We start from the raw sequence: 140,488 nt of genomic DNA on the forward strand, positions 1-140,488 counted from the left end.
TTTATTTAGCTAAAAACGCCTTAAAACTTTTTGTTTGATATCAGAAACCAAAAGGCGTTGGGAAGAGGGCAGGGGGACCAGAGAGAATGAGACTGAGCGGCAAAGGGGAAGGGAAAGGGAGGATAGACAGTATGTATGTGTGTTTGCAGAAAGAATTCCACAGCAGCCAGGGCTATTCTCCCGGGATTGGACCTGGTCTCTCCATGTTCGCCAGAATAAGCAGGGGCCTCCTCCATTATGGCATACAAGTGCCTTTCCTTTAAGGCCAGGGGAGATTTCTAACCTTTGGTTGACATGCAGAAAAGGTCACGTTCATCCCTGGCTTCTCCCCATAATTTACTCCTAACCACTTTACTCTCTGGCTGGGGCTCTGAGGGAGCCTGAACTCTGCCTGCACGTCCCACTGAAACTGAAGAAGCTAAAGTCCCCACTACTGCCACTGAGAGAGTCATATGGTCACAACAAACACATGCATGAACAGGTGATATTCTTTATATCTCAAAATAAATATATGAGAACAATGCAAAGATCTTGCTGAGTAAGGATTGGTTCTAATTTGCTTAATTAAAATGTGTTTATGTATAGGGGCTATACACAACGCATGTAATTGAGTACGATATTTCATTTAAACAAACCCTTTGCATATTTTAAATCTAAAAAATATGAATACATGTTTAATTTGGGTTTTGGGTAATGGTGAAAATATTATAATTCATTTTCATCTGAAAATATAATGGAAGAGACATAACAAATATTGTTAAAAATATTGTATTTCAAGGAAAACACGCATGACAATACTAAGCAAAAGTGAAGCAATACTGTAGTACAATTAGCACGTAATATGCTCAAGTGTGCTTGCACACATTCATCAAACTAATGTCTTTATCTAGCTGTAAGTGTACACATTTACAGTAGTGGTCTTTAATGTCAGGGTGACACTGTGTAACTGAGTTTTTCTCCATTTGATGGACTGATTCATGTTTATCTGATCTCCTTATCTACCATCATTATTTCCAAACCAGTGGCTAAATTGGAAAAGCCCATAAGAACGTGTGAATACATGGCAGAGGCAATAAAATAGAACAGAAGGAGAAGTCCCACCACACAGCAGAGCTTTGCTTTGGCAGTAGAAGATAGACTACACAGATAGCAGAGGATATTTCTACTCCCCCACAGCACCATTGAACCACACAAATAAAGATGCAGCCAGCCATATAAATCTCAAAGGAATGATCAACACTTCAGGTGGGGTTATCTAGTGTGTGTTTGTGTGTGTGTGCCTCAATTGTTATTGTTTTAGATGATAAATAATAAAAAGGTGCATTTTTATGCAGTGATTTTGTGCTGTGCACTTCCGTTTTAGTGGGCCAGTGGAGTCCCTGTTATATGGACGTGCGTGGTAGCCTGCTTCTCTCTTCTGAGGCCTGTTGTCGTTTTCCCCTCTGTCTGCTCCCTGAGGACCATTGCTCAGGGGATTTTTAGGGATCACTTCATTTCTATGGTATTGATCAGCTCAAATGACAGGGCCATTCAGGCAGCTCTCTCCAATTGGTGTGAATGACCTCAGTGAGCGCTCTATCCAGGAACCATATCAGCTCACAGGATGCACTCGACTGGTGTGGCACTTTTTAAATACAGGCTCCAGAATGGGCTATGTTTTCAATTGAGTGGGGTGGGACTATGCATGTGTGTGTGTGCGTGTGTGTGTGTATGCATCTGTGTGTGTATGTGTGTGTGACACCTGAGTGGATGTTCAGGAACACAGTCCTGGATGCTGGTTCATTGAGGGACATGAGGTATGCACAACAGCTTGATCCCCCTGCTTCCCATGCATTAAATGGAGAGCAGAGTAGATGTGTAACCTGATAAATGCACTTAAAACAGTGAAGATGGACAGGGAGTGGAGGAAATCTCAGACGGGCTGTAGCCCAGTCTGCCTGCTAGGCAGTTAGAGACTATTGATTAGCCACACAGAGTCCAAAGGAGGGCCAGAGGTGTTGGCTTCCTGGGTCGTCTTATGCTTGAGTAACAGGTATAATGTGTGAGCGATTCACCAAAATCTTGACAATGAGAAAATTATCAATTTTTTAGGTTAGATATTGTTTTATGTATTCCACTGCAGTATATGAGAAAAATCAGATACAAGGTACAACTGAGGGGCTCTGTACAGCATGTGTACAGCATATTGGGCTACAGATGGGTGATGGTGGAGCAAGTGTTTATTCAGGCACAGGGGATGGAGCCATGCCAGGCTAAAAGGGCAGGGGGGTCTAGTGGTCCAGGACTGGTCAATCTTGATGGTGAGCTTTTTCCCTGAAAAGAGGACGCTATATTTAACACAATACTACAGTAGTTGACCATACTTTTGGAGGTACATTTTGCAGTGACGTAACAGTTCTCTGTACATTGTGCTGTCGGAGACACTAATACCCTCAAGTTGTGAAATATGTCCCGCTCCTGTTATCACAAATGGAGCAATAAATAAACACACAAAAACCAGTCTGACAGTAAGATCAACTGTAGCGTACAGAGCAGCTGAGGACTCAAATGAAGAGAAAGAGGAAGCGAGAGGAATAAAGAAAATTAGACAGGGTGAGGGGAGACTGAGAGAGGGAGAGAAAGAGGGAGAGAGATAAAGAGAGAGAGGGAGGAGGGGAGAGGAAGAGAGAGAGAGAGAGAGCGAGAGATGGTGGCCCATGCTCTATATCTGTGCCACAAGTTCTCCTGGGTATTTGCGTGCTCCGTTTTCATCCTAAGTGTAATTTGAGCCTTTGGTTGATGCAAAGTGTGTGCAGCAGGTCTGTTCAAATCCAATCACTCACACTGACGTGTAATCCTTTCCCTCCCCATCATCAGTATTGTAATGAATAATGAAACACACTTAAGCAATACACAGCCGTCATACACCTGCGATGGAGATTGCATTCTGATGAGATGCGTGGTAGACCTAATGAAAGGTGTTTTTACTTGTCAATGGCTGGCTGGATGTAAAGCTGACTGTTACCAGTTGAGAGGGAGCCGTACAGCTTGGGATATCTGGAGAGCCTGGAGGATCCTCATGTAGCATGAAAATACCATTACTCTTAATGTACCCATTACATCTCAGATATGTACACAGTATGTGTAGGAGCTACCAGACCCCATGGCGACAGAGAGAATACACCCCCCCCCGTCTTTTCTTTCCATTCTTCCTTCAGTCAACCTAAAGCCACCGTCACCGCGGCACTGTCTGGTGTCTTCTAACACTGTCGTTTCAACATGGAGGATTATTACAATTAATTGGTTAGCGAGACATTATTTCAAAAAAGGAAATTGCCTCTTATAATTATATAGAGCAGGGAATACTCAAGTCCCAGGAACCTCAGCTTCCTGAAATGATGGATCCATCTCCCCTCCACCACCCCTCCCATCCCAGTCCTCCCCCCCCCTCCCTTCCCCCGTAGTGCTAGCGTGTCTGCCTGTTTTCTGTGACAGAAGCATTTTCTATGGTTCACATCCACAGCTCCTGGTCTGGCTCAGTGGAGGCTGGGGCTGTTAGCTCATCTGCCCGTCGCCGGTGGCCAGTCCCGGTGTCTGCTGGGACTGCTGCTCTCTGCTCTCACGCTCTTGAACTCACAGATTTAAGTCAATCACAATCTGAGTGTCTGTAAACCCTGTGGACGAGGAGCATGCTAGTGTCTCTGCAGATTGGGTAAATACACTGAGGGGAGGATGGAGTTAGGGTTAAGGTTACTCTGCAAGCTGAATGAGTAAGTAGCCTAGCCTAGCCTAGCCTAGACGTGACAGAGTAAAACATGGATGAAGGCCAAATGTCATACAGCACATGGTTGATACACAGAAATAGATGTATTCTGTCTGATCCTCTTTCTGAGTCTAATGATATTATTAATAAAGATGAGCCCTCATCTTCACAAATGTGACTTTACAAATGCACTATTTCTCAATACTACTATGTGATTATTATTATATATATTTGTTTACCTTTATTTAACTAGGCAAGTCAGAACAAATTCTTATTTCAACGACGGCCTGCCCCGGCTAAACCCGGACGCCGCTTGGCCAATTGTGCGCCTCCCTATGGGACTCCAAATCACAGCCGGATGTGATACAGTCTGGATTCAAACCAGGGACTGTAGTGATGCCTCTTGCACTGAGATGCAGTGCCTTAGACCGCTGCGCCACTCTGGAGGTTTGCTTGGGCTCTTTTAGCATCACAACATAATCACCGGTGTAGTGGGATAAGAAATGAATCACAGACTTCTGGGAGTTATTTAATTATTTGTTCCTTTTAGGAAATCAAAACATAAAAGTTACACAGATATTGATGATTTAACAATCTGAGATATCAATGTACACTGTTGCCAAATGATATAATTCACACCATAAATATTTATATGTAGGAGCAGGAAATCATTTAAAGTACCTGTTCCTTACTGCAATTTTATCATCAAGGGACCAATTCTGACACACTGATGTTAATAAAAACATGTACCCGCTTCATAACCAAAATGGGTGTCACACCCACTGATGGCCAACTCATGAGGTCAACGTTAAGCATGCTGTACCTTTACAAACAGATATATAGATGGTAAGAGACAACTGGTGACTACAATTACAAATATCTTGGCAGGAGCATTTCTAGACAATAAATCTTTGATAGAAACATGGACGGCTCAGGTATGTTTCAATACAGTCTTGATGATGATGATGATGAAGAGTAAGTCTTGAAATCAAACGTATCGACAATAGTGATGAGGTAGTAGTCAGCAGGACGCTGCATACTTGACTTTATATTTAACTGTTGTAACTCTGCAAACCTACTGTATAGGCTACTGTCCAGTAACTATTGACATTCAGATATATACACATTATATAGGACCAGGGTTTGAATGTAAGACGTGAAGCATTGAGAGGAAGTGCCTGGAGTTTACGTTGCATCGTGTTGGGTGTGAATTTTGCGTCATTGCAAAAAGTTCTTAGGCTAAACTGTTTGATGTGTGTAATCTGTACTTGTCCATTAAAACACTTGTATTTTACAGCCGAGCAAAGAAAATATAGTTGTGATATTTATTTTTGATTAGAGGTATTTTGAGTAATATTGAAATGTTAATCAAATTGTCCCAAATCTTAGTAAAAGCATGCTTTCAGCATGGTTTCAGTCAGAATTGGTCCTTGTATTGCACAACAGTAAAATAACTCATGTTACATTGTCCCCCTCTAAAGTGGAGCCTGTTAAGTAGCCAGCGGATAGTTCAAGTTGGATGATTAGGTGCTGGGGTGTGTAGTCAACCTCCATTAAGTGGCCAATCAGGCTGCAGTAAAAGAGGGTGCTGCTGGATTAACACTGGCCAATGATATTACAAGCAGAGTGGCGACCATCCCATCTGCAATGTCAGGGATTCATTTGATCACAGTATCATATTGTGACAGTGCCACAATTTATCACTTCACATAAATCACGTCAGCACTATAATCATCCACCTCCCACCACATTCTCTCCCTTTGAGAACAAAGAGCAGCATGGGTCTACAGTACTGAACTACAGGTCCCAGCATGCACCACGGAGGACGACCTGCCTACACACAGGGAGAATGGAGCCCCTCTACTCACTTTCCCACCAGAGATCACACCTTGTATAGACACACTGTGGGACTGGTGCTACCCTTTGAAACGTGCTGACACTTTGTTGTCTGCATGGCTTCTCACAAGAGGAGCACCTTCGGGGGGTGAATTGCCATCTTTAAGAATGCCTGTCTGTCTCCTGGCCTATTGGGAGGTGTTAGACCACAGCTACTGTGTGAACATGGAGTCAAGCAGCGCTCCACGTGTCTACTGTACTCCTGGAGGGAGGCAGAGCAGCACAGCAGAGAGCAGGCAGACAGCTACAGCAATAACCTCCTTCTGGGTTAAAAATACCCCCAGTCAGTGTGAAGCTCTAGCTACCAACACATCACTACATTGCACCTGCCATTCACCTCCGTTTGGATGGAGCTCCATAAAGGCAGCCCCAGCTATAAAAAGACCGGCAGCTTCTAAAATGGTGATAGCAGATGCTGGGTACCTTGTGTGGGAGGATTCTGCCATGGGCTTAAAGGACCCTAAATAGAGTGTTTGACATATGGGCTTCTGATTGTTTGAACATGGAATCTCCTGGACTTCTGCCACTCAGCATAAATCCTTTGATACCTCCGCCCCAAACCCACTCATCATCTTTCACCCTGCCCAAATCAGGTCATTCGCTCAGTTGCCAAGAGGCAATTTCCATCGGCTTGAACAATGACCAAATGTGGGGTTTGAGATAGAGCACCATTGACAACAACATCTGCAGAGGAGAAACATCTACATTGCCGGGACACACACTCACACATATGGGTCTTCTAGTAACAGACAGACAGACAGACAGCAGCATTGTGAAGGAGAGGGTAGTGGAGGTTTAACATGGCTTGGCCACGGCACGGCTCCCTTTATTGCTGAGTTACTACAGAATAAGACGACTGACTACCTGCCTACGCTAGTTTGGTTAAACATGTCATGTGACCAGTTTGTCTTCTTCCTGTCTGAGACAGATCCATACCACACGGCTCACTGCTCTGAAGAGGTATATTCAAGGGCATTTAGATCAATAGAGCTCACATTTAGGTAACCGTTTTTATTCTTTCTTTCTTTCTTTCTTTTTTTTTCCCCAAGAAGGAGAACAAGAGAAAATGGCCATCGGGTTCACCAGACTTAACTGTACACTCAGTTTTCCATTATTAATAAATATATACATGTCCTGGTCAAGTCCAGGAGGTGAAATAACTGTTGGACAAGTGAGTCTGTTCATAGTGGTTGTCATGTGTGTTGTCACCAGAACACATTTGGAGATGTCTTGAGGTTCTGACTAGAAACCATGTTAATCAAGAGCCCGCAATGATTCCTTCTGAAGATATAGAGAGGGGGAGATCCTTCACATACAGTATGACCACAGACCATAAACAAAACAAAATTATTACTGTACATAGTATTTCTTATATATTTTAAATTAATCTGCATCATTTTATATTTATACTTATAACCAAGTTTTGCATTTGTTCTTCTTTATTTTAATTTTTTTAATGTCTGGGGTCCGAGGGGGTGGAGAACAAGAGAGGTCAGTCTGTCTCCTGTCTCAGTCAGCAGGGTGTCCCTCTCCTGTCCTGAGTCCCTTCTGCCCATGTCTCTCTGTCCCCATCGCCTTCACAGGGGGCACCTGCTCCTCCATCAGACCTTGGCCTCCAGCATCTCCAGGAAGAGTTTGTGCATGGGCACCTTGCCCTGCACTTTGATGCTGTAAAAGTGCTGCACAGCCTTGGTGGCGGTCTGGCGCAGCAGGGGCAGGGTCATGAGCAGCTTGCCTGCCCGCCGGGGGTCCTCCTGGTGTTGGCTGCTTTCGTAGTCCTGAAGAGCCTCGTGGAGCGCATCCTGGAGCTTCTGCACCGCCTCCACGTCCTCTATATGCATGGAGTCTGGAGAGGAGAGGGAGGGACAGGGTCAGTGAGAGAGGGCTCTTCAACATGAGTCTTATGTTACTATCTTCAGAGATACAATGACAACACAAACCATTGCTCGATATATTGAAATGTAAAACAGTTCTGTAAACAGTAACACATCATCTCAATTGTATTTTTACTAAAGTAAAACATGGCTGGGCCGGGACTACTGATCTATCAGTGGAGTCAGCTATGGGACACGTTATCAGCATAATGAACAATGTGACAAGATAAACAACAGAATGTAAAGAAAAACACAAAGCTTAATGTCTTTTTTTTTGCCTGGCGCCCTGGGTTTGATTTTCATATGGCCTTTGACCAATGAGACTGAAAATCAATGTAATCCTGCTGATTCCTGGAGCACACAATGGAATGAATAGCAGCCAAACCCCAGTGAATGATCACACATTAAACACCTCACTGTTCCAAAGGACAGCTCCGGAATAGACTGTTTTCTTATAAACACTCCATCAGGGAATCGGACGGTGTAAACTAGCTTCAATAAGGAAATTATACTTCCTTCACATTTTGATTAATTTCCTCCCTCCTCTCCCACAGAAACATCTAGATCAAATAATGAGTGGAATGAAAGTATATACTATTGTACATTTGATTACATTATCATTGGACTGTCAGTGCTTAAGCTAGCTGGAAACCATATTTTGACTGATTGATTATCATACAAAATGTATTGTATAAATTCTGATCCAGCCTGTGTAACTACATGTATGTAGGCATACTGTAACAGTGAAACTGAATCAACAACAACCCCCATGTGTCTCATATGGACTCTTTAGCCCACAACCTCCCTGACCTTCTTTCAGTCTCAGAGGCGGGTTCTCTCTCTGACTCATTGCAGTCACTCTCTCTCTCTCTGGTGTGCCGTGGTGTACTGCATTGTTCACGACTACTTTTACTGCATGTGCAGAATGTTTCAACACTTTTCATTTTTCTCTCTCTCCCTCTCTGCCTCCCACTCTCTCTTTGCTTCACCCCTCTCTCTCTCTCTCTCTCTCTCTCTCTCTCTCTCTCTCTCTCTCTCTCTCTCTCTCTGGGATAGACTAGGGTTGTGGTTATCTCAGTGGTTAACCAGTGTCTGGTACTCGTGAGACGGCGTGTCATTGGTCGCCTGACTCGTCTCACCTTGGCGGTGCATATTTCACCACGCGGGACAATAAAAGGCAAACAGATTTCAGACTTCATCCTAAATTCATTGACTGGAACAACTGTAAGCCCAAGACCTTGAGACATTTCTCACCCTGACGCTTTCCAATCCACAGCGGTAAACGGAAGTAGGTCGTGAATGGGGGGGTGAGCAGAATAGAAGAACAAAAGGGAAAATCACCAGGAACTCAGAGAGCTAACTGACTACTGTATCTAATGTTTGTGTCAAACAGGATCAGTCAGTGATAAACAGGATATTAGGAAATATAGACAAGTCAATGCACTGACAAATTATTAGCAATTAAATGCATTTTAATTACAGTGATAAATCATAGAACTAATAAATGTATCAGAGACATTAGTGTGTGTGTGTCTTTGATATTTGAGCTATTACAGTGATCTGATCCCAAGAGTGAGTGAGCATAGGGGACAAAGGTCTCAGGGTGAAGTGCAGGCAAGAAGGGAAGAAAAAGAGAACAATAGTCAGAGAGATAGATAGAGAGAGAAGGGTAGATAGAGTGAGAGAGAGAGAGAGAGAGAGAGGGATATATATATCTATAGAGAGAGAGAGATAGATAAAGAGAGAGAGGGATAGAGTGAGATAGAGATTGAGAGAGAGAGGGAGAGGGATAGATAGAGAGAGAGAGAGATAGAGAAAGAGAGAGAGAGAGGGATAGAGATAGAGAGAGAGGGATAGAGAAAGAGAGAGAGAGAGGGATAGATAGAGAGAGAGAGGGATGGAGAAAGAGAGAGAGAGAGACAGAGAGAAGGAGAGGGATAGATGGAGAGAGAGGGGGATAGAGAGAGAGAGAGAGAGAGAGAGAGAGAGAGAGAGTTAGAGAGAGAGGGATAGAGAAAGAGAGAGAGAGCAGCATGTAGGCTTGGAGGAGGGAATGGTTTTAAAAAAACAACTTTGAAGAAACAATTTCCTTGCAATCCATCAGAGAGCCCACGTCGATCCCATTGATAAACTGCTAATTACAAAATCAATCGCTATGAATTTTCACAGCTGTCAGACAGAGGGGCTCCCGAGAGAGGAATCTCACAGAAACCTTGCTCAAACGTTCCGGACAGCCCCCTCCCCACCCCGACACAAGGCCTCACTCCCTCCCCCGCCTTCCACACCTCACCTGCCCCACCCCCCAACAAAGCTCTGCCGTGTGAAAGCAAAGCCCACCATCAGCATTTTCATTTGTCAGCCTGACAAAAAAAGAGAAAGCACGCCCGTGGTCCAGCCAGGCATTGATCAGAGAGGGACAGGCCCTGCCTTCTCAAAAGCAGCCTGTCGATACGAGTGTACCGTCTTTGCATTGGAACAAACGAGACCCATCACTCCCTGATACTCATTCCATTCGACTTAACACATTTTATTGACAGGCCTTGTGCTCCTAATGAAATGCTAAATTTATCTCCCATGGCTGGCGTGCCCTGCAGCTACTGTTATGGAGATAGAGAGGGATGGATGGAGAAATATCACAACATGGAAGGTTTTCAATTAAAAGCTCAGTCCGTCCCTCCTTCCCTATCTCTCTCACTCCAAACTAACGGGTAAAGTCAACAACTCTACTTTAAACCCTGACATTACATTTTGGTCATAGATATAGAAATGTAAACTTAACATATTAAATTCATGTATATTAATGTAATGGAGAATATTAACAAATACAAATGATGAACCATTGTTATCACAAGTAAGATAATATTCCAATACGAAATTTGAAGCAGTTTTCTGGATTTGTGCAATGTAAATAGAATTTTAGTTTTTAAATTTAAAAGAACCCCATAAGGAACACTAAAATCATTTTTGATGTGGTGGCAAAAGTGTTTTAAAAATTCAGAACAAATTTAATAGTAATAGTTTGTTCATTTCAAACTAACACTTGCTCTAGATTTGATATATGAACGTTTTTGAGATTAATGAAACGTGTCCTAAAATGTATAAGTACTAGATTTATTCATAAAATGACAACAAAAAGCAACAAAAAAAGTCCCAATTATTATTACTGACTACATGTGTATATTGTTTGTGATTGCCCATTTTACAATATCCTATTGTCCATAAAATACTGAAAAATCATACTGTGTTTTTCAAAACATATTTTTTGTTTGTTGCATAAATACAATATCACCTTAAATTAGGAATTTTATATATTTTTTTTATGATTTTGTTATTTTTTGTACCTTTTTTAACTACATTAGGCAAGTCAGTTAAGAACAAATTCTTATTTACAATGATGGCCTACCAAAAGGCAAAAGGCCTCCTGCGGGGTTGGGGGCTGGGATTAAAAAAATATATACTAGGACAAAACACACATCCTGACAAAAGAGACACCATAACACCACATAAAGAGAGACCTAAGACAACAACATAGGATGGCAGAAACACATAACAACACAGCATGGTAGCAACACAACATGACAACAACATGGTAGCAACACAACATGGTACAAACATTATTGGGCACAGACAACAGCACAAAGGGCAAGAAGGTAGAGACAACAATACATCACGCGAAGCAGTCACAACTGTCAGTAATAGTGTCATGATTGAGTCTTTGACTGAAGAGATGGAGATAAGACTGTCCAGTTTGAGTGTTTTTGCAGCTCGTTCCAGTTGCTAGGTGCAGTGAACTGAAAAGAGGAGCGACCCAGGGATGTGTGTGCTTTGGGGACCTTTAACAGAATGTGACTGGCAGAACAGGTGTTGTATGTGGAGGATGAGGGCTGCAGTAGGTATCTCAGATAGGGGGGAGTGAGGCCTAAGAGGGTTTTATCAAAAAGCATCAACCAGTGGGTCTTGCGACGGGGATACAGAGATGACAAGTTTACAGAGTATAGAGTGCAGCGATGTGTCCTATAAGGAGCATTTGTGGCAAACCTGACGGCCAAATGGTAATGAACATGTAGCCGCTCAAGAGCACCCTTACCTGCCTATCTATAAATTACATCTCTGTAATCTAGCATGGGTAGGATGGTCATCTGAATCAGGGTTAGTTTGGCAGCTGGGGTGAAACAGGAGCGATTACGATAGAGGAAACAAAGTCTAGATTTAACCTCAGCCTGCAGCTTTGATATGTGCTGAGAGAAGGACAGTCTAACGTCTAGCCATACTCCCAAGTACTTGTATGAGATGACTACCTCAAGCTCTAAACCCTCAGAGGTAGTAATCACACCGGTGGGGAGAGAGGCATTCTTCTTACCACATGACCTTTGTTTTGGAGGTGTTCAGAACAAGTTTAAGGGCAGAGAAAGCTTGTTGGACACTAAGGAAGCTTTGTTGTAGAGCGTATAACACAAAATCCGGGGAGGGGCCAGCTGAGTACAAGACTGTATCATCTACATATAAATGGATGAGAGAGCTTCCTACTGCCTGAGCTATGTTGTTGATTTAAATTGAGAAGAGCATGGGGCCTAGGATTGAGCCTTGGGGTACTCCCTTGGTGACAGGCAGTAGCTGAGACAGCAGATGTTCTGACTTTATACACTGGCCTAGCATACCAGGCCAAAGACACCTCAGAGACACCAATACTCCTTAGCCGGCCCACAAGAATGGAATGGTCTACCGTATCAAAAGCTTTGGCCAAGTCAATAAAAATAGCAGCACAACATTGCTTAGAATCAAGGGCAATGGTGACATCAATTGTGACCTTTAAGGTTGCAGAGACACATCCATAACCTGAGCGGAAACCAGATTGCATACCAGAGAGAATACTATAGACATCAAGAATGCCAGTCAGTAGATTATTGACAAGTTTTTCCAACACTTTTGATAACAGGGCAAAATAGAAATTGGCCTATAATAGTTAGGATCAGCTTGATCTTGACCCTTTAAATAACGGACACTTCATGGCTGCCTTCCAAGCAATGGGAACCTCCCCAGAGAAGAGGGACAGGTTAAAAAGGTTCGAGAAAGGCTTGGAGATGATAGGGGCAGCAACCTTAAAGAAGAAAGGGTCTAAACCATCTGACCCAGATGTTTTTTTGCCATGAAGTTTAAGGAGCTCCTTCAGCACATCGGAATCAGTGACCGCCTGCAGGGAGAAACTTTGAAGCGGGGCAGGGGAAAAAGAGGGAGGAGCATAGGGGCTAGTTGCATTAGAAGGGGTGGGAGATGAGGAAATGTTGGAAGGGCAAGGAGGCATGGCTGAGTCAAATAGGAATCCTGACTTAATGAAGTGGTGATTAAAGAGCTCCTTGTCAGTAACAACTAGAGCACGATATATCAGTGAACATATCAGAATTTTTATTAGCTAAAAATGCTAACATCGGTATCGGCCCGATATCTAGTTTAACGCCAATGTTAAAAACCGATGTCAAAGCTACCGTGCATAACTATATAACGTAGGTACATGACGTAATAACGGCAAGTTAAATTTTGCGCTACACGTGCAACACAGCCTTCCTAACTTAGACCATACAATGCCTGCTGTGTGGATTGAGTAGTCAACAAGTCGAGTAGTCATTTGAAAGAGTATGACAATTTCAGCGAGACAACTCAAAGGCGAAATCCATTAAAGCCAAGATAATGGAATTCATTGCCCTTGACAATCAACCGTTCTCTGTCGTGGGTGTTGCTGGCTTTCAACTACTGGTCGAGCACCGGTACACACTACCAAGTGCTCTATTTTTCAGATGTTGCCCTACCGGAGTTACACAGTAATAGCTTCACAGCTATTAGCTTCACTACATACATACTATGGAACGCCGTTTGGGTGTTTGCGTGTCAAAAAATATACAGTAGCACTGTCAAAGCTGTACAAAAAAGTCTGCAAACAAGCAAACACCAGCCACGAACGATGTGTTTACAATACCGCGTTGGTAATAAAGCATAATTTGTTCGACCGCAACTTCTGGGGTAGCTAGTTTTAGCTTGGTACCTAGCTAGCACTAATACAACCAGCCTGAAAACAATGACCAGTAGAAACTGCAGTCATTTTCATTATTCTTAGCAATGATTTATGAATCCTTGTGAGTAAGTATTAGCTAGGTTGCCACTTGTTGTTCGCTGATTGAAATTGAACTTCAGTTCATGAAAATAAATACTTAAACCTGTTGCCCAAAGCTAACGTTATAAGCAGCCAGCTAGCGTCATCTAGCTAGTGATGCTCGACCAGACCGGGGTATGTGTTGTGAAGCTAGCCACAATAAGGATTAGGCACAATAGTGGAATAGGTGGCTTGCCTTCAAAATAAAAGTATGTCATTGACAGTGATGCAAATGAATACAAATAGTAGAATTATGCCATACTTTTATTTTGAAGGCTAACCGCAAAGTCCACTGTTGTGGCTAATCCTTATTGTGGCTAGAACTGTTTTATAAATTAGGATTATTTTAGATGAGGACGCCTAGCTATATACAGTTGAAGTCAGAAGTTTACATACACCTTAGCCAAATACATTTAAACTCAGTTTTTCACAATTCCTGACATTTAATCCCCGTACAAAATTCCCTGTCTTAGGTCAGTTAGAATCACCACTTTATTTTAAGAATGTGAAATGTCAGAATAATAGTAGTAGAGAGAATGATTTATTTCAGCTTTTATTTATTTTATCACATTCCCAGTGGGTCAGAAGTTTACATACACTCAATTGGTATTTGGTAGCATTGCCTTTAAATTGTTTAACTTGGGTCAAATGTTTCGGGTAGCCTTCCACAAGCTTCCCACAATAAGTTGGGTGAATTTTGGCCCAATACTCCTGACAGAGCTGGTGTAACTGAGTCAGGTTTGTAGGCCTCCTTGCTCGCACACTTTTTCAGTTCTGCCCACAAATGTTCTATAGGACTGAGGTCAGGGATTTGGCCACTCCAATACCTTGACTTTGTTGTCCTTAAGCCATTTTGCGACAACTTTGGAAGTATGCTTGGGGTCATTGTCCATTTGGAAGACCCATTTGCGACCAAGCTTTAACTTCCTGACTGATGTCTTGAGATGTTGCTTCAATATATCCAAATAATTTTCCTACCTCATGATGCCATCTATTTTGTGAAGTGCACCAGTCCCTCCTGCAGCCATGCACCCCCACAACATGATGCTGCCACCCACGTGCTTCACGGTTGGGATGGTGTTCTTCGGCTTGCAAGCCTCCCCCTTTTCCTCCAAACATAACGATGGTCATTATGGCCAAACAGTTCTATTTTGGTTTCATCAGACCAGAGGACATTTCTCCAAAAAGTACGATATTTGTCCCCATGTGCAGTTGCAAACCGTAGTCTGGCTTTTTTATGGTGGTTTTGGAGCAGTGCCTTCTTCCTTGCTGAGCGTCATTTCAGGTTATGTCGATATAGGACTCGTTTTACTGTGGATATAGATACTTTTGTACCGGTTTCCTGTAGCATCTTCACAAGGTCCTTTGCTGTTCTGGGATTGATTTGCACTTTTTGCAGCAAAGTACATTCATCTCTAGGAGACAGAATGCGTCTCCTTCCTGAGCAGTATGACAGCTGCGTGGTCCCATGGTGTTTATACTTGCGTACTATTGTTTGTACAGATGAACGTGGCACCTTCAGGTGTTTGGAAATTGCTCCCAAGGAAAGAGGCACTGTGTTTGAAGGTAAGCCTTGAAATACATCCACAGGTACACCTCCAATTGACTCAAATGATGTCAATTAGCCTATCATAAGCTTCTAAAGCCATGACATCATTTTCTGGAATTTTCCAAGCTGTTTAAAGGCACAGTCAACTTAGTGTATGTAAACTTCTGACCCACTGGAATTGTGATACAGTGATTTCTAAGTGAAATAATCTGTCTGTAAACAATTGTTGTAAAAATGACTTGTGTCATGCACAAAGTAGATGTCTTAACCGACTTGCCAAAGCTATAGTTTGTTAACAAGAAATTTGTGGAGTGGTTGAAAAACGAGTTTTAATGACTCCAACCTAAGCGTATGTAAACTTCCGACTTCAACTGTACATCATCAACATTAAGGGACATGGGCAGCTGTGGGGAGGAGGGTTTATTCTCCAGGTCTTTCCAGAACTTCCTGGGGTTAGATCCACAGAGAGAGAACTGCTCCTTAAAGTAACTAACTTTGGCCTTCCGGATAGCCTGAGTGCACTTATTTCTCATTTGCCTGAACAAGATCCAGTCAGCCTGAGTATGCATGTGCCGAGCCTTTAGCCAAATGGAATTCTTGAGGTGGAGTAACTCTGCCAGATCACGGTCAAACCAGGGACTGAACCTGTTTTTAATTCAAAATGTCTTTATGGGGGCGTTTGTTAACAATACCACTGAAAATATCAAAAAAGAAGGTCCAAGCGTCTTCGACAGAGGTGATCAAGCTGATTCTATACCAATTTACAGAGGCCAGGTCATGAAGGAAGGCCTGCTCATTAAATATTTTTAGCAAGCGTCTATGACAAATCAGTACAGGTCGTTTCACTGAGCAGCCATTACGAACACAGGCTATAAAACAGTGATCACTAAGATCATTACAGAAAACACCAGACTGATACCTATCAGGATTATTTGTGAGGATAACATCAAGGAGAGCAGCCTTTTCTGGGTGTTTGGAGTCATACCTTGTGGGATTGGTAATAATCTGAGAAAGATTTAGGGGGTCCCATTGCTTTAGGACTTGGTCAGGTGGTTTAAGCATGTCCCAGTTTAGGTCACCTAGCAGGACAAATTCAGACTTAGTGTAAGGGGCAATCATTGTTTACATCAATTGTTCTTCAATATTGCGTCAATTACAAATCCTTGTAAAGAATGTAATATCCAGATATTCACCTATCATCCCTGTTTGCCATTTTATTTACGCTCTATACTGAGTATATTGTCCTACCTGAGTTGGCGAGAGCGATGGCCTTGAGGGTAACAAACTCCTCCTTCTCCACCTTCAGCTTCTTGTACTTGCGAACGAGCTGCAGGATGGACACGTAGAGGTCGAGCAGGCCCGTGAGCCGTGAGTGTTCCTCGTCCATGATGTAGTCCTCTGCATACACCAGCTCGTCCTCGTAGGGCAGCGAGCGGAACACGATGCTCAGGATCAGGATCTCCATCCAGGCGCTCTGCAGTAGGCTCATCTGGTCTGCCAGGGACAGTGTGGAGAAGCCTGAGGAGACAGAAGAGAATAGTTACCTGCACTACAATGCACTGGCACTCATATCATTTTGTGTTTGTATGTGTGTGTGTGTGTGTTTGTATGTGTGTGTGTGTGTTTTATTGTGTTTTTGTATGTGTGTGTGTGTGTGTGCGTGTGTGTGTGTGTGAAAGAGTGGGTGTTTCCAGCTCCTGCTTTGCCCTTAAGATGAAATAGAAAACAGTGAAAAAGAATCAAACGGGCTCTTTATATTCACACTTTGTCAATAGATCAATGCAATTATCTCAAATAAAGGGTGAACTATTAAAAGAACATCAACAACTTAACAACGCCACTCTGATTATTTTAATCAAAACACTGTGAAGCCGAAGATGTACAGTCCATTTTCAAGGTCTTTTCTCATGGACAGATCTGATCAGTAACCAAAACATGAGTTGTTGGTTTCACCCCGGCTGACTACACTACATGCCACGGCACATGTTAGCAGGAGAGGTGTTTAATTTTAAATGCACTCTAGAAGGTCCTCTCTGAAATGGGTGTCACAGCACTCCAGTGGGCTTTACTGTAAGTGAAGACAGTAAATCGGTGCAAAGGTCTGGGAGACACAAAGCCGTCTGGTCAGCCCTTGTTTCCTGTCACACTGCTATTGGTGGGATTAGCACTGAGACAGATCCTCATTGGAAGGGTCGAGGACATGACACACGCTCAGTGCCGCGCTGGGGGAGGTAATGAAAACGTACACACAACACACACATGCACGCTCGCACACACGCACGCACACACACACACACAGCGAGGGGTCATGGGAGCCAACCTGCCCTAAAGGCCTGCTTAAAAAAATAAGAAAATAATGATGTTTTATTGTCACATACACCGGATAGGTGCAGAAATCCTGTCCCCGTTCTTGACAGCAGCTGGATGAGATGAAATTGTCTGGATCACTGCAATTTCCCCCTTCTAACATAGCAGCACCCATTGAAAATTCTGAATAAAAAAAAATATATATATAGATATTATATAAAAATAACAAAAATGGACAAAAGTAGTGCACTGGGCCTTTAATAGTCCTGTATTAGCGGACTGATATAGCCAATATACCCTCCTACCCCCCCCAAATATATATATATATACTGATATACCCCCCCAAAACAAATCACAGCACCCCCGCACGTATGCCTTCAAACACACAGGATGCTACTGCTACCTCTACATATGGACAAAGAAACAACCATCCACACAGATGAGGTGAGGGAATTCAGACAAATTAAAAGGAGAAAGAGGATCTGGACAGAAGAGAGGAACAGATAGCCATCTCATCCCTTTTTCCCCTTACTACCCTTCAGTGGTCAATAAACTGGGCACATCCCCTCCTCCCCCACAATCCCTCATGTCCTGGTCTAGCGGGCCCACGGCGCCCCATTCTGACAACATTTTAGCCCTCTCCGACGTTGCCTGATTAAAATGATTGCTTTTACAAGTTTACTGTTGCAATACTATCTTCTCCCAGGTGATTAAGAGGCGATAGATTACAGTATTGACCAGGCCGCTCACCACACCTCCTCCAGATGTTTTCTCTTAAATATAAATTATATCATTGGGACAGAGTTCCAGGGTGATGTTTATCTCCCCAGCCCTGACACTGTGGTGGATACACACACATACGGGTGAGAAAGAGGGAGAGAGGGAGAGAGGAAGAGAGACAGATAAAGAGAGAGGGGGGATAGAAACAGAAGGGGGAGAAACAGATAGAAAAAAGTAGAGAGAGAGAGAGAGAGAGAGGAAAGGGGCTACCTGAGAGTTCAATTTCCCTTATCGTAGTGATGACCACAGCAGGGGAGAGCTGGAGGATACATTCATTAACAGATTGCGATCGTAATGTGAGGGCCTTCACAATGCGAAGGGGAATCAATAGTCAGTAGAATGGAGGCTGATCAAACAGAGACAGAGACAGAGACAGGTGCAGGGCCCAGGGCAGGGCAGGGCAGGGCAGGGCAGGGCAGGGCAGGGCAGGGCAGGGCAACCCGGGTGTCCAGGGGTATGTGGACCACAGACAGGACCAGCAAAATACAGACACTTTACCAAATCTGCTAGGAGCACATATTCATATCATTGTAGGAGGAAGCCACAAGTCCAGGTTAGTGCAGGTTCCTGTGCAACCACACCTCAAAATGCATTATAAATCCCTGTCTGCACTGGAGTAGGCGTACCTTGCCATTAGTGAGACAGAATCTGGACTGACCGCAAGGAAATTGTCACGCAAGTGTAGACAAGGTGCAGCCTGATTGCTGCGTCAGGTTGGCATTGCAATCACAGCCCAAGCTTTGTGCACACTTTTAATGCCAAGGAGGACTCAAGCGGAACAAACACCTTGCCCTCAATGTGACAGCACAGGGAAAGAACTTGTTCTAGATTTGTACGAGAGAATGCAGAATTCCTCTGTTATACCAGACACCTCTCAGCAATATGCACACACTGAACACAGCAGCCTGCAATTACGTTTGACGTTAAAAGTCCTTGAATTGAATCTGGTGTTGTGAGATGGAGAGGAGGTGTTTTCCCCCTGCTCTGTCTCTCTTCAGGGCCTAAATTATGGCTCCAAATGGAATCTCGTGTCGTTGCCTTGCCGTTTTCCACTCAATTTAATCGAGTAATGAAGTGACTTGCCGACTCCGCAGGTCACATGGCACTCTGGCCGCCGCGCTCCAAAGGCGGCCCGGTTAAGTGCCGTCGGAGTGGGTGATTTCCTCTAATGAAATATCAATATTTACATCTTCATTTCCACACCACTGCCTTGGTGGGATTTGACCAAACATGACACAATATTGACCAAATCTGAAAGACCTGTCTGTGTGGTTGAAGGCCCTTTTCCACTCGGCTGCTGAGTCCACTGGGTGAGTAAGCTAGCAGAGGGCAAGAAAGGTATTTCTGAGATCTTTATTTATTTTTTTATTTTTTTGATTAAGGAAGCTTTCAAATAGGGAATTGTGAAGTTATGAGAGAATAGTGCTTTAACATTAGAACATTTGAATTACATTACAATGTAGTATTTATTTGATCCACTAAACACAAGGGAACTTCAACATACAGTTTGTTTTAGTGAATCATCTAAGCTGTATCACAATTTAACCACAATGTACCTTCTCCTTACATGTGGACAAGAGGTCCCCAGGAGAAATGTCTCTCCCTGGGATTACAGAGGGTGACAGACAAACATGTGGTGGCTGTGAACAGGGAACATGTTCTCTTCTCGCCTCTTGTCCAGACACTGAAGACCATGACTGATTTCAACAGTAGACTAATTCACTTCATGCCGCAGCTGTGTTCTTACAAGGAGCCCTGTCCTTGGCTTGGCACAGTATAAAATCACACCAGTTTGTTGCTTGTGTTTATGGAGCTCAATAAACACGGCCACTTGAAATGGTTTCAACAACATTGACAAGCTTGGCCGGTCTCTCTAGCTGATAAAGGCAAATCTAGAATAGGGTTTCACTGCCATATTTGGTATAAATCACATATGAGAGTCATAACACAGGAATAAATCTGTTTTCCTTGACAGATCATTTCCCTCAGCTTGTCCTGATCTGCTCCCTTACATTTGGCCTGACTTATCTATATTGAATTTGCATACTCAAACAATATCCCTGTCAAAACAGCCCTGTTACAGTCTCATTTCTCTGTCCTCAAAGCTCTCATCTGTTAATCCTATAGAGACAAACACATGTAGAAATATCTTTTGGTTTATCTTATGATTCTTAGCTTGTTATTGTGGATACAACTGTAAAGAGCCAGTTGAGGGGGAGACAAAATCCCCATCCGACATATCTCCAACATATCTCCGGCAGACCAGGCAGGCCACCGCCGGCTGCCTCTGGGTCCACCACTCGTCAGAATAATCAGGGTGGCATTTCATCTGCCAGAGCAGAGGACGGCCCAAAATTAAACGCTGAAGATTTCTGTTGAGCGGGAGTTCATATTCTATTAATTTATTATTGTTTCCCTCTCCCAGAGGCCCATTAGTACGGGTCATAAAAAGAGATGTAATTACGAGGCATGGTGGCCCCCTCCAGCTGCAGCCCCCTCGTATTTCACCCTCAATCAAACTACTGAACAGACAGACAGAGAGAGAGAGACAGAGAGCGAGAGAGGCATGGAGAGAGATGGGGATTGAGGGAGACCGATGAAAGGAAAGAGACAGAGGGAGGGAGGGATGGATGGGGAACCAAAGAGTGAGAGACAGAGGGATGGAGGGAAAGGAAGAGAGAGAAAGATAGAGCGTGGAAGAGAGAGATGGAGAGGAATAGAGAGAGAGAGAGTAATTCTCGCTGGACAGGGGCTGATCTATCATGGCTAGCTATCAGAAGGACAAACAAGCCCTGAAGACTTTTGCCCAACGGCAATCTCACCTCAGCCAAGTCTAGTGCTCTCCGGGCTCCAGTTTGAGCAATACTAGCCCTAAAAATCACAGAGGTCCAGCTAGCTCATCAAAGCTTTTATTTCAGAAACAGTGTTTTAGAACGTCCCCAAATCTACTACTTTTATTTCAGTGACAGATACATTCTTATTTAAATAATCTCAAAATGTTTATTACAAGAAGCTGTGCTGTTAATGATATGTCCTGATCAGTTATACATTGGTCTTAAGGTTGATAAAACTACATTTATTTGATACCAAACGGACTGGAGCAGAAGCAAAGCCGTGTGGTCATTTTGATTCTAATGTGTGTGCAAGCCTGTGTGTGTATGTGTGTATCTATGTGAGTATTTACGTCTGTGTGTGCGGCCATGTTAGTGGCCATGTGTGTTTGTGCGTGTTTGTGCGCCAGTGTGTATTGGCGTGCTTGTGTGTGTGTGTGTGTGTGTGTGTGTGTGTGTGTGTGTGTGTGTGTGTGTGTGTGTGTGTGTGTGTGTGTGTGTGTGTGTGTGTGTGTGTGTGTGTGTGTGTGTGTGTGTGTGTGTGTGTGTGTGTGTGTGTGTGTAAGCTGCAGCTGCCGGCCATGATTCTTCCTGAATTTACATGACAGCGCCAGGGGGACCCAATCAATAGCTGCTTGGTAATAAATTGCTGTGCTTGACATAAATAATTTACCCTGAACCTCGGCCACACGTTCAACACACAGCTCAAGTCAGCCCGCTGCAAGCCTTCACTGGATACATATTGCCCCACACATCACACAAACTACCCTGTCATATATGATGTTACAAATACAATTCAGTACATCTTGAATTTCAGCAGTGGAAATCGGTTTAAAAAGTCACATATAGCTAGCTGGATGATAGACAATGAATTAATTCAATTCTGTTTTGCAGGTTAAAACTATGACTAAACGGTTCAGTGCTCTCACTTTTCTGAAGCGCCAGCTATCTCTACTTTTAAGATGATAACCAGACCATTATCCCATTGTAAGTAGCTGGGAATGGGTGATTTGACCAGCGGCCTGTGAACGTTATGAGGTTGTATAACGTTGAATACAGTAATCCCCTTGTCTTAATCTGCACCCCCTGACCCCCTGACCCCGGCTCGGGAGTATTTAGCCGTCCCAAGGGTCCCACAGCCCTCGTTTGGCGTTATATATCTCTGTTTAGCCCAAAGACCAGGAGGATTCTGACTTTATTCATTCACATAATTACACATAATTTATCTCTGCTGCCAACCAGCAACACGGCTTAATGAGGGACGGACAGCTAGAGCCTAGCTGACAATGTCTAAAGGCACATCATCAGCTCTCTGAAGGACTTCCTCACTGCAGATTACTAATATTATTTATACCCTGCTGACGTTAACCATGTATATCAAAATATAAAATGCATTTGATGCTCGGTTTGCTGGTAACTACTCATTTAAACTGATGACATTTTGTAGCATGGTAACAAAACAAAGGAATCCCCCTTCTCTGTTCCTGGTAGATGTCCCTTTCCTACCTTTAAACACCCCTGCCTGCCTCCCTGCCTCTCTCCCTGCCTGCCTGCCTGCCTCTCTCCCTGCCTGCCTGCCTGCCTCTCTCCCTGCCTGCCTGCCTCTCTCCCTGCATCTCTCCCTGCTTCTCTCCCTGCCTGCCTCCTTGCCTCTCTCCCTGCCTATCTCCCTGCCTGCCTCACTCCCTGCTTCTCTCCCTGCCTTCCTCCCAGCCTGCCTCCCTGCCTCTCTCCCTCCCTGCCTCCCTGCCTCTCTCCCTGCCTGCCTGCCTCTCTCCCTGCCAGCCTCCCTGTTTCTCTCCCTGCCTGCCTCCCTGCCTCTCTCCCTGCCTATCTCCCTGCCTGCCTCACTCCCTGCTTCTCTCCCTGCCTTCCTCCCAGCCTGCCTCCCTGCCTCTCTCCCTGCCTCTCTCCTTGCCTGCCTCCCTGTATCTCTCCCTGCCTCTCTCCCTGCCTGCCTCCCTGCTTCACCCCCTGCTTCTCTCCCTGCCTCCCTGCCTCTTTCCTTCCTCTCTCCTTCCTCTCTCCCTGTCTCCCTCCCTGCCTCTCTACTTCTTCTCTCCTTCCTCTCTCCTTCCTCTCTCCCTGTCTCCTTCCCTGCCTGGACTTATCTGATACACCCCCATCTCAATCTCCCAGCCCCCACTGCATGGTGCTCCCTCACCTGCCTGTCTGCCTGGGTTCAGGCCTCAGCATCCACCTGATTGCTCAATCTATCTTTATCTGGTGTGTTGAAGTCTACGTCAGAGAGTAAATTGAATATACTAAGAGCTGTCTGTTGGTGTCTGTATTTAATAAAGTACACTGATGAGGTGCTGATGTATTGCCCGGCAGTATTCACACTCTATTACAAGAAGATTACGCAGCTTGAGTAGGATCAGCCTGGCAACACAGTAAGTAGATTTCACAATTTAATGGCAAAGCAACACAAAAAAACCCAGAGGGGGCTGTGGGGTAGGAGGGGTGTGGGGGAGGAGGGGGGGTGGGAGTGTGTAGGGAGCACACACATACCAGAGGCATGATATCTCCTAAACATCACTGCCTTGTTCACCGCTAACAACTAAACATAAGCTACATGACCAATGGCGTCTGTATACTGAGCTAACAGGCTGGAATTGAATCAAGTAGATTTGATTGATAATCCCCAAAGACCATTAATAAATAAGAACAAGAACCAGGCCAATTCATTAGGCTGTTTGGGTGTAACTGCAAAGCAAAAATCTACAACTGCATTTGATAAAAGACAATTGCCATTCTGGGTTTTGTCTTAGACTGAACAATTTTGAAAAATATCGTTATTCCAGGAAATGTCTTACAAAATGTATAATATTAGGATATGGAGGGTGTTCTACATTCCTATTGAAACATGCACAAAGACAATGAACCCAACCAGGTTTAGGTCTGTGGACTAGACACAAACTGCAAGAGGAGACCATCCAGCACTCAGTGAACCCACAGAATCACGCCACAGAATTCCCATCGGAAAACATTCCAACCCTGGAAACAGCAGATGACAAACATCTGCCTCTAACAATGAAACCCTCCTGCACAAGTGGCATGCATGGCAGATTCCACATGGTTCACACTGTTCCTGGATTAGGGGCTGGGGGTAGTTTTGGAGGGGTTGGGGGGGGGGGTTCAGCAGTGCCCCCCCTCCCCGCGACCATCACCACTCTAAAGGAGGAAAACATGTTAAGGAGACACAGAGGTCATAGCCATGTGGAGACTAGGCTGTGTTTAGACAGGCAGCCCAATTCTTATAATTTTGTCACTGATCAGATCAGCTCTGAAAAAAATCTGACGTGAAAAGATCTGATGTGATTGGTCCAAAAAAACAATTAGTGGGAAAAAAAGAGAATTGGGCTGCCTAAGTTCCTCCTAAACCACTTGGACACAGAGAAATGCAGCTTGGGGGAGGGGGGGGGGGGGTCACCTTAGAAGCAAGTCATCACTCATTGTTCCCAAACACTGGCCTTAATGACCGTGATCCAGCCCCAGCCCCCGTCAGCCCAGCGCCATATTAGCCTCCTCCCTCCCTCTGCTGCTGCTGGCTCTATCTGGAGCAGAGACGCTGGCATCCACAGCCTCATAATGATCACTAATTAATCAGTAACAGATTTAAAGTAAAGGCTGTCATTAGAGGACCAGGTCATCAGAGCTGATAACAGCAAACTGGGCCAGGCATCTGCAACACCAACTTGCTTCCTGATAGGTCACGCAGTCTACTGACAGTACACTATTGACTATTGACTAACAATTATTAAGTCTATCTACGCATTGTGTTAGTCAAATCCTGTGGTTGAGATCCTCAGTGTGGCTACAGTATAACTGTACAATTCTACTGTAGTATGTTAATTGAAGTGTATTTCTAGACCATACATTAGAGAGATAACACACCAAATTGATATGGGATCTTGTGAGAGAATGATACTGTTCACGGAAGCTAATAGTACCGCTTTGCTGTTCCTCAATCACCCTCCAATTAGACTAGGTTAGCTCTACTCCACGGCCAATTACAGCACTTTTAAAACACTTTTTCAAATGTTAGCCGAGAAAAGGGGCAATGAAAAATCAATTGGGAGAACTTAAGTGCCAATCTTCTTGACATGTAAATGGTTACCTTTGGACTTTGGTCATTGCCCATCTGTCAATGTCCTAATCAATGTGGCCCACTTCATAATGAACTGTTAATCTTTTTAATTCCATTGCCAAAGGCCAAAAAATCTATCAAAATGCAATCAGCCGTTTTCTCCCTCTCTTTTCCACCCAGAGAGAGTGGATGGGGAGAAAAATATGGTTCTCTGTGCTCTGTGTCTGTGCTAGACTGCCCTGGGGTGCCATTGGTGCATGGAGTATTAGAGCATGGAGTCTCAGTCAGCCAGTGAACCATCTCTGATCAGGTTCAGCCATGTACAACTCAATTATGCAGCCATTTCATGGCTGGTGTAGAGGGAGTGACCTAATACAGAGCTCACCAAGGGGAGAACAGGGGAGCTTAGAGTTACACTTTCAGTCTCCCTTTTCATTCTAATTTGCCGACTTTATGGCGTATTTTGGTGTAGTCAAACAATCATAAAGGTTGTAAATTATATCATAGTAGTGACACTGTGTTTTATTCATGATTTAAAAAAAATGGATTTAGACTCTGTAATTGAAATGTGTGACCCCTGAATGCAATAAGTTGTTGTTGTTGTTGACTCCAGTAGTCAGGTAAATATAAACAATCGGTAAGCGATAAAAGTGCGTGTGAGTGCGTGTGTGTGTGTGCATGTGTGTGTGTGCGTGTGTACACAGGCAGATCAGAATAATCTACTTAGGTTTAATCATCTCGCTGCAGCTTGTGCAGTACTCCAGTAGTACTATGAAAAGCCAAGCATTTCCACACATTTAGAAATGTCAGACAGTCTGCCTTCCAGCTGGGTTTTGGGTTAAACAATCATTATGGAGTCATTCAGAATGATGGGCTTGTTGTCAGACCAGGCATGGCAAATCCAATTAAGATTAGTCAACTATCCACTGTACAATGCAGGCTACGATAATTGTATTAACACAGCACTTAAAAGCTTTGACATACAAAGCACTGTAGTTAGCGCGCCATGTTTACTGTCCTGTACGTCAACACAGGGGGCAAAGGCCCGGACAACCTTACAGTTGACAATAGAGTGTAGCCTACCGCTAATCATGTACTTTTACAGTTATTCAATCATTTGAAGAGAATTCTAGAATATTCTCTGTATAATACTACGCCCCTGCAGATTGCCAGAGGTGAACAGTAGTGTTTCTCTGTATATTCTAGCCAGAGGTAGTGTACCTGGCTGGCTTGTTTGGGCCAGGTAGATGGAAGGGACTGTGTTATTGGGTCAGGGTAATCCAGTCCTGGGTAAGCTCCTTGGCTAAACTCTCCCCCTGCTGACAATGCACTGCTGACAATGGGCTGTACCGAACAGTTTGGATGAGAAAGGCCTAATCTCCTTAATAGATCTGTAGCTGACTACTACACCTCTCCTCTTCTGATAAATACTGGAACACCTGTCTGTCCAGGTACAGTCCAGTTCTCACTCCTACATGTCCTGCACGCAAGGTGAGAACCAGGAGAGGCCCAGCTTAAACTACAGCAGGGCATCTGCAGCTGCTGTCAGCTCAGACACACGTCTGTTATGCTGATGAGAAGACGAGGGCACAGAGAGGCTGCATAACAGAGGCTGCATAACAGAGGCTACACTGAGGGACACAGTCATTTAGTGTGTTACCTCTCAACGCCTAGCATGCTATAATGTTCTGGAGTTATGAGGGTCAACCTCAAGATCAGACAGAATTTGCTCCGGTTGCAAAAAGAGTCACTAAGCAATGTGTTGACTGTCAGAATCAGGAGAAAACTCTAGAAGGGAGCAGAATCTCTGCTGACATAGAATGTGGCATCCTTAATTCAACAGCATCTCAAAACCTAACACCTCGTCTATCACACTGGAGTAGAGAAACATGATTATGCTTATCAATAATTACATTGAAGTGTGTGTGTGTGTGTGTGTGTGTGTGTGTGTGTGTGTGTGTGTGTGTGTGTGTGTGTGTGTGTGTGTGTGTGTGTGTGTGTGTGTGTGTGAGATCAGTCTTGTTTCAGAGGGAGGGTCCTGTGCTCTGCTCTAAATCTCCCATGTGGTCATGGTATATATTGACACCAGGGCTGCAGCCCCTCCCCTATCAGAGTAGGGATTTTAGCTGGACTCTATAGATTTGATTCTTTTAAAACGGTCTCCATTTTGGCCCTATCTCCATGCTAGCTTCTGACATTAATTATCTGCATTTGTATGCGTATTTGTGAGACTGTGCATGCATACGTGTGTGTGTGTGTGTGTGTGTGTGTGTGTGTGTGTGTGCATGTGTGTGTGTGAACTGACCAGGACTAATCGTGACATCAGATTGTACCAGTCAAAATTAATGGCTGGTCCTGTATCTAAACTGCTATCATGTGTTGGTTTTAAAACTACACAGTATGTTATATGTGATCATGAGGTAATGGTGTTATGCACTGAATGTACACCTGCTCTTTTCATGACCCAGTCTGACCAGGTGAATCCAGGTGAAAGCTATGATCCCTTATTGATGTCACCTGTTAAATCCACTTCAATCAGTGTAGATGAAGGGGAGGAGACAGGTTAAAGAAATCCTTGAGACAACTGAGACATGGATTGTGTATGTGTGCCATTCAGGGTGAATGGGCAAGACAAAAGATTGAAGTGCATTTGAACAGGGTATGGTAGTGTCAAGAACTGCAATGCTGCTGGGTTTTTCACGCTCAACAGTTTCCCGTGAATCTAGAATGGTCCACCACCCAAAGGAAACCCAGCCATCTTGACACAACTGTGGGAAGCATTGGAGTCAACGTGGGCCAGCATCCCTGTGGAACGCTTTCGACGTCTTGTAAAGTCTATGCCCCGACGAAATGAGTCTGTTCTGAATGCAAAAGGGGGTGCAACTCAATATTAGGAAGGCGCCCTTAATGTTTTGTACACTCAGTGTATATCGTTCTATGGTGTTCAGTTAGTGCAGTGGCTGTAGATGGGTGGGCGTACCTGGGATATGCTTGGCCCAGCCAATGATGACCACCAGCTCCCGGTCAGCCAGGTCACACAGCGTGGTCAGGGCCTTGATGTCACTCTCAGGCATGGTGGGGTCAGGCATGGCGTAGATCTTCTCTGGCTCGGCCACCAGAAGGTGGGACACTATCTTTGTGACTGAGGAGGAAGCAGAGGTGGTCAAAACAACAGTCAAAGGTCACATTACTGTGATGCACAAACAGGTACTGTACTCTTAGATACACACAGTACTTACATGGAAGAACACACAAGTACAATTATGACGTATTCTACATTCAACATTATGTGAGATGGTGTTACTGGGACTCCTATCTCTAAGAACCCAGTCACTGTTTAATATCGGTCATCCGCTCTGAGACCTGTCATAACTCAGCTGTGTCCAGAACAATGCCTGTCTGGCCTATATTCTCTAGTACTGCTCTCCCATGGAAATACACCTATACAGACAACAGAGAGTCTGGTCTAAATAAAATGAATGCTTTAACTGAATGTGGACTGGGAGACGGCTGTGGGGAGGGGTTGGGCTGTGGGGAGGGGTTGGGCTGTGGGGAGGGGTTGGGCAGTGGGGAGGGGAGGGGTTGGGCTGTGGGGAGGGGTTAGGCTGTGGGGAGGGGTTGGGCTGTGAGGAGGGGTTGGGCTGTGGGGAGGGGTTGGGCTGTGGGGAGGGGTTGGGCAGTGGGGAGGGGTTGGGCTGTGGGGAGGGGTAGGACTGTGGGGAGGGGAGGGGTTGGGCTGTGGGGAGGGGTTAGGCTGTGGGGAGGGGTTGGGCTGTGAGGAGGGGTTGGGCTGTGGGGAGGGGTTGGGCTGTGGGGAGGGGTTGGGCAGTGGGGAGGGGTTGGGCTGTGGGGAGGGGTAGGACTGTGGGGAGGGGAGGGGTTGGGCTGTGGGGAGGGGTTAGGCTGTGGGGAGGGGGTTGGGCTGTGAGGAGGGGTTGGGCTGTGGGGAGGGGTTGGGCTGTGGGGAGGGGTAGGACTGTGGGGAGGGGAGGGGTTGGGCTGTGGGGAGGGGTTAGGCTGTGGGGAGGGGTTAGGCTGTGGGGAGGGGTTGGGCAGTGGGGAGGGGAGGGGTTGCACTGTGGGGAGGGGTTAGGCTGTGGGGAGGGGTTGGGCTGTGGGGAGGGGTTGGGCTGTTTGGAGGGGTTGGGCTGTGGGGAGGGGTTAGGCTGTGGGGAGGGGTTGGGCTGTGGGGAGGGGTTGGGCTGTAGGGAGGGGTTGGGCTGTGGGGAGGGGTTAGGCTGTGGGGAGGGGTAGGGCTGTGGGGAGGGGGTAGGGCTGTGGGGAGGGGTTAGGCTGTGGGGAGGGGTTGGGCTTTGGGGAGGGGTTGGGCTGTGGGGAGGGGTTAGGCTGTGGGAGGGGAGGGGTTAGGCTGTGGGGAGGGGTTGGGCTGTGGGGAGGGGTTGGGCTGTGGGGAGGGGTTGGGCTGTGGGGAGGGGTTGGGCTGTGGGGAGGGGTTAGGCTGTGGGGAGGGGTAGGGCTGTGGGGAGGGGTAGGGCTGTGGGGAGGGGTTAGGCTGTGGGGAGGGGTTAGGCTGTGGGGAGGGGTTGGGCAGGGGTTGGGCTGTGGGGAGGGGTTGGGCTGTGGGGAGGGGAGGGGTTGGGCTGTGGGGAGGGGTTAGGCTGTGGGGAGGGGTTAGGCTGTGAGGAGGGGTTGGGCTGTGGGGAGGGGTTGGGCTGTGGGGAGGGGTTAGGCTGTGGGGAGGGGTTGGGCAGTGGGGAGGGGGAGGGGTTGCGCTGTGGGGAGGGGGAGGGGTTGCGCTGTGGGGAGGGGTTAGGCTGTGGGGAGGGGTTGGGCTGTGGGGAGGGGTTGGGCTGTGGGGAGGGGTTGGGCTGTGGGGAGGGGTTGGGCTGTGGGGAGGGGTTGGGCTGTTTGGAGGGGTAGGGCTGTGGGGAGGGGGTTGGGCTTTGGGGAGGGGTTGGGCTGTGGGGAGGGGTTAGGCTGTGGGGAGGGGTAGGTCAGTGGGGAGGGGTTAGGCTGTGGGGAGGGGTTGGGCTGTGGGGAGGGGTTAGGCTGTGGGGAGGGGTTGGGCTGTGGGGAGGGGTTAGGCTGTAGGGAGGGGTTGGGCTGTGGGGAGGGGAGGGGCTGTGGGGAGGGGTTGGGCTGTGGGGAGTGTTAGGCTGTGGGGAGGGGTAGGGGCTGTCGGGAGGGGTTGGGCTGTGGGGAGGGGTTGGGCTGTGGGGAGGGGAGGGGTTGGGCTGTGGGGAGGGGTTAGGCTGTGAGGAAGGGTTGGGCTGTGAGGAGGGGAGGGGCAGTGGGGAGGGGTTGGGCTGTGGGGAGGGGTTAGGCTGTGGGGAGGGGTTGGGCTGTGGGGAGGGTTTGGGCAGTGGGGAGGGGAGGGGTTGCGCTGTGGGGAGGGGTTAGGCTGTGGGGAGGGGTTGGGCTGTGGGGAGGGGTTGGGCTGTGGGGAGGGGTTAGGCTGTTTGGAGGGGTTGGGCTGTGGGGAGGGGTTAGGCTGTGGGGAGGGGTTAGGCTGTGGGGAGGGGTTGGGCTGTGGGGAGGGGTTGGGCTGTGGGGAGGGGTTGGGCTGTTTTGGAAGGGTTAGGCTGTGGGGAGGGGTTGGGTGGTGGGGAGGGGTTGGGCTGTGGGGAGGGGTTGGGCTGTGGGGAGGGGAGGGGTTGGGCTGTGGGGAGGGGTTAGGCTGTGGGGAGGGGTTGGGTGGTGGGGAGGGGTTGGGCTGTGGGGAGGGGAGGGGTTGGGCTGTGGGGAGCGGAGGGGTTGGGCTGTGGGGAGGGGTTAGGCTGTGGGGAGGGGTTAGGCTGTGAGGAGGGGTTGGGCTGTGAGGAGGGGAGGGGCAGTGGGGAGGGGTTGGGCTGTGGGGAGGGGTTGGGCTGTGAGGAGGGATTAGGCTGTGAGGAGGGGTTGGGCAGTGGGGAGGGGTTGGGCTGTGGGGAGGGATTAGGCTGTGGGGAGGGGTAGGTCAGTGGGGAGGGATTAGGCTGTGGGGAGGGGTAGGTCAGTGGGGAGGGATTAGGCTGTGGGGAGGGGTAGGTCAGTGGGTTGACAAGGCTGTACTCACGAGGTTTTTTGGCAGGAGGGGGGAGGGTGAGGCCCAGGTATGCTGTGCTCTCTGCATCCATCCTCCTCTTGTACTTCTGTCTTCCCCCTCGCACACGGTCCAGACGCACACCTGACACATGACAAGGAGCAAGGAGACCTTTGAGTAGGAAATACAATTTCACCATTCTGACAAATAAAATGAATCAATCAATTCTTCAACATAGAATGTTTATAATGAAAACACAACAATTATGAAACCATTTAATGCAGGGTAAAGTAGTCCCACAATTAGTAAATTGTTATTGGTATAGAGTAACACTATACTAACAAACATTCAAGTCTAATTCCCCCTCACACACTCAGATACCCTCTTCTCAGATTGTTTGACATGATCAGTATCAAAAGTATTCCTCTTGTTATATGAGGAAGCATGAAAAGTAGAAACTTGACCAAGCTGAGGTGTGAGTGTCTGTCCAGAGGAAGGGCTCTGTTCTGTTGTCTGCATGGTCAGAGTACGGTACAGGGAGTGTCAGAGAGACTGCCGGCTGGTGCTGCGTTCCCATATGTGGTCCATGCCTGGCTGGTCTACGGTGACACTGCCGAGCCTGAAGGAGCTCTAAACATATGAATATTTAACGCAGGGTCAATGATCTCACAGACTGGCCCTCTAATTATTTGGTTTTTTTGTGTGGGGCAGACGGAATACTAATGAGCAACCAGGCGGGTACCTGTGAGCTCAGCTGTCAACAGCCTCTGCATCTAGCCATGTAGCAACTGTAGGAGGAGTGAATCCAAGGTATGGAGTCGAGTCACATGACTTGATGTGGCGACTTGAGAACCGACTTGATAGAAAATAAAATAACTTGAGACTTGATTTGGACTTGGTGCCTCAAGACTCGGGACTTGACTTTGACTTGAGATGGGTGACTTAAATATCTGTCCAGGTTTTGTAACGTTTTGTTACTCATTTTGTGGCACAGTGTCTTCATTGCCATGATCCAGAGGCAGTATTGCATTTGCAAACAAACGCTAGTGAAACGCACACTCAGCCCTCTGATTGGACCAGCAAACTGTCAGTCAACACAGGTTGGGTGAGCTAGTGCAGTAAGAAGGCTTTGGGGCGTTACGAGTGTGTAACTGAATGAGATATAAAATGTTATACATATTCTAATTGGCTACATATAACCTACCATTTGTATTTTATATATTTGTTTTATAAAAAATATATATATATATTTCACCTTTATTTAACCAGGTAGGCTAGTACAACTGTGACCTGGCCAAGATAAGGCAAAGCAGTGCGACACAAACAACAACACAGAGTTACACATGGAATAAACAAGCGTACAGTCAATAACACAATAGAAAAAAATAAAGTCTATATACAGTGTGTGCAAATGGCGTGAGGAGGTAAGGCAATAAATAGGCCATAGTAGCGAAGTAATTACAATTTAGCAAATTAACACTGGAATGATAGATGAGCAGATGGTGATGTGCAAGTAGAAATATTGGTGTGCAAAAGAGCAGAAAAGTAAATAAAAACAATATGGGGATGAGATAGGTAGATTGGGTGGGCTATATTTCTACCTTTGCTTATTCGATCTGGTCACTAACATAGGCCTACGGCAGAGCACCACATTTTTGTTTAGAAAACATCTAATCTTTGTTTAAGAACCCAAAAGTTTTAGTCTTGACTGTTGACCACTGACCATTGGGGAGCAGCGGCAGGCGCACATATCCACATTAGTGGTCTGAAAGCTCTTCTTTCATTTTCAAAAACACAGTAGCCTACCTATGTTAATATGATCTTTTTCAAAACAATAGGCTACCTTGGGATTTCATTGATCATTTCCATAGTGTTGAAGAATATGAACCGTCTACTTTGCAAGCTCACCAGCAATGGGGCATCAAGCAACAATTTGTGACTGGACTCAACTTAACTTGCTCTTAGAATGCACGATTTCGATCCATTCTGTATTTGCGGCTCGACTTGAGACTTGGACCTTGTGACTTGAGACTTGGACCTTGTGACTTGAGACTTGCTTGTGACTTGAATAATAGTGACTTGGTCCCACCTCTGGAGTGAATCCACAACCCCATACATACACTGTCTGGCTGTGTACAGGAACAGTGCTATAGACACCCTGTGTTATTACACAGACAGATAGATAGAGGGTAGCTTTCCAATAAAACCTCCTTATTTCACCCCTCTTTCACGGGACAGGAGCGAGGCCTTATCACTCCCTGCCACTCATAGGGGACCAGGTCCTGCACTGATAGTGTAAATGTCACCAACCTCATCATAACATCAGTTATTATCTCATTATTTGATAAGAATGTTTCCATTTGCATTGTCCTTTCTATTCTATTACTTTTCCACATAGTTAAAATATTTCATCTGTAGTGTTCCATTTATTTGATACAGCGCGGTGTATGATGATTTTATTTAATAGTATGCGAAACATTTATGTATATTGTGCATCACCCTATGCGGCCCCACAGGAACACTGTCCTTCACACAGCTGAGTGTGCCTGATATATCTTAACCCTGTATAGCAAATACCTATCCATTTATTCATTATGTATAACCTAAACCCTCTAAACAAATGGATGCTAAACTAGATTTGAGAGCACCTCCGATCAGAGGTAGTATCCAGTATGTATGGCCTAGCTGGTGGAGGAGAAGGAGGAGGAGAGGGAGGGGGAGGGGTTAATTTGTCAGCGCACCAAGTCTCCTCTGCTAAAATCACTTGCAGGGAGAGCACTTGCTTGATGATTTCATCACTTTATAACTGTAAAGATGGTGTCAGAGCTGGGCATTGTGTGGCCACTGCAAATGAGGCTAATACAATTTCCCCTCACTCTGTACTCTCGTGGAGGATGGGTTTGGATGTCCCTATGTTCGCTGATTAGAGGTCGATACAGGGAACAGACAGTGGGGGTGTTTGTGGAGAAAAAAAGGAGATGACGTAGTATGTAAAGAATAGCCTTCATTCCATAGAAAGGGCTGAAACAATGGATTATGAAAACAGTCATTTTCAATTTCACCCCATCCACTGACAGAGCTGTACCCCCTTCTCCCCAAGCTAGACTACACATGGGTGGCTACAGCAAACAGTATTATCTTGTAGGAGTAAAATAAGGAGATTTTATTCTACTTATATAAATTATTTGATTCCCTAGAAACACAAATATGATTAGGATTGTCTTTCAATTTCCTGACTGACAACCCACTAACCTAATTACCCACAATTCCCAGCAGAGACCCATCATTCGCAGCAAATCACTACTTCCTCATTTCGCAATTTGCATCCTTCACATGTAGCATGTAAAGAAAGTGTCAAGACATATTTGACCAGTAAATCTATTCAGGGACGAGGCCTTGAGTATGAACTCATGACAAAACGGACTCCGATATCACCAAGTCAGTGCTTGCTAGGTTTAAGTGCTTAGGAGCGTTCCGATTCAGTTTCTGCTGGTGGTACTATAGGAGTGGAACATTCCTAACGCTGATAACTGTGATGTCACCACATTCTACGGTTTCTCTGGGCTCTCTTGAGGAGCTCAGATACAGCCAGGTGGTATGGATGTACCCCATGAGCTGTCCCGTGGTGTTGGGCTGGGCTGGCTAGCTGGCTGGGCTGGCTGGCTGGCTGGCTGGGCTGGCTGGGCTGGCTGGGCTGGGCTGGGCTGGCTGGGCTGTTAGTCATGTGGCTGTGTATGTCAGCCAGCATAAAGCCACAGTGACGAGGAGTCCGAGGTACATGGGTGCCTCTTTTAATTAGAACAGTCCCGGCCATAATTAACAGATGCTGACAGGAATTAAAGCTTGGCACTAACCTGTCTCATTTTACAGTCAAACAGGGCCATACAGGGAGGAAGGGAGGACGGGTGGAGACAGTGAGATGAAGAGCAAGGGCGTGTGAGAGAGAGAGAAAGAAGTAGAGCAGTTCATTCCATGTGTCTGACTCCTCTTGGAGAAACTCCCATAGACCGTTGCCAAGCCCACTTCGGTGAGCCATGGACCAAGCTTTGGATTGTTTGTTTGTGGCCAGTGTGTCTGTATTGTATGAGTATGTGTGAATGTGAATGTGTCTGTGTGAATGTGTCTGTGTGAATGTGAATGTGTCTGTGTGAATGTGTCTGTGTGAATGTGAATGTGTCTGTGTGAATGTGTCTGTGTGAATGTGAATGTGTGTGAATGTGTCTGTGTGATTGTGAATGTGTCTGTGTGAATGTGTCTGTGTGACTGTGAATGTGAAAGTGTGAATGTGTCTGTGTGAATGTGAATGTGTCTGTGTGAATGTGTCTGTGTGACTGGGAATGTGAATGTGTGTGAATGTGTCTGTGTGATTGTGAATGTGTCTGTGTGAATGTGTCTGTGTGACTGTGAATGTGAATGTGTGAATATGTCTGTGTGAATGTGAATGTGTCTGTGTGAATGTGTCTGTGTGACTGCGAATGTGAATGTGTGTGAATGTGTGACTGAGAATGTGAATGTGTCTGTGTGAATGTGTCTGTGTGACTGGGAATGTGAATGTGTCTGTGTGAATGTGTCTGTGGGACTGGGAATGTGAATGTGAATGTGTCTGTGTGACTGGGAATGGGAATGTGTCTGTGTGAATGTGTCTGTGTGACTGGGAATGTGAATGTGTCTGTGTGAATGTGTCCGTGTGACTGGGAATGTGAATGTGTATGAATGTGTCTGTGTGACTGGGAATGTGAATGTGTCTGTGTGAATGTGTCTGTGTGACTAGGAATGTGAATGTGTCTGTGTGAATGTGTCTGTGGGACTGGGAATGTGAATGTGAATGTGTCTGTGTGAATGTGTCTGTGTGACTGGGAATGTGTCTGTGTGAATGTGTCTGTGTGACTGGGAATGTGAATGTGTGTGTGTGAATGTGTCTGTGTGACTGTGAATGTGAATGTGTGTGTGTGAATGTGTCTGTGTGACTGTGAATGTGAATGTGTGTGTGTGAATGTGTCTGTGTGACTGTGAATGTGAATGTGTCTGTGTGAATGTGTCTGTGTGACTGGGAATGTGAATGTGTCTGTGTGAATGTGTCTGTGGGACTGGGAATGTGAATGTGTGTGAATGTGTCTGTGTGACTGGGAATGTGAATGTGTGTGTGTGAATGTGTCTGTGTGACTGTGAATGTGTGTGTAAAAAGGGGTGAGTCCTGCCTCATCACCAGACACCACTGTGTTTTACGGCCGGCACCATCACCCGGTGGGTGTGTAAAGAGAGGGCGGTAGTGTGCAGTGAGCTCGGATGTCAGCTCTTCAAAGCAGGATGCAGGGTAGAGGGCTTCTGGCCAAGGCGGTTGGCATTTGCACACGGATTAGCGGCGGGCTAGGGGCGGGGGCTGGGGCCAGCTGACCCAGGGCTCCTCTTTCTCTCCAAAAACAATAATAATCCCCCTCAGAGCACACTCCTACAAAAGGGCCTGTCTTCACTCACTTTGTGTGGCCGGCCGAGGCAGGGGCCCTTATTTTGAGCCCCTCACCTGTTCTGGGTGTCTCTCCCTGGGGAAAGTGTCAGGATGTCTGGGATGGTTGGCAGTGCAAAGGGGGGCTTAAGCGGACCCTATTTTAGCTGGGAAAATCAGACGGCCACATGGAAAGGCATGGTGAACTGAACTCTGCCTTTCAAGGCAGCCGCCCCGCTAAACCACCGTCAGCACTATTTTAAAGGGCCCCTGTTGCCAGCTTTGCATGCTTGTAACGTGTTGCAGCATTTTTTACCGCGAGTGGTGATGAGCGAGGGCAGCGGAAAAATGGTCACACATTGTCCCCGCATCCCTATCTGCTGATTGGCCCCCCAGTTTGCTGACCCCGAGGCCTACGTACGCTCTCACCACATGCTCCATCCACCTGCCCGTAGTGTGGTGGAGCCACCATACCACCTTGCAGTAACATCATGCTGGCTTCACTCCCCACTCAAGATGCGGGCTCCATTTGAAGGCCAAGTTACACTACGTGGAAAAACATTGGTCTGTTTGAAATCTCATTGCATGTTCATTCTTTGACTAGGTTCTAATGGAACCAAACAATCGATTCCCCATCTCCGCACAGTGGCTGTCAGTGTCTTACTAATGTGTTGGCTTGAATCCACGTGTGGCTCGATATGTCTGGTATTGTGATGTTTATATGTGAGTGTAGTGTGGCGTGTGTGTACAGAATGTTGGCGTGAGGATAACAGGAGTGCTATAACGGGATGTGGTTGTTCTACGGTGTGTCTGTCGTATACTCAGAGTGATATACAGGGAGGTACAACGAGTATCAGCCCCTCCCCTCTCCTTTAAAACACATGTTCATGTCTGTTGTAATGCTCTCACCTGTCAGCCCAGGGAACATAACAGGATCGTAGCCTATTACAGAGAGGTACCAGATTGCATACTGTAGTGTGTGTGGTAGGGCAGAGGGCATCTGCCACTGACTGATGTCAATGTAATCTCTCAATAGTATCTGTTTCTCTCTCTCTCTCTCTCTCTCTCTCTCTCTCTCTCTCTCTCTCTCTCTCTCTCTCTCTCTCTCTCTCTCTCTCTCTCTCTCTCAGCTCTGATCCCCCTCCATTGATCAGAGGAAAAACCTGTAGCCTCTGACATTTGATTCTTCTATTGATCACTTCCTCTTTTATACAGTCGGGGGGAAAGTAGAGCGATTCAATTCAAGTCTCTGGGCAGATCCCCTTTAAGCGGACTGCTGATCTTTGGAGATCACTTCGAATACACTTCCCTTAAGACGTCTACAGAGATAAACTGGAGCCTTTTCCAATGGACCAAATACATGCACTAATTCTTTACCATGTACTCGCTTAATCAGTAGGGAAGGTAAAACCTTGAAATGCCTTGCGTTCCAAAGATATCAAGTAATAACTTTAACATGGGCACTGAGGCCCAGTACATCACTGAGGCCAAGCTTCCTGCCATCCAGGACCTAAATACTAGGCAGTGCCAGAGGAAGGCCCAAAAAAATGTCAAAGTCTTCAGTCACCCTAGTCATAGACTTCTCTCTGTTACCGCACGGCAAACGGTACCAGAGCGCCAAGTCTAGGTCCAAAAAACTCCTTAACAGCTTCTACCCCCAAGCCATAAGACTGCTGAACAGCTAATCCAATGGCCACCCGGACTATTTACATTGACCCCCCCTTTGTTTTTACACTGCTGCTACTCGCTGCTTATTATATATGCATAGTCACTTTACCCCTACTTACGTGTACAAATTACCTCGACTAACCTGTACCCCCGCACATTGACTCTGTACCGGTACCCCCTGTATATAGCCTGGTTATTGTTATGTAATTTTATTGTGTTACTTTTTATTTTATTTTTTATTTTAGTTTATTTAGTAAATATTTTCTTAACTCTGAATGTCTAGAAATTCAGTCGTATCATAGAGAGGTTAGGTGTGTTGTGGTCCATTCAAACGTACTGTAGTTTCGTAGAGCGCCTGACGGTAGGAAACTGCATTGCACCTTTGCTAGAGCTGAGCAGTAAAGTTATAATTAGGTGTTTTTTCCATTGACTGGATGACCTTTCTGCAGTAATGAACTCCAGAGTGGTCGCTTCAGTCACATGAGCGCTGACCATCTCCAGCCTCTGAACATGGCGTTGAGCCGATGTCTTCGTGGAGCTTGGACTAGAGTCTTCTCCTGTCCCCATAACCAGACTCATCGGTGTCACACACGCTTAAATGCATTTCACATCTTTCTGTTCATTTGGGAAATGTATTTACTTGTTTTGATTGTGTTTTAAAAAACAACGCTGCTGGAGGTGGGAGAGAGGAGGGTGATCGGGGGACTGGGTTCCCGCAGGACATCATATAGCCAGACGTAATCTCTACCTCCATTGTAAAAAGTGGCGAAACCCACTCTGTAAAAACGAGGGTCGTTTTCAATCTGTGGATATGCTGAATATACAGTATGCATTAGAACAAGTCTCTCTCTGCATAGTTCAGCTATACACTCTCTTTATACAATCTCTTACTTCCACCTGAAACTGGCCATGCATTTATGGCCATCGTAATGACAAAGCAAAAAGAGGTTTTTAGAAATGTTTGCAAATTGATTGAAAAAAATAAAGCGCTGCAGAAATGTTTTGGTACTCTTGCCTAGATCTGTGCGTCGACACAGTCCTGTCTCACAACTCTACGTAGTCTCTTATTCCTCCAGATCATATATTGGCAAACATTGTTCATCAGATAGTAATGCGACTAGTCTGTCTTTCTGGCATAGTCTCTTTATCTCACTGCATGCAGTGAGGAGATTCTGTTACGAATCAGAGATCTATATAGGCTACTCTGTAGATGGAGACTTGAAATCACTACATCCCTACATCCTAACGGGATAGGATCTACAATATACCTTCCAGTCTCTGGTGAATTAAGGGAGACAGGGTGGGGTAAAAGCTGGGTATACTGCATGTCATGTTGATGGGTAGGGATTAACAAAACAACATGAACAATTATTTACATTTAGTTAACATATTTTAAGGTATGATAATTAGGCTATGGAGTATTTCGTGAAAGTACAAAATAACTTGTTGTGTTTTTCTGCCCCCCTAATAGAGAACATCTCCTCCCGAGTCTTGTCTTCATGTCTATTCTGTAGTGGGAGTGGATGGATGATCACGCTTAGTCAAACATAAGCACCCCTTGAACTATTCTCAGCAGCGCTCCCTCAAAAGCAAGACACAAAAAGTACAGTATGTTTCCTTAAAGAGCTCTTCCCAGCGGGCAGCTAAATAAACATGACACCTCCTCTCCGTTCCCCAGCCACACTGCTCTCATTATTCATGTGTTTTGGCTGTTTGGCGAGACCAACAAGTGAGGAAGGGAGGTGAGTAAAGGAGCAGTAATGCATGGGGTTGGAAGGTAAGGAGGTAGGTAGGGGGCTAGCGGGCTGTGGCCGTGGGCCTCCCCGGAAGGAGCAGCCCAGCCTGGGGTCTCACGGGGCCTGGCAGGGGGGAAGAAACCGAGCCAGAGAAATCCATCGGCAGCATGTTTAATTGTCATTGAATTCCCAGTTGGCGTGACTTTAAAAAACCATCCACAGGAAGAGAGCTGAGATGTTCGGAAAACATTTAGTGGATCAATATGCCGGGGAGAGCTGAGACTGGCCGGAGTGTGTGCTCAGGGACCCAGCAGAAGCCTTTCCAGTCGGAATACTGTTACATTTCTATTACTCAGACAGCAGGATCGACCTATTCAGCATATTTCTGTCCCCAGCTCAGCTGCGCATGATTTACTGCTGTGTTGGTAGGGGGAGGACAGAACAGGCCAGGGGGCTCAGATCAGTTGTCTGGCTATGGCTGCAGGCACAGCAGGATGCAGCCAACATCCCTCACCCTGGTCTGGACTGGCATGGGCCCACTGCTGCTAGATCAGTCGGGAGCTTTGAGGAGACCACATCCTCTGAGGAGTCCTTTTCTGATTTATCCAGTCTTTACATCATTTTTATTTGAATGGTGGCGTTCCATTGAGAATTCTGAGATTATTTTAATAATGTTGACATAATATAAAGAGAGTGATACAAGACAGACAGACAGACAGACAGACAGACAGACAGACAGACAGACAGACAGACAGACAGACAGACAGACAGACAGACAGACACTTTCACAAGAAAAGGAGATCTCCTTACCTTCCTTGAGCATCCCCACTTTGAGACACTTCATAAAGCGGCAGGCTTGACATGACTTGCGTCTCCGTTTTGTGATCTCACACTCGTTTGTGGCGGGACAGCTGTATTCTATGTTGCCTGAAGAGAAGAAGAGATGTGGTTAACCTTAGCCTGACCACACTTTATAAGGCAGTGTATCTTCCTATTGACTCAGAGGCAAAGGAAAAGCAAAAGGTCAAATGTTCTGACCTTTTTTCTCTCCTTTTTGTACATGTAAAAAAAGGGGGCACACATGAAGAATAAACGTAAACATATAAGTATTGATACAATAGACATTTTAGGGCATTGTCATTTACATTTACATTGTACGAGTCACTGTGTAGATTTAAAACCAGTGGAATAGTTACTGTATATCACACAGTATTCTAGAGTCTATAATCAGATTGAGCAGACCAGACATTGGGCATCAGCATTTGTTAATCATCTCCTATGCAACAATCAATTACAGTAGTGTGTCTGAGGTGAGGTGAGCCGGAGGGAGGGAGAGAGGGAGAGAGGGAGAGAGGGAGAGAGGGAGAGAAGGAGACCTCCAGTACTCATCATGGAACCCTTTACAGACACCACCCTGGCCCCCACGTTAAATTGGCCTCATTAATTCTGAGCGTGTCCCCTCCAGGCCCCTGGAGTAGCCAGCCATCCAGCCTGCATGCCCCTTCCCTTCTCTGTGTCCCTCTGCCGCCCACTGCCTCAATAACAGGAAAGAGAGTCGGACACACGCCCCCCCGGCCACTTTACATAATACTCTGGCAGCCCCAAACCTGTTGTTACCGCTGTTGCCATTGTTGACTACACAGTGTACAGACAACAGGCCTTATGCATTATTCAAGTCCAGCAATACAGCGTCTGATTCCGGGACAACACAATGAAAAAGGGTTTCATTGCTACACAATAAAAGAGATGTTTCTGCCTGTACTGTAGCATTAGCAATAGAAAGGAAGGGCAGGATATATGATGGCATTCCCTACTATTTACTGTAGTCAAGGTTTTCAATAAAGGGTTTCAAAATAATAGCTAGCTGCTCAAGGTCCTGAATTAGAATCATTCATTGTCCACCAAGAATGGAACAACAGAGAAGCACATCTTGAGGCACACTGGAGAGACAATACTATTTTATCATTGATGTTTTCTTACTTGTGTATTCTTAAATTATGTTTTTTAATATCTACCGCAAAGCCATGTTATCTATTCAGCTGTTATCTATTCAACGCTGTGTACAGCTCCTTCTACATTTAGAAAGATGAACCTAAATGACTTCAATATAGACTAACATACAGTATTATCCTGTCTAACTGCATACAGACACAGTGGTTCAGCAGCTTTCCTGCCTATAGATAAACAGCCATACCCAGACACATTGGGATTCCATCCCGACACAACCAGCTTCTCTCTCTACTCTCACTCTCATTAAGTGTTTTTTTTAAAGAGAGAGAGAGTAAGAGCTGTATAATATTCCAGTAGCGTTCCCTCTCCAACCCTCCAATCCCCTTTAACAACTTATGCAATTATGTTAACATTATTGGACATATCAAGTGGAGGGTCCCAAGATGTATTAAATAATTAGAAATGTCTCCTTTATATCTGGCTTAGAAATCATCATGCCAATTCCTCTCATCTCTTTGGAATTGGGGTAAATAAAGGTGTGAGGGAAGGGGAGCGATGAGGTATGATAGTCTCTGTTCCTGTTGTCTCTGTTGTCATAGCACAACCAGACCATAATAATAAGCCCATCTATTTCCCATCTGTTCACAGGAGGCAATCAGAGTAGCCGTCTCTGGTATCTATAGGCTGTTACCCTGCTGTGGTTTCTTCTTTATGATACTGTATCAACTGCAATACTTTGGCACCTTTATACACACCTCTTATGCCTTGAGAACCTTAAGTTAAAATTCACTCATCCAATGCATTGTCCTAGAATCTGGGCTGTAGATTTATCATATTAATTAAACAACATGATATTGAACATTATATAATTGGCAGATGTATATGGTATGCTGCCTGCCGGCCTGCCAGACAAACACTGCAGAGCTGACCCTGGCCCTGGCTAACCCACAGGACACTCATGTTGACGGGGGAGACTTCTCCCTCCGCTACACCCCCTCCCCTCCCCTGCTCTTCCCTCCACACCGGGGGCCGGGTGGAACACCTGCACAAGGCACACCTGAAAGCTAACAAACTGAGACCATGCACAAACAACACACACTCATACGCTCTCATTATACACTTAAATTACAGCATGCACAAACAACACACACTCATACGCTCTCATTATACACTTCAATTACAGCATGCACAAACAACACACACTCATACGCTCTCATTATACACTTCAATTACAGCATGCACAAACAACACACACTCATACGCTCTCATTATACACTTCAATTACAGCATGCACAAACAACACACACTCATACGCTCTCATTATACACTTCAATTACAGCATGCACAAACAACAAACACTCATACGCTCTCATTATACACTTCAATTACAGCATGCACAAACAACACACACTCATACGCTCTCATTATACACTTCAATTACAGCATGCACAAACAACACACACTCATACCCTCTCATTATACACTTCAATTACAGCATGTACAAACAACACACACTCATACACTCTCATTATACACTTCAATTACAGCATGCACAAACAACACACACTCATACCCTCTCATTATACACTTCAATTACAGCATGCACAAACAACACACACTCATACGCTCTCATTACACACTTCAATTACAGCATGCACAAACAACACACACTCATACGCTCTCATTACACACTTCAATTACAGCATGCACAAACAACACACACTCATACGCTCTCATTATACACTTCAATTACAGCATGCACAAACAACACACACTCATACGCTCTCATTATACACTTCAGTTACAGCATGCACAAACAACACACACTCATACGCTATCATTATACACTTCAATTACAGCATGCACAAACAACACACACTCATACGCTCTCATTATACACTTCAATTACAGCATGCACAAACAACACACACTCATACGCTCTCATTATACACTTCAATTACAGCATGTACAAACAACACACACTCATACGCTCTCATTATACACTTCAATTACAGCATGCACAAACAACACACACTCATACGCTCTCATTATACACTTCAATTACAGCATGCACAAACAACACACACTCATACGCTCTCATTATACACTTCAGTTACAGCATGCACAAACAACACACACTCATACGCTCTCATTATACACTTCAATTACAGCATGCACAAACAACACACACTCATACGCTCTCATTATACACTTCAATTACAGCATGTACAAACAACACACACTCATACGCTCTCATTATACACTTCAATTACAGCATGCACAAACAACACACACTCATACGCTCTCATTATACACTTCAATTACAGCATGTACAAACAACACACACTCATACGCTCTCATTATACACTTCAATTACAGCATGCACAAACAACACACACTCATACGCTCTCATTATACACTTCAATTACAGCATGCACAAACAACACACACTCATACGCTCTCGATATACACTTCAATTACAGCATGTACAAACAACACACACTCATACGCTCTCATTATACACTTCAATTACAGCATGCACAAACAACACACACTCATACGCTCTCATTATACACTTCAGTTACAGCATGCACAAACAACACACACTCATACGCTCTCATTATACACTTCAGTTACAGCATGTACAGGCCAACTCACATGCTGCATCAAAAAATATATATATATAAAAAATAACGGACTGGTTCACCTATAGTGACATTTATAGCTCAAGGGCTGATCCTCGGTGACAAATGTCTATTCATGTCTATTCATACAATCAGTCAGTCAAGCATTTGAGGGTTTATATATAACCAGAACGCTGCGTTCATATTTGGTTTCAAAGGTTACCGTATGAAACAAATAACATAAAAAATATTTTCTTCTCTCAATTTATTTTATGGCTTTTCAGGACCTGTGCCAGGGCAGTGAGGGGAAAGTCAGGTCCTGTAAGTAAATTACAGTAAAATGGCAGGTATTTCTCATCAAAATCGAAACTGACTTTTACAGGCTTACTGTCAAGGTCTATTACTTCATATAAAAAAGAGGGCCACTGAGTTCAGTTGGTTTTCAAGCAATTTTACACTTGGGTTCAAAACGAGAGAAAAATAAGGTTCAATAAGAGATTTATGTTTTTGATTGGCGGGGCACGCGAGGTGCGGGACGGGACTATGATTAGGGAGCTATAAGAGCTGGAGTATTTCCGGGATGGATGCTGATCTAGGTTGACGTTAATTTGGGCCTGGGCTTGACTAATGTATCTATCTCCATGTAAGAGTTCAGGGGGCTTTTCATTGGATGAATATGTGACAGAAGATGGATTTGCCATTCCCTCCTGTCTAAAAGGTAGGGGCATCAGGTCTCTTTTACAGCAGTGGAATGTAAGGAAGTAGAGAGAAGAGAAATGAAGCTAGGAACCCCAGGTCGAAAAACAGACATTTCCGGAAAATATTCCGTGCAGACAAAGTCAACTGTGTGGTCACTATTGTCACAAATTGTTCTCAGATGAAATGCATTGCATTGTGTGCTAAAGATGTCAAGGGAAAAAAGTCCATTAGCTTTAGTGTTATTGCTTAGAAACAATATGATGAATGAGTGTAAAAGACACGTCTTCTGTGTTGTTCTCATTAGGGGATGTCGTCTCACACCCTCCACCCTGGATAGACAGCCTCATTATTTCTTTAATTAATCAGGTCTCATCTACTGAAACCTCTTCTTCATCCAAGGGCTTTATGTCCCCCTGTTTACTGCGCCCTCTTCCTCCTCCAGTCATCCTGTGCGGTTTTTATTATTTCAGAGGCTTTTGGCCCCCTCCTCCTCCCCCTTCCCCAACGTCCCATGGTCCTCCTCTCTGTCCTGTTCTGCCTGGATTGGGACCCCTGTCTGATTATTATGCCATTAAGCCTCTCCTCCTCTGAAAGAGCGCTCGGGTCCCTCTCCAATCTAAAGAAGTCCTCGTTTTTTTTTCTCCCTCCTTTCCCTGAAATTACCCAGCGTGCGACGCGTGCCTGAGTTTCTAATTGGCCCTGCTGTCCCTGGAGACAGCCCCCTCCCTTCCTCCTAATGAAAAGCCTCGGCCTTAATTACACTTTCCAAACGCTGATTGTTATTGACAAAACTCCTGTGGCTCGGACAAACGACGGCAGATTAGCTCCATTACAGGCAGCCCTCCAAGAGGAGAAAGAGAGGGATTTCAAATCGACAATGCAAAGTGAGGGAGGGGAAAAAAGAGAGAACTTTCAATTTTTCTATTCATGTACCTCTCTCTTAATCGTTTGGGCCATTGCTCCACTTAAGACGTCTCTTTCTTCCCAGATTGCTATTTTCTGTTCTATTGTGTGTCACCGTCATTGTTTTGTAGCGAGGGGACAAAAGCACAGTTATGTTACTTGAGAGAAAATGTTCATCTTTTGTCAATAGACAGGATAGCTGATGGCAGCATGGGTAAACAGCAGGATTTGGCCTAATGCTTTTGTTTGCCTGCGAAGGTACATAGACTGTTTAAAGCTGATAGGATTTGGGATGTCCAAAATCAACACCTAGGCCTACTAGACAGCCTGCACTCCATCACCTGGGAGCAATAACGACATTTTAAGGGGGGACATTTTTAAGAAGCTAAGGACCTCAATTGAGATGTACAGACTATTATATTTACAGAACATATTTGAGGCATGTACAATGCCAAAAGTTGTTTTATTTTTTATTTAACCAGGCAAGTCAGTTAAGAATAAATTCTTATTTACAATGACGGCCTCCCGGGGAACAGTGGGTTAACTGCCTTGTTCAGGGGCAGAAGGACAGATCTTTACCTTGTCAGCTCGGGGATTCAATCTAGCAACTAGTTACTGGCCCAACGCTCTAACCACTAGGCTAGCTGCCGCCCGAAGTTATAAATATATAATAAATCAATTTGGCTCCTAAATACAGTGCACTCCAAAAGTATTGGGACAGTGACAATTGTGTTGTTATTTTGGCTCTGTACTCCAGCACTTTGGATTTGAAATTCTACAATGACTGTGAGGTTAAAGTACATACTGACAGCTTTCATTTGAGGGTATTTTAATCCATATCAGGTGAACCATTTAGAAATGACAGCACTTGTTGTACATAGTCCCCCCCATTTTAGGGGAGCAGAAGTATTGGGACAAATTCACTTATATGTGTATTAAAGTATTACAAAGTGAAGTATTTGATTCCATATTCATAGCACGCAATGACTACATCCAGCTTGTGACTCTACACTTTTCTTGGATGCATTTGCTGTTTAGGTTGTGTTTCAGATTATTTTCTGACCAATAGAAATGAATGGCAAATAATTTATTGGGTCATTTTGGAGTCACTTTTATTGTAAAAAATAATGTTTCTTAACACTTCTACATTAATGTGGATGCTACCATGATTAAGGATAATCCTGAATGAATCATCAATAATGACGAGTGAGAAAGTTAGAGGGATAAATATCATATCATACCCCCCCCCCAAAAAAAAAAAAAATAACCCCTTATTTTATTATTATTGTTTGCACTGACTCTTGCGCAGGCTCGATGTACACTCCCTGGATTCTAACCACACGCTCACACATTCTACACTGACAGCAGTGTGTGTGAAGAATGTGAATGGTACTGTATGTGTGTGTATGTGTGTGTGTGTTAGAGTGTCACTCGGTACCGGTGTCCCTTGAATATAGCTTTGTTATTGTTATAGTTCTTTTTATTGTGTTACTATTTTTCCTTTCGTTTATTTACCACATTTTTCTTACTCACTTTTTTTGCGTTGTTGGTTAAGGGCTCGTAAGTAAGCATTTCACGGTAAGGTCTACACCTGTTGCATTTCACGGTAAGGTGAAACCTGTTGTATTTGGCGCATATGACACAAAATTTGATTTGATTGGAAAACGCTAGGCTCCCGTTATTGTAAGGGTGAGAGGTTAGTATGATATTTGTGCGTCTGTAACTTTCTCACTCATCATAATTCAGGATTCATTCTGGATTATCCATAATCATGGTAGTGTCCACATTAATGTAGAAGTGTTTAGAAACATATTCTATTCTTATTTACTATAAAAGTGTCTCCAAAATGGCAAAATGCATTATTTACTATAAATTTCTAATTGGCATAAAATAATATAGTCTCATTATTTTTATTGTGATACTATATCCTTTTTATTTAGCAAATATTTGTCTTACTTTTTTAACTGTGCATTGTTGGGAATGGGTTCGTAAGTAAGCATTTCACTCTAGTCTACACCTGTTGTATTCAGCACATGTGAACAATACAGTTTTATTTTATATTATTTTCATTTGAAACACAACCAAAACAAACAGCTGACTCACAGGCTGGATGTAGTCATTGTGTGGTATGAATATGGGACCAAATACTACACTTTTGACTACTTTAATACATATAAGTGAATTTGTCCCAATACTTTTGTTCCCCTAAAATGGGGGGACTGTGTACAAAAAGGGCTGTAATTTCTAAACGGTACCCTCAAATTAAAGCTGACAGTCTTTAACCTCATAGTCATTATATCAGTTAAAATCCAAAGTGCTGGAGTACAGCGCTAAAACAAACAAAAAAATAATCGCTGTCCCATTACTTTTGGAGCTCACTGTATGTTTGCCTTAATGCATTGTGTGACACTAAATATTAAAATATTTATTTTGCCTCCTGTAGTTTTCATTTAAATTTCTCCCATTCTTACGCAGACTGTCTGAGCTTAGGCAGGGACAGCTGTGCATGTTGAGCAGTGATTTTCCCTGGCTCAATAATATCTCCCTCCGTACCATAGGTCCCACTGATTAATGTAGGACAGAGCACACAGAGAGACACACAGTGGGGGGCCTGTCATTGCCTCTCTAATGGGAACCTGTGATACATCATACCATGCAGATCTGCACTCACGCCCTATTCCACAGGCACTCACACACACACACACACACACACACACACACACACACACAAACACAGGACAGGATATATCAAGCACCTGCTGATGATAACCCCTGATGATGATGTCACGACCACTGCCCCCTACCTACCCAGCAGATGATGTCATCGCGAGCGACGGGCTAGTGGCCTATCCTGTGTGTGGCTGTCCACTGTGGATGCAGCCCCTGTGGACATGTGTTGTCTCATACTGTGCTACACTGCATGTGATTCCCCTCACTATTAATGAAGGTGCCCTGGGTGTCCTAGCAATGCAGGCCATTGGCAGCATAACTGGAGGCACCAGCCTTTCAAACACATACCTTTTCCCAGGGAGATAAAGGGAGATGATTTAGGTCAACAGCTACATTATAAGATGGTAGTTCAGGGCAGTAGGTGATTGTGTTCAGACCACAGAGAGATACAGTACATATTCTAGTGTGTGTTTTATGCTGGAGGAGGAGGAGAGGTTAAACACTGTACTGAGTGTGTTTGTGTGTCTGTGGGGAACGTCAGGGAAATACCTTGTATTGTCCTTTTAAAGAAGGCTTTGCAGGCCTCACATGAGGCCACGCCGTAGTGATACCCAGAGGCTATATCTCCACAGACCAGGCACAGCCTCTTGGGGATGGAGTTCAACATGTATTCGCACTTAATGGGCGAGTCCTCCATGATGTTGCTAGAGCAGTCGTCGTAGCGCTTGCGGCAGGCACCGGGGCCCAGCCCGCCGGGCGTGAACATGGGCGGAGAGTCCAGGCCGTTGGAGTGGCTGTTCATGGCGCTGACATAGCCGCCGCTGGCGTCCGAGTTGCCGCTGGGGCTGTGGTGGCTGACCGTGTCGATGACTGAGGAGGGGCTGGACGGCTCTGTCTTGATGTAGGACCCGCAGCTGGAGGGCAGGTGCCGGTCATCGGCAGCCATTCTATTCAGCAGCCTGGAGAAGGGGGTAAAGGAGAGGGGAGGGTAATTTGCACGGTTTGTCTGACTACAGACATGAACAGCTTCAGATCGACTGGTGCTTCCCACAAAACAAAAATCTATACACATTGTCTAACAATACAATGACAGCTACAGGGAGAAAACGCATCTTTGCACAGTTTGACTGAGGAAAAACTCTGTAGGCTACTGTTCACACAGAGCAAGTCCCTTCACACTCCCACACTCCAAAGAGGACTTACTACATATCAGCTGTTCTCTTTTATTCTGATCCCCCCCATTTATGTTATCCTAACCATCACCATTAACCAGCCAACCAGGTGGGAGGATCCTAAGCGCCTCATTAACCCCACACTCCACCAGCCGTGAGAGAGAGAACACACAGGTGCAATAAACACGCTCAACACTGACCACACTCCTTCTGCTTTAACACAGAAACACAAACACAGCCGACACAGGATGGCACCATGCCTGGGACCCATATTTAAGGCTGGGTTTAAAGAAAGCCAGAGCACAGAGAACTGATCTGGAGCGGTCTCCTTGAGTCAGCAGTCAGGCAAAAATAAACATGATGGCAAAAGGATATTGACTTTGTTCACTGTCTGGTTGATAACAGAATTTCGGAGTACATCTCATCTGATGTTGTGCCTGCCTTGAGTGAAATAAAGTGCAGCCTCTGGCTGTGTTGATACAACACAACTTCAAAACCCCAAAACAGCTCATTGTTCATACGATTTGATTTATGTCTCCTTCCACCACATGTAAAGTGGACTGGGAGAACAGATAAAACAGCACTGCTCTCATCTAATATGGACTTTTCCTGGGTAAACAGAGTGAACTGAGGAGATGGAGTGCTATAAGAGAGGGATAACCTCTAAGTATTCTAAAGGTGGTGTGGACACAATGACGTCAGGGTCGTGGCGGGGTCACACACACACCTCTGCACTAAGCACCACTGACAAGGTGAAAGGTCGTCTGCACTCGCCCACATTCATGAAACTGAGCCTTGCGTGACTTATGCAAATGCAAACACCGGGGTTCCTGGTTGAGTGGCAGCTAGTCAGCCCAGGTTCTGCCTTAACACGTTAGTTATATTAGTATATTGCCAACTAATGGTAACGTTTCCATAGTTTCCATGTCAGTTTCCAATCGGCAGCGCAGAGAAAGGGTAGACACTCTCTACCAGTATGCCTAAACGTCTCTATCAAGATTTATCCATGGCCGGACGTCTCAGACTGCTACAGAGCGCAGAGAGGGAGAGGGAAAGGCCTTTCCATATCCCCATCGGCCAGCCGGAGAAGGGCCAGCCGGGATAGCTGTCTCTCTCTCTGGCTGATTTAATTGTAAGGGTGGGTGATGGTAGGGTTCAGGCCCAGGGGTCAGTGGGTCAACCTTATTTTCTCACCCTGGCTTCCTGGGCCCGTGGAGATGGGGGTCAGTGTGTCAAATTAAATCTCATTCCTGGGTTTTCCCATGTATATTCATTGGAACTCCAGGTGCCCACCACCTCTGAAAATTCACAAAAAGGTTAACTGCTAAAATAAATATTAAAAAATGCCCCCTGTTAAAACTGTTGACCTTGTGGAATAAGCCCTTTGTCTGAACACTCCTGGAACTTTTTTCAATATAGAACGTACACAATATAAAACCCATAACCACCTTTTATACTAGGGATCATGGCACTCAATTTACAGTATTTCTCACAGTAACTATAAAAACAAGTTGGACAATACCTATAAAAAAACATTGAAAGTAAAGCCAAGGAAGTTTGACGTTTTCTTTTCTCTCCGTGTTTTAAGAAATATTTAGTATTTCAAATAGATGACTCTATGTACTCTTAAAAGTAAGAGAAAAATAAGAAAATAGCAAGATAATAAAATAAAAAGCTCCATCTCCTTGATGCTTTTTTAACATACATGTAATGTCTTCGTTTAAATAACTCATGCGGGTTCCATCCACATAAATGAATGAAAGGAGTCTCTATTCATCCGCTTTATGTTCTCTACTTCAGACAGCTCTGTGCACCTGTGTGATAGGACACCTGCACTCGGCTTATTAAAGGCTCTATATTAAAAAGGCAGCACGCCGTTAGATGGCTCTATTTAGCTTTTATTCACAAATTCAGAGTAAGCTTAACCCCAGTTCAAAGGTCACCTCCAGGGTGACACTTAGCATAATTGCATAAGTGTCTAAACTGTTTCCCCTCCAGCTCTATGTGGTCATATATAATACATGTTCTGGCTACAATTCCCTTAACTCATTCCGCAATGACACATTATGCTACTGCTCTGCTTATGTTTTTAACAAGGCTGGTTATATTGATTAATGACATTGAATGAATACTAACCATTTTAACCTAGTGTACATTAATCAAATATTTTCTTAAATTTACAGTAACCATTTGAACCTAGTGTAGATAAATCAAATATTTTCTTAAATGTACAGAAATATTATTCTTCTCAAATGGGACAGGTTCAAATAAAATCTATAAACACTATTAATAATATGGCAAATAAAATATGAACATAAATAATTTGACAGCAGGAATTGTGTTAATAAAAGTACAACATATGGACCAGGTGCTAATTAGGATGTATCCCAGACAGGACATAAAATTAAGAGGTCCACTGAACTGATCAAGACCCAGGTATGTTGTGAAATCCATAGTTATGTCTTCCTCTCAAGTACAGGAAGTGTCCTTCACGTTCTGCTGCTCAGCTGCATACTGGAGGATTGCACGTCAAAGATATCTCTCTCTCTCTCTCTCTCGCCCTTTTCTTCCTCCTTTCTTTCTCTTTGTACCGATCAAAATGCATGCTGAGTGGTGGGTTATGGGCCCACAAAAGCACACTGCGCAGTTTGGTTTTAATCTGATTCCAGCTGGTCCTCCTAACAGCATTTCAGATCAGTAATATCATTCCACTGCTGCTGCCGTGACCAGGATTAGCTGCCCTAATGATCTCCTCTCCAGCTCCTCTATCGCTCTCTGCTCCGCTTCTTCAGGAGGAGAGGGAACTGAGGAGCACCCGTCCTCATGTCTCAGCCCTTCCCTTCTCTGCCTGGGCCTCCGGCAGCATTCTGAACACGGCCTGAACATTCTGAACACTGTCACAGGAACACGACAGAGCCTGGAGAAACTAATTGGGCCAATTTGTAGGTATTCCTACTGTGAGCTCTATGCTGACTTCTGTAGCGTGCTAATGTCTGTACTGTACTTAAGTGTTAAACACATACACGGACAGACACTCAGATGTTCTGTCTCTCTTACTCACATTAGCATTCCCTGTTTCTATGAGCACATTACACAACTCGAGTGCTTATATTAAAAGCTCAACTCAAAATGGGAGAATATGTAAAATGTGTACTCAAACGATTCATCCTGCGACTGAGTTTTATAGCATGATGAGATTATTTAGAATGTTCTTTTCACTCTCTGAGCTGTGGGATGCCAAAAACCTGCTTTGATAGTGTTGGCTAACCTCATCCCAGCCCCCAACCCCTCACCCTAAGCAGATGGGGTGGTGATATCAGATGCCCCAGTAGGGGCAGATCTGCCTGGAGGCCCCTGGGCGATGTCCCTGATAAGCTACTGGCCCCAGAGTCAGCGCAGGAGGAGGAACTCAATTAGCTCCTGACAGACCGTCTCAGCCTCCAGCCACCACCAGAGCCCACTGGCAGCTGCCATGGTGACCTCTCCTCCAGTGGCCACCGCCACCTCTTACCACTCAGCCGACCGCACGGCTGCATGGAGGACGACTCATTTAGGGAGATGGGAGCGAGAGCTGACTGACTGAAACCAGATCACAGGCTGACTGGCTACAATCACTGGAATACACACGTGTCTCCAAACATCATCTTCAGGACGGGACGTTTCTTGAGGGTTTCTGTATTCACATGGGGCCATGGAAATGAAATGGGATAGGGGGTCAGGGCTTGGGGGGGGGTGTATGGGGAACCATGTGAAATATGGAGAATGCCTTTCTATATAACTGGGTCCAGGTTAATAACCCTCGGAGGAATGGGGACAAAAGACATCTGGGACAATTTTGAGTGTGAGTGTGTGTGTGTGTGTGTGTGTGTGTGTGTGTGTGTGTGTGTGTGTGTGTGTGTGTGTGTGTGTGTGTGTGTGTGTGTGTGTGTGTGTGTGTGTGTGTGTGTGTGTGTGTGTGTGTGTGTGAAAGTGAGGAGGGTGAGACGGATCTGAGTAAATGTGAAAGGAGGCAGTGGTTGGTATAGAGGCTAGAGGCACTCCCTACACCTCATAGGGACCCATTTCATCTGGGAGAAACTCCTCATTTGGGATTTTCTCATTCATTAGTCCTGCTCTAAACAGATAGAGGAAGGGCAGTGTGGGTGTAGAGGGGTGGGAGGGAGAGGCCTCTTTGTTAACGGACACGTCGCCTGACAGAGATGTATGATATGCTGTTCTATAGAAGAACACAATAGAGGAATAAGATAGGAGACAGAAAAACAGAAAGCCAAAAAGAGGGGGAGAGGCAGAGCTACAGAAAGAGAGAGAGAGAGAGAGAGAGAGAGAGAGAGAGAGAGAGAGAGAGAGAGAGAGAGAGAGAGAGAGAGAGAGAGAGAGAGAGAGAGAGAGAGACAGGGAGAGAGAGAGAGAGAGAGAGAGAGAGAGAGAGAGAGAGAGAGACAGGGAGAGAGAGAGAGAGAGAGAGAGAGAGAGAGAGAGAAAGAAAGAGAGAGAGAGAGAGAGAGAGAGAGAGAGAGAGAGAGAGAAAGAGAGAGAGAGAGAGAGAGAGAGAGAGAGAGAGAGAGAGAGAGAGAGAGAGAGAGAGAGAGAGAGAGAGAGAGAGAGAGAGAGAGAGAGAGAGAGAAAGAAAGAAAGAGAGAGAGAGAGAGAGAGAGAGAGAGAGAGAGAGAGAGAGAGAAAGAAAGAAAGAAAGAAAGAAAGAAAGAAAGAAAGAAAGAAAGAAAGAAAGAAAGAAAGAAAGAAAGAAAGAAAGAAAGAAAGAAAGAAAGGGAGAAGGAAAGAGAGAGAGGAATGGATGTTTATGCGTGCTTATGGAGAGCAGCGCGGGCCCCAGATCAATAGTCCGTAGGCCAGGGGATGGGTGTACATGGAGCTGGGTGGTGCTGGGTTACCACTGGGGGGACCATGCAGCTCCGTTGCCCGGCCAATTAACTTCTTCCGTCTCCAGCAGAGGATTAAATTTAGCTGCTCCACAGCGATGTCACTGTAGTCTTTATAAAGCCATGAGCTCACCCACTACGACAACATGAGCCACACGCACCAACAGGCCAGCCACAAGATAGTGCTGGCTGCCCAAGAAGATGCAGATCACATCTATTGATCCCCCCCCACCCCTTTCCTTCCTGTTGGAAAGATGCTGGCAGGAAAAACAGGCCCTCTTATGATACAGGCGCTGCTGTTTGTCTGACGTAAACTGTCTGAGTGACACTGGAGAGATCTTATTCTGAAAAGGGCTAAGGATCCTCGGAAAACAAATGGCGGTAGGAAAGATTAGATGAAGATGCCATAACCCTGTTAAGGAGTGGGTTACCAGTTTAAACATTCTTCTACGGCAGTAGAAGAGTTAACACACTACTCTGCATACCCAGCAGAGAAGCTCCCTGTAGAGTAGGACAGCTCATCATCACATGGAGAAAAAAAAAGTAGATCAGTACAACCCTGGCTTGGCACACATTAGGATCCTATAGTGCATCATTTCATCTCAATGTAGGAAGTCTAACGGTGCTCGTTCAGAAAAAGAATCAGCAACTATCAAATCTGTCATCAAGAGCATTAATCGTTGGCAGTGGATGCCTAATACCTAATCATAAAGAATTGTGTAAGACATATCCCACACACATTGTCTAACTGAGCCTTATCAGGCTTTCCATTTCCTGGCCCTAAACCACAGACACAGAGACCTGGCTCCAGCCGTCCCACCACACAATACTGTTCTGGAACCAGCACAGACACACCACCCTGTCTGCCAGGCCAAAGGGCAACTATAACCAGCAAAGGAACAATATGTGTAATATCAAACTGGTCCACACATACATTTCTGGAAATATCGCTAATGAACAGAGCGCATGTCTAGGGTAAAAAGGAACTGCATTGACTCTGCAGTGTGTGTGTATAGACTACAAATAGAGGGAAATATTATTGTAAAGGGTTAAGCCTGTTTAAGGCAGACCAATGTAAATCACAGGTTTAGACACAGTGAGAGTACAGGGGGACAGAGGCAAGGAGCCATGCATGAAATTACTTCATTAATCTTCCTCTGATAGACTGTCTTGTTTAGGGGGAAACTCTACCTGCTTCAAACAAAGAGCCCGTCCTGCCACTACCGTAAATTATCCTCTTCATCAGAGGAAGGGCCAAAAACACACAGACAAATATACAAGGTTAAATTAACCAGGGCAAAATTAGCGAGTTTATCAGTTGTCCAGAACAATTTAACTGCAATCAAATGTGTAAATGTTTATACAGGCTCGCACATTAACAGCACATATACACACGGTTGAGGCCCAAACATGTTGTCAAATATGTGACACTGAAACCATGTGAAATGTTGAACATATATAGTTTGCTGATAATCGACACTGATAAACAAATGTGAAAGAACAAAATACATTTAATATTGTTAATTTCACTAAATGGGTTGTTTGTTTGTGGGGTCATCTTCGAGTCAAACACAAGTACATTTTTGTCTCTCATTTAACGATCAACAATCAACAATGTAATGTAATGTAACTCCTGGTCTTCTTCCAGGGCTACTGTATGTGGTGGTGTGGTAAAATTAAAAAAAAATGCTCGAGGGGGTGTGGTATATGGCCAATATACCACGGCTAAGGGCTGTTCTTACGCATGACGCAACACGGAGTACCTGGATACAGCCCTTAGCTGTGGTTTATTGGCCATATACCACAAACCCCCGAGGTGCCTTATTGCTATTATAAACTGGTTACCAACGTAATTAGAGCAGTAAAAATAAATGTTTGTCATACCCGTGGTATACCTCTGATATACCACGGCTGTCAGCCAAACTCTAACCACCCAGTTTATAAGGTCCTTTAAACCATTATAGAGCCACTCAGGGCCGCTCTCCCAGGACTCTACCTGGTCTCTACCAGGTCTCTCCCAGGACTCTACCTGGTCTCTACCAGGTCTCTCCCAGGTCTCTCCCAGGTCTCTCCCTGGTCTCTCCCAGTTCTCTCCCAGGTCTCTCCCAGGACTCTACCTGGTCTCTACCTGGTCTCTCCCAGGTCTCTCCCAGGTCTCTCCCTGGTCTCTCCCTGGTCTCTCCCTGGTCTCTCCCTGGTCTCTCCCAGATCTCTAGCTGGTCTCTCCCTGGTCTCTCCCTGGTCTCTCCCTGGTCTCTCCCTTGTCTCTCCCAGATCTCTAGCTGGTCTCTCCCTGGTCTCTCCCTGGTCTCTCCCTGGTCTCTCCCTTGTCTCTCCCTGGTCTCTCCCTTGTCTCTACCAGATCTCTAGCTGGTCTCTCCCTGGCCTCTCCCTGGTCTCTACATGGTCTCTCCATAGTCTCTCCCTGGTCTCTCCATGGTCTCTCCATGGTCTCTCCCTGGTCTCTACCTGGTCTCTACCTGGTCTCTCCCAGGTCTCTCCCAGGTCTCTCCCTGGTCTCTCCCTGGTCTCTCCCTGGTCTCTCCCTTGTCTCTCCCAGATCTCTAGCTGGTCTCTCCCTGGTCTCTCCCTGGTCTCTCCCTGGTCTCTCCCTTGTCTCTCCCAGGTCTCTCCCAGGTCTCTCCCTGGTCTCTCCCTGGTCTCTCCCTGGTCTCTCCCTTGTCTCTCCCAGGTCTCTAGCTGGTCTCTCCCTGGTCTCTCCCTGGTCTCTCCCTGGTCTCTCCCTGGTCTCTACCTGGTCTCTCCATGGTCTCTCCATAGTCTCTCCCTGGTCTCTCCCTGGTCTCTACCTGGTCTCTCCCAGGTCTCTCCATGGTCTCTCCATGGTCTCTCCCTGGTCTCTACCTGGTCTCTCCCTGGTCTCTCCCTGGAACCTCCCTGGTCTCTCCCTGGTCTCTACCTGGTCTCTTCCAGGTCTCTCCATGGTCTCTCCATGGTCTCTCCCTGGTCTCTCCCTGGAACCTCCCTGGTCTCTCCCTGGTTCCCACCTCTTTACAGGCTCATCTCCCAAACTCTCCTCTCAATCCCCATAAATAGTGGTGATAATATAAAGGCGGGAAGGTTGGCTGAGTTTCACACTGCGTCCAACATACGCCATTCAGGAATAGTGAAGGGAGGGTACATTTTTGGGCACTGGATACACACATATAAAAGGCCGAGTACACATACATACTGTATACACAAACACACACACACATTCTGTATACACAAACAGAAAAACACACACACACACACATACTATATACACAAACAGAAACACACACACACACACACACACACACACACACACACACACACACACACACACACACACACACACACACACACACACACACACACACACACAGCATACACAAACAGAAACACACACACATACTGTATACACAAACAGAAACACACACACATACTATACACAAACAGAAACACACACACACACACACACACACACACACACACACACACACACACACACACACACACACACACACACACACACACACACACACACACACACACACACACACAGCATACACAAACAGAAACACACACACACATACTGTATACACAAACAGAAACACACACACACACACACACACACACACACACACACACACACACACATACTATACACAAACAGAAACACACACACACACACACACACACACACACACACACACACACACACACACACACACACACACACACACACACACACACACACACACAGCATACACAAACAGAAACACACACACATACTGTATACACAAACAGAAACACACACACACACACATATGCACGAACGCACAACAACATTTACAATTGAAAAACTGTCAGATACTGTATTATGCCATAAGCATATAAAAACACAACATAAAGTATGACTAGCTTAGACCTTCCATAACATATGCAGTAGCCCTTGCCAAGCCATCCATCCTCCCTCTACGTACCCCCTACAACATCATGTACATCCATACCTCTGCTATGACATTCTAGAAATGAAAGCAGAGAGGCTTCTCTCAGGCAGAGAGCGTGATGAATAAAGATTTACATTATAATGCACTCTGGTTTACTGAGACCCTCACGGGTCAGCACAGCACAGAGAGAGGGACAAAATGCCTATATAATGTACTTTGATTTAAGTAGAGAAGATAGCACCTTGACATTGAATAAAAACAAAGAAATGAACTAGACGTGGTAACCTTCCTAAAAGACAGAACCCAGAAAAAGAACACAGTGTGAAAAATACACAATATCCAGAAATCTCATTACCCAATGTTTTAGCACTAATATTCTAAAACTCTAAATTGACAATTTAAGTGAAAACAAAAACAAAAATATTCCCATCCATTTTGTAAAATGACTGCAAAACATATTGACATGGGCCCTATGAAATAAACATCAATAAATATTCCCAGTCACCACAGTGAAACTAGGTCCGCATACTGAGGCAGCGAGTGGCCAGTCGTCAGCCTGCATGCTAGGATGTTAATGGTTGGTGATCGGCCAGTCAGAAGTACCGGCCCCAGGGCAGGCAAACAGGGCAGTTCTCTCTCTCTCTCTGGGAGAGACAAATGCACAACGCAACAGCAGGGATCTGACAAGTATGTATGTACACACACTACATTTTCACACCCTTTATTTTAACTCCTGAACTTGTAACTTTAGTGTCGCTCCTCTTCCAAGCTCATTTATGCTCTTGTTCAGACAGTCCTACAACTTGTCATCAGAACCTCCTACAATACTCCATGCCATCAGTCTTCCTGGGTGGGAAGGACAGAACAGGGCAGAGTAGAGCAGAGTAGGGCAAAGAAGAACGATGAGGCAAATGGCTCTTAGTCTAACAGCTGTTATGGCTGCAATGCCTGGGAGGGCTGGGCGGCAAAGGCCGTGTACAGTCAGTCCGTCCATACTTGGTTAAGCTGTCAGTAAGAATCAGAGCTGCTATTGTGACGGACGGTTTCAATATTGATTTCATAAATAAACAGAGCTAACCATCGATCCTAATGTTATTTTGCATTTCAATTACTGCTCAGAAACATAACCTTCAAAGGACTGGCCGCTCAATACCAATAACATTCACTGATAAACGCCCGCATAGAAACCCACTCCACGTCACGCTTTTAACCAAGTGTAAATTAGCGGACTTAGCATTTTCCCTCCATTACATTTAAGACAGAGCGTATCGAAAAGCTGCAGAATTATTGTTCAGTCTCGCGTCCATTGGGCGGCAAAAAAGACGCAAATACAGACAGAGAGAGGAATGAATGAAAACAGACAGATGACGAGATGAGTAACGCACCAAAGAAAGAGCTTCAATGATTAAACTATAAATGGTTAATCACAATCTCACCATATATTTAATTGTAATAAACCTGTAGTTACAGCTGTTTGCCACATTGTGTCAGAAAGAAAAAAAACTGGTGTACCGATGCTCTGAAATCGTATATATATTCTCATGAGAACTAGTAAAGTGTGTATTATAATACTCATAATGCAGGTATTATGTTTGTGTGTGTGTGTGTGTGTGTGTGTGTGTGTGTGTGTGTGTGTGTGTGTGTGTGTGTGTGTGTGTGTGTGTGTGTGTGTGTGTGTGCGTGTAAATCAAGAGGAGCCTTTCAGTGTTGGAGCAACAGGAAGAAGTGCTGACTCACCGTGTCAGTGATAGCACTTCGCTGCCACAAGGGCGTGAGAGTAGCCCACGTAGCCAGGCTAGCATTATCCTCCTAGACTAATGGATCTGGTTATTTTTTAAAAGATTCTCACGCTGCTGTGAAGGTTACCGTGGACAAAATTAGGAGGGACTTGTGGTGGCGTTTGGTGTTTTTTTTGCGGGTGGATGTCATGAAACGGTCAAAATGAGACGTAGCTCATCACAGAAAAGACTAGAAAGGCCAAACACTACATGAGCTCATATGAGTCATGGTATCAAAAATAAAGCTGTAATTTTAGAGCGTTAACAAAGGGTGCTAAATACTAATGGGACAATTATCTAGGTGTTCTGAGAGAAACTACACACACTTCAACCAAACAAATTAAAATGAAAATCGTCAAAGAAACATCACAGAAACAGAAATGGAAGTCCACCTACTTCAGACATTTTTTATGAATTTGTATCATCTTCGTTATGTATTTTACAAGCAATGAGTAAGCATCTCCAGAGGCCCTAGTTTAGATCAGGTATATAGCAGATAAGGTGTAGCAGATGTGCGCAGTTCATTCTGTTTGAGTCTCAATACTCTGTGTCCTAATATTCTGTCCCGCCTAGTTAGCTGGGGAATAAGGATGCATGAAGGACAAGAACGGGGAAGAGTGACACTGCATGTTAACGTGGAAGAGAAGGGGTGTGAAGAGCTTCCTTTAAAAAGCAGGTGCAAGTAGCCAACAATTATAAACACACAGAAAAACAGAATGGAGAACAGGGAGGGTAAATCCACTCTGCATCCCTAAACGCCCTGGGGGCTGGGGGCAGTACCCCCCACCCTCCCTTAACAGCCAGATCTGAGTGACAGGTTTACAGTGAAAGAAATGATACTCATATGCAGAGCTTACCAGAAATGAGAAGGCTCCAGTGTGGCCAGTGGACTGAGTAATCGCCCTAATGAATTGGACAACGAAGCCCTGTTGGTACAAGGAGATGCATTTAGAATTGTGTGACAAATGTAATTTAAAACATTAGGTTTTTCTTAAAAGACACGTTTCCCCCGACACCTCCCCTTAAGTGCAGAGGGAGAGAGGCAGGAGGAAGGTTGGAGCGGGCCGGGGGAACAGCAGTGGTCACCGGGCTGGCTGGGGCTGGCTGGCTGTCTGCGGTGGCCACAGCGACCACAGGCTCCTAGCTCTTAGCGGGTTGGCCGTTCTCGGCCAGGAGCCTCTTCTGGTAATGTATTCTGAAACCAAATTACCGTAAACTGATCCCATCTGGATAGTGTCTGTGCAGGGCTGCTTTGGTTACCCGGCACTGCCTCTACCCCACGATAGCATCTCCATGAAGACAGCAAAAATCTGATTAACCCAATAACACTGAAACACTTGGTCAAAGACCAAAGAGCTTTTAACTTAAGATACACTAATGCAATTCCCTTGCCTTGTTCTCTGAAACCTAATCAGAATAAAGAGAGAAGGGACAAGAAGGAACGTTAGAGATGGGTATTTTACTGAGCCTAATGTAGCAACCTGGATCGGATTAATCGCTATGTGGTAAGTTTTGCTTTTGTGAAAATTCATCCGAAAGCTCTCATTCCCTAAATGGAAAATGGACATGTAGAATATGGCTGGGAGGAGCAGTGAGGGTGTTGATGGAACATTAAGGGATGGAAAGGAGTCCTGTCTCAATCGGCTGCCTGCCGCTCAGAGTGTGTTTGCTAGCGAGACCAGATGAACTCAAACTGACAATCCTCAGCATTGGCTGATTTCTGAGCGGCGCTGAAACAGCCAGAGCAATAGGAGAGCAACAATAAGCCTGTCTGACTGCCATATGTTACCTCCTGCGGTCTGAGCCAAGAGAGACTTCAACTTAAACGAATCAAGTGCTGTGAATTACGGCTTACTATCCACACCAATCTTGCTATACGTAGCTTACTATGCATCCCAATCGAGAAGGGAGAATAAATATAGAGAAAACTTGAAGCTGTGGAGAGAGGTATCTTAAAGGACATATCACGTCATATCTACTATTGCTCTTTTTGAGGTAAAATGTTTTTGGGTGACAAATTCAAACGAGCAGTAATACTAGGCTATACATACTTCTCTATATTGTCTGAAATAAAAATCTGTCACTGTCTCAATCCTATTCCTACAGTAGTAGGCAGTCATTCAGGCACCCAGGTCAATCTATAGAGTAGCATAATAATACACTGCTTCCACATCACTGCTCTGGTTCTGCTAATTACACGGTGCACAAACGTCCCAGTAATCCCAACAACCAAGCACCGGAGACACACACCACGCCACACCACGCCACGCTGGGGGCTGAAAATACTGCTGTCCACAGACCAAGCAGATGGACTACTAGTGAACAGATAACAACACACTGGAAGCTCAATGCAAATATGTCCTATAATGAACAACACTGTTAGTATGAAAAGCAAAGACAAAATTTGTGGCATTAGCAATAATTGTATAGATGTTGACCGAAGTTGTTTTCATTAGAAAGTCCTGAATCTTTTGCACGATGCTTCTACTTTAGGATTAACTGCTATGTAAAATGAATATCTAAAGAAATATTTATTAAAATGATTTAAAATCAAATCAATCAAATAAAACTTAAGAGGATGATAAATAGTGTTAGATAAATATCTAAATTAATTCAATGTGATTTATGAAAAAGATAACAGCTTACTGATTTATGCATAAAAAAAATCTTAAACTGATTTATGTTTGAGATATTGCCAACCATTGCATGTCAAAACATCTACTGTTTGTAATTACCTCTACACATGACTAAAGCCGTAATAAGTGTTTTGTTTCCTAATGTCATTTTTACATGCACATATGTCTGATACCTATATCATAGAAAACAATAATTATGTCAAACCTATAATTAAATATGGAGTTATATATTTCATTTACAGGCATGACCTTTTCTATATCACAGAAGAGAAGGAAACACACGCTGTCTCTACTTCATATGTGATGTAAAATAAAACATGTAAAATACAGTCAGCATTTTGAATGCCAACAACCCCTTGCAGTTATATTATCTGGGTACATTTCTAATGACAATTGATTGTCTTATAAATGTTACATAAATGGAAGAGTGTTTTAACACAATACTGAGAGAAATTAATATTTGTATCTAGGAATCTTATTATACTGTGTGTATATGTTATATGTATACTGTGTGTAAATGTTATATTACATGCAATAAATAAATTATTCTGCATAATCTACTTGTATTATGAAAGCAAACAAAGTAAAGCTTTGCCTAATTTAACCACTAACACTACTTTACTGTTGTACATTGTGTTCACATTTCCAATAAAACCCTAAATCATTATATTGCACATTTCTGTTGAAATTACACTCTTGCTACAATAATCTTCAATTCAACTTTCCCTATAGGAAATATAATGTCAGTCAATTGTAAATAGACTGCATATAATCATTTCATTTCTGCACCTCATATTGGCTACAGTGCTTATAGTGAATCACCACCAAACTAGGTTAGATTGCCAGTTGTTAACAATTGGAAGAAAATCATAAAAATATATTCATGACAGACACATTTTGAGGAGGAAAATGGCATTTTAAAGGTCTTTGAGTGTTAAAAAACTCAGTAAACTGACTATGTAAACGTCAATACAATTCAATTGATCTTAAATATGTCTCAGTAGTTATTATATAGTTATTGTATATTATGATGAGCATGTTTATGTTACTTTGACCCTTTTCCACTGAGGTGTATCTAAAAGGCAGAGTTGTATAAAACCTCTGTAAAAAAGATTAGGTAAAACAAAGGAGATTATAACAGTGTACCTAAAGAGTTAATGAGTTTACTAGGAAATGTGGCTTTTCTCTCTCTGAGCAGTCATGGTTAAAACTCAAACTAGAGTTCTTGAAAACAAGTGAGTGAATCCTTAGGCTTTCAGAACAATTCAACCATTTTCCTCTTTTGCATTACATCCCATTGATAATGTCTGTGCTTGTATTGCTTTGAAATTCTGTACATGAAAATCTACACTTCTCAACTACTTCAATTTATTCATTTCTATCGTATAAATCTTTCAGCAGACGTGCACGGTGCCTTTTTAAAAAATCATAATGCAGCTACAACAACAGACACATTTAGCTGATTAGATTGTTATGTGGAAAGAGTTATGGGTTGAAATAATGACTGTCTTGAATACTACATGAGGGTTTCACAGCAAGTAGAAATAATTTAATCAACAGCACATGATAATGCTTACAGACCTTACAAATTAAAAGATTGTCACCGCTGAATGAAATATTGGGCATTAAATGCATATTCGCAAAAGAAAATATCACAACTTCAAATAACAGACATCTGTCCTATAAATTGATATTAAAACACACATATATAGATATCTAGCTGTTGTATTTTTACAACACTTTCTAAAGCAGATAAACAGGACTGGATATACTTTCCTAGGTTTTTTTCAGGTAATAATAGCAGTAAGCTCCTCAAATGTACTGAACAGTACATGCTATAACATAAAACGACCTCCTACATGTCAACAAGAAATTCATGTATAAAAGCAGAACTGCATTTAGATATAACAGGTTACTTTGAGTAAACCCACAGCTAGCGAGGGCTTCTTAGACAGACAGCCTGGCATCCTGCTGCCTGCCTGGGATGGAGCTGCCTGATCACTGGGGTTACAGGGTCCTTTCACATGTTTTCCCCCCCAGACGTACAAATATTGCAGCGTGTAAATTCATCCTCCCAATTCCATGAATTCACTTTAATCTAATCACCTTAAATGTATTCTGATTCTGCCAGGGTGGCCGTCCGGCCAGGACAGGGACAGAGAACAAAGCCATCCTAGAACAAGCTGCTAACCCAACAGGACACGTTCCCTCTATTCTTTAGGAAAAACATACGCACGTTGCAATCAGCCACTCTTAATTGATCGGGCCATGCTCTTAATGAAATGTGCACAAAGTGACACACGGCGAACAATGTGTACTCTCTCCCTATTGAACACAACCACAGACACCTGCCCTGTTGCTTTAGGATATCACAGGCAGGAGACAGTCCTGTACGAATTAACAGCCCTTCAAAACATATGTATAGAGAGAGAGAAAGAGTCAGATAGTGCATATTAGTGTGTATCTCTGTGTGTGTATGTGTGTGTGAGTGTGTGTGTGAGCAAGAGAGCCAGGAAAAAGCGCAGTGCATCTTTACTATAGCAGTAAAAAGTTCAGCGCCACGATTGTCAGGACCTTTGTAACGGAAACAAATGCAGGCACTTCTACAAGAAAACACAAAGAGAAAGAAGGAGAGAGGAGAAAGAAAGATTGCAACAGGGGAAAAATGCTATATCCAACATCACAAAAGAAGAGTATGTTAAAAGGAAGGATGAAAGAAGGAAATGCACCTACTGGTTATGATAGCTGAGAGGGTCTGGCAGACAAAGTTCTGAAATGTCCATCAGTCCAGTTTTAGCATTCCAGGAATGAGAAGAGGAAGAGGAAATAGGAAACAATTGAGACCCGCTTCTCTCCCAAAATGACAGCACAGCGCCCTCAGAGAGAACGGTGAAAAGCCCCTCCAGCACTACTCCCCCCAGCCTGCACAGGTATGCTTCTGATTGTGTGTGTGTGAGTTTGTGTGTAAGAGAGTGTGTGTCTCTGTCTGTATGTGTGTGTGGTTGTGTGTGTCAGTGCGTATATGAGAGAGAGAGAGAGAGAGCGAGGAGTGGGAGAGAGAGAGAGAGGGAGCGAGAGAGAGAGGTAAAAGGGGGGTGAGAGAGAGAGAGAGAGAGAGCGCGAGAGAAGCGCTGGCAGCGGCGGATGAGCGCTAAGATGGAGAGAGCATGAGAGAGGGAGCGAGAGGAATGACTCTTTCCATGGTCAGGATAGGGCTCTTTAAGACTCAAGGGCTTGATGAATATGGAACAGCTGCTGTTGGCTGGCTCCGAGGGGCAGGACTTAAAGCGACAGAGGGACCAGCAGAGCATGAGGGAGGAGGGAACCACACGCTCGATACCTAGCTCGCTCAATCGTGCACTCCGCTACACACAAACACACGCATACTCACACATACACACACACAAAGCCACTGTCATTCAAACAGGCAGATAAATAGACTTTACATTAGAACATGCATATGCAAATAAAAGAGCTCACACTACACACTAAAACAAGTTGAAAAATACACCAACAAAAATATGACTACTAGAATCTCACATGCTGTATGAACGTTTAAAATAAAGAATAAATAAATGAGTGTGTGGACATGCCCTATTGATGTTGAAATATCAAATCAAATCAACAACAAAAATTGTCACATGCGCCGAATACAACAGGTGTAGGTAGACCTTACAGTGAAATGCTTACTTACAAGCCCTTAACCAACAATACAGTTTAAAGAAAAATACCTAAAAAGAAGTAAGAAATAAAAGTAAATAATTATAGAGCAGCAGTAAAATAACAATAGCGAGGCTATATACAGGGGTTACCGGTACAGAGTCAATGTACCCTTGAGCCCACTGAATCTCAATTAGTTAGGGAAACAGCAAAACATACTGTATATTCTAAAACAAACATCATTATTATTGATTGATTCAATTCAACCTTTACTTTTCAGCTTCACAAAAATAAAGCTTTTATAAAAAGTTGAATAGCTAACAATTATTTTTTTGTTGTTGCAAAAAGGTGGTATCATAATTGTTATGCATATTCTTTTGAATGTGCTGAAACTTCACAGGGACTATTTATGACCATACAGTATATATATTTTTAACAAAACATTTTTGCACAAGAATGACAAGAGTCCATCAGCAATTTATTTGTTTTAATTTTTTTACATACAACCACAATAAAACAACACAGCAACACAATGCTGCACAATGCAGCAACACAAATTACTCATTAAACAATCTTATTAAAAACTGTTTCCAACTAACAGCAGTAGTGGCTTTTCAGTTTCCCAGAGACATTTCTGCAGAAGTATCACCAAAACAGATGTGTTTTGATTCAGAACAAGTCAAAAAGCGCACTAACAGAAAACTGAAACAACAGCACAGACAACTGGAACTTAAGTACTTGCAATAGAAAACAACTTTGGAACCATTGAGGAAAGTAAATCCATTTATTGAGTTGCGCGTGGCCATTTGCACTTGGTGTTACATGTGAAGGACTATTGTGGACCTTTCACCAGCTGTGAGAGATGATCCCAAGCCAGAACTCAAACTCTGAGAGCCCATCAGCTTCTAAAGCAGTGGAAAATCCAGCCCTGTCTTCTCTGACCTCCGTTTAAAACCGCCTGTGTTTCACTGTTGGTCAAGCCCAGGAAGAATGTGGAGAATGCAGATAGCATTTCACAGTCAATGAGGGTCTTCATGTTACTGTATCCCCATATTATAAGAGCACAGCTTAACATGGCATCTTAAAGGAGAAAAGAGCGGTCCGACAATGGCTGACACTGCTGGGATGAATAAAATAGAAACAGTAGACCTCACTCCTATTTCATAAGCTCTTCTTGAATAAAGAAAGTTCAACGATGGTGGCCAGCAGCTTACTTTTCATAGTTGCTTTAATAATTTGATAATTGAAGAGTCGACCACTTGGGGAAGTGAGTACAATTTCTACCAATAGGGTACAGAACGAGAGCAGGTGGGAAACTTATCTCTCCCTACTGTGGTACAGTAACAGTATATCTGTAATAAAATAGGACTGCCCCATAACTACATGTTGGTATTCCAGCTTGACAAATAATCCAGTTCTATTCATCGGCTCTTTCCATAATCGATGCAAAAACATCACACAGTCGCTATTGATCAACGCAGGACTTGATCAACACTAGCATATTTCACGCATCATGTCCAAATCAAACAAAAGTATCTAGAATTGACTGTGAAGCTTAACAAAGTCACTTATGGATGATTTGAACATGATGGACAAAAAATGCTAATATTGGTCCCATGACTTGAATGGGATTTGTGCCACAAATGCTAAAATGTTAGCATTTAGAAACAGTACCAGGGAAACTAAACCAAAGCATGGATTGCTGTCACACCTTGTCCATATACTGCTTACAGGGTAAGGAAACCATTGTGTAATTTGGGGGAGCTATCCCTGGGCTCCCGACTGGTGCAGTGGTCTAAGGCACTGCATCTCAGTGCAAGATGTGTCACTGCAGTACCTGGTTCAAATCCAGGCTGCCTCACATCTGGCTGTGATTGGGATTCCTGTTGTCTGGGTTTGGCTGGGGAAAGCCGTCATTGTAAATAAGAATTTGTTCTTAACTGACTTGCCTTGTTAAATAAAGCAGCACACATTAAAACATATAGTCTTTCTTAAAGACACAAAATGACTAACAGTACCCCAAAGAACTCTATTTCCACATCTAAGTCAATGATTGACATGGCTGCTACTATAAGACACAATATACAATCCAAAAGTGTATATGTGAATTAATGAATAAATGTTTGCTGAAGTTGCAACAACCCTGACTGAATATGCCAATGGAGTAATAAGAAATATCCAGACCAAATCAAGATTACATGTTTTCTTCAAAACAAAGTGCTACCCAATTTCCTTGACCCAGATACAACCCTGCAGAAACATGGTGAAAATTACAGACAATGCTGACAAGGGATTTCATGAATAAGCATATGTAAAAAATGACTATATATTATCAAAGAGCTGTAAACTACTGTAAGCTACAGCTGTAAGCTGCTAGCTACTACAACAACATGCTTTGGCATTTGCTAAAGGCATCAACATCAAGCATTGTATTCAATGGATGATTGATGTCTTAGATATTCTGAAACAGATTTTTTTTTTTATCCATCTGATTTGGTTAAAGGGACGGGAGCAATCCCTTTGGAATGCATATGAAAATGGCTGGGTCAGTGCTGGAATCCTCAATACATTTTTTTTTAAAGTTTAAAAACACACACACACACACACACACACACACACACACACACACACACACACACACACACACACACACACACACACACACACACACACACACACACACACACACAGGGGTTTTAGTGACTGGGATCATTTACAGGGTTACATATTCATGTTCATATGCCAAGATCATCCTTATTCATTGCGTGCCTAGCACAGTTGATAATGCCCAACATTTACAAGCTGCATGCATATCAGAGAATGAGATGATGTAATATAATAGAGAAATATTACACTTCCCTTCCAGATGACATTGGCCAGACTGTTGTAGTGTAAGCTCAGTTATAAAAGTTATGTTGTTCATAATACCTTCTTATCGGGTGTGTTATGAAACCTTCCCTTATCGCAATAGTGGCAGCTGATTTAACAGGGAGAATCGGATGCAAAAAAGAGAAGAGACCCGCTCGATGAATTGCGCACACTTGATCACTCTTAGGAGAGCAAATGTGGAAGCAGAGTTATGACAGAAAGTAACACAGCACGCACAATTCATGTCATACAAGACTTTAGGCTAGTGTTACATTCACAGAGCTCCCTTATTTCATTGCACACCGAGAACCAAAGAGGAATTGGTACTCTGCAAATCTGATATAGAGGCTTCAATTTAGACGATAAATACATATTCGATAAGAATAACAACATGTTGAAGCAGTGTGTGTGTGTGCGTGTATGTGTGTATTTGTATGTATGTGTGTGTGTGTGTGTGTGTGTGTGTGCGTGTGTGTGTGTATGTATGTGTGTGTGTGTGTGTGCGTGTGTGCGTGTGTGCGTGTGTGTGTCACCACACAATTATGAAGTACTAAAATATGCATTGTGTCCATTTCATCTAACCTAGGCTTCTGGTTTCAAAGTAGCTAGAATTTGAGTTTCTCAACGATTTCATCTGTCTCAAAATTATGGATACAGGGGCTGTTATATGAATTGAAGAATAGGACACACTGCATAGGCCCAAATGTTTGTAATTTCGAAAAGGCAATAAATAACAATAGTATGCTAACCTGGTCCCCAGGCTAAGCATGGGCCTAAGTTTTTGGTCAAATTTGACCAATAGTAGCCTAGAAAACATTCAGTAAAGTATTATGGTCTTATACATCTGGTATTCAAGATGGTAACAAGAGAGCAGTGCAGTAAACGTGGGAGAAAAGTAGAAGGGCCTTGCTTCCCGAGATTCACTGGCACGAGAATTGTACTCCCGCAGAGTGAATTTTGATAATTATTTACTGGTCAATTGCACACATGGTCCAACCAAAATTTGACCTCCACCTTAAACCCAACAACCTGAAAGACACACAGGATTTGGAGAGATGTGGGGTACTGCCACACTGGGTGCCGTGGGGGGAGGTTAAGTGCCTGTTCAAGGGATCAACGGCAGGCAATGGTATCACTCCAGTTGCCAGCTCACTTCCCACCAGATTTTTCCCGGGACCCGGGATTCGAACTGACGACCCTCCAGCTCGCCTCTCTACCCGCTAGGCTACGTGCCGAACAACTCCAAGATGCATTAGTCACAACTTAACTCACTCAACACTGGACCGAGTGATGTTATGAAGGTAATGTTACCGATGAATAGCTACGACATGGGACAGCAATTGTGTTGACCGTTTGGCTTTAGCGGAAGTCCTCCCCTCTCTCTGTATCTCTCTCACATCATGTTTCTGTTTTTCATTTTGCCTATGAGGCGCGTGCGACGCACTTCAAGTTGATTTACATTTCAGCTCCATTGATTAACAGTCCTTCATTAAAACAGGCAGCCATCATCATGGCTCTCTGATTCAGAGCCACAATCAATACAAAAAGAAAATCATTAAGAAAAAAAGAAACGGATAAAAGAGTGCATGTTGAACTTGTCCATAGTTATGAAACATTGAATATAGCGGGGTTATTATTAAAACGTTGCGTTGGGTTTGAGGCTGCTATTTTGCAAGTGTGCAAACTACATGCATTAGAGTTGCCAACCGGGACTGAACTAAGCTTCAGCCTAATCAATAACAACAGCACTTCACATCAGTAACATAGTGAAATATGCACTTTTAAAAAGTTGCATGAAATAACACACACACACTAACTTCCATCAAAATACAAAACTTAATTTGTGACCATCTATCTTTCAAAATATTTGAATCAACCTTTAACTCAGTGGCTAATAATGAAGTTTTACAAACTGCCAACTTGTAAATAGCTACAGAAAAGTGGGCCCATGATAATAAATGGAAGAGAAAAGTGGTTGAGAATACTCTACCTTACACAGACAGGTCATATCAAATCCCCAGGGGCTACTGCGTAGGAGTGGTGTCTTCAATAGCGTAATAGCGGCTCTTTCCCTATGATTGTGAATGTGCAGTTTTAGTCATGTAGGCAGCTATCAACTCCTCCTCCAGCCTTTGCCCTCTCAGTCCATCCCCTGCGGCGACACCAAAATTGTTGCAGAGACCTAGGTAGGTGCCTATACAGCTGTTTGAAGCCACTACTGACCTTTACTGCTACAGTTACGGAGAAAAAGTCGGGGATAATTTGGATAACTGCCACTGAATATTTGCCCTCTCTCCCCCCTCCCCCTCGGGGTCCATAACAGCAACGTGTGCCCCTGGGTTAGTGTGCATCTTCACCAAGAAAACAGCAGTGACAGTTGACACTCGGTGCAAATCTTGAATACCACAGTAGTTCTGGAAAAGGTCGGTTGGATTCCACTGTTGATGAATAAATAACAAGACAATAGTAGCGTCGCGTCTGCAGCAGAGTGAGATCAGGGCGTCGCAACAGTATCGCATAGCTGCTAACATTGTGACAGACCCTCAGGAAGTTTGAGACGGTGCATATGGGGGCCAGATGTGTATGCAAATTATCAGGAACCCCCTTCTTCACAATGACCTCAGTTCAGTTATTGTATGAAAACGTGTAGCCTAATTAGTTTTGCCTCTTGGAAATATGCATTTGCATTAAGTTGCTGCAATTAGTGTCGTGGACTGTAGGCCACTGGTGTCAGTATTGAATTTACTATAGCAGGAAAGTAATGTGCAATGTTTGATATGCTTGTTATCAAATTCATTGTTTCATAGGATTCGTGGGCAATTATGTCAAATAGAAAGACAAAAATAGAGACATCTAATGAGTTGTCTGTCATCAAGTAACATACCTTTAAAGACAACATTATGGGATAATAATTCTAAAACTCTTTCATTTAACGCTGACCCTAAGCTGAGATGACCCCTCAATTCTGAATACACTTGCTTTGAAGGCTTGTGCAGGTTGTGTAGGGACAACCAAGCGCGCCAATTCCATAATCTCCGCTAGAGGGAGTGGTATTTCACCAGACCACCGAGGACAAGGGAGGCATTTTTATTGTACAATAACACATTGCAATTCATGAACTGAACGAATGGCAGGAACCTGCCAGCAACAACATGCACTATGTCTGTATAATTAACCCATTCATTCAATTCATAGGCTAAATATACAAGTTTAGGGTCCATGTTGATAGGCTATTGATAAAGACATTTAAAGAGAGCATTATGTTACATAAAAATTATAAAATAGTCAGTCACATTAAAAATATCAATATATTTGAATGCGATTAAGTGCATGTGAAAATGTATTCCAATTGAGGTGCACCAGGGGTTTGAGAAGATCACTTGTGTTTCATGGTAGAAATATAAATTAAGAGATCAGATTATCCCTTCAAAGGGAAAATCTATAAATACAATTTGTTAAAGGCACAGAATCCATCAGGTCTGAGGAATTACAACAGTGCCCTGTTTAGTTCCCAATGAAAACACTCTTCCTCAGATGGTTACATTTCAAGGTGATTATTGCCTCACTTAGTAAGCAGGTCAATGAAACCAGTGTGTTTCCATGCATGCATGGAGTTATTATCAGTGCCTTGGTGGGATGAATGAATAGACTGATTTCTGCTCAAACTACAGTACACTCATGCTTTTCGGGGTTGGCCTACATTATAATGGTCTTATTCTCTTAATATTCTCCTCTTTCTATAGATGTGAGGAGAGAGCTGGATAGAGACTGTAAGGTAAGCTCCGTGGATGGTTGTTTTTCTACTGCTCTACACTGTTCCACTAACCCAATCATGATGTTGTAAACCCAGTGAAGTAACTCCCATGTCAAACAGAGAGATGAGCTAAGAAACATCAACCGTCAGACAGAACTGCCATTAGTGATGTCTCGGGATCAAACAAACCAGGCATTAATCTCAACTCCCTCTCAAAAATGTTGCATAATTCAAAGAAAGACAAACATTTTTCTTTCCATGGTTCAAACCAAATCAGAGGGCAGCTCCACTAACTCCACCTGCTGTCAGCTTGCCTCCATCCCACCAAATTTCATTTGGAAGACATCTCTCTCCCTTTTCCCCCTTGTCTACCTCACTATCTCTCTCCCTTCTCTTCCCCTCTTTCTAAATTCAGTGCACTTCACCCCGTAGATTTACTTGCTTAACAAATATGGGCAGGAGTCCTAAGTGGTTTTTGAGATCTTTGAATGGACTTTGGAGTGCCTGTAGTGTGCTGAGCTGTGCTGGGTGGCTGCAGGGCTGTTCTTTCTGCTCCCCCGGATTCCCTGGTTGGGAAATGGCAGTGCTGGGTGGAGAGGCAGTCTGGAAATGAGATAAGGATGTTTGATTCATAGGATCTGACAGGAAATCTATACTCTGCAATGTTTATAATCCAGCCATTACTACACGGCCAAATGAAATAACAATAATCCAATAATTGACTCCATATTTACCTGAGGCAGATTCTCGGCTTTAACGGTGAAGTGCTCAGCGTGGTGGTGGGGGTTGTCAAACAGCTGATGGCGAGTAGACAGACATGCTCCAGAGTTGCAGAGAGTAGCAGAGCATGGCGCTCCATGCTCCCAAGGATGCAGGGGGAATGGGCTGGGAAGCAGCATTCTGAGCATCGGGGTTCACGGTGCCTGATGGTCTACCTGTATGGTCCTCAGGGTTAGAGCTCAGGGGTCGGTCACCACTGGTCATTAAAATAGCATATATGCAGGTGGAACTGACAGCTGAACTATGGAAAACACCCAAAATACTGTACCAACACCAGCAAACACGGCAACACTTGGACATAGTGTTAGGAGAGATTAATCGGCGGTATTGTCCAATTACGTGTAAAATCACTGGTCCTAATTCAGGTTCTTGTTTTTTCAGGCTACATGAGATTGAATGTCTTCAGCTCCATAGATAACTTGACATAGACTACCATTGAATACTTGGGGGAATGCCTGCCTCCATAAGCATACATTGATTTCCAAGTAGAGAGTTACTAATCATAAAGTCTTTCATGGACAGTAGGAGCAGTTCCTCTTTGTGTAAGGGGTGGGGGAGGTGTATCTTATTTGGGAAAGTGAAGGGGGCCATATCTGTCAATAAACAGTAATTAGATGTTGTGGCCGATAGCGTTGATTGGTTTCTAATCTAGCTGTCACCCTGGACGTGTGTAATTAAAATCTTGATTGATAAAGGGGCAGAAGCCCGCCCACGCCACCACTTACCTGACCCTACCCCCGACCCCTCCGCAGCACATACAGGAGGTAGAGATATGAAGGAAGGCCTGGGGAGAAAACTGCACTTCCAATTGATCAGCCCTATCTACCTTCCTATCAATGCCCTTTTTTCACAATAGAGTGGCCAGTACAATGGTTTCATTTGCACATGTCATACGTGAAACTTATCTTAAACTAAAAGATTTATCTTACAACCAAAAATATAGCTGCTCTATACGATTTAAATCTAATCGTAACCCTCTTCATCTTCCATGTCCATTGCGACTTAAATCTAAGACAAAATATGGGCATGTGTAGCCAAAATAAATGCCCTACAATAATTGTGTGTGTGCATGCCGGCGTGTGTGGCCTCAGATCAGCCATGTGAAATAAGGAGTTGAAACATAGTTGCCACTAATGAGGGGAAGGTTGCTGTGAATGTAATGCAATCAACGGAAGACACCCCTGAGGCCGTGGAGAGGATGAAACAAGAGCAATACACCTTGATCTCGTCCATGGAGAACAAGAGCACCTCCTCCCAGCTGCCCACTTCACTGAGGCTAGGTAACACTGTCACCACTGATAAATCCACGATAATCGAGAATTTCAATAAGCATTTCTCTACGGCTGGCCATGCTTTCCTCCTGGCTACTCCAACCCCGGTCAACAGCTCCTCACCCCCCGCAGCTACTTGCCCAAGCCTCCCCAGCTTCTCCTTCACCCAAATCCAGATAGCAGATGTTCTGAAAGAGCTGCAAAACCTGGACCCGTACAAATCAGCTGGGCTAGACAATCTGGACCATCTCTTTCTAAAATTATCCGCCGCCATTGTTGCAACCCCTATTACCAGTCTGTTCAACCTCTCTTTCCTATCATCTGAGATCCCTAAAGATTGGAAAGCTGCCGCCAAGTTAATAAACAGATAACTGACCATTTCGAATCCCACCGTACCTTCTCCGCTGTGCAATCCGGTTTCCGAGCTGGTCACGGGTGCACCTCAGCCACACTCAAGGTACTAAACGATATCATAACCGCCATCGATAACAGATTGTACTGTGCAGCCGTCTTCATTGACCTGGCCAAGGCTTTTGACTCTGTCAATCACCGTATTCTTATCGGCAGACTCAACAGCCTTGGTTTCTCAAATGACTGCCTCGCCTGGTTCACCAGCTACTTCTCAGATAGAGTTCAGTGTGTCAAATCGGAGGGCCTGTTGTCCGGACCTCTGGCAGTCTCTAAGGGGGTACCACATGGTTCAATTCTCGGGCCGACTCTTTTCTCTGTATATATCAATGATGTCGCTCTTGCTGCGGGTGATTCCCTTATCCACCTCTACACAGACGACACCATTCTGTATACATCTGGCCCTTCTTTGGACACTGTGTTAACTGACCTCCAGACGAGCTTCAATGTCATACAACACTCCTTCCGTGGCCTCCAACTGCTCTTAAACGTTAGTAAAACTAAATGCATGCTTTTCAACCGTTCGCTGCCCGCACCCGCCAGCCTGACTAGCGTCACTACTCTGGACGGTTCTGACTTAGAATATGTGGACAACTACAAATCCCTAGGTGTCTGGCTAGACTGTAAACTCTCCTTCCAGACTCACATTAAACATCTCCAATCAAAAATTAAATCTAGAATTGGCTTTCTATTCAGCAACAAAGCATCCTTCACTCACGCCACCAAACATACCCTAGTAAAACTGACTATCCTACCGATCCTCAGCAAACTGGTTGCAGTCTATCTCAGTGCCATCCGTTTTGTCACCAAAGCCCCGTATACCACCTACCACTGCAACCTGTATGCTCTAATCGGCTGGCCCTCGCTACATATTCACCGCCAGACCCACTGGTTGCAGGTCATCTATAAGTCTTTGCTAGGTAATGCTCCGCCTTATCTCAGCTCACTGGTCACGATAACAACACTCACCCGTAGCACGCGCTCCAACAGGTATATCTCACTGGTCATCCCCAAAGCCAACATCTCCTTTGGCCGCCTCTCCTTCCAGTTCTCTGCTGCCAATCACTTAAACGAATTGCAAAAATCGCTGAATCTGGAGCCTTATATTTCCCTCACTAACTTTAAACATCAGCTATCCGAGCAGTTCACACATCGCTGCAGCTGTACATAGCCCATCTGTAAATAGCCCATCCAATCTACCTACCTCATCCCCATTTTTATTTACTTTTCTGCTCTTTTGCACACCAGTATTGTCACAGCTTTTTTCGTCGCTAGACGATATAGCGAAATCATCGTCGGAGAACGTGGACCAATACGCAGAGGAGTTAGTGCTCATCATCTTAATTTATTAAACGAATGTGAACACGGAGGAAAAACAAGAAAACGAAATAAGACTAGTGACAGTTTTACAGGCAGAAATAACGCAGTGCAAAATACAACTACCCACAAAACACAAAGACAAACACACCCTATTATATAGGACTCCCAATCAAAGGCAACTCAACACACCTGCCTTCATTTGGGAGTCCAACCCCAATTAACTATACATAGAAAAACAAACCTAGAACCTATACCAACAACTAACACCCCACTACACCACACACAAAACCCCAAAATACAAAACAAATATACCTCTGCCACGTCCTGACCAAAATATAATACAAATAATACCTAAATATTGGTCAGGACGTGACATTACCCCCCCCCCAAAGGTGCATACACCGAATGCACCAACATAAAGAAAACCCAATACAAAAATAAACCCCCTAAACTAAAGGGAGGGAAGGGAGGGTGGCTGCCATCAACGACGGCACTGTGCTACACCCCCCCCTCCCCAACCCACCTATATTGGACGTGGCTCCGGTTCTGGCCTACTGCCCTCCAGACCGTAGACAGACTTGCTTGGCTTTGGACAGTAGGCAGACTCCTTCGGTTCCAGGTCGTAGGCCGACTCCTTCGGTCCCGGTCTGTAGTCAGACTCATTACAGTCACAGTTACGTAATTCAAATTTGGGATCGTAGCCAGACTCGCCCGGTTCACAAGCAGATTCCCTCAGTCCCGGGTCACAGGCCGACCCCCTTGGTACCGGGTCGCAGGTAGACCCCTTTGGTTCTGGGTCACAAACAGACCCCTCCGGGCAGACGGGCCACTCTGGCAGCTCCGGGCAGACGGGCCACTCTGGCAGCTCCGGGCAGACGGGCCACTCTGGCAGCTCCGGGCAGACGGGCCACTCTGGCTGATCCGGGCAGACGGGCCACTCTGGCTGATCCGGGCAGACGGGCCGCTCTGGCTGATCCGGGCAGACGGGCCGCTCTGGCTGATCCGGGCAGACGGGCCACTCTGGCTGATCCGGGCAGACGGGCCACTCTGGTATCTCCGGGCAGACGGGCCACTCTGGCATCTCCGGGCAGACGGGCCACTCTGGCAGCTCCTGACTAGCGGGCGGCTCTGGCGACTCCTGACTGGCGGGCAGCTCTGGCGACTCCTGACTGGCGGGCGGCTCTGGCGACTCCTGACTGGCGGGAAGCTCTGGCGACTCCTGACTGGTGGGCGGCTCTGGCGACTCCTGACTGGCGGGCAGCTCTGGCGACTCCTGACTGGCGGGCGGCTCTGGCGACTCCTGACTGGCGGGCGGCTCTGGCAACTCCTGACTGGCGGGCTCTGGCGACTCCTGACTGGCGGGCAGCTCTGGCGACTCCTGACTGGCGGGCAGCTCTGGCGACTCCTGACTGGCGGGCAGCTCTGGCGACTCCTGACTGGTGGGTGGCTCTGGCAACTTCTGACTGGCTGGCGGCTCTGGCGACTCCTGACTGGCGGGCGGCTCTGGCGACTCCTGACTGGCGGGCGGCTCTGGCGACTCCTGACTGGCGGGCAGCTCTGGCGACTCCTGACTGGCGGGCAGCTCTGGCGACTCCTGACTGGTGGGTGGCTCTGGCAACTTCTGACTGGCTGGCGGCTCTGGCGACTCCTGACTGGCGGGCGGCTCTGGCGACTCCTGACTGGCGGGCGGCTCTGGCGACTCCTGACTGGCGGGTGGCTCTGGCGGCACCAGACTGGCGAGGCTGGGCTGACGCACTAGATGCCTGATGCGTGGGGCTGGTACTGGATGTGCCAGTCTGGGCACACGCACCTTAGGGCTAGTGCGGGGAGCGGGAACAGGCTGAACAGGACTAGGCTGACTATTTGGAAGCTTGGTCCGGGTTGCTGGTACTGGTTGTGCTAGACTGGGAGTACTCACTCCCGGGATACTCCGAGAGGCAGGACCCGGAAAGACTGAGCCATGGAGGCGCACAGGTGGCCGTGATCGCACCGCCTGCACAACCCATCCTGGCTGGATGGAACTAGCAGCCCTGCACAAGCGGGGTGCTGGTACAGGGCGGACTGGGCTGTGCGTGCGTATGGGCGAGATAGTGCGCACTTCGGCGAAACAAGGCGCTCTCCACCTTCTTCGCCCCTTCCTGCACTCACGGGTAGCTGGCTTATGGCTCTTCCTACGCCCAGCCAAACTACCCGTGTGCCCCCCCAAAATGTTTTATTGGGGGTGCCTCTCCGGCTTCCTAGCCAGACGTGTCCCAACGTAGCATTCCTGTTCCACCCCAGCCTTCTTCCACGGGCCCTCTCCGGCCAGTATCTCTTCCCAAGTCCACTTTTCAGAATAATCCATAATTTCCGCGTCCCGCTCTTTACTCCGCTGCTTGGTCCTGTTGTGGTGGGTAGTTCTGTCACACCTTTCTTCGTCGCTAGACAAATATAGCGAAATCATCGTCGGAGAACATGGACCAATACGCAGAGGAGTTAGTGCTCATCATCTTAATTTATTAAACGAATGTGAACACGGAGGAAAAACAAGAAAACGAAATAAGACTAGTGTCAGTTTTACAGGCATAAATAACGCAGTGCAAAATACAACTACCCACAAAACACAAAGACAAACACACCCTATTATATAGGACTCCCAATCAAAGGCAACTCAACACACCTGCCTTCAATTGGGAGTCCAACCCCAATTAACTATACATAGAAAAACAAACCTAGAACCTATACCAACAACTAACACCCCACTATACCACACACAAAACCCCAAAATACAAAACAAATATACCTCTGCCACGTCCTGACCAAAATATAATACAAATAATACCTAAATATTGGTCAGGACGTGACAAGTATTTCTACTTGCACATTATCATCTGCACATCTATCACTCCAGTGTTAATTTGCTAAATTGTAATTACTTGCTACTATGGCCTATTTATTGCCTTACCTCCTCATGCCATTTGCACACACTGTATATAGACTTTCTTTTTTTCTATTGTGTTATTGACTGTACGCTTGTTTATTCCATGTGTAACACTGTGTTGTTGTTTGTGTCGCACTGCTTTGCTTTATCTTGGCCGGGTCGCAGTTGTAAATGAGAACTTGTTCTCAACTAGCCTACCTGGTTAAATAAAGGTGAAATAAAAATAAACAAAATTAATCTAGTCCACTGACAGGCTTGTGAACCTGTGAAAAGTGCCTTGACACACACACGCGCACACACACACACAGAGAGAGAGATACACTTATGCACCCACACATTCCCTCTCGCACCTACACATGCACAATCACAAAGGCTGGGACGTCTGGTGCATAACACATGAGATAACAGTGTTACCTTAAACTCAGTGGAATCCTACTGAGAATAGCCGACAGAGAGAGGGTTAAAAAACACTGCCTCCAGACTTCACTGTCATTAGACAGTGAAGTCCGGAAAATAAAGGATTTGAGCAGAATAATTACTGGAGGGCGAGAGAGAAAACAGAGAAAACACATCAAGCTAAAAGGTGTCCAGCATACTGAAGCATACTAAGCATACTAAACAATGTGATTTATATGTTATCATCTAAACAAATGAAACATAGATTGTATAATAAATCTCACTCTAGATAATATTTCACTCATTGACCATGAACCAAACGGTTATCTTACAAAACATCTAATTTCATATCATGACTTGATTACTTTGTAGAAATGCGTTGGAATTTAGTTCCATTGTTTAAAGACTTATGTTTCCAACAAAGCAGTGATTCTCTCTTACGTTGTGGTTGAGAATTTCTCCTCTCCCCATCTTCCTATCTCTACCAGTGTTCTATCTCTACCAACTGCCTTATATACATAGACTTGATATCACTGGCCACTTTAATAATGTTTACATACTGCTTTACTCATCTCATATGTATATACTGTATTCTATTCTACTGGATATTAGTCAATGCCACTCTGACATGCTTGATCAAATATTTATATATTTCTTAATTCCATTATTTTACTTTTAGATTTGTGTGTATTGTTGTGAATTGAAGCATACTGAAGCCTGTATATCCAGTTGTTGCTGGTTAAACAGGCTTTGGAGTTGTCACGTCCTGACCAGTAAAAGAGGTTGTTTGTTATTGTAGTTTGGTCAGGGCGTGGCAGGGCGTGTTTGTTTAGAGTGTTTCGGGGTTTGTTGGGCTATGTTCTTTGTTAGTCTATTTCTATGTTAGTTCTAGTATGTCTATTTCCTGTTTTGTGTTTGTGCACCTGACGGGACTGTTTAGTGTCGTTTGTTGTTTTTGTATATGTGTTTCTTTTGTTTTCCTTCTTTAATAAAATAAGAAGATGAGTTTACATGTTCCCGCTGCGTTTTGGTCCAATTCATACGACGCCCGTGACAGAACTACCCACCACCAACGGACCAAGCAGCGGAGGAAGGAGCAGCAGCAGAGCAATAAGGAGTTTTGGACTTGGGAGCAGATACTAGCGGGAGAAGAACCATGGAGGAAGGCTGGAGGGGACAGCGAACGCTATGCTGGGACACGGCTAGCAAGGAAGCCTGAGAGGCACCCAAAAAATGTTTTGGGGGGGGCACACGGGTAGTTTGGCTGGGCCAAGGGTGAGCCCTAAGCCAACTCCCTGTGCTTATTATGGGGAGCGTGTGGAGTGGAGAGCGCCGGTGTATGCGGAAGTGCACACGATCTCGCTCATGCGCACGCACAGTCCGGTGCGAGCAATCCCAGCCCCTCGCAAGTGCTGTGCTAGAGTGGACATCCAGCCTGGAAGGAGGATGCCTGCGCAGCGCATCTGGCCACCAGTGCACCTCCTAGGCCCAGGCTATCCTACGCCTGCTCTACGCACGGCAGCCATCAGGCCTCTGCACAGCCCAGTTCGCCCTGTGTCTGCACTCCGCTCGTGCAGGGCTACTATTACCATCCAGCCAGGACGGGTTGTGCAGGAGGTGGGCGCCAGAACTCCAGTGCCTACTCATGGCCCGGTGTATCCAGTTCCTGCTCCTCGTACTAGCCCTGAGGTGGTACCTCCAGTACCAGCCCCACGCACCAGGCCTCCAGTGCGTCAGCCCAGTCCAGCTCGTCCTGCTCCTGCTCCTCGCACTAGCCCTGTGGTGCGTGTCCCTAGTCTGGCGCCTCCTAAGCCAGCCCCACGCATCAGGCCTTCAGTGCACAGTCCCCATCCAGAGCTTCCGGCAACAGTGCCCCGTCCAGAGTGTCCGGCAACAGTGCCCCGTCCAGAGTGTCCGGCAACAGTGCCCTGTCCAGAGTGTCCGGCAACAGTGCCCCGTCCAGAGTGTCCGGCAACAGTGCCCTGTCCAGAGTGTCCGGCAACAGTGCCCCGTCCAGAGCTTCCGGCGACAGTGCCCCGTCTAGAGATGGCCCACAGTTCGGAGCCTGCAGAGACGGCCCACAGTCCAGAGCAAGCAGAGGCGGTCCACAGTCCGGAGCCAGCAGAGATGGCCCACAGTCCGGAGCCAGCAGAGTCGGCCCACAGTCCGGAGCCAGCACAGACGGCCCACAGTCCGGAGCCAGCAGAGACGGCCCACAGTCCGGAACCGACAGCGACGGCCCACAGTCCGGAGCCAGCAGAGACGGCCCAAAGTCCGGAACCGGCGCAGCCAGAGTCGCCCTACAGTCTGGAGCTCCCAGAGTCGCCCTTCAGTCCGAGGTCTCCAGCGACGTGCATCAGCCTGAGGTCTCCAGCAACGCGCATCAGCCCGAGGTCTTCAGCGATGCGCTGTACCCCAGAGACTTCGGGAGGGGTAAAATATAATAATCATGGACAGGTTGTGGACAGGTTAGGTTGGGGAGTAAGGCCGGAGCCTGAGCCAACTCCGTAGTAGGAGGTTGGGGGGGGGGGGTACTGTCACGTCCTGACCAGTAAAAGAGGTTGTTTGTTATTGTGGTTTGGTCAGGGCGTGGCAGGGCGTGTTTGTTTAGAGTGTTTCGGGGTTTGCTATGTTCTTTGTTAGTCTATTTCTATGTTAGTTCTAGTATGTCTATTTCCTGTTTTGTGTTTGTGCACCTGACGGGACTGTTTAGTGTCGTTTGTTGTTTTTGTATACGTGTTTCTTTTGTTTTCCTTCTTTAATAAAATAAGAAGATGAGTTTACACGTTCCCGCTGTGTTTTGGTCCAATTCATACGACGCCCGTGACAGGAGTGCATTATTTGGAGAGTCTACATTTCAGTATGTCTTGTGAGGATATGAGATGTGCACAATGCTTTCATATTGAGTCAAACTAAAATATTGTTTTGGTAAGGTCTGTGTCTATGGTTTTCAACATCAGTAAACGGGTAGAGAAAACAGACTGCAGGCCTGTGACCTTTCCTGTCTGACACTGGTCACCTGCTGCCACGTGCTGCAAGGGCTGGCCCACAGGAATGAATGATGGCTGCCCACTCTCCCTCACCCCCCTCTGTGACACAATTGCACTCGCGCGCAAACACACACACACACACACACACACACACACACACACACACACACACACACACACACACACACACACACACACACACACACACACACATGCACAGACATGCACAAACACACACACCATTGTGCAGTGGAACAGCCACCTCTCACTCAACAGCATGCCAATCTGGGCTACCTTCACGAGAACATAATAAATCACAAATGAAAAGTGTGTGCGTAGGTGGGTGCATGTGTTTATGTGTGCACATCGTGGTGGAGATGGTGCTGTTGGTGGTGGGGGGAGCAGTTAAAAGTGACTCTCAGAAAGCAGTGGTCCAGCACTTCATTTGATTCTTAATGGAAGGCAAAATTTCCAAAGGAAAACTTCCATTGAGCACAAAATTACTTTCCTTAGTTTTCAATTTAGGAGGCTGTGAGTGGGATTGAGATTGATCAAGGCTGGCAGAAGCAGCCCTGCATGCTCTACCTCATTTAGCTTATCAGTGTAATTTCCACACTAAACAATGTGATTTATATGTTATCATCTAAACAAATGAAACATAGATTGTATAATAAATCTCACTCTAGATAATATTTCACTCATTGACCATGAACCAAACGGTTATCTTACAAAACATCTAATTTCATATCATGACTTGATTACTTTGTAGAAATGCGTTGGAATTTAGTTCCATTGTTTAAAGACTTATGTTTCCAACAAAGCAGTGATTCTCTCTTACGTTATGGTTGAGAATTTCTCCTCTCCCCATCTTCCTATCTCTACCAGTGTTCTATCTCTACCAACTGCCTTATATACATAGACTTGATATCACTGGCCACTTTAATAATGTTTACATACTGCTTTACTCATCTCATATGTATATACTGTATTCTATTCTACTGGATACTAGTCAATGCCACTCTGACTTGCTTGATCAAATATTTATATATTTCTTAATTCCATTATTTTACTTTTAGATTTGTGTGTATTGTTGTGAATTGTTAGATACTACTGCACTGTTGGAGCTAGGAACACAAACATTTTGCTACACCCGCAATAACATCTGCTAAATATGTGTATGTGACCAATAAAATTGGATTTGATTTGATTTTGAACAGCAGCTGTGTGACCTGGTGACCAGGGTGGTAGACCCAGGGAGGGGGGATCAGGGCATCTCCCTGCCCGACAGCTGCCCGCTGTGCCCCCATCATAGCCCCCTTACAGCACCAAGGAGGACCAGGCCAGGGCATCTCCAATCTCCAGGCTCTGGAGAACATGACTCCAATTAAGAGGGAGAGCCCAGGTCCACGCACCGCTGCTTGAGCCCAGCAGTCTTACTGTACATGTAGAGTGGAGTGTGCCCAGGGAGCTGATGGAGCTAGGAGACAGGAGATAGCCATACAGAGAGGAAAGGAGATAATGGCTCAGGAACAGGTCTTCCTCATGGAGATATAGGACCTAAATGGAATTGAATTTGGGATAAATTGGTAACCTGGGCTGGATATGCCTGCAGAAATTAATATTTGAATAGTGTGGATATGGGTACAGTAATAGCATAAAAGCATTCTAGTGTGATATTGTAAGATCAGTACAATAACACAAAAATTCCACTATTTTGTCCTTATCATATTGATGCCTTTATTGGTATCTTTATAAAAATGTACACAGAAAGTGCTATATAAGTTTATTCGTTTTGACTGTTATGAGAGTCCCAGAGTATTTGTGGAGTAGTAAGCACACAGTAATAGATGACAGGCCCTCGTTTCCCCCCTGTGATTAAAAATGTATGTTGCCACATGCAGGCTCTGGTGTGGAACTGCCTGGCAAAGGAGCTCGTTAATATTCAGGCCCATGTCTGGCTAATGTCTTAAAGTGATAAATAGGAGGGGGGAGCTGCTGTTTGATTGTTCTTCACAGGCGGTCAGGGAGCTGGCTGCGCAGCACGGGGAGATTTAAGGTGGAGGAATCCTTTCAAAGCTCTTCATTCCGTCCCTCAGAAATGCTGGGCCATTAATTGGCCCTGTCTACATGACTTCAGTGTTCTGAAGGCTAGTGGCAGCCAGCTTCTGCACTGGATGTGGTATTTCAAAGAATCCTGGCCCCTATAAAAGCCATTCAAATGACATGGAATTTCATTCATGTCAAGCCTGGGAGGCACATAGACACCGCAACAGAACGTCTTTATTCATGCACTGCCTATCTGCATGACTGTATAATCTTTCTCTTGGGGGAAGAAATCATGACACAAAAGGGTAAAGATTTACAATCACTGTGTGATGCTGTTTGTTTCTAGATAAGATGTTTATTTCTAAATAAACATATGGATTGGACAAAAACGTGTAGCAAAATATATGTTGAGGAAATTCATGATTTACTTCATTGTTTTGAAGAAACATATATCTCTCCTAATAGAATTCAGTAGTGTAAAACACCTAGGAGTAACTTTGACTATTATAGTGGATAATGAATATATCTAAGGCAGTCATGTAGCAGAGGATGTAAGAACCCGTAGAAAAATGTAGAAATGCTCCATAGGGAGTCATATCAGTGTTATTACACCAAATAAAGAGTGAATAAACCAGGGGACTGCATAAGTTAGCGCCATACAGTTGGTAACATATAAAATACCAGTAGCAGAGACATCTGCATATCTTCAACATACCAGTGGCTCAAATGCCAGTTAGTGCATTTATTTTGAACAAATACAGCAAGCAATTTCATAGAGAACCACTTATAGGAATGCCATGTGTGTTAGCCACTCATTTTGGCATAGTCTTCAGGTTTTGACAAGGCATTGCTAAACTGTATAAGTATAGCTACACAGGACAAGGTGAGTCCAGTCTTCAAAACTTTCTGATACCTGCCGGTGTGGAGTTGGAAGGTGAAAGCAGAATGTGGCCAAATTTGGTTCATGGTGTCAAGCATGTGACACTTTAGTATTTATAACCATTAAGAGGTGAATTTATGTCATAAGGTACAGCAGGACTCTTTTTCAGGGTTGCCTTTGCCCTACTTCACTTGTCACCCTTCCTTGCCCGACTTTCTTTATAAGCCAGAACTGATGGCCCACTCACCTTCAGGAGAGAAGATAGATTTAACCCTTAGTGGACTTGGAAAGAAGATGGTCTGAGCGTATTTACACCGTATAGCCAGCCAATTGTTAGTAACTGAGTGTAAGGCCTGGAATAAAAGTAATCCACCTCGTGACGACACTACGTAAACATCGCAGTCCCAGTTGCCAGTGTTATTGTCAGACTCAGACTGCTCAATCACAGTGCCAGAGTTGTTGACAGTATACAGCATGTCTAACACACTGTGGAGAGCAGGGTTGAGCTGTTAGAGGATGACTATGACAACCAGTCAGGCCACACAAGCACACACACGCTCCCCCACAGCTCTGCTGAGCAGAGAGCACAGCCCTGGGCTCTGGCTGGGATTGGCTTCTCTCTGTTTGTTTCCACAGGGGCCTCTCACACAGAGCTAACAATCAGGGCCACCAGGACTGTCTGCTCTCTCTCTCTCACTCACTGGTTTACTCTCTTTCCTTGTCTGCTGCCTTTCTTTATGCTCTCTCCTAACCCCCTCCCCCTTTCTTTGTTTCCCTCTAATTTCCTCCCCTGTTCTCCTCTTTCCTCTCACTCTCTTTATTTGTCTCATTCTCTCCCTCTTTCCCTAATTCTGTATCCTTCCATTTCTCTCTCTCTTTCTCCCTCTCTTCTGGTAGTGGCAGTAGTGTTGTGGCTGTGGCTGTGGGAAGGCTACCCGCAGCGGGAGAGATCCTAATTAACAGCCTATTCATTTGCGTGGAACGGAGGGCTCCTACTTTCTGAGCACTTGTTTTATCGTGGCGCAGGGGAGCCCTGTCCGGGGATTTGGAGAGGGATAATTGCCTTTGCCGCAGGCTGCAGTAATCTGGTCGGCTAATTCATTATTTTAATAAGTTAGCTTCTCCTCGGGGGTGCACTAGCTGCACCGTGTCTCAAACCTTGGTGGTGCACCTCGTTATTGTGGCACTCTTTTACGCCGCCGCCCGCGCGGGGTTAATAACTGTTATTAGCCTCTCTCCTCAGCCTGTAATTTCTCATTTAACTGGGGCGATTCGAACTAAACCTTTGCGAGCAACTAATAATCAACCTCTCCCGAACCAGGGGTAATCCCTGTGAAGGGGTTTATATAGTGGAGAGGGGTAATGAATGCAATCGCCTGAGTGCCTCTGCCTCTGCTCCATTTCATTATGGGCCCTGATGTTGTTTTTGTTGATGCTGTTGTTGTTGTTGTTGTTGATTTTATTTAATGTGTCCAAATTCATTTGAAGAGAGAAATATTTGCCTAAAGCAGGGGAAATGGATCAGATTTATATACACAAATAGGATGATCATTAGGTTTGCGTAACTAATGACTTCATTTAGAACATAATCTTCCATCTCTCTAATAGACTGTGCAGACAGTGTGTGTGGGTGGGGGTTTAATGACTGCAGTTCAGTCAGACATTTTGCGCATTGGCTGATTAAAAAGCATGTCATTTAAACAGGATGGGAATACAGAGAGGTCTCAGCGAATAGAAGTATTGGAAAAATCCAATATTGGAGATTGGTGACTGCTGGGTGTACGATTGGATCTGCAGTTAAAATCCAATTATGAATACAACTCAAAGTGGTTAAATCGTTTTCAAGGCGCCCCTTAGATACATTATTTCACTTTGTGGAAGACAGAGATACTCTAATTCACTTTTGAAGGATATCAAATGGAAATACAATGAAGCAATTGGCTTTCCTATAATGTCTGTAGATATTCCTGCTTAGCATCTGACAATGACCCTCACAGCCAGTCCCTGTGTCTGTGACTGAGATCCTAAATGGAATTTATATAGAATTCATGTTGACAGCATTTATCAAACAAACAAAAAGTTCTGGATGGTGTCCACCCACAGCCGTACCCTGTCTGAATGAGAATTATATTCCCTCTGTCTGACACAAAATGCTGTGTCAAGAGCAGTTTCACGTTTTTCCACCTACATAGATAACATGGTTTAACTTATCACAGGCAGCATATACTGAAGCCACACAATGTATCCAATGCAACAGGTATAGTAGTTGCCTCTCCATTGAACTCCATTGAGTTGAGAATGTAAGAGCCAGGCGTCCTCAGGCTGAGCAGGCCCATGTGTGGGGTCATGCTCTCCCCTGTAGGTTGGCTTGTCTAGCTGTCATCGTGCTGCTCTCTGCCAGCCATTGTGGAGAGAGAGCTGGTGGATATTAAAGGGCTATCTTTCCATCTGAGTTCAGCCCTGACTGACACATCACATGGCTATGGTATGGCAAGGCAGGGGGGCTGGCCATGATTAAAGAGCTCTATTATGGATGACCAGAACCAAGATTACATTCAAAGTCTCAGGTCCAGAGTGTGTACCGTACAGAAAAGAACAAGTATCACAAAGTTACTGGTAAACAGTTAACTCATGTTGAGCACTCAGTCATATGACCAACAGAAATGTTTTTATTCTGAAATAGTTTTCTACTGAGAATTTCATCAATCATAGCCACAACCATTAAGCACCTACTGCATTGCACAATGTTTGTCCAAGTCTGTTAGAGTCTGTAATGGGTTTTTATAATATATTATTGGCAGTGATTATGTGCAGTGTAAAAGTTAAACCTTGTGTACACAGGCAGGCTGGTGGATGTGGCCCATAAACTTACACATGTGATACTAATGACCTGGTTCACTATTAACTACTATTACCCACTTAATGTCCTTCCTGACTGGCCACATGTGGAGAGGAGGCTCAGTGCTGGCCCCTGGGGCTGCCTGGGGCTCGTTCAGGGCGATCGCTTTTCAGACCCCACCATGCCATCTGTTAGTGCTGCCGCTCCCCTTCACAGGACAGCCATTGGTGGGGCCGCTACGTCCTGCCCACCCACACCCAGGTGTTTTCTTAGGCTTCATGCATATGGATGCATGAATATCAGGATATCTATAGTTTTCTAGTCCATATGTGTGAGCTGAGTGTGCAAGTCTCATCAAATGTACAGACAAGTGGACAGGAAGTTATAGTTATCACTAAAGGGGAACTACTGTGAGTCATGTAATTGTAAGGTATAGTTGCTCCATCTATAATCTTGGTGCAAAGATCTCTGATATGTGAGGTCTGATATGTGAGAAGCTTTCTTGATTGATTTGGCCTTTTTTAAGGCATCAGATGGCTTCCAAAGACTGCCTCATATAGAGCAGCTTTCATCTCTGAAATGACCAGTGGGATTGAAACAAAGTGGTTGATCTTTTCCTAAGAATGCGGGCCTAGCCCAGTTGAGCCCAGCTCAGCTCAGCCTGACTGGATGCTAATGAGTGGTCCCCCCTCTCATCACACTCTCCCCAGTCCCGCCTGCATTCATCAATTCTCATTAGGGAAAATCATTATGTGTAATGCAAACTTTTGGCCAAATATTCATCACTGTCAGCCCTGATCCACGCAGGCCCAATGACAGATGCAGGCGTTGTGAGTGCCTGAGCACTGATTTAGCTCTTTTATTCCCTAATCTCTCCTCTTAAAGTGGAACCCAACCACTGCACTGCACGGCACACACTCCCTGACAGCAATTACTTTATGCAAAAAGAGTGGAGGAGAGTTCAGAGAGTGGCGTGAGTGAGAATAAGCTGGGTGGAAACACTGGCTGTTGGCGCTGCTCTGGTCACAGCATGCCAATAATCACCTCCCATGAGTACCACAGGGCAGAGGGGGATGTTTCCCCAAAACACTGACATCATGCCCGTTGTGTGAGTGCCAACATGCCATTTGCTTATCTGTTCGGCCAATGGTTTCTTGTCTGGTTCATGTAACACAGAGAACCTGGGCTGTTACATATTTGGAGGCTCGTCCGGGATCAAAGGCTACTATAAGGGTGGCAGGTGGACATCATCAGCAACCACTAGAGCCCATGTGGACCTTTGTGGACTCGGCATAGTGGGGAGTCCTCTTGTACCTATGTTAAATCCTGGCGATCCACTATAAATCATGCCCTGTGAATATGACGTAGACACAGCTTGGCAATGTCAAGGGATCTGATGGAGGTAATTCCTCAACCTTTTTATTTAAGCATGACTCCTAATGTTGCTGGAGTAAAATAGTCATCAATACGCTGGCTCTCTGTCCGGTGACGATATCTTCACCAGAACCAGTCAGCAATGGATCCACTGGTATCACTGTTACATTAGTTACAATGTGTGATATATAGCCTTTATGACATGGGTTTATGTATCCTTTAGTAAAGTGTATATATTCTGTAGCTACTCCTCATAGACATTGTGTCCCATCCACTTTTTGAAGAGCTTATCTACGTCACAGTCATAATGCTCTCGCCAGCAGTGTGTTCCCCTATACAGAAATAGCTTGTGCGTGTCATTCTCATAAAGGCTGTGGGATCAATACCTTCATTCCATTTCAGCTCATCTGCCCCCTTCTGCCCACCCACACCCAAGAATAGACCAGCTTGCAAAATGGAGCAGCAATGTCAGCTAATCGCAGCCCTATTGCTTCAGTCATCCATGCCCAGGCCACATGGGCTGCCAACCACAGAGAGATTTACCCAGAGGTCAATGGATGGCTGCACCGCCTCCCTCCTGCCAACCTGATCACAGGGAGGGTACCAGCTCACCTCTCTGCAGAGAAAATGAGATCACAAGAGAACCATGGGAGGGCTGTCTTTGAAGGACCTTCATTCCAGGCTGGAGGATAATAGTGAAAAACCATTTGCATCAAGCAGGGGAACATTATAATAAATCAGACGCAGTCATAAATTATCTTAATGCTTACCTCTAACAGGACGTTAACAACTGACTTTCAACTATTGTCGTTCAACTCTCGCTACAGAGCTGTGTAAGAAAGAGTACATTTACCTCTAATTGACTTCAATGATGTAGCTGTAGGGAGTATATCAAGTGGTGTGTTGTCTTTCAAGAGAGACCTATTCAGATAAAATGCATGTGGTTGTTGAAGAGCTAACATTCCAAAAAGATTTTTGTTTTTGGACGAATTCACTGACTTATCACAATGTGGCCCAACTCCACATTGTTAGTGGTTTACCGTGCTGCTGTATTTTCCATTTCTAGATCTTCACAAGCAAGCATGTGCTGTCTTTATTCTATCATATTCTATTTCTATAGCCAGTTAAGAAATACAGCAACTGCCACACAATGAACTGTACTGACAATCCATCCAGTCTTATCCTCTCTGGCAGATATTATTTAGCTATGGCTGTCTTGTGATTGTGAATCATCCGTGGTATACACGTGCATGTAGTCTCCTGCATCTACTGAGGAGATCCTGAGTAACGACACATAAAGGCTGAGATGTAAAGCCAGGGAGAATGAGGTGTATGATCCCTGAGCAGCACTCTTCCACACAGCAGGGAGCATCATCGCACTGTGACACACACACACACGCACACACACACACCCCATTGGATGCAGATTGGAGCCGAAAGGGAGCCTTGGAGTGTAACATATGATGGCCTGAGGCTGTGGCTGTGTGGTAGAGGCTTCACTCACTCCCCTGAAGGCTGCCACTGAAAACATAAACAAACTGGATTGCCACTCTGGAAGGATGGGAGTGCAAAGGTGAAAACTACTGGTGTAGACTATGCATGGTGTTGGTTAAGCGTGATTTACTTACCGTATGTTAAATATGCGTATGTCAGTCAGATACGGCAGATACATTTTTTAGGTGACGTGATGAAATTCAAACCAGTTTGAAAGGGGAGGCCGACAGGCAGTTTACATTTATAGATCACTGAAATATTTATGAGTGGCCAGGAATGAGAAATGGGCCCAGCATGATCCTGAACTCACATTCCTAAACAGAGTGAGGTAATATCAAGCGGTTTTTAGTGATGAGGAACCAAGAACACCCCAGCCTCCCAGTCCTTCTCGAACCTAAACCTTCAGCCCAGGTCTCCTACCCATGGCCTTGCAGGAACTCAGTGAGGTGACCATAAAGCGATGGGGGAATAAATCCCAAATCCCAGGATGGTGGGAGCTCAGCAGGGTCTCTTTCTTTCTCACTCTGTCTCTCTCTCATTCGCTCTCTCTCCTTCTCTCTCTCTCTCTCTTTTTGCATGGAGCGGTGGCTGTCATAACACAGCCTGTAAATCAGAGAGACACGCTCTCACACACAGCACATTTCCTTTGTCTCCCAGTGATATAGAGCACCTGAACTTTTTCTCTGGCTGATTCATGGATGGCAGGAAGTCCCCTCAGGGCCCGGTGATTAAACAGGAAGTAGAGTATGTCAGTCCAGAGCGCCAGTGATACAATGACCCTCCCCCTTCCTCCCCCCACTCACTGATCTGCTGGGATAGAGAGCGGAGGAGAGAAAGAGAGAGGTGGAGAGGAAAGAAGAGAGGGAACATGGATTATCAATTGAGTCAATATGGAGTTGAATTCCATCTAACCTCTAACCTAAGCATGGTATCTTAGTCTGATTACTCATATCTCACATTACCCAATGATGCAGCAAGTGCCGCTATTAGAGAGGAGGTTTGTAATTCATCTGTATTCAACAGCTGGATGTTTTGATTTTATCTACGTCCTTATCAGAAACATGGATTAAATAATGTTGTGATTAAAAAGAGTTTAAATTCATAACCTGCCTTTAAAGCATATGGACAGTATAATCATAATTTACAAGTTTGTGAAATCTAGAATTATTGTAATAAAGAATACAATTGCTTTAGAATTATTTAATTAATTACAATATTTTCATACATAATTATAATTCCATAAATCCTTGTCTCATTGATTTAAAGTTTGAAATCGTAAACACTACTAGAACATGTAGCAGAAACGCAAATGTTTTTTATCAAAGGATTGTGTTATTTTTTTCAGCAGCATGATGATTCAAGTCACTCAGTACTTTTCAATATATACCACTGTCAGATACATACAGAACGATTTCAGAACTGGAACCCCTCTGTCTGACTCTGAATTGGCACTTTAATTCATCTCAAGCATTCCACGTTACATTTTTTGCCTGGCTTGCCCACAGGGACTTTAACTCTTTCTGCTGTCTAATTTTAATCGGATGCTTTTTGTTAAATGTTTAACTTAAATTGGGACCCTCATAAATATTCCAAATCACTCGCTCTGTGTTTGAAGAGGAAATGAGACTCCTACCCGCCGCGATTCCCCAGGCTACACAGGAAAAGAATCCCTACAACTTAACTCTTAGAGCCAGCCCTGTGTGGCTCCCTAACAGCCTACATTAGTGTGCAGCAATAATGATGATATCTAATTTTTGTAGGGGTAATCATTACTATCGTTTGTTCTGTCATCACCAGCTAAAAGCGTCTTCAGTGTTGTAAAGAGATGACAGTTTGCACCAAATATGAACCTAAAATCAAACAGTATGATAACATAGCACATACAAGCCTGATAGAAGAGTCATGTGCAGAAAGCATTCATATCCGAAAATGACCTGATGTGGACACATTTATCTTCCTGTTGACCATTCCCACGGTCCAGTTTCTCTGTGAGACCTATGGTGCTAGATACAGTAGACATGGTGCTCCACAAGGTGGATAAGCAGGCCTGACCTCTAGGTTAGCCAGGTATGTCAGGGCCAGCCAGTGCCCCGTTGTTTTACAGGGCATGGCCTTTTTATGGGAGAGCTGCTTTCTCCTAGCAGGTCCAGACCAGTGGACATTAATCTTCCACACAAGTGCTGAAGATGCTGACCCCCTGTTCCACTTCCTCTGTTAACACCATGACAACTCCACTGTGGAGTTCATCTACCAACCCTAGCCCTGTCCCTCTTCAGCTAACTACCAAACCCTAGCCCCATCCCTCTTCAGCTACCTACCAAAACCTAGCCCCATCCCATTTCAGCTACCTACCAAACCCTAGCCCCATCCCATTTCAGCTACCTACCAAACCCTAGCCCCATCCCATTTCAGCTACCTACCAAACCCTAGTCCCATCCCATTTCAGCTACCTACCAAACCCTAGCCCCATCCCATTTCAGCTACCTACCAAACCCTAGTCCCATCCCATTTAAGGTACCGACTAAATCCTAGCCCCATCCAATTTCAGCTACCTACCAAACCCTAGCCCCATCCCATTTCAGCTACCTACCAAACCCTAGCCCCATCCCATTTAAGGTACCTACTAAATCCTAGCCCCATCTAATTTCAGCTACCTACCAAACCCTAGCCCCATCCCATTTCAGCTACCTACCAAACCCTAGCCCCATCCCATTTAAGGTACCTACTAAATCCTAGCCCCATCTAATTTCAGATAACTACCAAACCCAAGCCCCATCCCTCTTCAGCTAATTATCAAACCCTAGCCCTGTCCCTCTTGAACTAACTACCAAACCATAGCCCTGTCCCTCTTCAGCTAACTACCAAACACTAGCCCTGTCCTTCTTGAACTAATTACCAAACCCTGTCCCTCTTCAGCTAATTACCAAACCCTATCCCTGTCCCTCTTCAGCAAACTACCAAACCCTAGCTCCGTCCAACTTCAGCTAACTACCATACCCTAGCCCCATCCCATTTCAGCTACCTACCAAACCCTAGCCCCGTCCATCTTCAGCTAACTACCAAACCCTACCCCCATCCCTCTTGAACTAACTTCCAAACCGTAGCCCCATCCCTCTTCAGCTAACTACCAAACCCTAGCCCTGTCCCTCTTCAGCTAACTACCAATCCCTATCCCCATCCCTCTTCAGCTAATTACCAAACCCTAGCGCTGTCCCTCTTCAGCTAACTACCAAACCCTAGCCCCGTCCCTCTTGAACTAACTACCAAACCCTAGCCCCGTCCCTCTTGAACTAACTAACAAACCCTAGCCCCATCCCTCTTCAGCTAACTACCAAACCCTAGTCCCATCCCTCTTCAGCTAACTACCAAACCATAGCCCCATCCCTCTTGAACTAACTACCAAACCCTAGCCCCGTCCCTCTTGAACTAACTACCAAACCCTAGCCCCATCCCTCTTCAGCTAACTACCAAACCCTAGCCCCATCCCTCTTCAGCTAACTACCAAACCATAGCCCCGTCCCTCTTGAACTAACTACCAAACCCTAGCGCTGTCCCTCTTCAGCTAACTACCAATCCCTATCCCCATCCCTATTCAGCTAATTACCAAACCCTTGCTCTGTCCCTCTTTAGCTAACAACCAAACCCATGCCCCGTCCCTCTTCAGCTAACTACCAAACCCTAACCCCATCCCATTTCAGCTACCTATCAAACCCTACCTCAGTCCCTCTTCAGCTAACTATCAAACCTATCCCCATCCCTCTTCAGCTATCTACCAAACCCTAGCCCCATCCCATTTCAGCTACCTACCAAACCCTAGCAAGAGCCCATTTCAGCTAACTACCAAACCCTAGCCCCATCCCATTTCAGCTAACTATCAAACCCTACCACCATCCCTCTTTCAGCTAACGACCAAACCTAGCCCCATCCCATTTCCGCTAACTACCATAAACGTAGCCCCATCCCATTTCAGCTAACTACCAAACCCAAGCCCAATCCTTCTTCAGCTAACTACCAAACCCTAGCCCCATCCTTATTCAGCTAACTACCAAACCCTAGCAAGAGCCCATTTCAGCTAACTACCAAACCCTAGCCCCATCCCATTTCAGCTAACTCCCATAAACGTAGCCCCATCCCATTTCAGCTAACTACCAAACCCAAGCCCAATCCTTCTTAAGCTAACTACCAAACCCTAGCTCCCTCCCTCTTCAGCTAACTACCAAACCCTATCCCTGTCCCTCTTCATGTACCTACCAAACCTAGCTGCATCCACCTTCAGCTAACGACCAAACCCTAGAACCCATACCTCTTCAGCTAACTACCAAACCCTAGCCTTGTCCCTCTTTAGCTAACTATCAAACCATAGCCCTGTCCCTCTTCAGCTAATTACCAAAGCGTAGCCCCATCCCTCTTCAGCTATTTACCAAACCCTAGCCCCATCCATTTTCAGCTAATTACATAACCTTAGCCCTGTCCCTCTTTAGCTAACTACCAAACCCTAGCCCCGTCCCTCTTCTGCCAGCTACCAAACCCTAGCCCCATCCCATTTCAGCTACCTATTAAACCCAACCCCATCCCTAATCAGCTACCTACCAAACCCTAGCTCTGTCACTATTTAGCTAGCTATCAAACCCTACCCCATCCGTCTTCAGCTAACGACCAAACCTAGCCCCATCCCATTTCAGCTAACTACCAAACCCTAGCCCCATCCCATTTCAGCTACCTATTAAACCCAACCCCATCCCTAATCAGCTACCTACCAAACCCTAGTTCTGTCACGATTTAGCTAGCTATCAAACCCTACCCCATCCGTCTTCAGCTAACGACCAAACCTAGCCCCATCCCATTTCAGCTAACTACCATAAACGTAGCCCCATCCCATTTCAGCTAACTACCATACCCAAGCCCCATCCTTCTTCAGCTAACTACGAATCTCTAGCTCCGTCCCTCTTCAGCTAACTACCAAACCCTAGCCCTGTCCCTCTTCATGTACCTACCAAACCTAGCTGCATCCATCTTCAGCTAATGACCAAACCCTAAAACCCATACATCTTCAGCTAACTACCAAACCCTAGCCTTGTCCCTCTTCAGCTAACTACCAAACCTTAGCCCTGTCCCTCTAGAACTAACTACCAAACCCTTTCCCCGTCCCTCTTCAGCTAACTTCCAAACCCTAGCGCCGTCCCTCTTGAACTGACTACCAAGCCCTAGCACATTCCCTCTTCAGCTCACTACCAAACCCTACTAAATCCCTATTCAGCTAACTACCAAACCGTAGCCCCATCCCTTTTCAGCAAATGAATTAACCCTAGCCCTGTCCCTCTTTAGCTAACAACCAAACCCTAGCCCTGTCCCTCTTCAGCTAACTACCAAACCGTAGCCCCATCCCATTTCAGCTACCTATTAAACCCTACCCCATCCCTCTTCAGCTCACTACCAAACCCTAGCCCCATCCCTCTTCAGCTAACGACCAAACCTAGCTATACCATCTTCAGCAAACTACCCAACCCTAGAACCCATCTCTCTTCAGCTAACTACCAAACCCTAGCCTTGTCCCTCTTTAGCTAACTACCAAACCCTAGCCCCGTCCCTCTTCAGCTAACTACCAAACCTTAGCCCCGTCCCTCTTGCACTAACTACCAAACCCTAGCCCTGTCCCTCTAGAACTAACTACCAAACCCTACCTCAGTCCCTCTTAAGTTAACTATAAAACCTAGCCCCATCCCTCTTCAGCTAACTACCAAACCCTAGCCCCATCCCATTTCAGCCAACTATCAAACCCTACCACCATCCATCTTTCAGCTAACGACCAAACCTAGCCCCATACCATTTCAGCTAACTACCAAACCCAAGCCCAATCCTTCTTCAGCTAACTACCAAACCCTAGCTCCCTCCCTCTTCAGCTAACTACCAAACCCTATCCCTGTCCCTCTTCATTTACCTACCAAACCTAGCTGCATCCATCTTCAGCTAACGACCAAACCCTAGAACCCATACCTCTTCAGCTAACTACCAAACCCTAGCCCCATCCCACTTTTAGCTAACTACCAAACCCTAGCCCCGTCCCTCTTCAGCTAACTACCAAACCCTATCCCCGTCCCTCTTGAACTAACTATCAAACCATAGCCCTGTCCCTCTTCAGCTAATTACCAAACCCTATCCCCGTCCCTCTTGAACTGTCAGACCCTAGCCCTGTCCCTCTTGAACTAACTACCAAACCCTATCCCCGTCCCTCTTGAACTAACTATCAGACCCTAGCCCTGTCCCTCTTGAACTAACTACCAAACCCTATCCCCGTCCCTCTTGAACTAACTATCAAACCATAGCCCCATCCCTCTTCAGCTATTTACCAAACCCTAGCCCCATCCCTTTTCAGCTAATTACATAACCTTAGCTTAAGAGGGACAGGGCTAACTTCCAAACCACAGCACCATCCCTCTTCAGCTAACTACCAAACCCTAGTCCCATCCCTCTTTAGCTAATTAACAAACCCAATACCCATCCCTCTTCAGCTAACTATCAAACCCTAGCCCTGTCCCTCTTGAACTAACTACCAAACCCTAGCCCCATCCCTCTCCAGCTAACTACCAAACCCTAGCCCCGTTCCTCTTGAACTAACTTCCAATCCTTAGCCCTGTCCCTCTTTAGCTAACAACCAAAACCTAGCGCCGTCCCTCTTGAACTAACTACCAAACTCTAGCCCTGTCCCTCTAGAACTAACTACCAAACCCTAGCCCCGTCCCTCTTCAGCTAACTACCAAACCCTAGCGCCGTCCCTCTTGAACTAACTACCAAAACCTAGCCCTGTCTCTCTAGAACTAACTACAGAACCCTAACCCTATCCCTCTTCAGCTAATTACCAAACCCTACCCTGTCCCTCTTCAGCTAACTACCAAACCCTAGCACCTTCCCTCTTCAGCTAATTACCAAACCCTAGCTCTGGGTCTCTTCAGCTAACTACCAAACCCTAGCCCCGTACCTCTTGAACTAACTACCAAACCCTAGCCCCGTCCCTCTTCAGCTAACTACCAAACCCTAGCGCCGTCCCTCTTGAACTAACTACCAAAACCTAGCCCTGTCTCTCTAGAACTAACTACAGAACCCTAACCCTATCCCTCTTCAGGTAATTACCAAACCCTACCCTGTCCCTCTTCAGCTAACTACCAAACCCTAGCACCTTCCCTCTTCAGCTAATTACCAAACCCTAGCTCTGGGTCTCTTCAGCTAACTACCAAACCCTAGCCCCGTACCTCTTGAACTAACTACCAAACCCTAGCCCCTTCCCTCTTCAGCTAATTACCAAACCCTACCCTGTCCCTCTTCAGCTAACTACCAAACCCTAGCCCCGTACCTCTTGAACTAAATACCAAACCCTAGCATCTTCCCTCTTCAGCTCACTACCAAACCCTAGCCCCGTCCCTCTTCAGCTAACTACCAAAACCTAGCCCCGTACCTCTTGAACTAACTACAGAACCCTAACCCTATCCCTCTTCAGCTAATTACCAAACCCTACCCTGTCCCTCTTCAGCTAACTACCAAACCCTAGCACCTTCCCTCTTCAGCTAATTACCAAACCCTACCCTGTCCGTCTTCAGCTAACTACCAAACCCTAGCACCTTCCCTCTTCAGCTCACTACCAAAACCTAGCCCTGTCTCTCTAGAACTAACTACAGAACCCTAACCCTATCCCTCTTCAGCTAATTACCAAACCCTACCCTGTCCCTCTTCAGCTAACTACCAAACCCTAGCACCTTCCCTCTTCAGCTCACTACCAAACCCTAGCCCCGTCCCTCTTCAGCTAACTACCAAAACCTAGCCCCGTACCTCTTGAACTAACTACCAAACCCTAGCCCCATCCCTCTTCAGCTAACTACCAATCCCTATCCTCATCCCTCTTCAGCTAACTTTCAAACCCTAGCCCTGTCCCTCTTGAACTAACTACCAAACCATAGCCCTTTCCCTCTTCAGCTAATTACCAAACCCTGGCCCCATCCCTTTTCTGCTAATTACCAAGCCCTTGCCCTGTCCCTCTTTAGCTAACAACCAAACCCATGCCCCGTCCCTCTTCAGCTACCTACCAAACCCTAACCCCATCCCATTTCAGCTACCTATCAAACCCTACCTCAGTCCCTCTTCAGCTAACTATCAAACCCTAGCCCTGTCCCTCTTGAACTAACTACCAAACCCTAGCCCCATCCCTCTTCAGCTAACTACCAAACCCTAGCGCCGTCCCTCTTGAACTAAATACCAAAACCTAGCCCTGTCCCTCTAGAACTAACTACCAAACCCTAGCCCCGTCCCTCTTCAGCTAACTACCAAACCCTAGTGCCGTCCCTCTTGAACTAACTATCAAAACCTAGCCCTGTCCCTCTAGAACTAACTACAGAACCCTAACCCTATCCCTCTTCAGCTAATTACCAAACCCTAGCGCCGTCCCTCTTGAACTAAATACCAAAACCTAGCCCTGTCCCTCTAGAACTAACTACCAAACCCTAGCCCCGTCCCTCTTCAGCTAACTACCAAACCCTAGCTCCCTCCCTCTTCAGCTAACTACCAAACCCTATCCCTGTCCCTCTTCATTTACCTACCAAACCTAGCTGCATCCATCTTCAGCTAACGACCAAACCCTAGAACCCATACCTCTTCAGCTAACTACCAAACCCTAGCCCCATCCCACTTTTAGCTAACTACCAAACCCTAGCCCCGTCCCTCTTCAGCTAACTACCAAACCCTATCCCCGTCCCTCTTGAACTAACTATCAAACCATAGCCCTGTCCCTCTTCAGCTAATTACCAAACCCTATCCCCGTCCCTCTTGAACTGTCAGACCCTAGCCCTGTCCCTCTTGAACTAACTACCAAACCCTATCCCCGTCCCTCTTGAACTAACTATCAAACCATAGCCCCATCCCTCTTCAGCTATTTACCAAACCCTAGCCCCATCCCTTTTCAGCTAATTACATAACCTTAGCTTAAGAGGGACAGGGCTAACTTCCAAACCGCAGCACCATCCCTCTTCAGCTAACTACCAAACCCTAGTCCCATCCCTCTTTAGCTAATTAACAAACCCAATACCCATCCCTCTTCAGCTAACTATCAAACCCTAGCCCTGTCCCTCTTGAACTAACTACCAAACCCTAGCCCCATCCCTCTCCAGCTAACTACCAAACCCTAGCCCCGTTCCTCTTGAACTAACTTCCAATCCTTAGCCCTGTCCCTCTTTAGCTAACAACCAAAACCTAGCGCCGTCCCTCTTGAACTAACTACCAAACTCTAGCCCTGTCCCTCTAGAACTAACTACCAAACCCTAGCCCCGTCCCTCTTCAGCTAACTACCAAACCCTAGCGCCGTCCCTCTTGAACTAACTACCAAAACCTAGCCCTGTCTCTCTAGAACTAACTACAGAACCCTAACCCTATCCCTCTTCAGCTAATTACCAAACCCTACCCTGTCCCTCTTCAGCTAACTACCAAACCCTAGCACCTTCCCTCTTCAGCTAATTACCAAACCCTAGCTCTGGGTCTCTTCAGCTAACTACCAAACCCTAGCCCCGTACCTCTTGAACTAACTACCAAACCCTAGCCCCGTCCCTCTTCAGCTAACTACCAAACCCTAGCGCCGTCCCTCTTGAACTAACTACCAAAACCTAGCCCTGTCTCTCTAGAACTAACTACAGAACCCTAACCCTATCCCTCTTCAGGTAATTACCAAACCCTACCCTGTCCCTCTTCAGCTAACTACCAAACCCTAGCACCTTCCCTCTTCAGCTAATTACCAAACCCTAGCTCTGGGTCTCTTCAGCTAACTACCAAACCCTAGCCCCGTACCTCTTGAACTAACTACCAAACCCTAGCCCCTTCCCTCTTCAGCTAATTACCAAACCCTACCCTGTCCCTCTTCAGCTAACTACCAAACCCTAGCCCCGTACCTCTTGAACTAAATACCAAACCCTAGCACCTTCCCTCTTCAGCTCACTACCAAACCCTAGCCCCGTCCCTCTTCAGCTAACTACTAAAACCTAGCCCCGTACCTCTTGAACTAACTACAGAACCCTAACCCTATCCCTCTTCAGCTAATTACCAAACCCTACCCTGTCCCTCTTCAGCTAACTACCAAACCCTAGCACCTTCCCTCTTCAGCTAATTACCAAACCCTACCCTGTCCGTCTTCAGCTAACTACCAAACCCTAGCACCTTCCCTCTTCAGCTCACTACCAAAACCTAGCCCTGTCTCTCTAGAACTAACTACAGAACCCTAACCCTATCCCTCTTCAGCTAATTACCAAACCCTACCCTGTCCCTCTTCAGCTAACTACCAAACCCTAGCACCTTCCCTCTTCAGCTCACTACCAAACCCTAGCCCCGTCCCTCTTCAGCTAACTACCAAAACCTAGCCCCGTACCTCTTGAACTAACTACCAAACCCTAGCCCCATCCCTCTTCAGCTAACTACCAATCCCTATCCTCATCCCTCTTCAGCTAACTTTCAAACCCTAGCCCTGTCCCTCTTGAACTAACTACCAAACCATAGCCCTTTCCCTCTTCAGCTAATTACCAAACCCTGGCCCCATCCCTTTTCTGCTAATTACCAAGCCCTTGCCCTGTCCCTCTTTAGCTAACAACCAAACCCATGCCCCGTCCCTCTTCAGCTACCTACCAAACCCTAACCCCATCCCATTTCAGCTACCTATCAAACCCTACCTCAGTCCCTCTTCAGCTAACTACCAAACCCTAGCCCCGTCCTTCTTCAGCTAACTACCAAACCCTATCCTCATCCCTCTTGAACTAACTATCAGACCTTAGCCCTGTCCCATTTCAACTAACTACCAAACCCTAGCCCCATCCCATTTCAGCTACCTACCAAACCCTAGCCCCATCCCATTTCAGCTAACTATCAAACCCTGCCACCATCCCTCGTTCAGCTAATGACCAAACTTAGCCCCATCCCATTTCAGCTAACTACCATAAACGTAGCCTCTTCCCATTTCAGCTAACTACCAAACCCAAGCCCAATCCTTCTTCAGCTAACTACCAAACCCTGTCCCTGTCCCTCTTAATTTACCTACCAAACCTAGCTGCATCCATCTTCAGCTAACGACCAAACCCTAGAACCCATACCTCTTCAGCTAACTACCAAACCCTAGCCCCATCCTTCTATTAGCTAACTACCAAACCCTAGCCCCGTCCCTCTTCAGCTAACTACCAAACCCTATCCCCGTCCCTCTTGAACTAACTATCAGACCTTAGCCCTGTCCCTCTTGAACTAACTACCAAACCATAGCCCTGTCCCTCTTCAGCTAATTACCAAACCGTAGCCCCATCCCTTTTCAGCTAATTACATAACCTTAGCCCTGTCCCTCTTAAGCTAACTTCCAAACCGTAGCCCCATCCCTCTTCAGCTAACTACCAATCCCTATCCCCATCCCTCTTCAGCTAATTACCAAACCCTAGCGCTGTTCCTCTTCAGCTACCTTCCAAACCCTAATCCCATCCCTCTTCAGCTAATTACCAAACCCTATCCCGGTCCCTTTTTACCCAATTACCAAACCCAAGCCCCATCCCTCTTCAGCTAACTATCAAACCCTAGCCCTGTCCCTCTTGAACTAACTTCCAATCCTTAGCCCTGTCCCTCTTTAGCTAACTACCAAACCCTAGCGCTGTCCCTCTTGAACTAACTACCAAACTCTAGCCCTTTCCCTCTTCAGCTAACTACCAAACCCTAGCACCGTCCCTCTTGAACTAACGGCCAAAACCTAGCCCTGTCCCTCTAGAACTAACTACAAAACCCTAACCCTATCCCTCTTCAGCTAATTACCAATCCCTAGCCTTGTCCCTCTTCAGCTAATTACCAAACCCTAGCCCCTTCCCTCTTCAGCTACCTACCAAACCCTAGCCTTATCCCTCTTCAGCTAATTACATTTGCATTTACATTTTTTTACATTTAAGTCATTTAGCAGACGCTCTTATCCAGAGCGACTTACAAATTGGTGCATTCACCTTATGATATCCAGTGGAACAACCACTTTACAATAGTGCATCTAAATCTTTTAGGGGGGGAAGGGGGGGTTAGAAGGATTACTTTATCCTATCCCAGGTATTCCTTAAAGAGGTGGGGTTTCAGGTGTCTCCGGAAGGTGGTGATTGACTCCGCTGTCCTGGCGTCGTGAGGGAGCTTGTTCCACCATAGGGGTGCCAGAGCAGCGAACAGTTTTGACTGGGCTGAGCGGGAACTGTGCTTCCTCAGAGGTAGGGGGGCCAGCAGGCCAGAGGTGGATGAGCGCAGTGCCCTCGTTTGGGTGTAGGGACTGATCAGAGCCTGAAGGTACGGAGGTGCCGTTCCCCTCACGGCTCCGTAGGCAAGCACCATGGTCTTGTAGTGGATGCCAGCTTCAACTGGAAGCCAGTGGAGAGAGCGGAGGAGCGGGGTGACGTGAGAGAACTTGGGAAGGTTGAACACCAGACGGGCTGCGGCGTTCTGGATGACTTGTAGGGGTTTAATGGCACAGGCAGGGAGCCCAGCCAACAGCGAGTTGCAGTAATCCAGACGGGAGATGACAAGTGCCTGGATTAGGACCTGCGCCGCTTCCTGTGTGAGGCAGGGTCGTACTCTGCGAATGTTGTAGAGCATGAACCTACAGGATCGGGTCACCGCCTTGATGTTAGTGGAGAACGACAGGGTGTTGTCCAGGGTCACGCCGAGGCTCTTAGCACTCTGGGAGGAGGACACAAAGGAGTTGTCCACCGTGATGGCGAGATCATGGAAAGGGCAGTCCTTCCCCGGGAGGAGGAGCAGCTCCGTCTTGCCGAGGTTCAGCTTGAGGTGGTGATCCGTCATCCACACTGATATGTCTGCCAGACATGCAGAGATGCGATTCGCCACCTGGTTATCAGAAGGGGGAAAGGAGAAGATTAATTGTGTGTCGTCTGCGTAGCAATGATAGGAGAGACCATGTGAGGATATGACAGAGCCAAGTGACTTGGTGTATAGCGAGAATAGGAGAGGGCCTAGAACTGAGCCCTGGGGACACCAGTGGTGAGAGCACGTGGTGCGGAGACGGATTCTCGCCATGCCACCTGGTAGGAGCGACCTGTCAGGTAGGACGCAATCCAAGAGTGAGCCGCGCCGGAGATACCCAACTCGGAGAGGGTGGAGAGGAGGATCTGATGGTTCACAGTATTAAAGGCAGCAGATAGGTCTAGAAGGATGAGAGCAGAGGAGAGAGAGTTAGCTTTAGCAGTGCGGCGAGCCTCCGTGACACAGAGAAGAGCAGTCTCAGTTGAATGACCAGCCTTGAAACCTGACTGATTTGGATCGAGAAGGTCATTCTGAGAGAGATAGCAGGAGAGCTGGCCAAGGACGGCACGTTCAAGAGTTTTGGAGAGAAAAGAAAGAAGGGATACTGGTCTGTAGTTGTTGACATCGGAGGGATCGAGTGTAGGTTTTTTGAGAAGGGGTGCAACTCTCGCTCTCTTGAAGACGGAAGGGACGTAGCCAGCGGTCAAGGATGAGTTGATGAGCGAGGTGAGGTAAGGGAGAAGGTCTCCGGAAATGGTCTGGAGAAGAGAGGAGGGGATAGGGTCAAGCGGGCAGGTTGTTGGGCGGCCGGCCGTCACAAGACGCAAGATTTCATCTGGAGAGAGAGGGGAGAAAGAGGTCAAAGCATAGGGTAGGGCAATGTGAGCAGGACCAGCGGTGTTGTTTGACTTAACAAACGAGGATTGGATGTCGTCGACCTTCTTTTCAAAATGGTTGACGAAGTCATCCGCAGAGAGGGAGGAGGGGGGGAGGGGAAGGAGGATTCAGGAGGGAGGAGAAGGTGGCAAAGAGCTTCCTCGGGTTAGAGGCAGATGCTTGGAAGTTAGAGTGGTAGAAAGTGGCTTTAGCAGCAGAAACAGAGGAAGAAAATGTAGAGAGGAGGGAGTGAAAAGATGCCAGGTCCGCAGGGAGGCTAGTTTTCCTCCATTTCCGCTCGGCTGCCCGGAGCCCTGTTCTGTGAGCTCGCAATGAGTCGTCAAGCCACGGAGGGATAGGGTATAGGGGACATAGAGAGTCAAAGGATGCAGAAAGGGAGGAGAGGAGGGTTGAGGAGGCAGAATCAGGAGATTGGTTGGAGAAGGACTGAGCAGAGGGAAGAGATGATAGGATGGAAGAGGAGAGAGTATCAGGAGAGAGAGAGTGAAGGTTGCGACAACGCAATACCATCTGAGTAGGGACAGAGTGAGTAGTGTTGGAGGAGAGCGAGAGGGAAAAGGATACAAGGTAGTGATCGGAGACTTGGAGGGGAGTTGCAGTGAGATTAGTAGAAGAACAGCATCTAGTGAAGATGAGGTCAAGCGTATTGCCTGCCTTGTGAGTAGGGGGGACGGTGAGAGGGTGAGGTCAAAAGAGGAGAGGAGTGGAAAGAAGGAGGCAGAGAGAAATGAGTCAAAGGTTGACGTAGGGAGGTTAAAGTCACCCAGAACTGTGAGGGGTGAGCCATCCTCAGGAAAGGAACTTATCAAGGCGTCAAGGTCGTTGATGAACTCTCCAAGGGAAACCTGGAGGGCGATAAATGGTAAGGATGTTAAGCTTGAATGGGCTAGTGATTGTGACAGCATGGAATTCAAAGGAGGAGATAGACAGATGGGTCAGGGGAGAAAGAGAGAATGCCCACTTGGGAGAGATGAAGATTCCAGTGCCACCACCCCGCTGACCAGATGCTCTCGGGGTGTGCGAGAACACGTGGTCAGACGAGGAGAGAGCAGTAGGAGTAGCAGTGTTTTCTGTGGTAATCCATGTTTCCGTCAGCGCCAAGAAGTCGAGGGACTGGAGGGTAGCATAGGCTGAGATGAACTCTGCCTTGTTGGCCGCAGACCGGCAGTTCCAGAGGCTGCCGGAGACCTGGAACTCCACGTGGGTTGTGCGCACTGGGACCACCAGGTTAGAGTGGCAGCGGCCACGCGATGTGAAGCGTTTGTATGGCCTGTGCAGAGAGGAGAGAACAGGGATAGACCGACACATAGTTGATAGGCTACAGGAGAGGCTACGCTAATGCAAAGGAGATTGGCATGAAAAATTAACTAAACAACTGGGGAAGCGAGAGAGAAGGGCCTCCCTCAGTAACAATTCACTGAAACACTAAAACGCTAAAATATAACTTTTCTAGCTACCACTAGAAATTAAAATTGATGTAAACTACAGTGGTTCAATGTTTCCAGGAATAGGCTCAAACTTAGTTTATTTCGCTAGATAACTTACAGTACTGCTAGCATCCTATAACACATGGTTAGCACCAATACTTGGTAACAACAAGCTACCAATGGATCATTCGTGTCCGTGTCTAGTTCATAACGCAGAAGTAATTAAACGTTGGCTAGCTAGCACAAAGTCAGTCCTGGTAGCTACACAAGTGGACTACACATCTCGAATGTTCAGAAAGTTAAGCTTACGTTGCAAAAATCTTATTGACTAAAAATGATACAGCTAGCTGGTAGGGTTAGCTAGCTAGCAGTGGGCGCGTTGTAGACTATGGTAGAAAATGTAGCTGGCTAGCTAATCTCGATAGTTACTCTGTACCACGCCTTTATCTTGATACAAAGACAACTATGTAGCTAGCTAACATTACACTAGTCAAATCGTTCCGTTGTAATGTATATAGTTTCTACAGTACTGCTAATTGGTAAAGTTGGCTAGCTAGCAGTGGCTGTGGTGTTATGGTGTTGACGCCGTTTCGAAAACAGTGCGAATGAACGAATACAGCTGGCTAGCTAACCTTGTTAGTTCCTCAGAGCTACACCTTTATCCTTGATACAAAGACAGCAGATACAACTATGTAGCTAGCTAAGAATACACTAATCAAATCGTTCCAATGTAATGTAATGAAATGTAATATTACCCGCGGAGCGAGATGCAGCACGACCACTCGCTCCAGCATCCGGAACCTAACTACCAAACCCTATCCCCGTACCTCTTCAGCTAAGTACCAAACCCTTGCCCCACCCCTCTTTAGCTAACCACCAATCCCTAGCCCCGTCCTTTTCGAACTAACAACTAAATAGTAGCTCTGTCCCTCCTCTGCTAACTACCAAACCCTAGCCCCGTCCCTCTTGAACTAACTACCAAACCCTAGCACAGTCCCTCTTCAGCTAATTACCAAACCCTAGCCCCGTCCCTCTTCAGTTACCTACCACACCCTAGACGCATCCATCTTCCTTTAACTGCCAAACCCTAGCCCTGTCCCTCTTCAACTAACTACCAAACCCTATCCTCGTCCCTCTTCAGCTACCTTCCAAACCCTAGCCCCGTCCCTCTTGAACTAACTACCAAACCCTAGCCCCGTCCCTCTTGAACTAACTACCAAACCCTAGCCCCGTCCCTCTTGAACTAACTACCAAACCCTAGCCCCGTCCCTCCTCTGCTAACTACCAAACCCTAGCCCGGTCCCTCTTCAGTTACCTACCATACCCTAGCCGCATCCATCTTCCTTTAACTGCCAAACCCTATGCCCGTCCCTCTTCAGCTAGCTACCAAACCCTAGCCCTGTCCCTCTTGAACTAACTAAAAAACCATAGCCCCGTCCTTCTTCAGCTACCTTCCAAACCCTGGCCCTGTCCCTCTTGAACTAACTACCAAACCCTGGCCCTGTCCCTCTTGAACTAACTACCAAACCCTAGCCCTGTCCCTCTTCAGCTAGCTACCAAACCATAGCTCCATCCTTATTCAGCTGACTATCAAACTGGCAAACTCCAATTTGCCTGGATAATAGAGTGTTCGGTCATTTTGTTCACTGGGTTGGATGTTGAAGGAGATTTTTGACAAACATGATGATCTACTGATTTTTTTAAAGAATCTTGAAGATATCCCATCATTTTCAATGTCATACCATGTCTTTTTTTCAAAAACAAAACATAACTGTCTTTCAGTGATCCCAAATATTACAATAGCTTTTGAGAAAAAGACCCACTCCTTTAAAAACAAGGGTAGAAAATAGCAACACATGTTTTCATCCATCTCTCTCCAGACAGTCATTTTGGAAATTTTTCTTGATAAGCCATTCTCATCAGTTCTCAGACAGAGTTGTGAATTTGTGCCATGTTCTGGGGTCATGACCTCTCTGTTGCTGCCTCCACCAGAGTATCTCCGTTTCACACGGGAGGAAGCTTTCACTCAACAGCTGGGCTGTCTCTCTTCTCTCCTCATGTACAGAACACAGGCAGACGCTGTTATTGCATTCTGCATCTCTGCATCCTCTCTTCCTCACCAGCCACCATACGCCCGGGCCCAGGGTCCTGCAGGGCGCAGGGAAATACAAATGTCACTCAGGATGGGGAAAGGTTACGGGGAAGCCGAGAGCAAGACACAGTTAATTTGTTCCCCAGGGTTGAAGGAGTAGACTAGTAGAGGGATCTGGCTTTCCGAACTCCAAGTAGTGAGACTGTATACTTCCAAAATAAAGAGCTGCACACACCTTTGAGAGAGAGAGAGAGAGAGAGAGAGAGAGAGAGAGACTGTACTGTAACTGTCTGATACAGAACGACAATACATACATTACATTTCTGTATTATTCTGTATTGATTTCCTTTTTAATGCCCCTTTGAATGTTGACTATTGCAATTAATACAATTTAATTCATACAAGATTACTGTAGTCTTCAGTTAAAAGTTCATGATGGATAAATTATATGTTTATTAAATGCTTATGTGCAATGTACACATATATAGATACAACTAGGAGATATCAATTGCATGTTTAAATTCTACAATCTATCAATCATTAGCCTTCAACTTCCTAAGGTCCTACCATGTTGAGAACTTCTAGATGTCACCATGATGGTGGTCCTAGACTCTCTTTCTGTCTATCTGTCTGTCCTCTCACTGAATCGCTGACTTTCAGTGTGTCTCTCTCCCCCATCTCACCGAGGTCACCCCGTTGGTATCGCAAGCACAGCAGTCACATTGTGCTTCAATGCAGACAGATTGCTTATAATAACCGTAAGGGACCTTTCATTTTTCATTGTCAGCGATTTGCGGGATAATTTTGGCACCCTTTAAGGATCCAACTCCCCTAATAAGAGGATAAAAATAAACAAGCTAGTTGTGAAAGCACTATATCGGGATGGCATAATCCTATTTACAAGTCTGAACGCGCTCTGGGCAATGAGATCAAACCACTGCAACACGGTTATAGGTGGCAATTTTCACTATTTTTAAAACAAGAAACTACCGTGCCTAAGGCCTTAGTGTGCCAGGTTTACTAAATGGATAAAACGTCACTTTCTAAATTTCATTACAAAATGCCAACTAAGAAAAATGCTCAGTCAATCTGTCATATACTCAATATTAGACATACTAGAAGTACATGTATTTTGGGGTCAGGTATCGACTAGTACATTTGATAATTGATTCATTTGTAAATCTATTTTAATTAGCCATTTAAGCATTAATGAACCAGTTTCAAATATTACAGTTCTGGAAAGTATAGATTTTTTTCATAAGATGCAGAATTTCTGCCTGTACTGTATAAGACCTCTGTACAGTACAGTGTGTCTCTCCTGATGGGATGGCTGAGTGAAGAAGGTTCTGTTTGACTCTGTATCAGATACAGGCTCTTGTGACCAACAACTAGTGTCTGAAAACCCGTTTCTGACATGTCTAGGGGGTTTGGTGGATATATTATACTGCAAGGGGTGATGGTTGTAAGGGAGGGGTGAACTTACAAAAAAGAAGAAGTTACAAGAAAAGGGAAAGGGAGAGGAAGTGTGACATGGAGGAATGGTTTGATGGGGTAAAATCAAGGAGCTAGTCAAAGGTTAGGGTACACAGAAGATAGTTGTGGGAGAGGAAAGCAAGTGGAATATAGAAGGAGAAAGTGGGGTGGGAGAAAAAAAATTATGCAAAGTACTGTTGTAAAAGGGAGAGGGAGAGGAATTGATCGAGGGAGGCTGAGGGACAGACAGGGGTTGAAGGAGCAAGCTGATTTAACAGCTTCTGTGCTGAGTGAGATAGACATTTAAAAACATAGCATTAGATCGATACAGGAGCCTGTTTCTTATGATAAGATCAAATCCATTACTGTCTTCAAACTTCAACACAATGAATTCTACCTGCTGTGTATAACAATAGTAAAATAGTTATAGTCATTGCTCTATCAAACATTAAATTCTGCTCCATGGGTAATATTTCTTTACAAATTAAATGTGTTACCAATGTAAATGAAGCTGCCTCTTTCTACTGGAAACCAGGATTACCATATCCACAAAATGTTCAATATTTCAGGTTTAAACTATTTAAATTTTTTACATAAACCTATCAAATGGTGTATTGAAAATGCTTGGGGATCACCCCGGGGCAAACTGAAAATAAAAGCATGTGACGTTCATTATCAGCTTCTATTTACCCCTTTCCTGCACTCTCTTTATGTATCTAATATTTCAAATTTACCACCGTCCAGGAAAAGTGACACAAGAAACCATAAATTCCCTTCTAATTCCAAATAATTCCGATTACATGGACGAGTAGTTTTCAATCAGAAAGATAATCTGGATGATAGATGGTGGGATAATTGGCTGTCTCTGCCACGTAAATATTGTGTCGTTCTATTAATCTTGCCGAATGAGGTGTCAATCTGTCACTCATTCGTCAAACTGAATTAGGAAATATAACGAATAAATAAATGTATGTGGGTGGAGGCTGTGTGTGTGTGTGTGTGTGTGTGTGTGTGTGTGTGTGTGTGTGTGTGTGTGTGTGTGTGTGTGTGCGTGTGTGCGTGCGTGCGTGTACGTGCGTGCGATGCAATGGCATGGAAGGAATTTGTGGGTGCTATAGTTACTGTCCTACCAGTATGAAAAAATAAGAATGCAGGATATAGTTTCCAGGGAAAACATTTTATTACACAGTTAGACCTACTTCAGTAGAGGTTGAAATAAAACAATATGCACTATTACACATCTTTAAACATTACATTGTAACCATACCCCATGCTAAATCTTGACACAGGCATTTTTCAGGTTATTTCTCTCGCATGTTAAATCACTCAGAGGCAGCTCGTCCAGACAGGGAATATTTTACTCCACCATCAGGTGACTAGGATGTAGCTAGGGAGAGACAGTTTATTGCCACACGAAAAAGCTCCATCCTTTTAGATTTACATTGAACCCTAAACAATATGTTAGACATATTTGTTATGACAGGCTTTTTCCTTCAGAAAATACTTAGCATTGTTGTTATTGTACTGGCATTCATTTAATGAATTCCCTTGTAAAGCTTGGGATACAGTCCTAATGTACAGACTCATCCAGACACAGAACCTACTTTTCCCCAGCTAATATGTCAGCTAGTCTCTTAACCTGTGTGGGAGGAAGATAAAAAAAAAAATCAACCAGTGACATCTTCCTAATTTAATTTATAAAGATCATAATTAATGACCTGCAGGCTGCAGGAGACCCCATTTCAGAGCGGAGACAAAAAAGGCCCCAGCCGTAAGAATAAAAATGAAGTTTTCATTGAATTCTGAATTAAATCTCAAATATCAGTAATTTAAAAGAAAAGGTCAGCTCTAATGGGGTCCCTCCCTGCTTTTTAATATCTCATAATTCTCTTTAAGGAGCCTACCTGGCGTGACGTGGTCTGCTAATTGAACTCTATTAATTAATAGAACCATCAGGTGTTTGTAAAGGCAAACAAAGAGAGTGGTCCTCTTAAATCACCACGGTGCTGGCCTGGCCTGTGGGCAGGTGAACTGATCTCCCTCCACGATGCGTGACAGATTATATCTGCTCGGGAGACGGGCCACCGGTTTATCAGCCTGATAAAGTCAGATCCTCGCTCCATTTTCAATCATCAGAAAGGAAATTAGATTTAAAAAGATCTCGAACTTTGAAACACGAAAGACAAAAAACACAGATAGGCCAAAATGTAATAAACCAAAGACATTTTAAGATCAATCACGAAACAGAAAGTGTTGCAACATTAGCAATGCTACACTTCCGGTAAATCCAGTCATTCATTCTATTTTCATTTAGTCTCGGAAACCCCAGACCTTGGAGCAAAAAATAAACTAGTCAACAACAGCACAAGGTCTGGGAAGGATGTCGGATTCTCTTGGGAAGAACATTTCCCCAAAAATCACAGGTTTGGGTAGGCGGCAGCGAGGCTTAAAATGCGGTGCTCATGTTTAGCTAGGGCAACAAGCGGATTCGGCAGCGACGTCACCGGAGACGTGTGTCTCATTTCCGACTCCTCCTCTCTGTCCCAACTTACTCCAGAACTTCTACAGACGTGTAAACCGGAACATTGGAACATTGAGTGAGGTAACCCGTCTGTCTAGAGAGACTACTTTTAATTCAGGCTATATCAGGTCATTGTTCAATGGATTTAATGGATATTCCAACACACCTTCTGTTACACATTGTATTGTCTGTATTGCATGTAAATCATGTGTGTTACCTGCAGGTCAGGATGGCAGAGATGGTCTCCAGAGGAAGCCATGATAAAGGAGTGCGTTAGAGACAGGGGAGGTAACTTGGGGCATTGAGAAGGACCAGCTGGGGGCTCCACTGCCTGTGGAGAACAGGAGGGCTGTTTAAAAGGCAAGCTCTCTGCATGACACGTTACAGATATCTGCTCAGAGGATGGGCCGCCGATTTATCTGACTGATAAAGTCAGAGCCTCAGTCCATTTTCAATCATCAGAAAGGAAATTAGATTAACAAGATCATGGTATAAGCAGACAAATAGAAACCCCATATTTTCTTCATGCCACTGTAGATTCCTGAACACAGCTTGAATTATAAAAAGGAAGAATCATATTTGCTAATATTTGATCTAAATATCAATTGCAATTTTTCAGAAAAAGGGAACTTTCAGTTGTGCAAAGAGAAGCCCCTCTATCTATTCTCTGCCTCTCCTCCTGTCCCAGTTAAATCACAAAGCACAGTGTGTGTCCATAGGGCAAAGGAATGGGGATGGGACAGGTCTGTCATTTCAATTCTGTGGGCGAACAGGCTCCATACCTCAGTCAGTCATAAATTTACAGTACCCCTGCTCTCCCCTGGTGGGTCAGCCCCTCCCCTGCCTTTCCGGCCCTGACACGCATAGCAAGCATCCCAGGCCTCGTAAAGCTGACATCTTCACTAAACTATGCTAACAAGACCATGGTGATTTGTATATGCACAGCTCCCTGGCACGTGGCAGTTAGGAGCACAGGAAGAGAGAGAGCCCAGGGGGAATGAGGGGATCAGGGGTGGAATCTACAGGCCTGTTGATGGGCAGCCCCTCAAAGTTCCACCGCACCCCTGGGCTCTCACACACGGCCAGCAGGACAGCAGGGGTGGCAGGGTAGCAGGACGGGGGACAGGCGACTCCAGGGATGTCATGGCCAGGACATGGAAAATTCCTCCTGTGATTCTCCACAGCGGTGGGATTTATAGACCTCTGAGTGAATGGTTGGTGCAGGTGCAGAGCAACTGCCTCTCTCTGCTGATGCAATATATTACAAAGCAACTAACATGGCTTAGGGTGTCACCACAAACAACACAGTTATTATTTAAGGTTTATTTTTTTTAAGGTGACGAGATTGAACAGCAAGGGCTGGATAAAATCACGTTGGATTTAGGGTTTGGAAAATCATGTGTATAGATGTATGAAATGTGGGGTCAAATGAATCCAATTGTATATGTTTTGGCTCCTCTGATAGATGAAGGTAAACATAGAATAAAGTCTGATTTTATGTTCCATCTGAATGGTCTTAACATCATATTTAATTTACAACAGGTACCCATGTTATTAACAGTGTTCATTCCAAATATATAGCAAATCACATGGATAAGACAGAACGACAGCAGCCTAAAACTATATCTGTGTCGATGTATCTGGTTAGGCATGGTTTCACTAGAACCTTCCTCCTCTCTATTAATACCTGCCTCTGGGCTTGGGGACAGTGAGCTGTCCACTGCTCACTACAGGGTGATTGAGGGCCTGCATGCTCTTTTACGACCCGACAGGTGAGGCTTATTTGAGGGCATTGATAAGAGCATCACCCCTGTCATGACCCAGCCACGCTAATTTGAGAGACTCCCAGTTAAAATTATAACATTATTAAAGACACTCGTTTAATTGTTTTTTCTGCACAGGAATGACATTCAGAGGATTAGATAAGATCCAGTTCAGCGCAAAAGATCTCGAACTTTGCAACATGAAAGACACAAAACACAGATAGGCCAAAATGTAATAAACCACATTTTTAGATCAATCACTAAACAGAAAGTGTTGCAACATTAACAATGTTACACTTCCAGTAAATCCAGTCATTCATTCTATTTTCATTTAGTCTCGGAAACCCCAGACCTTGGAGCAATGTAAGCTCGGCAACAACGACACAAGGTCTGGGAAGGATGTCGGAATCTCTTGAAAAAAATTGTTCTGGGAAGGGTCCTCTTCAGACAAACAGCTCTCCCAACAAATCACGGGTCTGGGTAGGCGGCGGCGAGGCTTAAAATGCGGTGCTCATGTTTAGCTAGGGTAATCAGCGGATACGTTACCTGCAGGTCAGTATTGCAGAGATGGTCTCCAGAGGAAGCCGTGATAAAGGAGTGTGTTTGGGACAGGGGAGGTAACTTGGGGCATTGAGAGAGGCCACCTGGAGGCTCCACTGTCTGGGGAGAACAGGAGGGCTGTTTAGAAGGCAAGCACTTGACCCACACACAGATCATCACTGTACACAGAGTAAATGTGATTGGAATGAATCCAGACAGTTCATTAGGATTAAATGAATAAGAATAGAGAAACCGCAACAGAGACAGCACAAAGGATAAACCATGGATACAGAAAGAGAATAAACAGTACATTGGCATGATTCTGTTGGAAGCAGAGGAACAATGGTTGAGTTACACAGAGGGAGAAGGACAGGGGCCATGTAGATAGAGCTGTGTAGAGCCCAACACTTCCTCCTGTACAGTATCTCTACCTCCTGCCACACCTGTCCCAGAGTTCATCCCATCCACCGTTTGAAGTTCCAACTTATCTCTCCCTTCTATCTCTGGGCCCATTTCACATCACTGACTGTTTTCTTCTCTCTGTGTTTCTGCTACATCCTCTCTCTCTCTCTCTCTCTCTCTCTCTCGCTCTCTCTCTCTCTCTCATTCTCTCTCTGGTTTGGACACCAGGGCCAACCAGGGGGATGAAGGGGTAGGAGTGAATGAGAGTGCCCCCACTGATCTGCTTTCTTCAGGCTGTCAGCGTGCCCTGGAGTGGGCCGTGTGGACCCGCTGTCGGAGGGTGTCATGTTTCCAGGTCTGACACTGTGGCCCCTCTGTCCTGCCTGTGGCCCGGACTCAATGGGGCCTTTGATGGGACACCCGAGGCCTTTCATCGTGCACCCTGCCCTGGAGCACAGGGCCGGGAGGGGAGGGGGGGGGGGGGGGGGCTCACAGCCCAAAACACCTGGCAGGTACCGAGGACCATGTGCCTTGGCCAAAACAAAAGCCACTCTGTCAAGTAATTTATTGCAAATTAATTTCCTCTCCCCATCTTTTTGCATTCATAAAATGCAGGGGGGAAGTGAGGGGGGGAGAGACAGGGTGCTTACAGTGAGCCACTCAGCAGGTACAGATGAACTGTCAGCTGCAGGAAGTAGGTTTATTTACACAGGCAGATTAAGGAGATCAAAATTAAAATAAAAGAACAATTGGGAAATCATCAGGCTCTTTAGTAAACTGGATAACAGCTAATCTGCTTAATACAATTTGCACATCATACTTTTTTCATAAGTATACATCATCCTGAAAGCATTAAATACTCGTTGACATTTTTGTTGTTATCCATTTGATGGTTTTATTCATTTTTAAGCTGTATGTTGTGTATGGATATAGTTGATCCGTAAGTACACTTCCACCTACCCTGGGTCCCATCTCGCTTGGCCCTTTAATGCACGCCTTGTGGTACACCTGCCCCCTCCTGTGTCACCCTCTCACCCCCTTCCCCCAAACACTGTTACATCCCTGGACTCATCCTCTTCCTTCCTTATCTGCAGTTCAAAGCCTGATGACTGAATTATCTCTGGATGGTCAGAGAGAAAGGAAACAACTGTCTGCAGCTCTCAGCATGGTGGGGATGCTGTTCCCCCACAACCGCCGGGTTAACTCTGCCTCCCTTCTTAATCCCAATGAAGAGAGAAGGAGAGAGGGAAACACAGGAGAGAGAGAGAGAGAATGAGAGAGAGAGAGAGAGAGAGAGAGAGAGAGAGAGAGAGAGAGAGAGAGAGAGAGAGCAGTGTGAGGGCACATCAAGGCCATTGCTGGTCTGTCTACAGGGGTGGAAGTAACAAATTAAAAATACTATACTGTAATTGAGCAGCTTTTCCAAGTACTTGTATTTTTGAGTATTTTACTTGGCTACCTTTTTATAAACATCCTTTACAGAGTACAATTTTGTAGGCTATCCATAATCGTAGATCGTGAGTTTGCAAGAGCCCCTCGGAGCCAGAAAAAAACTTCTCATGGTTGTTTTGTCAGTGACCAATCAAATCAAATTTCACGCATTGTGCCAATACAGGCCAATCAGATCAAGCTGTGCATACAAACTGAACAATGACAGACAACGACAAAGCTAAAACATGTTTTTAGAAATGTTTGCACATTTATTGAAAATGAAATACATTTACATAAGTACCCTGAGTCAATACTATGTAGAAGCACCTGTGGTGGCGATTACAGCTGTGAGTCTTTTTGGGTAAGTCTCTAAGAGTTTTGCTCACCTGGATTGTACAATATCTGCCCATTATTCTTAAAGAAATTCATCAAGCTCTGTCAAGCTGATTGTTAATCATTTCTAGACAACCATTTTCAAGTTTTGCCATAGATTTTAAAGCCAATTTAAGTCAAATATGTAACTAGGTCACTCAGGAACATTCAATGTTGTCTTGGTAAGCAACTCCAGTGTAGATTCGGCCTGTTTTTTTAGGTTAATGTCCTGCTGAAAGGTGAATTCATCTCTCAGTGTTTGTTGGAAAGCAGACTGGACCAGGTTTTCCTCTAAGGTTTTGCCTGTGCGTATAGCTGTATTTCTATTTTATTATTTCTTTTTTTATCATAAAAACTCCCTAGTCCTTGTCGATGACAAGCATACCCATAACATGATGCAGCCACCACCATGCTTGAAAATATGAAGAGTGGTACAAATTGATGTGTTGCTTTGGATTTGCTTTGTATTCAGGACAAAAAGTTAATTTCATTGCCACATTTTTTGCACTATTACTTAGGGTACCTTGTTATAAACAGGATGCATGTTTTGGAATATTTTTTATTCTGTACAGGCTTCCTTCTTTTCACTCTGTCATTTAGGTTAGTATTGTGGAGTAACTACAATGTTGTTGAGCCATCCTTAGTTTTCTCATATCAGTTTCCATCCTCTGGAAGTTAGGAAAGATGCCTATAGTGACTGGGTGTATTGATACACCATCCAAAGTGTAATTAGTAACTTCACCATGCTCAAAGGGATATTCAGCATTTGCTTTTTTATTTTTACACATCTACCAATCAGTGCCCTTCTTTGCGAAGCAAATCTAATAAGCATAATAACAAAATCTGTCTGTTTATGCTAGAGATATCTGCATGGGCTTCGTCTCGATCCACCTCATCCACTGATATCTGCGGTGAAAGGTGGCAAAGCTACAGCGGTGTTTGTCAGACCATAAGACATCCAGAAAATCGCCCACAAGCCTCACAAGACACGTCTGAAGGTCCCCGGTACCAGTTAAGAAAATGAATGGAAGTAAGTATACAAAACATTAAGAACACCTGCTCTTTCCATGACATACACTGACCAGGTGAATCCAGGAGAAAGCTATGATCCCTTATTGATGTCACTTGTTAAATCCACTTCAATCAGTGTAGATGAAGGGGAGGAGACAGGTTAAAGAAGTATTTTTAAGTGTTGAGACAATTTAGAAATGGATTGTGTATGTGTGCCATTCAGAGGGTGAATGGGCAAGACAAAAAAATGTAAGTGCCTTTGAACTGGGTATGGTAGTAGCTGCCAGGTGCATCGGTTTGTGTCCAGAACTGCAACACTGCTGGGTATTTCACGCTCAACAATTTCCCTTGTTTATCAAGAATGGTCCACCACCCAAAGGAAATTTAGCCAACTTGACACAACTGTGGGAAGCATTGAAGTCAACATGGGCCAGAATCCCTATTGAACACTTTCAACACTTTGTAGAGTCCATGCCCCGACAAATTCAGGCTGTTAGTAGGGCAAAAGGGGGTGCAACTCAATATTGGGAAGGTGTTCCTAATGTTTGGTTTACTCAGGAAGTAGTTTAGTGTCCCAAAAAAATTGGTTAAATATGTCAATAAGAATGTAAATCATTTCCTGATCTTTCTTATAGCTCTCAGATATAGGACAGACACGTCAAAACCAACGTCCACTGTACCAATTTCAATCAAAATTGGCACAAGGTAGAAAATTGGGATTATTTTAACATTACATATGTAAGGGTATATACTGTATACCTAATGAATATGTTCAATCACTATGGCCTTGACCTTTAGTCAATATTACAGCTCAAATGGCCTTTTCTGAGATTTAAAAAAACGTATGTCAAGTTATTATTTTAAAGGGTTGTCTTAAATATGTAAAATGATATGGCCGAGGACCCACTAAAACATGAAATCATTGGCAACCGTGAACACATTTCTGAGTTGAATAAGTGGTTATTTATCTCAGCATTTACAGAAGCTATTTCAAACATATTTGGCACAAATAAGCAATGACATTGGACCAACAAAAAATATCTAAAGAATATGTACTTCCCAGATGGTTAAGGTCACAGTGACTGGAAATGTATATGTGAGGTAATGACCTAGAGTCATTATATACAGTATGGCCTGACCATCACGTTTATTGAAAAATGATGCGTTACAATAAACACACATCTGATCTATTATCGATGATCCTTATTTATTCATTCATGCAACAGTGGATCAACTCACCAAAAGTCCTGTGTACATCAAGTGTGTCAAAAATATATGCTATGTTTAGTGCTTGACTTGGGCAGGAGTTCACTGGGGCCGAGTACTGGAACCTCAAATTGTCTACTGCTTGAGCTCCTGCACCTCTATAAAATATTACCTCAAAAGTATTGTGGAGCTCCTGCACATAAATAGTAAAAGTACCGGCACCCAAAATGACTACCAGCGCCTATTTCAGTCCAAGTCAAGCACTGACTATGTGAAATATTTGTTATCACATAACATAAAGTTTTTGTAGACATGGTCCTGTGAACTAGCTAGCTAGTTAGCTAGATACATTAGGATAACGTTAATCTAAAAGCCAGAGACTCACACCATACCCAAACCGGGTGCGCGCGTCAGTCCGCATGTGCCATCGTGCGCAAATAGATTTTGTAGCTAATTTGTCCTATTTAGCTAGCTTGCTGTTGCAAGCTAATTTGTCCTGGGATATAAACGTTGAGTTGTTATTTTACCTGAAATGCACAAGGTTCTCTACTCCGATAATTAATCAACACATAAAACTGTGAACCGAATTGTTTCATCTCTCCTCCTTCCAGGCTTTTTCTTCTTTGGACTTTATATGGCGAATGGCAACTAACTTTCATAAGGTGTATTACTACCACCGACCTCTGTTCATCTTTCAATCATCCACCCACGTGGGTATAACCAATGAGGAGATGGCACGTGGGCAAATGCTTCTAAAAGCCAATGAGGAGATGGGAGATGCAGGACTTGCAGCGTTTTCTGCACAAACAAATAGAAGTAACTTCTATTTTAGCGCCTGGCAACGCAGATGCTCGTTGGCGTGCGCGAGCAATGTGGTCAGCATGTAAGTACGTCTAACTGTGCAAATAACTGTGAGTCTACACAATAGGTACAACTAGACATGGACTCATCTCAACATTAGACAACTTTCAGTATCTGAGAATAAGTCTGTGTTTGGGCTATTGTGAGGTCATTGATGTGATAAAATAAGATGCCACATAAAGAAGAATTTTCAGAAATATTAAAAATATTTATGTTGTGTATTTGCCACTATATCAAATCAAAATCAAATCAAATTTATTTATATAGCCCTTCTTACATCAGCTGATATCTCAAAATGCTGTACAGAAACCCAGCCTAAAACCCCAAACAGCAAGCAATGCAGATGTAGAAGCACGGTGGCTAGGAAAAACTCCCTAGAAAGGCCAAAACCTAGCAAGAAACCTAGAGAGGAACCAGGCTATGAGGGGTGGCCAGTCCTCTTCTGGCTGTGCCGGGTGGAGACTATAACAGCACATGGCCTAGATGTTCAAATGTTCATAAATGACCAGCATGGTCAAATAATAATAATCATAGTAGTTGTCGAGGGTGCAACAAGTCAGTAACACAAGAGTAAGTGTCAGTTGGCTTTTTCATAGCCGATCTTTGAGAGTATCTCTACCGCTCCTGCTGTCTCTAGAGAGTTGAAAACAGCAGGTCTGGGACAGGTAGCACGACCGGTGAACAGGTCAGGGTTCCAGCAGGTCTGGGACAGCAGGTCTGGGACAGGTAGCACGTCCGATGAACAGGTCAGGGTTCCATAGCTGCAGGCAGAACAGTTGGAACTGGAGCAGCAGCACGGCCAGGTGAACTGGGGACAGCAAGGAGTCATCAAGCCAGGTAGTCCTGAGGCATGGTCCTAGGGCTCAGGTCCTCCGAGAGAGAGAAAGAAAGAAAGAGAGAAAGAGAGAATTAGAGAGAGCATATTTAAATTCACACAGGACACCGGAAAAGACAAGAGAAATACTCCAGATGTGACAGACTGACCCTAGCCCCCCGACACATAAACTACTGCAGCATAAATACTGGAGGCTGAGACAGGACGGGTCAGGAGACACTGTGGCCCCATCCGATGAAACCCCCGGACAGGGCCAAACAGGTAGGATATAACCCCACCCACTTTGCCAAAGCACAGCCTCCACACCACTGGAGGGATATCTCCAACCACCAACATACCATCCCGAGACAAGGCCGAGTATAGCCCACAAAGATCTCCGCCACGGCACAACCCAAGGGGGGGCGCCAACCCAGACAGGAAGACCATGTCAGTGACTCAACCCACTCAAGTGACGCACCCCTCCCAGGGACGGCATGGAAGAACACCAGTAAGCCAGTGACTCAGCCCCCGTAATAGGGGTAGAGGCAGAGAATCCCAGTGGAAAGAGGGGAAACCGGCCAGGCAGAGACAGCAAGGGCGGTTCGTTCCTCCGGCCTTTCCGTTAACCTTCACACCCCTGGGCCAGACTAGACTTAATCATAGGACCTACTGAAGAGATGTGTCTTCAGTAAAGACTTAAAGGTTGAGACTGAGTCTGCGTCTCTCACATGGGTAGGCAGACTATTCCATAAAAATGGAGCTCTATAGGAGAAAGCCCTGCCTCCAGCTGTTTGCTTAGAAATTCTAGGAACAATTAGGAGGCCCGCGTCTTGTGACCGTAGCGTACGTGTAGGTATGTACGGCAGGACCAAATCGGAAAGATAGGTAGGAGCAAGCCCATGTAATGCTTTGTAGGTTAGCAGTAAAACCTTGAAATCAGCCCTTGCCTTAACAGGAAGCCAGTGTAGGGAGGCTAGCACTGGAGTAATATGATCACATTTTTTGGTTCTAGTCAGGATTCTATCAGCCGTATTTAGCACTAACTGAAGTTTATTTAGTGCTTTATCCGGGTAGCCGGAAAGTAGAGCATTGCAGTAGTCCAACCTAGAAGTAACAAAGGGCATGGATACATTTTTCTGCGTCATTTTTGGACAGAAAGTTTCTGATTTTTGCAATGTTACGTAGATGGAAAAAAGCTGTCCTTGAAACAGTCTTGATATGTTCTTCAAAAGAGAGATCAGGGTCCAGAGTAACGCAGAGGTCCTTCACAGTTTTATTTGAGACGACTGTACAACCATCCAGATTAATTGTCAGATTCAACAGAAGATCTCTTTGTTTCTTGGGACCTAGAACAAGCATCTCTGTTTTGTCCGAGTTTAAAAGTAAAAAGTTTGCAGCCATCCACTTCCTTATGTCTGAGACACAGGCTTCTAGCGAGGGCAATTTTGGGGCTTCACCATGTTTCATTGAAATGTACAGCTGTGTGTCATCCGCATAGCAGTGAAATTTAACATTGTGTTTTCGAATGACATCCCCAGGAGGTAAAATATATAGTGAAAACAATAGTGGTCCTAAAACGGAACCTTGAGGAACACCGAAATTTACAGTTGATTTGTCAGAGGACAAACCATTCACAGAGACAAACTGATATCTTTCCGACAGATAAGACCTAAACCAGGCCAGAACTTGTCCATGTAGACCAATTTGGGTTTTCAATCTCTCCAAAAGAATGTGGTGATCGATGGTATCAAAAGCAGCACTAAGATCTAGGAGCACGAGGACAGACGCAGAGCCTCGGTCTGACGTCATTAAAAGGTCATTTACCACCTTCACAAGTGCAGTTTCAGTGCTATGATGGGGTCTAAAACCAGACTGAAGCGTTTTGTAAAATCTTTGAGAGGAATGGAAGATTCGATATAGGCCGATAGTTTTTTATAATTTCTTGGTCAAGATTTGGCTTTTTCAAGAGAGGCTTTATTACTGCCACTTTTAGTGAGTTTGGTACACATCCGGTGGATAGAGAGACGTTTATTATGTTCAACATAGGAGGGCCAAGCACAGAAAGCAGCTCTTTCAGTAGTTTAGTTGGAATAGGGTCCAGTATGCAGCTTGAAGGTTTAGAGGCCATGATTATTTTCATCATTGTGTCAAGAGATATAGTACTAAAACACTTTAGTGTCTCCCTTGATCCTAGGTCCTGGCAGGGTTGTGCAGACTCAGGACAACAGAGCATTGGAGGAATACGCAGATTTAAAGAGGAGTCCGTAATTTGCTTTCTAATGATCATGATCTTTTCCTCAAAGAAGTTCATGAATTCATTACTGCTGAAGTGAGAGCCATCCTCTCTTGGGGAATGCTGCTTTTTAGTTAACTTTGCGACAGTATCAAAAAGAAATTTCGGATTGTTCTTATTTTCCTCAATTAAGCTGGAAAAATAGGATGATCGAGCAGCAGTGAGGGCTCTTCGATACTGCACGGTACTGTCTTTCCAAGCTAGTCGGAAGACTTCCAGTTTGGTGTGGCGCCATTTCCGTTCCAATTTTCTGGAAGCTTGCTTCAGAGCTCGTGTATTTTCTGTATACCAGGGAGCTAGTTTCTTATGACAAATGTTTTTAGTTTTTTGGGGCGCAAGGTTAAATTGAGTTCCTCGGTTAGGTGGTTAACTGATTTTTGTCCTCTGACATCCTTGGGTAGGCAGAGGGAGTCTGGAAGGGCATCAAGGAATCTTTGGGTTGTCTGAGAATTTATAGCACGACTTTTAATGCTTCTTGGTTGGGGTCTGAGCAGATTATTTGTTGCCATTGCGCTACCTAATAAAATGGTGGTCCGATAGTCCAGGATTATGAGGAAAAACATTAATATCCACAACATTTATTCCATGGGACAAAACTAGGTCCAGAGTATGACTGTGGCAGTGAGTAGGTCCAGAGACATGTTGGACAAAACCCACTGAGTCGATGATGGCTCCGAAAGCCTTTTGGAGTGGGTCTGTGGACTTTTCCATGTGAATATTAAAGTCACCAAAAATTTGAATATTATCTGCGATGACTACAAGGTCCGATAGGAATTCAGGGAACTCAGTGAGGAACGCTGCATATGGCCCAGGAGGCCTGTAAACAGTAGTTATAAAAAGTGATTGAGTAGGCTGCATAGATTTCATGACTAGAAGCTCAAAAGACGAAAAGGTCGTTGTTGTTTTTTTTGTTGGTAAATTTAAATTTGCTATCGTAAATGGTTTGGTATACAGGTTTGGTCTACCTGAAGCTGTCACAACGTCTACTGAAGGTGGCTCCTCTCCCTGTTCGGGCGGCGCTCGGCGGTCGTCTTCGCCGGCCTACTAGCTGCCACCGATCCCCTTTTCATTTTTGTTTGGTTTTGTCTGTCTTGTGTTATCACCTGTTTTGAGTTGAGTTCGTTAGTGGGGTATTTAGTCTAGCTTTCTAGGTTTAGGTTTGTGCGGGATTGTTTGTGTTTCCTGTCGTGGGGTTTTGGGGATTGTTTTTCTCTCTTGTACATTGTTGGAAGGACGTTTACCCTGGTCTGTGTCCCGACTCTGTTGAGGTGGATTTTTTGTCTAGTTGGGTTTCCTTGTTCCCTGCCTAGTTATGGCATTTTTGGACTTGGGAAAATAAAACGTTCTACTACGCACCTTTGGTCTCCTGCGCCTGACTTCACCCCTCTCTCACTTCTAGTGCATCTTGACAGAATCCCGCACCACCACTATGGAGTCAGCAGGAGCGGAAGCGCCCCACTCATCCATGGAGGAACGGGTCGCTCAACACACCACCATCCTACATCGCCTGGGAACAGCCATGGACCAAGTGTTGGCACGAATGGAGAGTTGGGAGAGACGCGCTCTCCCCACCACACCTGCAGCTGCTCTACAACCTGCGCCCCTACCATCGCCGACGGCGCCCAGCCCCAGCGGGATTAAGCTTGCGCTCCCGAGGGAGTACGATGGGACGGCCGCTGGGTGTAAGGGGTTCCTGCTCCAGTTGGAGCTTTACCTGGCGACCGTCCGCCCTACTCCCTCGGGAGAGGAAAGCGTCAGCGTCCTTGTCTCCTGTCTCACGGGTAAAGCCCTAGAATGGGCCAACGCCATCTGGGAGGGTCCGGACTCTGCAAGGGACCATTACCCAGAGTTCACCCGCCGCTTCCGTGCTGTGTTCGATCATCCACCGGAGGGCAAAGCGGCGGGTGAGCAGCTATTCCAATTAAGACAGAAGACGAGAAGTGCGCAGGACTTCGCACTGGAGTTCCGGACCCTGACCGCTGGAGCGGGGTGGAATTAGAGGGCCCTGATGGATCATTATCGGTGTAGTCTTAGAGAAGACGTCCGCAGGGAGCTGGCATGTAGGGACACTACCCTGACACTGGACCAACTCATAGATCTGTCCATCAGATTGGACAACTTGCTGGCTGCCCGCGGGCGTCCCGATCAGGCCCTGTTCATTCCACCTCCCAGCACTCCTGCTCCAACTCCCATGGAGATAGGGGGTGCTGCAGCTAGGAAGACTGGAGGGGGAGTCTTCTCCTGCACCCACTGTGGTCGGAGAGGACACACTGCCGACCGGTGCTGGAGAAGCTTGTCCGGGAGTCGAGAAGGCAGGCAGAGCACTACTCCGACACCTTAGGTGAGTCAGCACCAGACTCACCCAGAGCCCCCTGTCGGCCACATGCATGTATTGGTTTCTTTCCCTGAGTTTTCCCCTCATTCCCAGAATAAGGCGCTAGTCGATTCAGGCGCGGCTGGGAGTTTTAAGGACCGTGGGGTCGCAACTAAGGTAGGGATTCCTTTGGTTCAGTTGGACCAACCCTTCCCCGTGCAAGCCTTAGATAGTCGACCACTTGGGTCTGTGCTGGTCAGTGAAGCCACAGTTCCACTGGTCATGGAAACGCGCGGTGGGGGCGGGGGGGGGGGGTCTCATGAGGAGCGGATTAGCCTCTTCCTCATTTATTCCCCTGCGTTTCCGGTGGTGCTGGGGATTCCCTGGCTGGCCAATCACAATCCTAAGATTTCGTGGAGACAGAGGGCTCTTAAGGGGTGGTCAGAGGAGTGCTCGGGCAGATGTGTAGGAGTTTCCATCGGTGCGACTACGGTGGAGAGTCCGGTCCAAGTCGCTACCATGCGCATTCCCTCAGAATATGCCGATTTGGCTATCGCCTTCAGTAAAACGAAGGTGACTCTATTACCACCTCATCGACGAGGAGATTGTGCGATAAACCACCAGGTTAACGCTGCACTTCCCAGGAGTCACATGTATCCCCTGTCCCAGGAGGAGACGGTGGCTATGGAGACATATGTCACTGAGTCCTTGAGGCTGGGATACATTCGGCCATCCAAATCACCTATCTCCTCGAGCTTCTTTTTTGTGAAGAAGAAGGAGGGAGGTTTGCGTCCGTGCATTGACTATAGAGGTCTAAATTCCATCACAGTGGGTTTCAGTTACCCGCTACCTCTCATCGCTACGGCGGTGGAGTAATTTCACAGGGCACGCTTCTTCACAAAACTGGATCTCAGGAGCGCGTACAATTTTGTGCGTATCCGAGATGGAGACAAGTGGAAGACTGCATTTAGTAACACATCTGGCCATTATGAGTACCTCGTCATGCCGTATGGGTTGAAGAATGCTCCAGCCATCTTCCAATCCTTTGTAGACGAGATTCTCCGGGACCTGCTCGGGCAGGGTGTGGTGGTGTACATCGATGACATTCTGATCTACTCCGCCACACGCGCCGCGCATGTGTCTCTAGTGCGTAAAGTGCTTGGGAGACTGTTGGAGCATGACCTGTACGTCAAGGCCGATAAATGTATGTTCTCCAAACAAGCCGTCTCTTTTCTGGGGTATCGCATTTCCACATCTGGGGTGGTGATGGAATGTGACCGCATTTCGGCCATGCGTAATTGGCCGACTCCGACCACGGTTAAGGAGGTGCAACAGTTCTTAGGGTTTGCCAATTACTACCGGAGGTTTATCTGGGGCTTTGGGCAGGTGGCGGCTCCCATTACCTCACTGATGAAGGGGGGGCCGGTGCGGTGGTCGGCGGAGGCGGACAGAGCTCTTATTTGGCTGAAGACTCTGTTTACCGATGCTCTTGTGCTGGCGCATCCGGACCCCTCTTTGTCATTCATAGTGGAGGTGGACGCGTCCGAGGCTGGGGTTGGAACCGTGCTGTCACAGCGCTCGGGCGTGCCCCCGAAACTTCGCCCCTGTGCTTTCTTTTCTAGGAAGCTTAGTCCGGCGGAGCGTAACAATGATGTGGGGGACAGGGAGTTGCTGGCTGTGGTAAGGGCCCTGAAGGTGTGGAGACATTGGCTTGAGGGGCCGCAACACCCTTTTCTCATCTGGACTGACCACCATAATCTGGAGTACATCCGGGCGGTGAGGAGACTGAACCCTCGTCAAGCTAGATGGGCAATGTTTTTCACTAGATTCCGATTTACTATCTCGTATATACCAGGTTCCCGTAACACTAAGGCCAACGCACTGTCTCGTCTCTACGAAACCGAGGAACGGTCCATCGACCCCACTCCCCTACTTCCGGCCTCCTGTCTGGTGGCACCGGTGGTCTGGAAGGTGTACGCGGACATCGAGCGGGCGTTACAGTCAGAACCTACTCCACCTCAGTGTCCTGCGGGTCAGAAGTACATCCCGCTCGGTGTCCGCGATTGATTGATCAGGTGGTCGCACACGCTACCCTCCTCGGGTCATCCAGGGATTGAGTGGACGGTGCAGGGTCTTAGAGGGAAGTACTGGTGGCCCACATTGGCGAGGGATGTGAGGTTCTATGTCTCCTCCTGTTCAGTGTGCGCTCAGTGTAAGGCTCCTAGACACCTGCCTAGAGGGAAGCTACAGCCCCTCCCCGTTCCACAGCGGCCGTGGTCCCACCTGTCGGTGGATTTCCTCACCGATCTCCCTCCGTCTCAGGGGAACACCACGATCCTGGTCGTTGTGGATCGGTTCTCTAAGTCTTGCCGTCTCCTCCCTTTGCCCGGTCTTCCTACGGCCCTACAGACCGCGGAGGCCCTGTTTACTCACGTCCTCCGGCACTACGGGGTGCCTGAGGACATCGTCTCTGATCGGGGTCCCCAGTTTATGTCCCGGGTGTGGAGGGCGTTTATGGAGCGGCTGGGGGTTTCGGTCAGTTTGACCTCAGGTTTTCACCCCGAGAGTAATGGGCAGGTGGAGAGAATTAATTAGGATGTGGGCAGGTTTCTGCGGTACTATTGCCAGGACCGGCCGGGAGAGTGGGCAAGGTTCGTGCCATGGGCCGAGATGGCTCAGAACTCTCTCTGCCACTCTCTACTAACCTGTCGCCCTTTCAGTGCGTGTTGGGTTACCAGCCGGTCCTGGTGCCCTGGTATCACAGCCAGACTGAGGCTCCTGCGGTGGAAGACTGGGTGCAGCGCTCAAAGGAGACCTGAAGAGCCATCCAGGAATCCCTTAAACAGGCTGGTGGACGGCAAAAGGAGAGTGCTGACCGCCGCCGCAGTGAGGCCCCCGTGTTCACACCAGGGGACAGGGTCTGGCTCTCGACCCGGAACCTGCCCCTCCGCCTGCCCTGCCGGAAGTTGGGTCCGCGGTTTGTGGGGCCATTTAAAGTGTGGTGTGTTATAGGTTACAGCTCCCCTCTTATTAACGTATTAACCCCTCGTTTCATGTGTCTCTCCTCAGGCCGGTGGTAGCTGGTCCACTGCAGGACGTTGAGGTGCGGGAGGTCCCTCCGCCCCCCCCTGCACATCGGGGGGCCCCGGCGTACACAGTCCGTTCCATCTTGGACTCTAGGCGCCGGGTAGGGGGCCTGCAGTACCTCGTGGATTGGGAGGGGTACGGTCCGGAGGAGAGGTGCTGGGTACCGGTGGAGGACATCCTGGACCCATCACTGTTGTGGGAGTTCCACAGCCTCCATCCGGATTGCCCTGCGCCTCGCCCTCCGGGTCGTCCTCGAGGCCGGCGTCGGCGCGCTGCGGGAGCCGTGGGGGGGGGGGGGGTACTGTCACAACGTCTACTGAAGGTGGCTCCTCTCCCTGTTCGGGTAGCGCTCGGCGGTCGTCGTCGCCGGCCTACTAGCTGCCACCGATCCCCTTTTCATTTTAGTTTGGTTTTGTCTGTCTTGTGTTATCACCTGTTTTGAGTTGAGTTCGTTAGTGGGGTATTTAGTCTAGCTTTCTAGGTTTAGGTTTGTGCGGGATTGTTTGTGTTTCCTGTCGTGGGGTTTTGGGGATTGTTTTTCTCTCTTGTACTTTGTTGGAAGGACGTTTACCCTGGTCTGTGTCCCGACTCTGTTGAGGTGGATTTTTTGTCTAGTTGGGTTTCCTTGTTCCCTGCCTAGTTATGGCATTTTTGGACTCTGGAAAATAAAACTTTCTACTACGCACCTTTGGTCTCCTGCGCCTGACTTCACCCCTCTCTCACTTCTAGTGCATCTTGACAGAAGTATCATCTTGACATAATGACAGAGGACGAGAGAAATCAACAGAGCCAGCATTCATCTGATGAAGAGGATTTCTTCTCATCACTAATGCCCAAAAGGTTACAAGGTACAGGATGGGACCTTGCCTGTGTGTCAGACAAGATGGACTTGCTTCATTCCGTTCCATACATAAAGAAGCTGTCCCTCAAACTCAACACGGGCCTGCCTCTGCCGCCTGTGAGCGATAGGCTCGATTCACTATGAAAATCAGCGCCTGCTGAAACTGAACAGAAAGTTCAGAGAGACGTGAAGGTATTAGAACTGAACTCTTTTGTTTTTGCTCAAGGAACACTACATAACCTAATGTACTCTGTACATCTTGTCTATATAGAGTTTATCAACCCCTTTTCTATTTCGGGGGGGGGGGGCGGGTTGCTCATACATTTTTATTTCCATGATGTTTTGATGTTGCCTCCAAAGCTAATTTGACATCAAATACTTTAGGTATGTCCAGTGTGCCCTGGCACTCCTTATTTGGCCTTGTATGGGTGTGAGTGAATGAGTGAGTGAAGTGATTGGGTGATTTTTTTGGGGGTTTATGTACTTTATTTTGTATTGCTTATAATTCATCAATACATTTTAATTGCTTTGAAGGTTTAACAAGTCCTTTGTTTTTTTTATATACAGCTTTGCCCTGTTGCAACTCAAACAATAAAGGAACTTACTTCATACTATACATTCATTTCCACTCTTTTTCAATTTCCTGCAGATAATGTGTAACAATGTTCAGGTAACCTTAGCGAAATTAAATGTTTTTATTTTAAAAGTAACTGAATTACTTTTACTCTGAGTACTTTTTATATTAGCTACTTTTTACTTTTACTTGAGTAGTTTTTTTACACTCACTTTAACTTGAGTAAAATGTAACTAAAGTAACAGTACTTCTACTTGAGTAGGATATTTCAGTCTGTCTGTCTGTCTGTCTGTCTGTCTGTCTGTCTGTCTGTCTGTCTGTCTGTCTGTCTGTCTGTCTGTCTGTCTGTCTGTCTGTCTGTCTGTCTGTCTGTCTGTCTGTCTGTCTGTCTGTCTGTCTGTCTGTCTGTCTGTCTGTCTGTCGAAGTGCAGGGACAGGGAAAATGGCCTCTCTATTTCTTCTCCAGCAGTGGGATGTCATCGATAGTGGCTGTTAGCAGCGGAAGCTGGGGTCTCATGTTTGAGTGGCCACAGAGTGCGGTTGACTGAGGTGTTGAGAGGGGAGGTGTGGTGGCCAAACCCACAGGAGAGAAAGAGAGGGGGGAAGAGAGAGAAAGAGGGGGGGGGTACAGAATGAGAGGGACCCATTCAATCTAGAACACCTGTGCCCTCTGATCACAGGAAATGTATGTGTGTATGTATCAGTCGTATCCTTTCTATAGTCACAGAGACATAATAGGGGGTATTCTCCTTGATACCAAGAATTATGGACTTGCTGTACTGTTTCAAGTTTCAAAGTTGATTCACAATGGGCACAGGATACAGGTGTAAAACAGTACAGTGAAATTCTTACCTTGAGAGCTCTTTCCCAACAATGCAGTGATGACAATAACATAGATAATAATAGAAAATATTATAAAATACATAAATTAAAACCACACAAGAACTACAATGTGAGTTCAATAAACACGAGAGTGCAAGTATATACAGGTCAGTGCCAGTATCTTATTCAATGTGCAGTGTTTATCACAATTGCTCTGAACATTTACGATAAACCACAGAACCTACCACAATCTCACAGTTCACTGTTACCTACTGTAGATGTAAAGTGGCCCCCCATACCCATATAGATCTCCATCCTGGCCTGGCCTCCTCGTTGATCTTATCTCTGGCACACAAGGTCATCCCCCAGCCAGTCATGACACTCCAATTAAGGGGACTAATGGACAGAGCTAATTGGGAGGATTTATAACCTCCTTTTACTATGCTTTATGTGGAAGGCAAGTGGAGGGCATGACCATTTACAGGCCCTGGGCTCCATCTGGGATCACCGGGGGGTGTGACGGTCCACCCTGCCACACAGACCCAGGAAAAAGAGAGTCCTAACACTAGTGACTGCAGCTGCCATCTCTACAAAACACTTCCATCAGCTTCTACATCCCTCGTCCTTTTCTTTCTATAGTTTCCTACATAGACAGAGAGGAATAGAAAAAAAAATACATCTTACAGCAAAAAGAAACAGAATAAAGGGTGAGAAATAGAATGATTTACACAGAGCAAAAGAGACACATAAAGAGAAAGAAAGAGACCGGCCGAGAAAAAGACAGAAGAGACAGAAGAGAGACAGTGAGACTGAGGGTGAGACAGAGGCAGAGACAGAGGTAGACTCCACAGAGCAGGCAGGCAGGCCCCAGCCAGTAATGAGTGTGTGGTTATTGATTGTATTGTCAGGGTGGCTGACCAGGGTCCCGTGTGCTATGGGCCCCAGTCCATCTGTGGACAATGCAGTCAGTTACAGCTCACTGCCCCGTCTAATAAAGAACAGGCAGATTGATGACACGAGTATGGGTGAACTCTGCCTAACACTCACCAGCCCAGCACCCCTCAGCACATTCAGCTGACCAAGGAGGGGTGAGAGGGTACTTTACAGCTCCTGTGTAGGAGCTGCTTGTCAAGGACTGGGGATCCATCCCATCGAGGGGATTTCTATGATGATAGTGTGCTCTAGATTCTTCTTTTATTTATGCTGGGCTAGAAATCAATTTCATACCAACGTCATGCAACTCTGCTCACATACTGCTTTTAATGCACATTTTAATTTACCATTTGGGCATTGCTGTTGCATCTGAGAATTTACATGAACCTGTTTCCCAGAACACAAAGACACAGATACAGATGTAAAAAAAAAAAAAACACACACAAGTAATGTGCAACCTGTTTGTTTCAAGTAGAGCCTGAAGATGCCGTCTGTCAGAGACCTCAGTGTCTCCCCTGAGGGAGAAGAACTCCCCTCTATCAGTCAAGCACAGGAACAACAGACCGTCTTTATCAGCTCCAAACATGTCTATACACATGTCTATCTCTACAAATGTCTGTCATAAAAAAACACAACATTACCACACAACTCAAGGTGTGGTATTGTGGTCAGTTGGACAAGGCTAAATAGGCTAAAGTCAGTAGGAGACAGGACGTCAGGTGAAAGGAGGACTACAGTCATATTGCGCTACCATGGTAAAGTATCTCACTTTGGATGGAAGTCTCAGTCCAGGGTCCCACCTTACGATTGGCTGTACCCCAGCCCCAGACCCAGGCCAACCGGTAGCTCCAGTGGCAGCAGAAGCACGAGTGATTACTCTGGTGCAGCCAGCCAAAACACAAAAATCAATAAACAATCTCAACGTTTCTGAGGGCCTTTCGTCTGACCTAATAAATGTCTCAATTCACTGTTATGACTTCATTTCGCTTTAACGTCTTCTTCATGTGCATCTTTTGCCGATCAATTAGAGAATGGAGTGCACCCTGTCAGGACACCTGCCCTCGTTCTGCTACTACACACACGTGTACACACACACACACAATATTCTACTCTTGTGAGCACGGTAAACATATTTTAGATATTATTGGATTTAGATATTATTGGCAATCCTTTCTCCAAAATGACATATAAAATAGAAGCTGTTTATATGAAAAAAAGTAATACATGCTTGAATGGCATTCCATACATTTTCCTTTATTGGAAATGTTTTGGAGAAATGATTGCCGGTTTGATTGTTTTCCCTCACCACAGTGAGTGGACACTGTAGACAGTAGAGCTAGTAAATGCTTGTAAGGCAAACATTTGTCTCCTGCTTGATTCTAGCCTGGTAGGAAGACATGTAAGTGTGCCAGAGAGGCTCCATTTCCATTCTGTCAGTGACAATGACAAGTACACAGCCTCTCTCCAGCCTGGTCCCCCTGTCACAGGCCCTAATCCGGGGAGGTGCAGGGATGACAGGTGAGCTGTGCCAGAGCCCCTGGTCTGTGACTGGGAGCTCGGGGAGAATCTCATACATGGGCCCCTCTCTTGTCTCCACTCGATTCTGCCAGTTCCCATTATTGTCAATCAGAGCAGCGGCGTCTCCATGGGCGGAGAGGAAAGCAGCGGCGTCTCCATGGGCGGAGAGGAAAGCAGTGGCAGGCAATCAGGCAGGCAGCAGGGCAGTGGGGTGCAGAGGAGTGAGGCCAGGGGGAGAGACGCTGCTCCACGCCTGCCAGGCACCACGCCACCATTGGGCCACCAGGGGCCTCACTCTGGGGGCCACACTGGGCAGGATGCCACCACTCAGACGGGACCTTTTGCTCTACAACATGCAACACACACTCGTAGAGTGTAGCGGGATGAAACCTCTGGAGCTGACTTGCTATGCTTTCTGCCATGGCAATAAGAACAGCTGAGACTGTGGTTCAAACATAGTTTCACAGGGGCTGTCAACAAGAAAACATTACTGTTCTCTCAGACGTGACTATCTTGTTAGAAAAATGACATAATAACAATGACAGGAGTGATGGAGCAGAAGTGAGCCGCTGTTTTGCAGGATGAGGTGGGGTGGGAGGTACGCTCTCTGGGGCCAGGTCCATCAGAGGAGCCCAGATGGGTCCTGAGTGGGCCGCTCCCCTGGCGCCTCTTGACCCTGTGTGGGCCGGTGGTGTGCACGGCGAGCCGATGTTCTGGTTGGGTAATGTGACCATGTGGCAGCCATAAGCCCCGGAGATTGATTGGAGCGTCGTTCTCCCTCCCTGCTCTGTAAAAGATTATCCGCTCACCCGGTGGAAACAAAGCTGTGATGGAAATTCGTCTCGCATCATCAGCAACAAAATATCTACACGCCGAAGCGGGAGTCTCTCATTTTTCATGGGCAATATATTAAATAAAAAAGGGCATTAAAGGAAAAGAGAAGGGGGTGGCCTGAGTGATAGCGCTAGTTAGTGTTTTTTTTTAAATGGCCCACTTGAATCGGGGAGATTATAACGTTTTTATTGGCTGTCAGAAAACACAACTTTCTGCGTACTTCACCCGCTGGAGCTCGTAACGCTCTGATTAGAATGCCAGGAGAAATGAAAAGGAATGGTGCTGTTGTAAGACAACAGAGAGGGAGGCACGCAGGCCAGCAGATGTCCTGGGATCTGCTCAGATACACACAGACACATCAGGAATGTATCAGTTCAAATACTATCTCTATAAGCAAAAATATGGCCAATTGATGTATTGTATTATATTACAATTTTCCATTATGGGAACCGCAAAGTGAAAAATGCCACTGATCCCTTTTTATTTTACACTAGCACTGTGTAGAATGCTCCCCTGTTCCAGAGGTAAAGGAGTATTGTGGTGATAAGGATGGACTGATGGAAGCTACAGACAGCTGCTGTGTGGGTGGCTATCCTAGTGCAGGGAAACTGACTGATGTTAGTCAATCAAAGGGTCACCTCAGAGGAAGTTACCATGACAGTTTGCCACCCCTCTAAACAAACCTTTACCAGCCTCCTATACATACCCCTCATGAACCAACACCACCCCCAATGGCCATTTCAGGGGAACCCAGCAAACAAATAGGAGAGATAGAAAAAATAGAGGATAGAAATGGGTAATTACCCAGCTAACAACAAACGTTTGCAAAACTTTAGATAACTTTCCCTTAAAAGTCTCATAGGTCATTAACTAACATTTTCATAGGAATGTTCCTGTGATCTGCAAGGTATGTTTCCAAGAGACCATTCCCTTAACGTCAAATTGAACTTATCCAGAACGTGGTTACCATGTTCTCAAAACATTAGATATTTATGTTCAAGAGGTGTTCTGTGGGTTAGGAGAATATTCCATCAACGTCCCACCAAACATACACAGAGTGTATAAAACATTAGGAACACCTTCCTAATATTGAGTTGCACCCCGTTTTGCCCTCAAAACAGCCTCAATTCGTCGTGGCATGGACTCTGCAAGTTGTCGAAAGCGTTCCACAGGGATGGTGGCCCATGTTGACTCCAATGCTTCCCACAGTTGTGTCAAGTAGGCTAAATTTCCTTTTGGTGGTGAACCATTCTTGATACACACGGGAAACTGTTGAGTGTGAAAAACTCAGCAGCGCTGCAGTTCTTGACACACTCAAACTGGTGCACCTAGCACCTACTACCATTCCCCATTCAAATGCACTTAATAAATCTTTTGTCGTGCCATTCACCCTCTGAATGGCGCACATACCAAATCCATGTCTCAAGGCTTTCAAATCCTTCTTTAACCTGTCTCCTCCACTTCATCAACACCAGTGGTTCACAAACTTTTTATAGTCCCGTACCCCTTCAAACATTCAACCTCCAGCTGCGTACCGCTCAAGCACCAGGGTCAGCGCACTCTCAAATGTATTTTTTTTGCCATCATTGTAAGTGTTAGGTATGCGTAACTGGCTGTAAGGGAGTCAGGCGCAGGAGAGCAGAAGTTGGGTAGCCAAAGGAGACTTTTATTTTGGCGAACAAACACACGGCACTAAGAACACTAAACACAAGATGCGTTGACATATATACAGACAATGTCTTCATCAACAAGGAGAGGAACCGACTTTGGTGGAAGTCGTGACAGTAAGCCTGCCACACACACACACTATACAATACATTTATTAAACATAAGAATGAGTGTGAGTTTTTGTCACAACCCGGCTCGTGGGAAGTGACAAAGAGCTCTTATAGGACCAGGGCACAAATAATAATATAATAATAATCAGTAATTTTGCTCTTTATTTAGCCATCATACAGTACCGTTCAAAAGTTTGGTGTCACTTAGAAATGTCCTTGTTTTTGAAAGAAAAGCACATTTTTTGTCCATTAAAATAACATCAAATTGATCAGAAATACAGTGTATTAATGTTGTAAATGACTATTGTAGCTGGAAACGGCAGATTTTTTTTATGGAATATCTATATAGGCATACAGAGGCCCATTATCAGCAACCATCACTCCTGTGTTCCAATGGCGCGTTGAGTTAACTAATCCAAGTTTATCATTTTAAAAGGCTAATTGATCATTAGAAAACCATTTTGCAATTATGTTAGCACGGCTGAAAACTGTTGTACTGATTAAAGAACCAATAAAACTGATCTTCTTTAGTATCTGGAGCATCAGAATTTGTGGGTTCGATTACAGGCTCAAAATGGCCAGAAACAATGAACTTTCTTCTGAAACTCGTCAGTCCATTCTTGTTCTGAGAAATGAAGGCTATTCCATGCGAGAAATTGCCAAGAAACTGAAGATCTCGTACAATGCTGTGTACCACTACCTTCACCCAGAACAGCGCAAACTGGCTCTAACCAGAATAGAAAGAGGAGTGGGAGGGCCCGGTACACAACTGAGCAAGAGGACAAGCACATTAGAGTGTCTAGTTTGAGAAACAGACGCCTCACAAGTCCTCAACTGGCAGCTTCATTAAATAGTACCCGCAAAACACCAGTCTCAACATCAACAGTGAAAAGGTGACTCCGGGATGCTGGCCTTCTAGGCAGAGTTCCTCTGTCCAGTGTCTGTGTTCTTTTGCCCATCTTAGTCTTTTCTTTTCATTGGCCAGTCTGAGATATGGCTTTTTGTTTGCAACTCTGCCTAGAAGGCCAGCATCCTGGAGTTGCCTCTTCACTGTTGATGTTGAGACTGGTGTTTTGCGGGTACTATTTAATGAAGCTGCCAGGTTAATGAGAAGGGTGTGCTTGAAAGGATGCACATAGCTCTGCAATTTTGGGTTATATTGGAGAGAGTCTGAGTCTTAAATCATTTTCCTCACACTGTCTGTGCCTGCATTTAGTTTTCATGCTAGTGAGGGCCCGAGAATGCACTCTCACATAGGTACGTGTTTACGAAGGACATCAGTGTCTTAACAGCCCGATTTGCCAAGGCAGGATACTCTGAGCGCAGCCCTATCCAGAAATCTGGCAGTGACTTCTGATTAAATTACCACTTGTTGCAATTTCGATGAGGCTCTCTTGTTCAGATATCGGTAAGTGGACTGGAGGCAGGGCATGAAAGGGATAACAAATCCAGTTGTTTGTGTCATCCATTTTGGGAAAGTACCTGCATAATTGCGCACCCAGCTCACTTAGGTGCTTCGCTATGTCACATCTGAAATTGTCCGTAAGCTTGAGTTCATTTGCACACAAAAAATCATACAATGATGGAAAGACCTGTGTGTTGTCCTTGTTAATGCAGACAGAAAAGAGCTCCAACTTCTTAATCACAGCCTCAATTTTGTCCCGCACATTGAATATAGATGCGGAGAGTCCCTGTAATCCTAGATTCAGATCATTCAGACGATAAAAAACATCACCCAGATAGTAAAGAAAACTTTAAGCTCGTCTCTCAATTCTTCTGTATGTTGTAAAAGCGTTACATGGTCTCTGTTCATATCATTGCATAATACAGAAAATACACGAAAGTTCAGGGGCCTTTCTTTAACAAAGTTAACCATTTTCACTGTAGTGTCAAAATCATATTTCAAGCTGTCAGGCATTCCCTTGGCAGCAAGAGCCTCTCGGTGGATGCTGCAGTGTACCCAAGTGGCGTCGGGAGCAACTGCTTGCACGCGCGTTACCACTCCACTATGTCTCCCTGTCATGGCTTTTGCACCATCTGTACAGATACCAACACATCTTGACCACCAAAGTCCATTTGATGTCACAAAGCTGTCCAGTACTTTTAAAAATATCCTCTCCTGTTGTCCTGGTTTCCAGTGGTTTGCAGAAGAGGATGTCTTCCTTAATTGACCCCCCATAAACGTAACGGACATATACCAGCAGCTGTGCCAGGCCCGCCACATCTGCTGACTCATCCAGCTGTAATGCATATAATTCACTGGCTTGTATGCGAAGTTGTAATTGTTTCAAAACATCTGTCATCTCACTGATGCGTCGTGAAACAGTGTTGTTTGATGAAGTCATTGTCTGTATATTTTTGGGGGGCCTTTTCCCCCAGCATTTTCCCAGCCATATCCGCGGCAGCAGGAAGAATTAAGTCCTCCAGAATAGTATGGGGCTTTCCTGTCCTAGCCACTCGGTAGCTCACCATATACGACGCTTCTAGCCCCTTCTTATTAATGGTGTCTGTAGCGTTTATATATGTCTTACTACTCGAAAGTTGTCTTTATTCTCATTCAAAAAACTCCCGTGGCTTATTTTTAAAATTGTCATGTTGCATTTCCAAATGTCTGCGCAAGAGTGAAGGTTTCCCTCAAGAGAGTAACGGTTAATGTGATTGGATGTTAATTATTTGACTAGGCTATGTCACGCCCTGACCTAAGAGAGCCGTTGTTCTCTGTTTAGTTAGGTCAGGGTGTGATATGGGGTGGGCATTCTATGTGTTGTGTTCCTATGTTTTGGCCGGGTATGGTTTCCAATCAGAGGCAGCTGTCTATCATTGTCTCTGATTGGGAGCCATACTTAGGCAGCCTTTTCCCACCTGATTTGTGTGGGTAGTTGTTTTCTGTTTCGTGTATGTAACCTGACAGAACTGTTGGCTGTCGTTTTGTTTCTTTGTCAAAGTGTTTCATTTTCATTAAATATAATTATGAGCACTCAACACGCTGCGCCTTGGTCCCCTCTATACGACGCCCGTTACAGGCTACCTGTATTTGACATTATGCTATCATTTCGCTGAACACTAGATGGTTAAATTTAATTTTTGCCAGTGAAACGAGGCTACTCAGGCGAGAGAAAAACCTCACCCAAATGTATAGCCTCGTTGGAAAATATAAATGTACTGTTTGAAAATGTGAAGAAAATGATTATTATAAAAAAAAAATTATGTGAATCACATTTTTATTTGGCATACCCCTGATGGCAGTACCCCAGTTTGGGAATACCTGATCTACACTGATTGAAGTGGATTTAACAAGTGACATCAATAAGGGATCATAGCTTTCACCTGGTCAGACTATGTCATGGAAAGAGCAGGTGTTCCTAATGTTTTGTACACTCAGTGTGAACATGGGTGCCATGTTCTCAGAACATAATATATAAATTAATGGGAACATTTATGTGTCCAAAGAGAAATTAATTACACTTGTTCCTGAGTCAATCAAGGCCCTGATTGGTGAATCATTTATCCATTCATTGCTCTTTGTCTGTTGGCAATGTGCTTTTAACTTACATATTTGACATATATGATTACATTTCTACAGTAATTATTATTCAACATGTCC

The 140,488-nt window shown here is 45.3% G+C and overlaps 1 protein-coding gene across 6 annotated transcripts; it reads right to left on the reverse strand.

Moving 5' to 3' along the window:
• Positions 1–4,258: 4,258 nt before the first annotated feature.
• esrrb (estrogen-related receptor beta) lies at positions 4,259–72,028 on the reverse strand. 6 transcript variants are annotated; one of them, XM_014210885.2, is made up of 9 exons: positions 71,810–72,023; positions 61,513–61,581; positions 49,440–49,849; positions 40,855–40,971; positions 31,231–31,341; positions 28,195–28,356; positions 16,455–16,724; positions 16,192–16,285; positions 4,259–7,484 (listed from the first exon to the last, which is right to left on the reverse strand). In XM_014210885.2, the coding sequence occupies exons 3-9, from the start codon at positions 49,834–49,836 to the stop codon at positions 7,148–7,150; spliced, it is 1,488 nt and encodes a 495-aa protein (XP_014066360.1). In that variant the 5' UTR covers positions 49,837–49,849; positions 61,513–61,581; positions 71,810–72,023; the 3' UTR covers positions 4,259–7,147. The 6 variants fall into 6 exon arrangements, with proteins under 6 accessions (XP_014066360.1, XP_014066358.1, XP_014066361.1 ...); XM_014210883.1 differs by lacking the exon at positions 71,810–72,023 and adding an exon at positions 66,025–66,482; XM_014210886.1 differs by lacking the exon at positions 71,810–72,023 and adding an exon at positions 66,021–66,482.
• Positions 72,029–140,488: the final 68,460 nt, after the last annotated feature.

This window comes from Salmo salar, chromosome ssa09 (genome assembly GCF_905237065.1).
Source record: "Salmo salar chromosome ssa09, Ssal_v3.1, whole genome shotgun sequence".
Classification (NCBI taxonomy): Eukaryota; Metazoa; Chordata; class Actinopteri; order Salmoniformes; family Salmonidae; genus Salmo; species Salmo salar.

Bases quoted from the DNA above. Each gene is read 5' to 3' on its own strand.
- esrrb (XM_014210883.1), bottom strand. From the start codon at position 66,074: ATGGACATTTCAGAACTTTGTCTGCCAGACCCTCTCAGCTATCATAAC. The intron at 28,357-31,230 runs GTGAGTACAGCC...CTTCCTCCTCAG, and splicing joins CCCTCCTGCCAAAAAACCTC to TCACAAAGATAGTGTCCCAC. The intron at 16,725-28,194 runs GTACGCCCACCC...CTGTCTCCTCAG, and splicing joins CTGGGCCAAGCATATCCCAG to GCTTCTCCACACTGTCCCTG.